The sequence below is a fragment of the Bombyx mandarina genome, chromosome 10 (genome assembly GCF_030267445.1).
Source record: "Bombyx mandarina strain Sakado chromosome 10, ASM3026744v2".
Taxonomy (NCBI): domain Eukaryota; kingdom Metazoa; phylum Arthropoda; class Insecta; order Lepidoptera; family Bombycidae; genus Bombyx; species Bombyx mandarina.
In genome coordinates, this window is record NC_143217.1 from 5288272 (window position 1) to 5406904 (window position 118633).

The 118633-nt window shown below is 39.4% G+C and overlaps 1 protein-coding gene and 1 pseudogene across 1 annotated transcript; both read right to left on the reverse strand.

The window, feature by feature from the left end:
- Positions 1-22227: 22227 nt before the first annotated feature.
- LOC114247945 (U6 spliceosomal RNA) lies at positions 22228-22316 on the reverse strand (annotated as a pseudogene).
- Positions 22317-38162: 15846 nt separating this feature from the next.
- Positions 38163-87399, reverse strand: LOC114247923 (ras-related protein Rap-2b). Its single transcript, XM_028181012.2, is given in 4 exon segments — positions 38163-39923; positions 39926-40163; positions 51575-52007; positions 87194-87399. Coding segments are annotated over 4 exon segments (840 nt in total). The 5' UTR covers positions 87283-87399; the 3' UTR covers positions 38163-39843.
- Positions 87400-118633: the final 31234 nt, after the last annotated feature.

The window sequence follows — 118633 nt, forward strand, 5'->3', positions numbered from 1 at the left end:
ACATGAGGAGGCTAATCGGGCGGTAGCTCGTCGGATGATTTTTTGGTTTACCGGGTTTATGTATGCCGATAACGTCCACTTCTTTCCACACCGCGGGAAAGATACAGTTCGCTATAGCGGCATTGAAAATAGATGCCAACATCACGATGAGTTGGACGGGTAGAAGTTTAATAACGCGGTTGGATATACCGTCGGAACCGGGAGCCTTGCGAGGACGTAGGTCTTTGATCAAGTCTTTAACTTCCATCGGGGTGACGGGTGGTAACGCGTCCGAGGGTGGCAAGGAGACTCTGCGTTCTACCTCACTGTCTACAAATTCTACATGAACAGGGTCCACGGATTGAGTGCTGGGCGTGCACTGGGTTTGCAATGTATCGGCCAGCAGCTCTGCTTTTTCATCATCATCGAACGCCGCGAGTCGGCCTGAGGGGCCTACGAGGGGGGGCATAGTTACTACCGTATCCGATTTGAGAGTACGAGCTAAGCGGTAGTAAGACCTTTGAGAGGGCGCGAGTCTTTCTAAGAAATCAGACCATCTGGCATCTCGGACTTCGGCGATGCGAGACTTTACGTCGCGTTGTAGGGCACGCATTCGAATTCGATTTTCCGCGGTAGGATACCTGTCGTAGGCGCGTATCGAGGCCTTCTTAGCTCTAAGGAGTTCCCTAATGTCGTCGGACAATTTGAAGCGGTGAAGGAAGTCCTCCGCTACAACTTGTTTCGATGACCTATCTAATGTCGAGGTGATGTGTGACGTTAAGATGTCTATGGCTTCAGCGGTATCCTGAGGAGACGGGGTAGAGTCCGGGCTAAACGGGAGCGATAGTGGATCAGATTCAGCCAGGCTGATGCCCAGCGTGTGCCAATCCACCACAGTCCTCGTGACGGGAACGGAATCGGGAGCGCGACCGAGCTTCATAACGACGGGACGGTGGTCTGAATCTAACTCTGAAACTACTTCGATCGAGTGTAAGCGCAGAGTTACGTTTTTTAATAACGCTATGTCGAGTATATCCGGGCGATGCGCGATATTTAGCGGGTAGTGAGTCGGGGTTAGCGGAGCGACGATATCGAAGGCGAGATCATCGACTAACGCGTCAAGCCGCCTGCCATTCGGGGTTGTAGTGTGTGAGTTCCACCTGATGTATTTACAATTTAGGTCGCCCGCCAGAATGACGGAGCTCCCCATGCCGAGCAGCGCCTCGATATCACTGCTTAGAACAATCTTATCCGGTGGAAGATAAACGGACGAGATAACGATCGGCGCGTGTCCCGTCAGTGAGATTCGGCACACTGATGCTTCGATATTAGCGAGCGCGGGAGGATCGAGCGGGACGCAATGCAGGGCTCTTCTATAGTAAATGACGGTACCACCACCACGAGCAGAGAGCCTGTCGTTCCTGACCATGTTATAGTTCGCGATTTTAGGGTCACGGCGCGCGGGCTTAAGTAGGGTCTCCTGCACTAAAAAGATATCAATTTGATGGTCACGTAAAAAGTCAGAAACCTGATCACGTTGATTTGCGAGACCGTAAGCGTTAAAAAATCCTATCGTTACGGATAGGGGCTTTATTCTACTTATATACGCCATTGATTACCGGCGGAGTGAGGGGAGGACGTACGTATTTAATGACGCGTATACGTCGGCGTATTCTTGCACAACGGCGATAAAGTGTTGTGCAGTGGAGGCAGCGCGAATGGCGTCGCCCAAAGCGTTAACGCGCTCAAAGTTGATCGACTGAAAGAAGTCGATCGCTAAAGCGAGATTGTCGGACGCGGTCGGAGGGCAAGTCGCGGGAGAGGGACGAGTCGCGGGGGCGGGACGAATCGCGGAGGAGGGAGTTGTAGCCGTGTTCGTGTACGGCAGCGGTTTCGCCCAGGCCGAGACACTGGGCACCGGCGCCGGAACGAACGCTGGCTTAGCCTGCGACACAGAGGGTGCCGAGGCTTTGATGTCTGGGCCGGAAGCTCGGAGGCGGTTTTGGCGGGCGACGCGTCGATTTATTTTAGGGGCTCGGGGGCATCCGCGGTAATTTGCGGGGTGACCCTGTGTTCGACACAGGACGCAGCTAGGCGGTTCCGTCGCGGTTTTTTGATCGCGAGTGCATAGAGCCGTGGCGTGTTCGCCTAAGCACTTGACGCATCGGGGGCGCGCGTGACAGTTACGGGAAGAATGCCCGTATAATTGGCAGTTATGGCACTGGCTAGGTGTGCCTTTCTTGTGTGGGGTTTCGACTGCGATTCCGGAAAGGCTACAGACCGTTCGGATGTTGAATATTTGCTTACCCTCGGGGGTAGGCTGGAGGACGAGAACTATATTATATGGCTCCCTTCCGCGGCCTGTATGCATGCGGTGTACGGAGTTAACCGGTAGGCCTTGTTCGAGAAGGTTGGCCTTAACGAGCTCGGCATCCAACTCTTTAGGGATGACACGTATAATGGCACGGAGTTCGCGCTCCTCCTGGAGCGTATACGTGTGGAAACTTATACGCTCCTTACGGAGGTAAGAAGAGAGGGCCCTATGGTCGTCGGGTGTTCGAACCTTAATTTGAATGCCGTTCGCGAGATTACGGGCATTCGTGAAATTGATATTTTTGGCCTTAAGGGCCAGGGAAACTCGTTCCCAAGCTGCCTTCTCTTGAAGGATTACCGGGGGAGGGGTCTGGGTTTTATTTTGTGCCACCGGACGCGGCGACGGAGTGGCACGGGCTGGAGGCGCAACGGGAGTCTGAGGGCGGGGGCGCGACGCGTTCGCGGCTTTGCTAATTTTAGCGGCCGCGGGAGCTCGAGACTCCGCGGCACGCTTCTTACCCTTTTGCACCAGGGTGAATCCATCCGTCGATGAGGCGGGGGCGAGGTCGACCTCCATCTCCGAGTCAGAGTCGGAGGACGAGGAGGCGGGCGCAGGTGACCTACGAGTAGGTGTTTTGGAGGGCGCGACGGAGGCCGCGGATGATCGCGCTGCTGGAACGGTGACCACGGCGGACGACGCAGCAGTTTTACTCGCCAGTATAGGCGACGCGGGAACGGCAGGCACGACGGAGACTGCGGTGCTCGATGCAGAAGCTTTGCACGCAGGTACAGGCGACGCAGGAGCAGCGAGCTCGGCGGAGTCCACGAGAGGGCTCGCGGTGTGATCGGCCTTGAAGGCCTGAAACTCGGAAGTGAGCTTTGGGTAGCGAAGCCGGAGAAATTCCGCAAATACAGCGTCCATGATGGCTACGTGCCCAGGTGGGGCTACCCTGGGTCTTAGAAAACAACAGAGGCCCCAACTTCTCGGACCTGAGCGGTTCTATTGAACACAGGTGGCGATGCGGCACGATTACTACAGGACAAAGAAAAACACAACAAAACGGAAATAACAAAAAGAAACAAAACAATTAAACACTTCCAGGAAGACAGTTTGTCGGCAGATGTACCACGAACACAGAAATAACAAAAGGAAACAAAACAAATAAAAACTTCCAGGAAAAACACTTGGTCGGCAGATGTACCACGAACACAGGCCGCGCGAACAATGGCCGGGCTAACAAAAGCCGGGCGAACAAAGGCCGGGCAATCGAGTGGTCGATGAGCACGTCCGCACGTGACGGGTGCCTCTATCGGAATGCGTCTTTAATTGTACAGCTACAGCACTACTATTGTTTTAGCTATGCTGACTAGTAAGTAGCGCCGCTTCAGCTTGATTTCGACCAAAATTAACTTCGTCAGTATTTTTGTATTAGAATGTCAGTTTCGCTTGACACTGATAACACAAGAGAAAATTCCTACATACTATGAGAAATATTACTATATACTATATGAGAAATATTCATTTATTAATTCATATCGGAAACATTTGCTTTTTTTTCCTACCTTAGCTGATAGCCTTGAGAGAAACATTTGCAAGTGTGCCTGTTAAATGTCAAAAATTTTTTTTAAAACAAATTCTATTTTCTGTAGTCGTATCGATTTAAAAACGTTTTTAGGTCAAGCAAAAATACGAATTGACGAGCAATTATTTTAATGATGCAGCAAAATAATATAGCGAGCGACAACGAAACGAAATAGGAATAGGACACAATAGGAAACGATGAATACCGAGTAACTGTCAAATGCGTAATCGTCGAGGCGCGAACCGTAAACCGTGTTCGCTCCAGTTTCAACTAGACATTCCAATAAAGTGCAGAACAGTAAGACGACTTTATATTGGCATCAAAAAAGCTATAGTTTAACGTTTGCTGGAATAATTCTAGTTCATCACGAATGTCGCTGCCGCTCTTAAGACATGAGGTCGAATTATGAGTTGTATTTCGGTCTATTGACAAACTCGAGAATTCATTCGCCGGTACTAAGCAGTAGTGTTATGCTGGTACTAGTAACGCCGGGTGGGCATATCAAAATAACTAGCATCATCGGGAACGTTCGAGAAGTGTAGCACCATCTATTGTCAAATAGCGAGAACGGATATCGAAACGCCTAGTACTATCTGAAACGTTCTTGAAATTGTGAACAAGTGTCGACTATAATATGACAGAGATAATATGAATTCGATTGCATAATAATATATATAAATACTGTCGATAAGAAAAAACACAAGCCTGTTTATTTCTGAGAATGGCGGCGTTCGCTTTATATATCGTTCGGCATATTATTTAACAATCGCTCTGTATGAATGCCAAATTAGAATTTGTGCACTGCTTTCTACTATCTGCGGTGTCTGGCGATGCTAGAACTCGGTTGTTAGCAAGCATTGTATGAGCGCATTGTAAAACTATATTATTATTTATTCTAACATTCATTAATTTAGATCCGTATGTTTCTCGGTGTGTATTGGCTGTATTAATGTCAGCTAAAAGAAGCCATTTTCATTTCTCTCTTTTATTTTTGTTTTTAGTACCTATATACACTAAGTCTTTGTGCCCGAAATTTTTAGGACAGTATCGATATTTCCATTTGGCAACCTTATACCGTACCGATTTTTATTTTGCATGTGCTCGTCTTGGGAAATACTAAGAAGACCGAACAGACAGGGTTAGTGATGCATGCGTATTAGATATAAATGTGGTGTCAAATAATGTACAAAAGTTGCATTATGGAAACGAATACGTAACATACCTAATAGAGATAAGTTATGTATTCTTACAAATTTAATACACTTCAACACGGCCAAAGGGTTACACTAAATGAGAGAACACGAAAAACGGATACATATGCCGCCATGATAAATGAATAACCCAAAACTTGTGCCATACTTGTAATAAATGAAAAAAGGTACCTACCTACCTACCTATTGCAGAATGAAAAATGATTTATGAACACAAAAAGTAAAAGGACGGCTCTTAATAAAATTTATTGGGGTGCGTAACTATTATGAGAAATTGTTGGTTCGTAAATAATAAAGCATGTTGCGGAAAAAAAGACTTGGGTCGGCAGATTATGAAGAAAAGAGAAAAAACAAAGCGATTTAAATTTTATTTTGCGTCATTTGAACTCGCGGACGAAATGGTCTCACTTTGAGACATGAGGTTAAAGAGTCAAGCTGTTCCACCCTTCAAACCGAACAGCATAAATGGTTCGCGGTAAAAACATGCGCTACCGTGAAAACGCAAATTTCATAGTTAATGTTCATTTTGTTTGTGACACCTCTGACACATCTGACATCTCACACAACCTATGACAACGACTAATTATATTTACAAAATCTTTTGAATGCATACCCTAATCATCATCATCATCATCATCATCATCATCATCATCATCATCATCATCTTTATCTGCCCACTGCTGGACATAGGCCTTCCCCAATGCTTTCCACATAATGCGGTCCTCCGCCTTCCGCATCCAACGACTTCCCGCCGTGCGCACTAGGTCGTCAGTCCACCTGGTTGGAGGACGCCCCACGCTCCTTGTACCCATCCGTGGCCTCCATTCGAGGACTTTCCTCCCCCACCTGGCGTCGCTGGCTCGACAGATGTGACCGGCCCATTGCCACTTCAGCCTGCTAGCTTACCCTAATCGAATCCACAATAACCACATTCATTTTAGTTAATGAATTAAGCAGATAATAAAATAAAATTGGTAGCCTAATATTGTGGTAAGAAATAATAAGTTTAAAAAAGTTATGAATAGCAATGCGCAACACTTTGAATGATTCATTTGTCAGAATTTTTTCACAATAAATTTGCATTTCATTTATTTTTTTAAATACATTGAGGAAAAGTGCCTCCTTATATACAATCTAAAAGCTTTTGTAATTTAATTCTTTGTTCACTTATTTACAAAATATTTTCGAGAGCAACCGATGAAAGTTAAAAAAATTTTTTTTTTTTTTATTGCTTTTGCAGGTAGACTAACATACGGCCCGCTTAATGGTAAGCGGTTACTGTCTCTAATGGATGTCAGAAATGTCACTGGGTAGAGCCAAGTCACTGCCTATCAAAATTGGTACCTGCCTGCGGGATTCGAACATCGAAACAGTCGCATCGCTCAATGAGAATGCACCGGGCGTCTTATCCTTTGGGTTACGACGACTTCGTGTTTTATGTTTCATTTACTTAGTTTATCGGTTGACTAGCGACCAGCCCTCGCTTCGCTTCGGAAACATTAAAACACACATGAAACAAAACAAAAAAAAAGTAGCCTATGTTCATCAGGGACAATGTCGGCTTCTAATGGAAAATGAATTTTTCAAATCGGTCCAGTAGTTTCGGAGCCTATTCGAAACAAACAAACAAACAAATCTTTCCTCTTTATAATATTAGTATAGATAAAACCTTCAACGATTTCGTACCGGCTTGCCTTAATTCTTTGCCTCTGGAAACGGTCTTATTGTAAACACCATATATGTTATAGTAATTCCCTTTTTTGTAAAGGTAGGAATGTTGGGAAAACTCACGCCACGAAGCAGTCCGATCGGTAGTGGACGGGAGGGGATAAAAACAGTACACCCTATGTTCAAAGAAACGTCACTTGTATATTGAATTCCAAGTTCTTAATAGTATTTGCCTGCATGAATAATCAATCTAACCCACGTCCCTGGGAGCCTCCATCAGGGATCTGGGCGAAAAGCTTAATGAACCGTAAACGACTGTATGACGCCGATAGTGAGTGCTCCCACTAATAATATTAAACGTATTACTTCTGTTATTTATGTTCAATTTTCGTTATTTACTAGCGAACAAACAGGGAATGATGATTTTTTTTTGTATTTGCCGTAAGTAAGTGTATGAGTATATGTACTTTTAAATTTTCTTCAATAGTTAAAACAGTTTTTAACGTTCAATTTCGGGTTTCTTATTTTTAAGTTATATTGTAGTATTTACAGTTTTCCCGGTCACGGTTGTCGTCCATCATAAACACGACATTAAATCGTAAAAGTAGTTTTAATTAAATTCTCTTGTTCGTTCGTAAAGACATCGTGGGGAAGTTAATACAGAATTCAACTTTGAAAATATATTCAAAATGTTATTGAATTTACTACAATCATCTAGGCAAATAAAGGAGATAGAAAGACAGAATTTTAAGTTGAAAAAAAAAGAAATAAATATGGTGAGTTCGTAATACGATATTAATAAAATCAGAGGTAAATCATCACTGGTGGTAGGACCTCTTGTGAGTCTGCACGGGTAGGTACCAGCGCCCTGCATATTTCTGCCGTGAAGCAGTAATCCGTTTCGGTTTGAAGGGCGGGGCAGCCGTTGTAACTATACTGAGACCTTAGAACTTATATCTCAAGTTGGGTGGCGCATTTTCGTTGTAGATGTCTATGGGCTCCAGTTACAACATAACAACAGGTGGGCTGTGAGCTCGTCCACTCATGTAAGCAATAAAATATATAAATATATGTATAAACAAACTACATATTAGCTTTTTATCTTTTTTTTTTTTTTTCCACAGGAGAAAATCGCCGGATCCCCACCCGCGCGGCAAGTGGGGTATGTGGGAGTTGAACCTCACTAAAAACTCCTGCCGCTCACAACCGGCGCCCTACCTCGGACCGGGCCGGAGCCCAGTCGAGGCTATTGAAACGGCGGGACAGGGTTGCTTTGATGGCGCCGCGTTACACCTTCCCCCAGAGCGGTCGGGGGAACGCGGTCTACCATCACCCGGCTTCCTACTGCGGGTGAGCGTGCAAAGCACGCCACCCCACGTCTGGGTCTCTCCCCGCACAAAACGGGTGGGACCCCTAGCTCTTAGGGGGCCAGGTCACGGATACGACCCTGGTCCCGATCCCCTGCTCGGCGGCGGCGGGTTTCTGCGTAGTGAGGAGAGCTTTGCCTCACTCGCCCCGCCGCCTCCTTCTGCGAGATGGTGCACTCGCAGAAGTCGAGCATAGCCTTCCATGACTCATCGCCGCCAAGCATCGACGCCACGACGCCAGGCAGCGACAAGTCAGGTCCTATCTTTGCGGCCAGGATACGGCGCTGCACCTCCCAAGCGGGGCAGACAGCGAGCGTATGCTCCGCCGTGTCCAGGTCGTGTCCACAATGGTGACACCTCGTCGTCGGCTCAGCCCCTATCCGGCGCAGGTACTTCCCGAAGCATCCGTGCCTGGTCAGCACCTGCACTAGACGAAAGGTGAGACGTCCTTCGCCACGATTCACCCAGTCATCAAAGACTGGGTAAACCGCCTCGACGGTCCGTAGCCCCCACGTGGGGTTGGCCAATCGCCTCGACCACGACTCGAGCACGGACCGCCGAGAATGGGCCTTCCGCGCCCGCAGCTCACTTTCGGGGAGACGCGCCACGCCCCGAGCACGAAGCTCGCTGCGCCACCGATAGTCGGCAGCGAGCGACTCCGCCTCCAGCTCCCATGGCGGCGTCCCCGCCAACACACACGCCGCCTCGAAGGAGACATCCGCGGATGACCCTAATGGCAACGGTGCGCTGCGGCCGGCGCAGGAACCGAGCCATAGTGGCCCGGTTGCGCGGCTCAGCCCACACAGGTGCACCGTACAGGGCCATCGATCGCACCACCCCCGCGTAGAGGTGGCGCACAACCTGATCCGGTCCCCCAATATTCGGGAGCAGCCGGCTCAAAGAACCGGCCGTCCTCATCAATCGGGGGACCAGCTGAGCAAAGTGAGCACGAAAAGCCCACCGGCTGTCCAACACTAGCTTTTTATCTAGAACTTGTTTGAAGACGTCGCGGCCTAAAGGTTATGATACTATATTTATGACTTCGTAGCAATCAACGCGATTATGCTTAAAATGAATCTATGGTATTCAAATAGCGCAGCAGGTGCCAATTGTTGTAATATTAATGAGCTCCGGTAACTAATACTTAACAACAGATGCTTCGTGATCTATATTTCGTTCGCCCGTTAAATACTAGGAATACAAGGTGGTACGATGATTTGTGAAAGGTGGTTGGTAAGAAATGGATGAGGAGAGCCGGAACTCGAGCTCAGTGGTATAAATTCGGAGAGGCCTATGTCCAGCATTGGACGACTGTAGGCTGAAGCGATAATGATCATTATTAGTGTATTTTTGTTTATTGTATGTATATATTTTCTATAATAATGTATTATCTATATTACACCGGAACATACCTGCTATATTTTTATATTTTCTAGAATTTCTGTAAATTAAACGGTTGTCTGGAAGAGATCACTTTTAGCGATAAGACCGCCTATTGTACAAATGAATCTGCTTTTTCTGATTGTTTTTTTTAATGTAAATTGTGTTTTGGTGTGCAATAAAGTGTATTCTCTCTCTCTCTCTCTCCGTCTTTCTCTATTTTGTTTTGCTAATTCTCCTATTTCCATTAATTTATTTACCCAAATAAAAACAAAATCTTACGAACCACAAATCCACAGAGGGATACCAATTCAGCAATACCATAAATTGAAGTTAATTCTCTTAGTCAACCGTCGTTATCGGCATGGCATTTATGGATCCAGCCTACGCTACCAAAACTTACCAGCAACAATAATCTGGCGTTAAACTAACTATCGTTTCGACAAAGCGGGGTTGGGAGCTTAAACTGTTGTTTTGAAATTTATTAGTACCGAAGTGTAGGTGACAGTGGAGTGGTTGAATGTTGGCGTACAGAGCTGATGTGTGTTTGTGCGTATACTCGTACATAAGCAATATTGGGAGCTCGATTAATATAAAAACTGTGGTAAGGACCCGTTAAATTATTGTGTTTTTTAAATATCATATAAAATAATTAGGTATTGATTTCGCCTTTGTCAGTAAATCGATTTTGTTTTGTTTAGTAGTCATGATGAGCTTTAGTGTTCTCAATTTTAAAAAAATTGGAAATGTGATTTTTTCCCGATTTCAATAAGAATTAATAAAGAAATTTAGTACATTATTTGAACAGATTTAGAATGTAGCTAGGATTCAAATGTAAATAGCATCAGCATTCATAGTATTTATAATGTTATTAGAACAAACAATGAACGGAAATATTATTATGTCTTGAACCAGTTAATTGGTTCGGGATGAATTGCGATTTGTAGAGGGATCGATGGGTATCGAACTAAGAAGTCTCGACGTTCAGAATTTTTGAATTTCCAATCAAAGCTTCACGTAAGCATGTCTGGACACTCAAGTTTACGCAATTATCGGTAGCCTAAATACGTTTTTAGGAGTACAAAGCCTTCAATCAGAACGTCTCCCTTATTTTCCCCTTCCAGACCCCTTTAACGGTAAACAGGGTCATTGCCCTAGTTTCTAGCCGTAAAAATTCGGCAACAAAAACAAACGTATACAATTGCAAACGGCTGGAACTAATGTTTGTTGTACATAAATTTCAACAAAGTAATACAATTTTCATTTATGTATTAAGAATGATAATATTAAACAATAACACGCAAAACCGACTTGTATGAGAGTCGTGTACAATGAAAATAACAATCATGGCCGTCGGCAACAGACTAATTATTTAAGGTACATCTTCAATAAATCAAAAATAAATAAACTTTTATACTTTCAAATAGATATCTACTTTAAAATGAAAATAGCGATTTCTTTGTTTTCTCTATTATTACTTGATAATTACTTTATTATTACTTGATACTTGCTCGGTTTTTTTTTTGATAACGTCATCTTGTTGCGTCTTTAAAGCGGTTAGTTGCCCTCAATGAAGAAAAATAGTATTATTATTCGCTAATAGATGTCGGGAAGAGTTGATTATTGAAAACACGAATAAAACAACATTTTCTGAAAATAAATCGTAGCTAGATCGATTTATCGCCCCCGAAATCCCCTGTATATTAAGTTTTATGAAAATCGTTGTAGCCGTTTCCCAGATTCAGATATATACTTGCTCGACTTGCTCGTTTAAAGGCATAAGATATTCATTTAAAAAAATACTAAAGATACTATTAGAATAGCTAAGTGATCGTATTTCTCCGGTATGATACTAATGCAGTGATTATCAAACTTATTTCTTTTACCGCCCCCTTTGAAAATCAATTATTTTTCAGCGCCCCCCATTTTTTAGGGGTCTAAAACTTTAAAACCACAATTTCATTAATTTAATTAATAAATGTTGTATTAATTTTAGTAAATGTAGTACCACGTAGTACATATTTATTTGTAGATGCTATTATTGTTTCTTCATACTATTATATGTCCGTACATTGCTACAGAGCGTGTATTTACAAATTTGCAAAGTAAAAATGAATTCTTCTCATCAATATGTTTGTTTAAATTCAGAATCACCAAAATAAATGACTAGTTCACTGTACTATTACTATGCTAATTTATTAGAACGAAACTATTTTTGTTGAATATCTTTCTCATTAATATAAGATTCTCATCATAAGATAATTAAAAAATTATATTTCGACTAGTAAATAATACTACTAACAATAATAACTTATTAAACTACGAATAAGCTAAACTTGGAAATCGTAGAGGATTTCATTTATCTGGGCTCCGTCATAGCTAGTAATGGATCCTCCGAAAAGGACCTCAGAAGGCGAATCAGTATGGCGAAGAGAGCTATGTCCCAAATGGACCGTGTTTGGGCGGACAGAAACATCTCAGGAATACCAAAAAGCAGCTCGTCACCTCCCTCGTCTTTTCCATTTTTCTCTACGGCGCAGATACTTGGACCCTCAAGAAAGCCGATCGCCAACGCATCGACGCGTTTGAGATGTGGTGCTGGAGGAAAATGCTCGAGATTCGTTGGACAGAACACAGAACGAACGAATCCATTCTTACCGAGCTCAAGATTCCAATGCACCTCAGCACTACATGCGCGCGGAGAAGTTTCGAGATCTTTGGACATATCGCCAGAAAGAGAGGTGACAATCTGGAAAAGCTGCTGGTAACAGGCAAGGTATGCGGGAGAAGGCACAGAGGCAGAAATCCAATGCGCTGGTCGGACCAAATACGCTCCACTCTCAATATCTCAGTCCACGTTGCTATCCACACAGCCGAGGACAGGCAGGAATGGCGCAAGATGATGCAGGAGAAAGTTATTAGAGGAGGCCACGACCCTCAGCACTGAGGATTATCGACGCAAGAAGGAAGGAAACTACGAAAAATAAATTAATATCATTTCGTATTATAGATAAATATGGGTAATTTTTCATAGAATTTTAGTTTAAAATTTAGAACTGGTTCAAATAAAAACCGCCGCCTAAGTGAGCGTTTTTATTATTTGTAATAATTAATAGCTATACTATTCTATACTAATATTATAAAGAGGAAAGATTTGTTTGTTTGTTTGTATTCAATAGGCTCCGAAACTACTAAACCGATTTGAAAAATTCTTTCACTGTTTGGCTATAATCTTTTTTGAAAAAAATTTGGTATCCTTACTAAAACTCCAATAATTGAACCCAAGGTGTAAAAAAAATTTCCTAAAATATTCTTTACGTCGCGTACCTACGAAAACTATTGATGATAGAATAAAATAATGTACTACGACTTTGTAGAAAACATTATTATTTACAAAAAGTGTCGCGACAGCTTATGTCTAACTATTATAGTTATGCCGCAATAAGGGTTCTTTTATTTTAAAAAATGCCCCTGGTAAGACAAGGAGTGCCCCCTACCTTCGCTGGCTGGTGGCTCCCTACTTGGAGGACAGATCGGTCACGTGTACTGGACACGGTGGGATCGTGCACAGGCTCCTGGTCGTGCGCGATGTTCCACAGGGGTCGGTGCTCGGCCCCCTTTTGTGGAATATCGGGTATGACTGGTTACTGAGAGGTGCCCTCCTCCCGGGCCTAAGCGTAATCTGTTACGCAGACGACACGCTGGTCGTGTCCCGGGGGGGTTTTTGCTGAGTTTGCTCGTCTTGCCACCGTTGGGGTGGCGCATGTCGTCGGCAAAATCAGGAGATTGGGCCTCGACGTGACACTCAGTAAATCTGAGGCCATGTAGTTCCACAGGCCCCGGAGAGTGCCGCCTGTCGATGACCAAATCGTGGTTGGAGGCGTCCGTATCGGGTCGGAGTGCAGTTGAAGTACCTCGGCCTCATTCTGGACAGTCGTTGGACCTTCCGTGTTCACTTTCAGAACCTGGTCCCTCGTTTGTTGGGGGTGGCCGGCGCGTTAAGCCGGCTTCTTCCCAACATCGGGGGGCCTGACCAGGTGACGCGCCGTCTCTATACGGGGATGGTGCGGTCAATGGCCTTATACGAGGCGCCCGCGTGGGGCCAGTCACTGGCCGTGGGGGTAGCGAAGTTGCTGCAACGGCCGCAACGCACCATTACCGTCAGGATCATCCGTGTTTATCGCACCAACTCTTTCGAGGCGGCGTGTGTACTAGCTGGGACGCCACCTTGGGTCCTGGAGGCTGAGGCGCTCGCCGCTGACTATCAGTGGCGGGCTAACCTTCGTGCCCGGGGCGTGGCGCGTCCCAGCCCCAGTGTGGTCAGAGGGCGGAGGGCCCAATCTCGGCGGTCCGTGCTGGAGTCATGGTCCAGGCGGCTGGCCGATCCTTCAGCTGGTCGTAGGACCGTCGAGGCGATTCGCCCGGTTCTTGTGAATTGGGTGAATCGTGACAGAGGACGCCTCACTTTCCGGCTCACGCAGGTACTCACTGGGCATGGTTGCTTCGGTGAGTTCCTACACCGGATCGGAGCCGAGCCGACGGCAGAGTGCCACCATTGTGGTTGCGACTTGGACACGGCAAAGCATACGCTCGTCGCCTGCCCCGCATGGGAGGGGTGGCGGCGTGTCCTCGTCGCAAAAATAGGAAACGACTTGTCGTTGCCGAGTGTTCTGGCATCGATGCTCGGTGACGACGAGTCGTGGAAGGCGATGCTCGACTTCTGCGAGTGCACCATCTCGCAAAAGGAGGCGGCGGGGCGCGTGAGAGATGCACAGGCCCGCCCCCGTCGAGCGGGGTCCAGGGAGGCGGATCTCGCCCAAGCCCTGGCCCTCTTAAGTGTTTCGGGTCTCCCTCACATGTCGGCCTGGGGACCGGCGAAGGGGGCCTAAGAAGACGACGTGCAAGCTGCTCTGCATACGTTTTACGTATGAGCATCCGGGTGATGGAAGGCCGGGTATCCCCAACCCACCCTGGTTCTGACCCAGCGGGGTATTCCGTAGGATAGACCATTCTAACCGGCGCCATCTAGGCGGGCTTCGGATAGCCTGCCGACCGAGAGGGCTGGTGGTCGTGGCGCCGACGACCGCCAGTCCGGCATCCCGAGGGGGAGGGTGATGGGAGAGATGTGCTCCGCACTAAGCACTTCACTTTCCCCCTTTGCCTTTTCATGAGCTCTGTCTCATACGACGTTTGGATGCTGGTTGTTGAGCGACAGGAGGTTTTAGTCGGTTCCGACATGCCCCGCCTTCCATCCCCAGTGAAGGGCGGAAGTCCGGCGATTTCCACCTGACAAAAAAAAAAAACGTGTGGCACTCGGGAACTGCGGCGGTAAAGCTATTGCATAGCATTTTGTATCAACTTATGACATTATAATTAGACAATGATAATTTAATATTAAAACAATAATAAAACAAGACCACGCTATATTAAACCTTAATAAAGGCAAAACCTCCACACTCATAAGCTAAACCGCGCGAGAGAGAGATGGGCAGAATTTTCATTATTCGCATGCAGTGTGACATCACGCCACGCGCTTATTCACTAACACTACACAAGCGCAACGTGTGAATGTGTTGAACGCGAGCTACATGGTAGGCGGAGTGAGGGGTGTTAGGTTTTTTTCGTTACGGAATTTCATGATTCGGTCGCCGCGCTCAAGGCCCGCGATAAAAGCTATGCAATAGCTTAAAAATGTATGAACTTGTAATAAAATCTCTTTGGCTATACTATTTGTATCTGGCTGGTTTTGGTATCATTAAAAGTTTAAATTCGAAAGAAGATAATTCCAAATTAAAATTAGGAAGATGTGTGATTTTTATTTATTTTAAGAAGATATTCGATACATTTTAAAATTTTACTACAAAAAAGGTAAAAAAGCAACGCAAGCCGTGAAAAAAATTTGCGTTTTGCAAATTTGGTTAAAGCGTTTTCAATTCGGAAATTTTGATGTCAAAAACGCACGTCGCTCTGGTCGCCTTATTACGGATAAAATCGATGCCATTTTTGAAAAAGTGGGGCAAGATCGGCATATCAGTAGTTACAACGTAACTGAAGAACTGGGAATTGATCACAAAATAGTAATGGCGCATTTGAAAAAAACTGGGTACACAAAAAAGCTCACTGAAAGAAACCTAATGAACCGTGTACTCATTTGTGATTCTTTATTACGACGTAATGAAACCGAACCATTTTTGAAGAAGCTGATAACTGGTGATGAAAAGTGGATCATGTACGACAAGAACGTACGAGAAAGGTTGTGGTCAAAGGCCGGTCAGGCTTCACAGACTCTGGCGAAGCCCGGGTTAACTCGCAACAAGGTGATGCTGTGTGTGTGGTGGGATTGGAAGGGCATTATACATTATGAGCTGTTACCACCAGGTAGAACCATCGATTCTGAACTCTACTGGGAACAACTGATGAGATTAAAGCAAGAAGCTGAGAGAAAGCGGCCGGAATTAATCAACAGAAGGGGTGTGCTTTTTCATCACGATAACGCTAGACCTCACACATCTTTAGCCACTCAGCAAAAATTAAGAGAGCTTGACTGGGAGGTGTTAATGCATCCGCCGTATAGTTCTGACCTTGCACCTTCAGATTTATACCTGTTTCGGTCTCTTCAGAATTCTTTAGGCAGTGTCAGGTTGACATCACGAGAGGACTGCCAAAACCAATTGTCGCGGTATTTTGATCAGAAGCCCCAAAATTTCTATAGCAATGGGATCACCTACAAGATGGCAAAAAGTTATCGAACAAAATGGTACCGACATACTTTAGTTAAATGTGAATAAACTATATTAAAAAATGTTGTGAATTTTCTTAAAAAATGCGAAGAAACTTTTTCCCCAACCTATTATTATATGGAAATAAAATAGTAAACAATGTTTACAATAAGTGAGCTGTTTAGGCTTACTATACTATTATACTATTTGACATTGGACGGTAATGGGTAAATTGTAAAAAATAATAATCTAAGACAAGTTTTTGAACAATAATTATATACGCATTTCCATTTTATATAAAAATTATGATTCTTACATCAGTAATTTCTTATAAAATGCTTTAAAATGCTCTTATGTTAAAAACAAGAAAGAAAGTAAAGAAAACCTCAATTTGTGTTAGTTTACGTATGTGTAATATTTTAAAACTCTGCATGGTAGTTTTTTTTCTAATGTTTAAAATATTTTCTGGTGCAATGTAATTAAAGTAAAATTGCTCTAATTTTTTAACTATCATCGATCATGTTCCGCAGAAACTTGTTACAACTTGATTGCGTACGGTGTGTGGGCTATCCTACGAAATCTATGTTAATTATTTTAAGTTTTTATAACATCATACCTACAGGGTAGAAATATAAACTAATTATTCGTTATAGTGTAGTAGGTGAGTTTTAATTTTAGTAAAATTTAAAATAGTATAAAGTAAATGAAATTACAAATTTTACAGCGCCCCCCTAACCCACATCAACGCCCCCCATTTTTTCCTGGGCCCCTTAACGCCCCCCTCTAGGTTTCAAACGCCCCCCAGGGGGCGTTATCGCCCTACTTTGAGAAAGACTGTACTAATGGTATTTAATATGATATTTTAAGAATAATACATCCGTAAATTTTCATTTATTAATTTATATATTTGGTTATACGGATGGATGTTATAGGGATGGTTAATTTAAAAGCATTCAAAGGTAAAAAAATGATGCTTAGGTTAAATTCAACTATGTTATCAGATTAATCATCTCTATTCTCTAATATCGTCCGCTAAATCCGGTTTTCGATTTTTTACTATAACCATAAAATATCATACTATTTAGCATATAAAATTTGAATAGAAAATAGACAAATTCGACTGACAATTTTTTTTTTAAACATTTATAATGTTACGCCGGTAAGAGTAACGCCATCTATCGCCGAATAGTCGAGCGAATATCGAAGGACCTAGTAGCACCTAGACCGCTCGAGAAGTACACCGCCATATATTGTCAGATAGCGGAAGCTACTATTAGAGACGCGTGGAGATATTTTCGATAATTCTAGGGATGGGGTATCGGCTATAAAAGGGTTGTAGAGATGGCACGCAGTCAGTCAGTAATTAGAACCACTCGCAGCGAAACATCAAACGGATCACCTGAAGCGAAGCGGAAGAAGCGAATTGAGAATTTTAAAGTGTTTGTGAAGTGTTTAAGTGTTGGATATAGTTTTTTTAGTTGTAATTCGGTAGAATTTTATCTATCCCGAACCCCAGCGCGTAACAGTAATATATAAAATTACGAAAATCATGAAACCCTAGTATACTTAGTATTCACAGCGACAAATAATAACAGCGTTTCGTCAAAAACTTTCAATTTGTAAAAGTTACTCTGGACGCGAGCTCCTGTAAAAACAATTGGTTTAATCGACATAAATCGAAGACATTATTCACATTTAATGAAAGTCAGATTTTTATACTATACTGAGACCTTAGAACTTATATCTCAAGGTGGGTGGCGCATTTACGTCGTAGATGTCTATGAGCTCCAGTAACCACTTAACACCAGGTGGGCTGTGAGCTCGTCCACTCATCTAAGCAATAAAAAAAAAAAAAAAAAACGTTACTAGCCGTACTCGCCCGCTTCGCTGGGCATTTAAAATTAACATTATTACTTCTCACCCCCACAAAGATTCTCATCATTAACGCCCCCGCAACTGGTGTAGGGAGTCCAACACTCATATAAATATTAGCCTATTGATTAAGTACATGTATTTTCTACATGGATACCAAGTTTCAAGTCAATCGGGTGCATGGTTCAGTAGTTATAACGGAACATCCGTAAAAACCACTGTAGATTTATAATATATATTTATAATATATTATTATAGAATCAAACGAGAGTATCATTTGGGTTTTTTTTAGATGAATGGTCCCATAAATCGTCGGTGGGCCGCACAGTAGGTTGGCTGACACACATTGACAGGAGCTTAACAGAGGCCCTAATCCAAGGGACACTGATATATTTTAGCGATCTGAATTTGCACAAAAGACGCAATGTCATAGCTGAAAATTTGTCTCATAAATAAAGATGTTATAGGAAACTTTTTTTTTTATTGCTTAGATGGGTGGACTAGCTCATAGCCCAATAAACAAATGCGCCAACCCACGTTGAGATATAAGTTCTAAGGTCTCAAGTATAGTTACAACGGCTGCCCCACCCTTCAAACCGAAACGCATTACTGCTTCACGGTAAAAATAGGCGGGGTGGAGTTACCTACCCGTGTGGACTCACATGAGGTCCTACCACTAGTAAACTAAGTAATTAAGAAGCTTATCTTTCAAAACTTATAGCCACTTCACAACAAAGATCAGCCGACTCCATTCCGCGCTGGCAGCTTCTTATTTGGTTAATGACATTACTGAAAAAAATTTAGAATTTATAAAAAGGTAAAATATCACAATTTGAACTAAATGCTGAAACAAATTCGTAATGCTTAAATCTACCCTTGTTGTGTCTTTAAACAAATAAAGTCATTAAGCTACGTCAGTCAGGAGTCAGGGCCCTTAGGAGATTTGAAATACTTTATACGCCGGAAGCTTTTTAAAAATATGTATGTTCCAAACAAAAATAATAATAAATGTGAAATATTTAGTAGGCCGTTATGATAAATCGACTTTTTGAAAAACATTATTTTAAGTGAGTATTTATGTTTCTGAAGTTTTTCATTATAGGTAAATTTGCAAATGAATTAGCGATGAGGGATGATTTAAGTAAATACCTTTTTAAACAGACGTGTTAACATGGTATGACATGATTTAGCGGGTAAGAGACGGTGTTTTTAATTTCTATGTGTTTTCTGAGATAAGTTTCAAGATTTAAGACAAATTCGCTTACCCTCGAAATTGTATCTCATTATACAGTCTCTTCATGTTGTCGCCGCTGTGGATTCTTGTTATTAGAAGTTACAGTGGTAGGAGTGGGTGGAGAATAAACAGCCGATAGTGTGTTAGGGTTAGATGAAATATACCACACGTAGGGTATTAAGACATCACTCTATTACACTGTGGTAGCCTAGATGATAGTATGTAGATGGAACCTCACTCGCAATAGGTCATAAAAACTCGGAACGTCTCATAGCAAAGTGTACCCATCTATTGGTTCTCTTACTAATTTATAATTTTGGCGGGTTTTATTCTTATTACACAACTATCTGGCATTCGCGAAATCGCGTTGGCCGTGATCCGTATTTAAGAAGTGGTAAGAAAGGTAGCGTATTTCATTTTCCAGGGTTCATCACACAACGTTTGCCCGATGTGGGAATAGAATAGTGCGCAACAGTCAGTTAGTAAATGTTTGATTAAAAACAGTTCTAAGAAAAAATGTGTAGGTAGGGATCTTTGGGCGTGTGAGTTCGTAGTTTTAACTACTCACTAACACAGTGATTCTCAACCTTTTTTTGTTGCGACACATATTTAACGATTTCAAAATTTGGCGGCACACAAAAAAAAAGATAAAAATTATTTACTTACTACAACACACTGCATAAATAGTTTATAAAAAAAATATATATATAATATACGAAATAAACTAAAATATACTATTTTTTTTTTATGTGGATTTAAATATATATTCATGTTTAAAATATTTTTCTTTTAAAATGTTATAATTTAATAATATTAACATTATTATATATTCCCAAAATTTGGCGGCACACTTTTGAAATTTGGCGGCACACAAAAGTGCCGCGGAACAGTGGTTGAGAATCACTGCACTTAACACATCGAGGACAACCGCATCAAATACCGGTTCGAATATCGACGACGACCGCAATAACGTTCTGTCAAGCAAAACGTATCGATTGTATTGATTCATACTCCACGAAATTGATACCAAGATTTCCTCGAGAGAATTTTCGCGAGTCGAACTAAAACTAGTGTTAAGGTTTAATTTCGCGGTTTTTTTGTTGTCATTACATTATTTCCGTTGATTCGAATACTTTGAAGTTTTCGTGATTATGATTTCGTAAAAGTAGTTCTTATTAAGGTATCAAGATCACTTGACTTTTGATTGATGAGTTTAAGGACATTTTATACAGATACTTGTGATTTGTATTGAACTAGCGGACATGGGCAAACTATTATAGCTTCTGCGAGTTGATATTACAGAGTGACGTCCGCAAATCTTCGAGAATCGTTTGCATTCGATTCCTTCAAAGAAGCTTATAGCCACTTCATAACAAAGATACGTTAAAGACCTACCGATCCATGCTGACTCAAAATATATCATAACAACATTTAAGATCTGAAGAAATCTTCCAAATATCATTTTTTATTATTTCATTTTTTGCATTAAGAATGGCTCCTAATTCTATTTGCTCTTATAAATTAACGTTGTCTAATTTTGTTAGTCGTTTAATTTAAGTTTTTCTTCTTTAAATAGTCAGTTTTTAGGCCCGATAGAAAGACACAAAATAGGTTAAAATTACGTAGAGATTTATTTAAAACTATTATTACGTTTAATTGCGGTCTTAGTATTTTAAGTGTATTATTTAATTTTAATTTAATTGTACGACTCGTAAAATTGGTATAGGTACTCCATTTGTTATTTATTCTTAATAAAAGAAAGTTTAATGAACTAGAAGGAATTTGAAAAGAAACGTAAAGTAAAACTTACGGATTTAAATTAAATTACGATCTAACAAAAGGCTCGCAGCCTCTCGAGGTCTTAATAAACACCTTCGACTGCTCGATTTAGAGAGTAGGCTTCACAGAATTAACTGGGAAATATTAAGTGCTCTTCCTAACGAACGCGTGATAATGTAATATGTTAAATATGCTTAATTTGTTTGTTGGATGTGTTATTATTATAATCGTTATTATAATTATAATCGTTTTGTGATAGATTTAGAATTTCTTAGGACGTTTTCTTGCTTAAAATTGTGTTCACCAGTGCGAGCTCACAGCACTATGTATTCTTTTCATTCAAGCGTAGTTAGGTACAATTATCTTGCTTTTCATATGTTCTTGAGAGATGGGATTGTTAAGAAACTGAGACCACAGCGACCTCCTTTAGGATATGATGTCTGTGGGCTGCTGTAAAACCGACCAGATCTAATGAAACTTTTCGTCATATGTATTTTTATTGATCACTAGCGACCCGCCCTCGCTTCGCTTCGGAAATATTAAAACACACATGAAACCAAAAAAATAATAATAAAATAATAAAAAAAAGTAGCCTATGTTCATCAGAAACAATGTCGGCTTCTAATGGAAAAAGAATTTTTCAAATCGGTCCAGTAGTTTCGGAGCCTATTCGAAACAAACAAACAAACAAATCTTTCCTCTTTATAATATTAGTATAGATTTCAGTCTGATCCTGCATCCTTACAGGACCACGTGACAGGCGCTCGATCGAACGCCTCTGTCCTGCATAAACTCCCGACGCAATATGGTAGGGGTCATGAGTTGCTTATGTGCTGTCTATTGATCCTTTTTTTTATTGCTTAGATGGGTGAACGAGCTCATAGCCCACCTGGTGTTAAGTGGTTACTGGAGCCCATAGGCATCTATAACGTAAATGCGCCACCCACCTCGAGATATAGTTCTAAGGTCTCAGTATAGTTACAACGGCTGCCTCGCCCTTCAAACCGAAACGCATTACTGCTTCATGGCAGAAATAGGCAGGGTGGTGGTACCTACCCGTGTGGACTCACAAGGTCCTACCACTAGTAAAAAATACTGGAATGAAATTATACATGAATGACGAAAAATGTGGAACGCTTCTCTATTTTGCGTTCATCTTTGCTAACCTTCTCTGTATCGTACCAATTTTAGTACAGGTAACCCTCCTATACACGGTATAACACGGTATTTTATAACACGGTTTCACTCTAACCCGAAAAGAAAAAAATCCCAAAACACTTTTATAACACGGTACTTCTACAACACGCTAACGAGATTTTTGTTTAAAACTGCTTAGAAAATTACATTGCACTATAAACACACAATATATAGAAATAACCGAAATTTTACTGCTTATTTTTTATGTATAATAAGTAAAAATGTCTCAAACCTCTCAAATGCCTGTATGTATAGGCATAGTTGAAATGTTTCGTTCCGAAATATTACTATCCTTTTTGTACTGGCTTCTAGCCTTATGACGGTTTCGCACACACGTGATATCGTAGGAATGCATCTATCGTGCTATAGGGGGTATACCTGTATACTCGTATATCCTTCAATCAGCGAAGTGTCAAAATGACATTTGACGAAGCCAGTACCTGTCATTTCAGTGAAGAAGCTCTTGCATATAATATCGCGGACATTTATTGAAAGCTTCAAATTATGTAATGCAATGCTGAAATTAATACAGTTAACAAGTAGATTGCTTTAATAAATTATTTAATTTCACACAAATTGTGTGTAATTTGCAGTGATGCTGTTTATTATGAGGGTGCAACCGAATCCCGGTGACCTCATTCCGACGGCGCTTAGTAATGGCGCGGCAGACGTGACTATCCACCGGCTAGTTGACAGAGGGAGCCCTAACGACTTCGGCTTTCCAATTTGCCACGCCCGATTAAATTTCATAACAATGATAATTCAAAACTGGAACGACTTTATATTTGATATTTAAACGGAAAATGAATATAATAGTTGAATTGTTTGAGTTTCTTTGACTGGATCGCGTTTGATATTTCAAAGAATTGCTTTGAAGTCATCGTGAATGCCCCCTTGATACAATAGGTTTGTTGGCTATAGAAATAGATGAGACGGTAGGGCCAATTTGTTTCAATATAAAACGCCTCCACATTGTACTCAAGATACAAATTGGGAAGATTTTGAAATTTAAAAGTTACGTACTGTAAATATTTACGGATATTAATATTAAGCAGGAGAAATTTCTCAAATGTTTTTCTCCCTTCTCTCTTTTGAAATAAAATTGGTATTTTCTTCAGCATTAAGCAGCAGCTTGGAGGTGACTCTGGAGTTTCTGATGTCCTCGAACAAATTCACCATCAGGCATGCTCATACCTCAGATTCATACTTGGTCTGAGTTTTAATGTGTGATATTCTCGGGTCACTGTTTTATAGCGTTTTACGGTTGGAGGGATTGCGTGGGGGGAAATTAACAATTGCTGAATGCTATCTGATTTGTAATACTAGTTACTACAGCTAGATCTGCGGTAGGCAGCAGCTTGGCTCTGCCCCTGGCATTGCTGAAGTCCATGGGCGACGGCAACCACTCACCATCAGGTGGGCCGTATGATCGTCTGCCTACAAGGACAATAAAAAAAAAATCTGAAGTGGGACTTGCTATGTCAGTATCACGACGAACTAGCTAATACCAGTTGAATATCACAGAGAGTGGATGGTTGGTTGCTGCATACGACCTATCGACAGTATTGTTCGCGGAGGCCACGGTAAGGAAATCACTTTTAGGCTCTTCAAGCACCTGCCATTGTTAAAAGTTCGACGAGTGAACCAAGCCATAGACACAAACCACTGAATCTCACGCCGGATCTTCTCAGTGTGTTGTGATTCCGATCTGGGGGTATATTCTTGTAAGCATTACTCTCGCTAAGGCTAGCAAATTCTCTCGGGTTAAGCCAGTGAGCTCACCCACCGATCTGTGACAAGCTGGAATAGCCCCTTAGGCTACTAGCGAATAGGCTGGGAAAAAAAAGGAAATTAATTGTGTCGCTTTACTTTCGTAATTTAGCATTTTGACGATGTCTATACTTTCGACACTCTAAATGTTTTTAATAACACGACTTGCCTCACTTATTTCCCCCATAAAATTTAGTTTATTTGGTTATAAACAAGCGCTAAAATAAAGCGGTGCGTAAAGTTTCGTCGCAGCCAGTTGGTTTCAAATTAAAACCTGAGCCGGTAACAAATGGCTTGGTTACATAATGCCGGCCGTGGTTTAGTAACTGGTGGCGGTTGAGCTCAGCTACCTAAAGAAGTATGCACCGAATTCTGGTAGAAGTCTGTTGCTGTGAATGTTTCCTGACATTGTTTTTCAAGCTCACACACGGCTAGTGCGCGGAAATTCGAAGCAAGGGTACGGTTTAAACGAGTATGTTAATTCAGCTAATGAAGGGAGCGGGTAAAACTGCTCTTGTCCGGCTGAACGATGTCCAACTTTATAACGAAGCCGAACTTTTAAATTAATTATAATTTACCGAATTTGTCGCTTTGTTGCAAAACTAAGGATTTGTGATTATATAGATTTAAATTGATTAAATAAGGTAATTGAATAAATTTCCATTAAGCTTTAGGCTGAAGTGTGTGAAGTGAAATTTAATTTCTTTACTAATCTATTATTAATGATTAGATGAAAAAGGCATTATTTCAAAATTAAAATTTTCATCAAACATTCCAATATGAATCTCTATGCTTCGTCAATAAGCTAGGTAAATGAAAAAAGGTAAATATTTTTAAAAGTACCTTTATACAAAACCGAATGTAATCAAAAATATAAGTGTAAAGAGTGAACAGTGGTGAGTGATCTTTTGCGAACGTAAAATCGTGACTGAAAAACCTAGTGAATGAAAGCGAAAATATGTTTAGCTTTTTACGAATATTCATTCGTCTGAAAGCGAAATAAAAACAACAGCTACTCATTGCTTGTGGTCCAGTAGAGAAAGAGACAAGGCTATCATCTTTCCTCTTCTCAACAGAAATGATGAACTCTTTGCTCATGACATTCTGATGTCATCGTTCTCAAAAAGTGTTAAATTTTTTAACACAATATGATGAAACTCAAATAACAGTGCCGAAATGGATTATAACTTTAATGTAGGAGGAGTGAGGCGATATTATAAAGTCACACAAGTGGCTGTTATTCCGATGAAACATGTGAGTGGCTCCATTCACAGTAGTGTCTGTGGGATCGGTGGCGATCGGTGAACTTGATCAAATGTATTTGTAGAATAATTCTACACATTAAATGAGATCAATAATTTATTTTCTACTGTTATTTAAATAGCTTACGAATTAAAAAAGAAAATCATTTTCGCTTAGACGGGCGAACTCGTATTACGTGATTGCCGGAGTCCATAGACATCAATAACGTAAATGCTGCCACCCATCATGAGACATACCATTACTGGTGGTAGGACCTCTTGTGAGTCCACACGGGTAGGTACCACCACCTATTTCTGCCGTGAAGCAGTAATGCGTTTCGGTTTGAAGGGTGGGGCAGCCGTTGTAACTATATTTGAGATCTTAGAAGTTATATCTCAAGGTGGGTGGCGCATTTACGTTGTGGATGTCTATGGGCTCTAGTAACCACTTAACACCAGGTGGGCTGTGAGCTCGTCCACTCATAAAAGCAATAAAAAAAAAAACATGAGTGGTATGTTCTAATACATCGGCTGCCTCAAAAGATACCCTACCAGTATTTCGGCTTGCTGAAGTTTGTTTCAAAATTAATGTAATTTCCAAAACATAGTTTGACTACGACGAAGTTTGTCTGATACACTGACTCGATATTGGAAATAGTAGCCGGGAAACTACGGGTATTAAAAAAATAGTAAACATATTTCAGGTAGAATCAAAGATCAAAAGTTCACGAATGCCTTCCACGGTGAACAGTGTGCAATAAAAACCAAGTCCGCAAAAAAATATAATTTGCGTAATTACTAGTGGTAGAGTCTCTTGTAAGCCCGCAAGGGTGGGTACCAACACCCTGCCTATTTTTGCTGTGAAGCAGTAATGCGTTTCGGCTTAAAGGGTGGGACAGCCGCTGTACTGTAAAAAGCTGAGACTTAAAACTCATGTTTCATGGTGTCATTTAGTGATTGACGTCTATAGGATTCGGTAACCACTTAACATCAGGCAGGCCGTGGGCTCGTCCACCCATCTTAGCAATAAAAAAGTAGTTCAAGTATTTAATGCAGATGCATAGGAAATGTTTTAATGCCTGTTCCTTGGCGTCTTCACTACCCAACACTGGAGTTTTACTGAGCCAAAGGCAAAGAAAAGAAAAAAAAAAGCATTAAAACACAAGCTTTTTCGCAATGTTTAAGTTCCTTTTCGCAATGTTAAAGTTTCTTTAATATGAATTGTTTTGAAACAAAGGCAGTAGATAACTCAAAACGTTGGCTTAAAGATCTCATTATCATGCCAAAAAATAAGAATAAATGTCATTATTATCCATCTTATGGTATAATTGTAATTAATAAGTATACTACTAATATATAAATAAGTATAATAATAAGTACTCAAATAACACTTGTATGTATTGTCCAGAATGTAATATTTGAAGCACATATAATGTTTTTAATATGTTCTTTTAGTTATATATGTTCATTTTTCACATATGCACGGAAAAATAAAATTACGAAACGTGACCTAAGGAAGGCATGGCTTGCTATAAAAAAAAATGTATTGACAATGTTATTGGTTCGGATAAACGAGTGGAGTAGAGAGTTTTATGTAGCATATGTTGTTTAGTGTTCTTAGACGAAAATATCCCAACCCGGTGTTATGTATAGGTTCACTAAAGTAATAATTGTTAGTCTCGTTTTATTGAATCTAGAACTTCATTACTATTAGATAACCATATTGTAGCCACGTGGCGTCTTAAAAATTTTGGCGTCGTTCCATATCGATTCGAAAAATTCATAGATAACAAAACATTTTTTTAGCTAGTTTTTGGCGGGAAAAAGTTGAATATTTTTATAATTTTTTAAAAATGTTTTTTGCTTAGATGGGTGGATGAGCTCACAGCCCACCTGGTGTTAAGTGGTTACTGGAGCCCATAGACATCTACAACGTAAATGCACCACCCACCTTGAGATATAGGTTGTAAGGTCTCAAGTATAGTTACAACGGCTGCCCCACCCTTCAAATCGAAACGCATTACTGCTTCACGGCAGAAATAGGCAGGGTCGTGGTACCTATCCATGCGAACTCACAAGAGGTCCTACCACCAGTAATTACGCAAATTATAATTTTGCGGGTTTGATTTTTATTACACGATGTTACTCCTACACTGTGGAAGTCAATCGTGAAATTTGTTGAGTACGTATTTCATTAGAAAAATTGGTACCTGCCTGGGATTCGAACACCGGTGCATCGCTTCAACACGAATGCACCACACGTCTTATATTTTAGGCCACGACGACTTCAATAATTGAATGTGTATTGCCTTTCATCATTGTGAAGTATCTTAGACGCAACTCTGAGTGCAGCATCCGTGTCATAGTAAAACTTAAGTCCGACTTTCATAAATGCGTAAATGAGATTTCGTATCTTTGCCGATCCGTTAAGAGCTCTTTTCTCTGGAGCTCATCCCGAATGTCATTCAATTCAGGTCATGCTTACAATAAAGTGCATTGCCATCGAAACTGAAGCAATGTTCTAAAGTAAAGATTCAACTCCGTAGGAAAAGAGGTAGAGGTATTCGCAATTTAGCTTTGCGAGACTTGACCTAACCCGACATACGAATATTGCAAGTTAAACAAAAACTTGTAGAAACATTCCTTAAATTACGGACCCATGAAAAATTTAAAACCCGTAGCTACATTTAGAAAAAAAACATACAATAATTCGTATCGTAATGTAGATTATGATTCGTGCTGATTTTATCTTACAATAAATACTGGGGCGTGCAAATTTGAACCCCAAATAAATCGAATTACGACTTTGAATCCTCCAAAGGAACGGATTAGGAAAGGTTTTTACCGGCGGTCCGTTATTTGAGGACCTCGAATCGCTTTGAGCACCGCAATTATTTTACATTTTAAATCTATTCATTTTAACGTGCGCCGAAACGATACTTATTCGTCTTCTCAAACGTTTCATAATTATTTTCTCTTTTAAGAACTAAGAAGGAAAAGTAATAAGGTAAATCACTTTGATATTCAAATATATACGAGTATATATTTCTGTGTGCGTTTTCATTATCTATTCGCTGTCGCTATGAGAGGTTTTGGAATTAATTTGCTTTAAAATGTGGAAAGCTATTTAGACTAGATATGGGTTTCTGATGTCGGCATTATGCAGCCGCTCTTTATACAACTTCCCGTTATCATAATATAGTAATTATCCTCCTTAATTTCTATCTCAAATGCAAGTGATATGTAGTGATTCAGCGCGAACTTGTGCATTTAAATCTTTTCGTTAAAATTGGTATTCTTCTTCTCTCAATTGTGTCATCTTGATAGAGTGGTCGTGATCGTCATGTTGGAGGGAGTAGACTTGACGCGTCTCACGATGTCCCGCCATCTCTCCCTGCCCGAGTCAATTCTACTGCACTCATTATGGGAACCTCCTATTAGTATTAATTTGGCCGGTCCACCGCATTGTCGACTTTCCGCGCGGTCTTTTACCGTCCACCCTTCCCTATACGACTAGGCGTTTCATAGACCGGTCATTTTGTCGTAAAACGTGTCCAAAAATCCACCATCTGACATTGTACTTGATGGCGAGTTCTCGAAGTATCAATGTGCGTATGAAACTCGGTCCACGAAATTCCTAGCATTCTTCTACAGCACCACATCTCCAGAGCATCTATTTGCTTCCTTTTCACTGCTCGCACAGTTTCAGCAGCGTATAAAAATATAGAGAGTATCTTAGTTCTAACGAGCCTGATCTTTGTGGTCTAAGTTATATTTCTATTCCATCTATGACTTTGATCTCATCTGCTCATCGAATACAATAAAAAAAGAATTTTAAACAAAACAAGGAAATGGCACTCATTTTTTATTCTGGTGGTAGGACCTCTTGTGAGTCCGCGCGGGTAGGTACCACCACCCCGCCTATTTCTGCCGTGAAGCAGTAATGCGTTTCGGTTTGAAGGGCTGGGCAGCCGTTGTAACTATACTGAAATTTTAGAACTTATATCTTAAGGTGGGTGGCGCATTTACGTTGTAGATGTCTATGGGCACCAGTAACCACTTAACACCAGGTGGGCTGTGAGCTCGTCCACCCATCTAAGCAATAAAAAAAAAAATCTTTAGGAAAGATTGTGAACTGTCAATTCAATGACAGATTTTGTTAACGTTAAAATCCGGGTGACTAAAATGGCCTCTTTTAAACTAGTACGTTTTTGTTCACAAATTTAATTCAACGGTTTCCTTTGTCGGGACCGTTTGAATAAAACGAAAAACGCTTTTCATCTTACGACGCAAATGTCAACAAAATTTAAATGGGCAAACCTCTTAGAATCGCTTTCAGAAATAATGTTTCCTAAAAGAGTAAAATTGTAGGAATATAAGCTAAACTTCGAATATACATTTTTTTTATAGGAGCTCCCTAGTAGATAGATATTTATGGCTGGTATTATGTAATTGAAATGTACTCTAGGAAAAGAAAAGATATTTTCATAAAACAAGACCCAAGAATCAATAAATATCTAATTTAAATTACATTTACGGTTTAATTAATTACATTTTCAATAAATGCGAGATTATTTCAGGTTGTAACCAGTTCTAATTATGCTTACGACTCAAAAAAACCCGAAAAAATACAGTCTATAGATATAGATACCTTTTTTATGACGATACACAAATACGATGATTTAGAAATTCGTCGGCTTGAGCGATGTAAAATCACTACCGCGAACACGGATTGTATTATGACCAAAGTCAGATAACAATCCATTTTATTCTCTTTCTTAATTGGTATTTTACTAGTAAAGGTTTGTTTTAATATAAGCTTAAGAAATAATGTCTGTTTCTGCCAGGAAACGCTTATTTGTACCGTAGAAACAGGCATTGTACTGGTAACTATTTAACTTCAGGTAGGTTGCGTGTTCGCTTACTAAAGTATGTAAAAAAAAAATTTCAAGTCGGAATAAAACGAAATCAGAATAAATACTCTTGATCTTATTGTTCAAATTAATTTTAAATGATTTCAACAAATACTTAAATTCGACGGATGAAGTTACTCTTATGAAAAATATTTCTCGCTTAGGGCGATTTCTTGGAAATTGTAAATTATGTGGCTTAAGCGCTGAACGCTCTACGTTACTGAAATTTAAGCAATTTCTTTGAAAAGCAGGCGACTGTCTCGTGATGATTTTTTATATATATATAATAACAACGTATGCAAGGCAAATCTAAAAATGGAATTTAATTTTACTCCGTGCGATTGCATTGGTTCTTATCTGATTGTAACCGTTTTGCATAAAGGCACGCACATGCCTTTACCATTTTAGAAAAAATCAGTGTTCGTTGATCAAAATTATCACTTAGTTTTATTATTTCAAAATTATGATAAACTAAGAATATAAAGATATACACGAAACATCTTTAAAAACAAAGATTCACTTATGAACGTACTTTGAGCACCGTCTGTTTAGAGTGCATAACCAACAAAAGCCTTTCATTGTACCTATGAACTTTTTCAATTAAATTCCTATAGAATAATCAAACATAATGTCTCTCTATGTTTTCAACTTATTTATTTTATTGTATTCGATATCTGTATTTCAATATTTAAAATTGAATGACGACATATCATCACAACGAATTTTAATTTTCGGTTTGGTAATTTTTAATTTATTAATAATATATTTAATTTTATGGTTCACGGCGCTTCGAATATTTAATAGTTTACGTGATCACGGACAAAAACCGATTGTAATAGATTTTTTTTATTGCCCTTGTAGGCAGACGAGCATATGGCCCACCTGATGGTGAGTGGCAGAGCCAAGCCGCTGCCTACCGCTTAATACTCTCCACAAGCCTCGTTTGAAGAAGTACATGTCATAGCGCTCGGGAAACACTGTAGAGAGGAAGTAGTAGTTTTTATTATGTCTTCGTCCTGCGAAAACCAAACTTACTGTGCATCTGCACTCGTAGGACTCGCCATTTTACTCGTACTAATTTTTGTAGCGAAACAGTCATGTTTTCCGGTTTGAACTGGTTATTGGTAGGTACCTTTGATCTGTTAGGTCTTCGGAGGCATTCGGGCAGTTATTAGGGCTGGACCCTTACCCACGCCTTCCGGTTAAACTAAAAAGTTTCCGGGTAAATAGATGGATAAATTAATTCACGATCATAAAAATAAGAGTCACGATCAAACACATAATCCTTTTTACGTAACAGATAATAATAATATACATAAATTGTACTTTGACAAGAACATCTAGCTCTACCTGTCTGCTTCGCTGGGTATATAAAATGAACACTAGTATTTCTCACCCCCACAAAGATTCTCATCATTAACGCCCCCGCAACTGGTGTAGGGAGTCCAACACACATATAAATATTAGCCTATCCATTAAGCACATGTATTTTCTACATGGATACCAAGTTTTAAGTCAATCGGATGCATGGTTCAGTAGTTATAATAGAACATCCGTAAAAACCACTGTAGATTTATATATTAGTATAGATAGGTCTGCTTATGTTTTCATAATACTTATAAATTTCAAAGTATTTTACTGAGATTCTGTACAAAATTTATTCGTTCAACTTCGTCCAGCCGTTTTTGCATAGCACTCAAGAAAATTGTATGTTTTGTCCATAACTCAAAGACGTATTAACAAACGATCAGAATTGTAGAACAGCTTTTGTACTTGTTTTTTATTCGTCTCAAAACACTTTACACGTAATCATAATTGCAGATTTGTTACTGCTCTTCCTTAAAGAATTCATAATAAATGCTATTTAAATTTCTCAATTAGTGTACAATGCTATCAAGAGTCCAATGCTAAACTTGACGTCTATTTAATCCATATATATGGTCACTATGTCAAAGCTACGCCTTTTTTTTTTTTTAAAAGAAAGGAATAGTTTAAATCATTTTAATCAACTTTTTTTTATTGCTTATATGGGTGGACGAGCTCACAGTCCACCTGGTGTTAAGTGGTTACTGGAGCCCTAAGACATATACAACGTAAATGCACCACCCACCTTGAGATATAAGTTCTAAGGTCTCAGACAGTCTCAGTATAGTTACAACGGCTCCCCACCCTTCAAACCGAAACGCATTACTGCTTCACGGCAGAAATAGGCAGGGCGGTGGTACCCACCCGCGCGGACTAACAAGAGGTCCTACCACCAGTTAATGAAAGCGCTTCATATTAGACGTATCATTTTAAGATACATACGTATGCAGAAATTTATAATCTGTAACGAGGTGTCCACAAAATGTTAAATCGCGAGGGTTGATTCGAAAAAAAGAAAAACAATTCTTAAAACTTTATAAGTAAAGTATATAAGAATAAGAAAAACTAGTACATTTTCCTCACTGCATTAAAGGAGCTCTGGAAGTTCTCTTTAAATACGCAACAAATTTTATGCATCTGCTAACTCAAGACTACAAAGTTGAATCCAGTTGAGGTTTTATTTATTTTTATTCAGATAACAGAAGTAAACTTATTTTCAATTATGCAGGCAAAGAGAATGTTTCACAAATACAATGAGCAACTTATTTTTTAGAGAGGCTTGGTAATGATACTCATATTACAGACCAATAGGTACGCTAGGTTGATTCTCGTAAGGCCCTTCTCCAATCCACACATCATTAAGGCTCCACACTGTAATTGGAATAGAAGAAAATAAAGGGTGTGATCGGCCTTCTCAATGAAAAATAGTTAAGACCACACAGATAGTAACAACTGCGGTATCTATAGATCAGGTCACTGTGTCCTATTACCTACCTCATTCATATGTCATGACCTTACTGTAGTTTGGAAATGTTTTGCTATTTTCCTGAATAACGAAACAAAGAAATAGTTCCAAATACTCATTTCATGTGAGAAAACATCATTCCAATATGATATTCATCAGCACTATTCACTAATAAAATAATTAGTAAACTATCATTGGCCTACGAGGAATATCGAATGTGATCTGTACTCTATTTGTTTTGGCTGTATTTTTTCTTTGAACGTTAACTAATGTCGATACGAATAATTAATTACCCGTATCTATTTCTTTGATATCCAAGATGTTATTATTCGGTATCGGTTTGTTTTGATTGAATCAATTTACCTCAGTACAACGATCTTTTGTTTTGAGGATCGACGCCTACGATTTGTCGACAATCAGATCGGCTTCTTTTTGAAGCCAACGATTGTACAATATTTGATTGTACTTTTACGGCATTACTATTAATCTTTGTAGGTTTAAACTAATTCAATTTGGAATTATTTTAATTTTGCGCAGCCACTTGCATAGTGTATGTAACTACTATTTAACCGATTCTTTTCACGATTTTTACACGTGTTAATTTAAATTCTTTAAGGAAACCGCCATTAGGTACGAGATTACGTAGCTTATAAGTTTTTCATTAAACGAAATCATAGTAATTGTAATATATACCAGTTCATTAGTAAAAAGGATTTGCGGAATACTCGCAGCTTACATTGAACTCAAATAACAAAAACAATTTATGTTCACTGTACTAAAGGTAGGTAATTTAGTGAGGGTAGCGTAATTTTCGATATGTATGCAGTATTATCATCTTCGTCGAAATAATTTCATTGTTCACTATGATGGCGGATGTCTTGTAAACTTGATAGAGAAAAATAAAAAAAAAACTTTAATACCATTACCAAATACCATTGCATAGAATAAAGAATAGCTAATTCCATGTTGATTATTTATAGAAGAAACAATGTAATCACAAAAATCGTTTTAACAAAAGCAAACACTAAAATACAGCGTTCAAAGATATTCAGAATTGTGATCCTTTTAAAGTATTAAATAAATGTATCTGATTAATTAGATGGAGTCCGGTTCATTACTTAAAGCTAATTTGTTTTTTTATTGTCGTGCATCTTAATACCACGGATTCTGATAGTCTATAAACGAGAAATTTATAATAATAAGTTCAAGTGAAATAAAACGATTATTCGAATATTGCCGGAGATTGGAAAGATTTTCCTTTGAATTCATAAATATTTATGATGTTGTGAAGATTAGTTTCTGTTCAATAGGAAGTGTTGGTGAGCATGCTATTGGCTCAAGTTGCTTTAAATTTATAATTCATTGTCAGGTTAGACATTTTAAGTTAAATTTAAGTTTTAAGCTCAAGAAACTTAAACCCTGAATTTATTACAGCAATCACTTTAAGTTGCTCTTACTTATTTAAACTTTTAATTATGCTTCAAATGGCACGAAATCAACCAAATAGCCCGCGCCGATCGCGTCTTCCTACACAAGCGATTCGCATTATCTCAGCCCGATTCCGAGACTGTCAAATTTCAATTCTACCAGATCGTTCTTAAGTAGAGTATTCGGAGAAATCTCGGCGAAGTTACTGCCCGTGTCTTGGTCGTGGGGTGCCGCCGTGAGGGAGGCTATCGATCGGGCTGGCTGCGCAACAAGTGAGGCCCGGTACAGCTGCGTGGACACACTACCGCCCGGCGCACACACCTGCACTTAATTCGCCCATCGATCTACACATACTTGTGGATTCGCATCGGTTAATTGCAGCAGTTCAACTCCAATTGTCTGAGCGTGGTTTAGTAGATCGCAGATGTAATCTTTTAACTGAAATCTGGAGGAGGCAAGTAAAAATATATTTATCGAGCGAGTTATCCGGTTACCGGCAAATTTATTTCGCAGGCTGTGTAGTTTTTGGTACAAAACTCTTCGTGAATATGATTTTATATCAGTAGTTTAGTAGATCGCAGATGTAATCTTTCTAACTGAAATCTGGAGGAGGCAAGTAAAAAATATATTTGTCGAGCGAATTATCCGATTATCGGCAAATTTATTTCGCAGGCTGTATAGTTTTTGGTACAAAACGCTCTTTGTGAATACGATTTTATATCAACCTCAATTCAGTTTGTTTAATAGGATTCTGTATATATAAACAGGGGGAAGTTTTCGAGACATGTGTGTTCGAAGTACCTACGTCGAAATTTACGATGCTCTATTATGATATTTATCGTAAAATGAAAATAAAAACAATGGCTTTATTTGTAAGAAGTCGGTTGTTTTTATTGAGAGTCATAAATCTACTGTATTTCATACTTATCTTTTCCATACCAATATGGTTTTTTTTTATTCAAGCTGAGTTGGACAAATACGGAGAGCTATAAGGACATTATTCTTTTTTTAAGAAGAAAATTAAGGTTGTCTGGGTTATTTCATACAGAACGTCTAAGCTAAATCGTAATGCTTTTTAAATAATACATTTGATTCCTGATTTCTTCTTTACCAAAGGATCTACAAATTGACGTGTAGTTTATGAAGCAACGCCTGACAAGCATATACTACGGGAAATGTAACGTGTTTGATTTGTTCTGAATTATAAAGTTAACGCGAATGAAATTGCAAGGCACGTCTAGTCCATATAAAAAATGTTTCTTTTTTTCTATATCGTTGGAGGAGGTGAACGGGCTCTCGGCTTCTTGATATGAAATAGAAAGCATTACATCGTAAATGTCGTCATCAACCTTGAGAAACCAAATCGAGGTTTCCATTTTGTATTGTAAATAGGTCCCCCTTCTAAATCGCAATGGATGACTGCTTCACGGCACAGATGGGCAGGACGCTGTTACTGAGGACTTCTGGACTCCTGTTTTGTCTGCAAGCGATGAATCCGGTCGTACAAATCCGACTTACAGAGTATCAGCGACGCATACCACCATTTAACATTTAAATTTCTTCTCTTAAATTCAACATTTAATTTATTGTGAAATAAACTTAGATCCACTACGTAATTTTAGATAGAGAACATGATTTTTTTTCTTCGGAGTTAGTAGAAAGATTAGGACTATGCCAGTGGCTCATAATCGATTGATTGACACACAAGTGGACAACACGTCCTTACGGCTAATAACTCTTGCATTAGACGCCTTCAGCTCTAACACTAGGAGCAGACTTAGGGATCCCGGTAATCGTACTCGTCGAACTCGGCAAAAAGTTCGACCTGGAAAGTAACCCATACATCAACCCGCTGAGTTTTTCGCCGGGTCTTCTCAGCGAGTTGCGATTCCGATCCGGTAGTGGATTCATTCGTGAAGCAGTTGCTCTTGAGTTGTTAGATCTTATTCGGAGGCACTCGGGCAGCGCTTAGCAAATCCCGCCCCTCCTGGTTGAGCCTTTGCTCGCCCACCTGGTGAAATTGGAAAGGCCTCCGGGCCACCAGTAGTCCTTCAATCATAAAAAAAACAAGTGGACAATTTCATGAAAATAATATGGTCCTGTAAACATTACAGTTGCACACCCTCTAGTTAACAATTAAATAAACATCCAATGATTTCGCTTACAAATAATCGCTTTTTTTACATTACAAAATGAAGCCTCTTTTTTTTTCCACAGGAGAAAATCGTCGGTTTCTCACCCGCACGGCAGTTGGGGTATGTGGGAGTCGAACCTCACAAAAATTAGTAAAAGAATAGTCTCTAATAATTCCAATGCCTAAGAATTTCTTGCCTATTTCGATTTTGTGAATTTTATACAGCGCTGTATTGAATTACAGGTTCACGGTCCACCTGTTATTAATTGGTTACGAAACTCAAAGACTTTGCGACATGAATATCTTTTTTTTGTTTTTTTTTTATTGCTTAGATGGGTGGACGAGCGCACAGCCCACCTAGTGTTAAGTGGGTACTGGAGCCCATATACATCTACAACGTAAATGCGCCACCCACCTTGAGATATAAGGTCTCAGTATAGTTACAACGGCTGCCCCACCCCTCACACCGAAACGCATTACTGCTTCAGGGTAGAAATAGGCAGGGTGGTGGTACCTACCCGCGCGGACTCGCAAGAAGTCCTACCAGCAGTAATTACGCAAATTATAATTTTACGGGTTTGATTTTTATTACACGATGTTATTTTCCTTCACCGTGGAAGTCAATAGTGAACATTTGTTGAGTACGTATTTCATTAGAAAAATTGGTACCCGCCTGAGATTCGAACACCGGTGCATCGCTCAACAAGAATGCCAGACTTCGGACGTCTTATCCTTTAGGCCACGACGACTATCGCCACAAAGGTAAAATATAATGTGAAATTTCTAATTGTATTCTACAATGATTATTACACCCATCAAACTCATGATTGTTTTATGAAAACACGCCGAATGGTGGTACATGCATACTTGTGTAGGCTATAATACGCAGTAGCAAGGGTTAAATAAGCTACGAATTTGCGTAACATACTTGATGTTATATCCTTTAAATGCAAGACAAATGCAAAGCTACAATCTTCCTAAAATTTCTGTACGTCAACAAAAAACTATGCATTTCGCATGTACATGAGAAAGCATTTGAAATATTGAATTTCGTTTTCTTAAATCTTTGTTTATTATCCGAATCAAATTTAGACTGACATTTCTTTTTCATCGAGCATCAATCATATCGCAACGGTATAATGAAGTTTTCACGGAAATGTAAACTATTTAACCATAGCACTGTCAACAACAAAAGCTACCGTTAACCTTTTTGTCTACGAAGGCATGCATAAGGTTCATTTAATCGTCAGTCATGCTGCTCCTGGCGTCGTATTCCTCAATGCTGAGGGTCGTGATCACCCTTCTGTATCACTCTCTCTCGTACGATTTTTCTCCATCTCTTTCTGTCTCTGGCTGTGTGGAGGGCGTTGTGAAATATGGAATCAAGAGCGGTGCTATACATCTTATATGTTTATGAGTGACTATAGCTCTTATATATATTAGGATGTGCGTAGTTTTAAGCAACACGCTGTTACTCGTGACGTGAAACGCCTAGTCGTACAGGGAAAGGTAGTCGGTAAAAACCGCTCGATAAAAAACGTAGCGTTGGTAAACAATTTAATTATTTCTTCAGAAAAAGTCTTACATGTTTTTTACATCGGAAAATAGTTTTCATTTTTATTAGTGCGACACGATTTAATTTTCTATTATCATCGAAAATACAGGATGGTATTAAAGTTGTTGCAGGACAAGAATAAATTCAGGTAATTAAGTCAGAAGAAGTAATTAATAAACTTGTGAATGCGGACGTATAACTGTGAAAACATATAGAAAACATTATATGTTTATAAAATGTAATGTAACAGGTATGCATATATAATTGTTATATAATTATTATTTTGCATATACAATATGTAGGTACACATAAGTTACATCCAAACATAAATTAATTACATACAGTATTTTACATATGTATTTTTCGATAAATTTTATGAATAATACGAAGATGTTTAATTCTTTTAAAATGTCATTACATTGATTATTATTTACAGAATTGAATACATAATTATACTTCTATTTAATAAATAAATCATTTAAGAACGAATACCATATTAAAAAAATATTTACATTCCCCTGAATCTGTAATTGAATAGAACGCTGAATCAAAATGCCTTTACCAAATCAAATGTGCGCGATAAATTCTAACTAATTCAATGAAAAACTAATGTTTCATTTTATAAAAATTATTTAATTTGGCTACACAAAATTCACTTAACGTACTCTAGGAGTCAGTGATTAAGTAATTAACTTCTCAAGAATTCTAAATTACCTACATTTTGATTGGTGTTAAATATTGACGTAATACAATTACATATAATTAGTTGGAGAGGCGTTTGAGGTTGAATATTCAATCGACAATGCGTTCAAAGCTTGAAAACTGTTATGTTGTAATAATAACTTTATTATTTATAGTCAATAAAATCTAATATATGTGTTCCAATTTTATTGTATTATGAATAAATTCACTAATTATATTGCCACGAGACACCAGTAAAACTTCAATTAGTTCATAACATATTACATACATTTTATATTTAATTGAATCTATAAAAGATTAGATTACCGTAATAGAACTACCTTACAACAATCCAGTCACTGTTTCCATTCTAGATTATCACTTTCTTCTAATTCATCACTCGTTTACTAACACTTAAAAGATTAAACATTGGCGTTAATACTCCATCTACTCTATATGACACATATATTAAAATGTAGCTACGTTTAGGAATGTGTAATTCATAGTTAAACTTAGGTATATCACATAAGAAACGTTTTAATACTAGACATCAACTCGAATTAGAGGAACGATGATATGAGGCGGCTGTAAACTGAGAATAGTATCACGTATCCATTAAGATTATAGGATCACGAGTGTATTTGTATTACGAGAGCTTAATAATTAAATTTGACAGTATTTAGATGAAAATTTAGAAGATAGTGACAACATACACGTAAATCGAATATAAAAGTCTTATAAAAACGTTATACATAGATTAATGCGTACGTTCGGCTGATTCTGCGCGGTGTTCTGCATCAGGAAAAATGTAATCTACTAGAAGATATGCACAGAGAACACTGACGTCTAATCTTATAGTTGCCGACACCGCACTTTTCTGAACGACGCTCGATGTTAAAATAACTTAGCAGATTTAGGTCGAGCGTACTGATACAGTGAAGGAATTCGCGTACTGCCTCTTGTCCTAAATCTGCACGATATAAAAGAATTTAAGATATAATGCACGAATTGCGTTTGCTGTGTCGCTCTCGTATCTGTTGGAGGTGCGCGAGCTGAGCCGCGGAGGGACGTGGGGCTGATGGCTCGGCGTCGATGGGGTCGGGCTGGAACCCGGCGCGCCCTGTGGTCCCGTCGGCAGCGACTGTCGCCGGCGTCGCCTCAAGGCGGGCGACAAATTGTACTTAACCTTCGCCTGTACCAATAGCTCCTTGAAGATCTGCGATACGTTAATATTGTCTTTGGCGGACGCTTCCACGAAACCGTTTTCCCAATCGACTGTGACTACTGATTCTGTTGTGTGGAACTCCACCTGTGGACAGGGTGAGAATTTCAAATTGAATGCGCATATTACGAGCTCATCTCAAAATTCAATATGTAGAAGGGAATACCAATTCACTGTCCACCAAGTATTTCTTTATTTTTATTGCTTAGATGGGTGGATGAGCTCACAGCCCACCTGGTGTTAAGTGCCGGACAGGAGCCCATCGACATCTACAACGTAAATGCGCCACCCATCTTGAGATATAAGTTCTAAGGTCTCAGTATAGTTACAACGGCTGCCCCATCCTTCAAACCGAAACGCATTACTGCTTCACGACAGAAATAGGCGGGGTGGTGGTACCTACCCGTGCGGACTCACAAGAGGTCCTACCACCAGTAATTACGCAAATTATAATTTTTCGGGTTTCATTTTTATTACACGATGTTATTCCTTCACCGTGGAAGTCAATGTTGTTTATTTTTTAATAATAAAAATAATTATATTTTTGTTGTTTAATAATAATCATATAATAATATGTAATAAAACGGGTATTATTATTTAAACATTACGTTCGCTGCCAATTTAGTCATGTAAGCAAGCGTCCGTTACTTTATAAGACCAAGACTTTTAAAATATAGCACATTATCTTAAAGCCAGCCATTACTCAGTCAAGCTCCATTATCGAGGCCAAGAATCCTGGTCATTTATCTTCAGTCTGTCCGTAACCGAAAAACGCAACAGCTTACACAGCTTTACGGGTGGCATACGTAATGAATTTTCAGTAAATCCAAAGTTTTTTATTTATCTTTTGTTGCTAAGATGGGTCGACGAGCTCACGGCTCACCTGGTGTTAAGTGGTCACCGAAACCACGTCAATACGGTCGCCCATCTTTAGCTATGAGTGCTAAGTCGTCGTTTTTACTGTACAACGGCTGCCCCACCCTTCAAACCGACACGCAATGCTGCTTCGCGGCAAAAATAGGCAATGTGGGGGTACCTACCCGGGCAGGCTCACACGACGCACTACCACCAGTAAGTTACGCGTGTATTGAAACCTCTGAAATTATGGTAGGTGCTGAAGCTGCTAATCCCTGATACGATACCGAATACACACATATTATCGTAAGATATATTATATGCCTATATTTAACCAGTGGTTTTAATGTGGTACGCAATGGAATTCGATAATAATAGCACGCTGGAAATTCGCCTAGAATCCTCCTGCTACTCTAACGGTCCACATTAATGACATGTGAAGTCGTCGTGGCCTAAAGGATAAGACGTCCGGTGCATTCGTATCTAGCGATGCAACGGTGTTCGAATGCCGCAGGCGGATACCAATTTTTCTAATTAAATACGTACTTAACAAATGTTCACGATCGACTTCCACAGTGAAGGAATAACATCGTGTAATAAAAATGAAACCCGCAAAATTATAATTTGCGAAAATAATGGTGGTTGGACTCTTGTGCAATAAAAAAAAAATAAAAAAATATGAACCTTCTAAGTAGACATGTCATTATGTATTTGTTTAGCTTAGTAAGTTATTATTATTTATAGTGTTGTGGTATTTAGTACGAGGGCACTGAAAATTTCGGGAATTAACGAAGTGACACAACATTACTATTTAAAAATGTATTTATTGCTTTTCGAAGTATTCTCCGCGAAATTTGACACATTTTTCCATACGATGGAACCAATTATTGAAGCAACCATTCCATTCGGAAGTTGGGGTCTCCAAAATGGCCGTTTTGTAGGCGTCCACAGCTTCTTCAGATGATGAAAATCTCTGTCTACGCAATTTATTCTTTATTTTAGGGAAAGTATAGAAATCATTACGGCTTAGGTCGGGGCTGTACGGCGGATGGTCTAATAATTCTATGTTTTCTTGCTCTAAAAACTCTTTTGTTGTGGGCGCGGTGTGAGAACTCGCATTGTCGTGATGGAGGATGATGCGGCGGTTGCAGTTCTCTTTACGGAGTTCACAAACGACTTGTGGCAAACAAATGCTAGCATACCATTCTGCATTAACCGTTCTTTGTCCCTCAAGAGGAATAGTCGTAACATGGGCGGTTTTGGAGACAAACGTGGCCACCATTTTTTTTGCAACACTCCGTGAACGAACAATTTTTGTTGGCTTTAACTCATTTTCGAACACCCAAACTCGTGACTGGTTTTTTGTTTCGGGTTCGTACGCGTATATCCAGGATTCGTCACCTGATACAATGTTGTATACATCATTTGAGGATCCTGCGTGGAATCTTTCGAGAGTTCTGACGCACCAAGTAACGCGAGCCGCTTTTTGCTCTTCACAGAGCGAATGCGGTATCCATCGGGAAAACAAATTATTTACACCTAATTGTTCATGCAAGATTATCTGTATTTGACTCATGCCAATGTCTAAAGTTTCCTGAATTTCGCGGTATGTCACATGTCGATCTTCCTCAATCAGCTTACGCACAGCATCAACGTTTTCTTGGGTGACTGCAGTTTTTGGACGACCTTGACGGGGATCATCACTGGGCTTGACACGTCCACGTTGAAACTCAGCAAATCAGCGATAAATTGTGGTTTTGGATGGGGCTTCATCACCAATGGCAGAAATCATCCGGTCAACACACTGTTTTTGTGTTAAACCACTTCGAAAGTCATAATAAATCATCGCTCTTGAATTTTCTCGAGTCAATTCTATTTTCTCAACGACTAAACAAGTTTGACAAAACCTCGTGACAAGACCGAGAATCTTTTTTTAAATAAATAAATGGTATTCGATTTTTAAAACCCAGGAGTTTTCAATTAAAAAGATTTTAATATGACAGGAACAGTGGAAATATACCATTCCCGATACTTTTAGTGCAGCCTAGTATTTAGTATTAGTTTCTAAAGCATTTTCCTTCTACCTTTACAAAAATAATGGATTTTGCGTTCGGCAGACTATCAAGCTGTTCACAATGGGTTACATGGGTATATGGTCAGATAAGCACAAAAAAATCTTATTTTCCAATTATGGAGGGTAGAGGTAAGGAGAACCGTCTCTATGTGTGAGGACTTTTTGGTGGGAACGCGAGGAGTGAAGTTGTGTGATTTGTTTTATTTTGTCTATTTAGTGTTTCTTCAGGTTTAAATGTGTAATAACGGTGGTTTATTAATTGTTTAATATCTGTGAAAGTGCACAAATGCGGGAAAATGAAACAAAGCCGCTGGACGCAACTTCTCGGAATCCTCCAAAAATTCCACTGAAAAAATCTTAGTAAACGACCACCATTTTACTAAGATTATATTTCATTCCATATCATCTCATTTCATTTCATTTCATTTCATCCCAGTTGATTAACGTCTCAAATGAATCATTTTCATTTCATTTCACTCCATATTATCATTTTTCATAAAAATAAGAATATAAATTAAAATAAGACATGACTTAAAGGTCTTAGTTACCAGGTCATAAAATCACTTAAAAAAAAATCTATGTGTGAAAAAGTGTCCGTTCAAATCTGCTAAATAAGGGTGGCGCTACAGTATTAACCGGGTAAATTAAAAAAAAGACGCTGAAAGTTATTAGAATAAGATAGAGAAATAAAAAAGGACGAAAGAACTGTAAGCACTACAAAATCACAAAAAGTAGATTATTTAAAGCTGATAAGAAAATGCAATCGATGTCTCCACGTTTTACCACAGCAATAATTTTAGGTTATATTGACGAAATTAGTTTGGACTACGTAAACATGCGAGGTCTTGTATATTACACTGTCACTAACTACTCTAGTAATTAAATATATTAAATTTCCTAACTCAACATACTTCAATCAGTTAACAGCTGCTCAATTCATATCATACCCTGTGCCTATGCTAGCGCCATTCTGGAGGATTATTGAACTGTTATTTAGTGTTGAAAGTGGGACACTTTTTCAAGCTTCTCCCACATGAGACGGTTCTCCTTACTCTATCCTCCATATCTCCAATGTAGATTGATTTTTTTTAAAATGCTGTTGTGGGTAGCCATCATACTAGGCAATATATTTTACAGACGCCTGATCTCGCTTACGAAATTTTCTAACAAACGTGTAGAGTGGGGAATATTCAACATGTTGTACTTTTGAAATTAGATCAAGCAATTTGTCAGAGTAATGCCAAAACCATAAACGACAATCTTGTCGTGCTAGCTAAAACTAAAGTAAATTTCGGGCAACCGCGCGTGAACTCAATAAAGAAGTACAGACACATACATTAAAATTATCTCGTACGTAAGCAATTAGCCAACCCGAATATGCCAATGCGTGTGGCAGTTTAACGAGCTTTCATAAGATTTATTACCTGAACTCGTTTTATGAGTTAATGCTTGGCATTTATTTATTTAACAGACTAGCGAATTTATAATAATAGGGGTTAGGGTATGAAATTGCCGTTCTATTGTTATATATAGTTACTTCGAATTGACATAGAAGCTTCACGGTTTGAGATTTTTGTGGATTTTCGAAATTTTGATTTCAAGAAAGAACCCTATAGAAGACCGCCCACACAACTGAATAACAATGATTTGAAAGAGATAGTGGAAGCCGATCCGAGCCAAACTACCCAGAAATTAGTGACATGGCTTTACGTTACCTTACTAACAATACTGACCCATTTGCGCCAAATCCATAAAAAAAAAATGAAAAATGGGTGCCTCATGATTTGACTGAACTGCAGAAAGAAATGCTTGTTGAAACTTGTGTTGCCTTGTTGAATTGATACAGAAATGGAGGAATATTGGATCGAATTGTGACATGTGATTAAAAGTGGATTCTTTACGATAACCGTAAGTGAAAAATGCAATGGCTGACCCCAGGTCAAACACCGCAACAGTATCTTAAAGCAAATCTTATCAATAAAAAGGAAATGGTAACTGTTTAGTGGTCTCAGCATGGTGTTATTCACTATAGCTTTTTCAGATCTTGTCAAGCATTAACCGCAGATGTCTACTGTGCTGAACTCTGAACAATGATAGCAAAACTTACTGTGAAACAGACCCGAGTCATGAATCGATCTTCACTATTATTGCTCCATGATAACGCGAGACCTCATACAACACGTGACACCGTTTTAACTCTACAGGAACTGTTATTAGAAACCATTCGTCACCCTCCGTATTCGCCAGACCTTGCTCCAATGGTCTACCATTTTTTTCATGATTTTGACAATTTTCTACGTGATAAAAAGTTTACTTCCCAGGAGGCAGTACAGAATGTTTTCAAATAGTTTTTACGGATCTAGATCACCAGAGTTCGATCACAAATTCATAAATGACCTTCCTATTAGATAGCAGCAATGTATAGATAATAATCGTAGCTATTTTGATTAAATAAATATGTTAAATAATAAAAAAAAACATTTTTCAGTACAAATCGGCAATTTTATACTTTAACCCTTAATATTATCAAAGGGATTGTAAGCCTACATTAATTAAATTCGTTTGTCCAGAGACTGAAGCTTGTTTTGTAGCGGTCAAGTTAATTGATGAAATATTCTGCTAATCCGAGGAATTGTGGTGAGATATTGGAAAGCAAAACAGTGTCTTGATTTATGCAGTAATTCGATATTTTATATATCATGACTTTGTGTGTAACAAAATCATATCGTAATTAGTAGGGTATTGTGATTAAGACGTGTAGCTATGAGATATCTTAGTATGTGTCAAAAAGGGCCTTCGTAGCGAAACATTCCAATAAATATGAGACGATAAAAACTTGTGTCTGAAGTGGAGAATTCTCTGGAGTGAATCTCCGAGTGGAGTGAATTGAACTTAGTTCAGTTCAAACCGTTGAAGACACAAGTTTGCGCGTTCACTGCGAAGAAGGACTCATTTGTCATGTTGCTGCAATTCCAAGGAAGCAACCTTCCAAGAGTATTGGGATATTTGGGGTCGATATTTCGAGCGATGTCCAATTTCGGAGTCATTTGGAGGGCAAAGCCAAGTTGGCGTCAAAAATGCTGGGAGTTCTCAATAGAGCGAAGTGATACTTCACGCCTGGATAAAGACTTTTGCTCTATAAAGCACAGCCCTATAAAGCACAGGCAATAAAAAAATGTGTGTGTGTGCAAGTCACATACGGTAGAAGTGAAACTTATAAAATTTAAAAATAACCGTAAGGGTCAACCACTCCGCACTGCATAAGTGCAATGGAGCAGCCGCACCCCGGGGGAACCAACTGCATGGTCACAGTACCCCTACATCAGGTAAGTATGATTTAGCAAGAGAAATATGAGAACGTCTATCAACTGTGTAACATCTCGTCATGGCGATTCAGGAATTGTTGAATTTACGTGCAGGGACATCTGTTAATAACAAACTAAATAGAAATAAAATAAACGTGGCGCGTAATGGAAGAAATTAAGATGGCGCGTAACCGAAAAACGTTACATACGTTTTTTTCTCCCTACGTCGATAAAGAACTTTCACTTCAAAAATATAAAAAAAATATAACAATGGAATGGAAGAAAAGTAGCTTGTTTCGTTTTCCTGCTATTAAAAAAAGAAAGAAAGAGGGTGTGAAACTGGAGCTATTTAAAACAAACATAATTGTTTTTCTTCTCAGTGAAAGTTGGATTTTTTCAAGCTTGTTTACGGGCAGCGGTGCAGAAGGTGCACTGAGGCGGATATTGGAAAGTCAGCGGAGACTCCCGGCTATTATGCGCTGGGTTCCGGCGCGGCCTATCGTTCGGAAAACTCAAGCAATGTTAGCTACAGTTCCATAAATAGCGCCTCATTTAGAACCTGCTGTTTATTCGATGTTTATTGTTTTTTTACCGTTTTTTTTGTCGTTAGTTAGCTTAATCACGAAGGGTAAGTTATTTTAAAATTCAAGAAACCATCTATTCTATACTAATATTATAAAGAGGAAAGATTTGTTTGTTTGTTTGTTTCGAATAGGCTCCAAAACTACTGGACCGATTTGAAAAATTATTTTTCTATTAGAAGCCGACATTGTCCCTGATGAACATAGGCTACTTTTTTTTATTTATTTTTTATTTTTTGGTTTCATGTGTGTTTTAATGTTTCCGAAGCGAAGCGAGGGCGGGTCGCTAGTCTTACATAAAGATAGTGCGTTTTTATCAGGAAATCCGGTAAAGCGATTGTGGCTACCTTGAGCCAATATTATTCCAAAAGAGAGTTAAAGCCATATTCATAATGAGTTAAAAGGTTGTAAATACCAGGTCATAAAATCGCAAAAAAAAACATAATGAGCTATCACAACCTTTTTTATTATTGCCCTTGTAGGGAAACGAGCATACGGCCCACCTGATGGTGAGTGGTTACCGTCGCCCACGGACTTCAGCAATGCCAGGGGCAGAGCCAAGCTGCTGCCTACCTTATAATATAGCTCTATAAATAGGACCGTTTGGAGCCTCTGGGTCTGCGGAGGGACTTCAGTTCCCTCTGTATTTTGTACCGTATGTTCCATGGGGAGTGCTCTGAGGAATTGTTCGAGATGATACCGACATCTCGTTTTTACTATCGCACCGCCCGCCACCGAAGTAGGGCTCATCCATACTACCTGGAGCCACTGCGGTCATCCACAGTGCGTTTCCAGAGATCTTTTTTGCCACGTACCATCCGGCTATGGAATGAGCTCCCCTCCACGGTGTTTCCCGAGCGCTATGACATGTCCTTCTTCAAACGAGGCTTGTGGAGAGTATTAAGCGGTAGGCAGCGGCTTGGCTCTGCCCCTGGCATTGCTGAAGTCCATGGGCGACGGTAACCATTCACCATCAGGTGGGCCGTATGCTCGTCTGCCTACAAGGGCAATTAAAAAAAAAACTCTCATAAAAGGCTATCAAAAAGTCTTATTCGCTTAATCTTCATTTTTATTTTGCGTTAAATTTGTTTCAGCCTTCTTACAAAGCACTCGGTTAATGTTTCCCAAACGCATGTAATTTACCATTTAGGTCACTAAAGTACGAGCTAACTACGTTGATTTTGTAAGACGAAAATTCAATTTGACGAAATTTCCAAGAAAGTTTCAAATTGAACGCGAAAAAATAAAGTTCACTTGGTTTTTTCTTCCTGTAAAGCAAAATTTTTCGTTGCTAAGTCTCTCATGGGCTTTAAGCTGTAGACTGGGCTGTGGATAATAAATTATCGTGGATTAACTCAAGGCTTATAACTAGAAGGTTTACTTTTCTTTGCTTTCTTGTGGTTTACGGTTTTCATAATTTATTATTTCAATTTTGACAATATTATTTGAAATTTTAAAAGCCGTATTCTTATATTATATATTACATTATATCTTTATTTTTTTTCCTACCTATGCTGATGGTCTAGTGAGACCATATCAGCGTCGCCGGGTTAGTGGGTGAGCTCACGGAGCTCAAACCTGACGATGTTGCTAGCACGAACCCTAAGGTAGCAAGAGCCGTGCTTCGCAGAATCTACCACCGGATCGGAAACGCGACTCCCTGAGAAGAAAAATTATAATTTGCGTAATCACTGGTGGTAGGACCTCTTGGGAGTCCGCACGGGTAGGTACCACCACCTCGCCTATTTCCGCTGTGAAGCAGTAATGCGTTTCGGTTCGAAGGGAGGGGTAGCCGTTGTAACTATACTGAGACCTTAGAACTTATATCTCGAGGTGGGTGGCGCATTTACGTTGTAGATGTCCATGGGTTCCAGTAATAACTTAACACCAGGTGGGCTGTGAGCTCGTCCATCCACCTAAGCAATAAATAAAAAAAAACTGACGAAAAACTCAGTGGGCTGTGTCTGTGGGTTAATTTACTCGCCGAGCCCTTCGTCGCAAGCGGCGGGTTCGAGGAGAACGATGACCGGTGGTTGGGGTACATTATATCATTTCATTTCGTTACTATCAGGTTGTTGTTCTTATAATTCTATCAGGCACCGACCCTGAGGCTCTTGAACTATTATTACAACTTCTTAATCGTTTATAACTAGGATTATATTTGTTTGCAAGGTAAAAACAAGAGAAAATTGGATACTTATATACCATAAAGTAAAATGGATAATGTTGGTAAAACACGCTGAGGATCTGGTTGTGAGAATGGCAGATGTTCCATCGAGGATCACCGGTTTATAGTTATAGCTTCCATCGAGCGTCTATCTCGGTAGGTCAACATTCCAAATAGCCTACCTTTCTTGTATGCAAGTCTATGTTGGAATTGTTGCTAGCGTCATTTACGCTTTGACGGATCTCTTTTGTTACATAATAGCTACTGCTACAGTTATTTTACAGATTCAACTATTATTAAAAATAATTATTTCGTAACAATAGTTTAACATAAAATAACAACGCATGTTTGAAGACGGGTACAAGGTGGCGTAGAAAGCACGACTTGCTGTCTCTTTCTCACGCCTGCACTTTAACGACAATGATATTACGTAGGTACTGGATTTTGACTTTAATGATAATGAAATCACGTAGGTACTGACTGGATTTTGATTACGGTTTTTTTTATTGTTTATTTACTTTCGGTTTTGAGTACCAGAATATTGTGGTTCAATTAAGATACAAAAACGTGTCGACATCCTGTTATTGCTTTGTTTACTTTCTAAACTTTCACATCACCATCAAATCCTGAGCTGTTTGTTTACCTTAGGCTTTTATCGTTGGTATCTACGATGATATCGTGTATGTCTGACACAATATAAAAATCTCTGACACAATATAAAAATGTTACTAAAGACATATTTTATTACGTAGTGTCTTGAGAAAAATATACGTTGAAATGAAATGTTCTAGAAACTTCTACGTATATCTACTATCGTGCTATATTTTCTTGTTACTGTTATACTGACAGTTCGGAAATTCGATTTCGCTCACACTTCAGCTTCAGCATTCAATTGAAAATGAGATGCATTCTATCAAAAATAAATATATTTTACGTTTGTAACATTATCGTATTACTTTAGATATATTGGTTAAACGAACATTTCGATGCACATATAAAATGTGTAAAAATTGTTTAGGTCCGTGTAAAAAAGCATATAAAAATCTATAAGCTACTTATATGTAGTGGTTCTTTTGAAATTGACACTTCAATATCCAACGAATGTTGCGTTAATGTGTTGTCACTAGTCACTGGCGGTAGGACTTCTTGTGAGTCCGCACGGGTAGGTACCACCACCCCACCTATTTCTGCAGTGAAGCAGTAATGCATTTCGGTTTGAAGGGTGGGGCAGCCGTCGTAACTATACTGAGACCTTAGAACTTATATCTTAAGGTGGGTGGTGCATTTACGTTGTAGATGTCTATGCGCTCCAGTAGCCACTTAACACCAGGTGGGCTGTGAGCTCGTCTACCCATCTAAGCAATAAAAATAAAAAGTACATCTAGTTTTTCTAGTTCTTGAATGTTTGTAAATGAGATACCATTATCGCCTTACCTAATATGCCTATTAAGCTATCGTTCAAAGTAAATTTTCGATAGTCGCAAATGTTTGAATAACAAACTGTATCATAATCCTAAAGTTTTTTCAAAGTAAACAAAATAAGAGTATTTGGGACATCACTAATTCTACGTGTTTAGTGAGCCGTGACTTGTGTGTGATTATTTAGTAATCCGTCGTTAGTTGGTATTCGCAGCTGTGAAGTCGCCCCCGGGAGTATGTCTTGTGATGCGTGACACTCGCTCAACTCCCGCCTCAGTCACCGCTTTGTTGTTCCACCTAACTATGTAATGTGTACACGTCCTGTGCGCGTTCGATCGTGAGAAGAAACCAATAACGAGTCTTACGACTTTGATCTGGAGCACTTAAGCGATTGACGCTCTGAAGTTTGCTTATTTTTTTTAATACGCTTTTATTAGCTTCAGACGTATGTATGTATGTTTGTAACGGAATCTTTGAACATGATTTTGACCCCCTTCAAAACGTCAGATTAACTCGAAATTTCGTATACTTATTAAGGACCGATGAGAATTCAATATAAAAACATTGACAAAAGTGAAATTCAACTAAAAAATAGAAAATAAATTTTAATAAAATTAAATTAAAAATAGTGTAAGAAAAAATGATTTTATTGTAAAAAAGCGTGGGGTGCTTTTCAGGATATTATCAAAATAACCCTTCTATTCACATCTATCTGTTCATAACATATTTATAACTACTTATACCATGCAAAATTTATTTTCTGTTTTTTATATTTTATATTTATATTACTGGTGGTATGACCTCTTGTGATTCCGCGCGGGTAGGTACCACCGCCCTGCCTATTTCTGCCGTGAAGCAGTAATTAGTTTCGGTTTGAAGGGCGAGGCAGCCGTCGTAGCTATACTTGAGACCTTAGAACTTATATTTCAAGGTGGGTGGCGCATTTACGCTGTAGATGTCTATGGGCTCCAGTAACCACTTCAAACCAGGTGGGCTGTGAGCTCGTCCACACATCTAAGCAATAAAAAAAAAGGATTTTCTATAAAAGCGTATTTTGTTAGCTTTTTTAAACTCTTATTTATTTTTATTTCGCTCACCTGACGCGCGCCCGTCTCTGCCAGATCGACCTTGTTTCCGACGACGACGATAGGAACGGCCGTGCTCTGTTTAGTTTCGTGTATCTGATCTCTGAGAGCTCGGACTTCGGAGAAGCTGTTCGCATCCGTGATATCGTAAACCAATATGAATGCGTCGGCCGATTGCATCGACAGGGTACGCATTGCCGGGAATTCATACGATCCGGACGTGTCCAAAATGTCGAGAGTCAACCTCACACCGGATACATTGAAGTCTCCGTGATGCATTTCTTCGATGGTTCGCTTGTATTTCGTCGAGAAAGCGCCGTATAGGAATTGTGTGATTAGTGAAGATTTGCCGACTTTAGCCGCACCTAGTACCACGATTTTGTGCCTCACTGCGTTATTAGTGAGATTGGTGCTATTCGGTACTGTATCTTCTGTTCTTTCGGCCCTGTTAACAAGAAAAATTATATTATTTTTACGTTTAAAAAATACTTTTTTTAATGCTTTTTCTTTAATCATTCGTTTCGATTTGAAAGTTGGAATAGACGTTATATAATGCCATTGAAATTTCGACCGTACAACTTAAAGTGGAGGGTGGCATTCACGTTGTGAAGTCTTATAGGCTTCGTTAGCTAATTAACGTTCGTTGGACAGTCGGCTCGCATACTCTTACTGACTTATATTGTTTGTTTTCCAACCACCAACTCTTTAGTTGCCTACAAGTTTCACTCCTAATTGAAAAGCGTAGTAGACCTAAAGTTAATCATTTATTGTAAACAGAAAGTTGTAATGCGAACTGTATAAGATTCTGTATTTTTTTTGGTAATTTCTTTGGTTTGAAATTCATGAGTCATAGACGAACAAGGTCAGTGTACCTTATGAAAGAAACATGGGTGCAGGCCGTCTTCCTAATTGATAAACACTTTTAGCCAAATGATACTTAAAATACACAGTAATAACATCAGATAAATAAGTAAAAGTTATCACTTTTACTTAATACGGTTTTTATATTATTTTATAGGTATTCTATATCTTATATCTCAAGGTGGGTGGCGCATTTACGTTGTAGATATCTATGGGCTCCAGTAATTACTCAACACCAGGTGGGCTGAGAGCTCGTCTACCCATCTAAGCAACAAAAAAAGATATTTTTTTTTTAGCATATTTAGCAATTACAAAAGACTTATTATTGAATGGAAATGGTTAACACTTTTAATTACACAACGGTGGGAAGCGACTTGGTTGTGCCCCGGGCATAACCGACTGACTTCCTTGAGTGAGGGTAGCCAAATTTAAATTACTTTTGAGAGATAAAAAAAATACATGAAAATACAAATACCGGAAAACTTCGTAGTGCCTCAATCGATAAATAAAAGACCTAAACTTTTGTATAAAATAAACTTAAAACAAATAAAAGGAATCCGTTCGACAGGAGACACGTCAAAAACAACATTGTTATTTTTATTTAAGTTTGAGCATTTTCACCTTTTAATCCTTCTCTGGACTTCAACAAATAATTCACGACCAAAATTAGCCAAATCGGTCCAGCCGTTCTCGAGTTTTAGCGAGACTAACGAACAGCAATTCATTTATTTATATATAGATATATTACAGTTTGTAAAAGGTCATTTTGGTGTCAGTACGATCATTGCTTATCGCTTTTTGCGCCTGTCACGATGCTTATCATACAACAAATAATATCGTATCGATCAATACCGCTCCGGATTCATCGCGCCGTGTGGCATTTTTACCAGCTAATGCCGGTCTGCTGCGTAAAAACGTTTTTAACTACACAGCGTAAATTATTGTGTATAATAGCGTTTCCTAATTTACTACTACTAACATACTATGTAAGTAAGTAGCGTTTATCGTTGTGTATTTCTAAGTAACACGTCCAACAAAGTCGTGCCCGGTATTGCGAATTCGCACGGGTAGGTGCCATTTCAGAATTTGGGAGATTTAAATTTATTTCTAAATGTTATCATTGTGATGTGTATGGGCACTAAAAACTAAATACCATCCGATGGACTCTGAGCTTATATTTTCATTTATGCAATAAAAAGAATCTGGAAGGCCAACACAGATAATGCTTTAACAAATCTCTAGCAATTCGATCCACGTGTCTATTAATTGATGAAAACCATAATATAATTAATAGGGCTTAACCACTTTTTTTAAATGACTTTCCTTTATCTCTTTGCTGTATCTTTTACAGAGTTTCTATAAATGAAACGGTAACATTGACTGTTTTTGAATATTAATAGTGTCTTGATGTACGGTAAAGTTAACATTCTGTCTCTCTCTCTCTCTCTATCTCTCTTTCTCTTTCTCTCTAAATATCTGTGATTAATTTAAATAAAAAAACCGTTAGGAACCCGCTAAATAATATTGTGAATAATGTACATAGATGACAGCGAAAATTGAAAAGAATTCGTTAATAAAACCAGTTCATTTTGACTTTGCAACGTAAATAGATATATACTCCCCTGGGCTCCGCATAGTACAATGTTATTAACGACTGAATTGTTTCCATTGACACTGATTGCGCTTTTGTTCTAAGTCTGGTTACTACGACAGCTTTAGACGAGATGTCTGCAACCTTAACCTTACTTTATGAGCTTATTTGTAATATGCAATAATATAGGTAGTACGAGTATTAAATGTAATGTGTAATAATGTAATATATTTTTTATAGAACAAAAAGGTGAACCGTTTCTTTAACAACTCCATGAAGTTTGTAGCTGTAATCACAGGTACGAAATGTTAAGACAATTGTCTTGTTGTAGTGTTAGTATACTCTATAGATAAAATAAACTATGATAGAGCGCCTTATTAATATTTGCCGTCGGTTCAGTGTATTTAATGGTGGTGGTATGGCGTATTGGAAGCGCGCACATGTAGGTAACACAACCTTTCCTTTCTGTCGTGAAGCAAGTATTCGTTGTGATGTTTATAAACTCAAAATAATACTTCATATTATAGCCCACAAGGACGCTGTACCAATGTGCTATAATTGTTTAACATTGAAACCCTATAAAATTTACTAAGGCTGTATTTACAAACAATTTTACTACTCATATTTTCGTTTCCAATGAAGTGCAGATTGCGCCTCGCAATGTTTTCCGCTTGGATAAGCGCTGCTCATGCCATTATTATATAACTTTGAAACAAGCACACAACGAGCTCTCGTTTCGAGGACGCTCACAACGAATATATTTTAGAATGATCTTTTTGAGTTTTAGAATTTTCAAGAACATTGTTTATTTGTTGTTGTTCGATTCTAGCATTTGCTTTTCTTTCTATAATTCATTTAGGGCTTGATTTACAAAAATATGTTTTTTGAAGAAGAAAAAAAGCAATAAAATGTTTGGTTTATTGATAACTTTATTCTCGATAATAAAGAAATATACTTATGTGTAATAAAGTAAAATTGTCAGCAAAAGTAATCAAAAGCTAAAATAAAGACGAATTGTGAATGGGAATTGAGGAATGTCTTGAGATGAGTACTCTTCCAGCTAAGATATTTTTTGCCTCGTACCATTTAAGTTTTGAATGAACTCCACAATGGTTCCTGAGCGCGTATGTCTTCCGTGTAACCTCCGATCATCATTTTTTTTACCTACCTAAGCTGATAGCCTTGAGAGGCTATTTCAGCGGAACCTTAACTAGTAGGTGAGCTCACGGAGCTCAAGCCTGACGACGTTGCTAACACGAACCCTAGCAAGAGCCGTGCTTCGCAGAATCTACCACCGGATTGGAAACGCGACCCCCTGAGAAGATCCGGCGAGAAACTCAGTGGGCTGTGTCTGAGGGTTAATTTACTCGTCGAGCCCTTCGTCGCAAGCGACGGGTTCGACGAGACCGGTGACTGGTGCTTGAGGTACCTAAAAGCACCGTTAGTGGATCGAGAGGATCCGAAATGACGTGTTTGGGGCGACGTCGACTGCTTTCCATTATTTCCGCAGGATTGGGAATGTAGTTACCGGCGGCCACGATGAGAGGGTTCTCGTGTCGCCCGATCACCAGCAGCTGGTCACCGGTATCGGAATCGGATTAGAATATTTTATCATCGTCACATTCTTTAAATGGTTAGTCTGTAGTTGGTTGTAATCTAAAGTTACACATAAGGGACATCACATATTATGGAGCTCGCACGTTTTCTGTTAATATTGTACGGTAAATAAATAAATAAATGGACTGACCTGTTTCATATCATTAACATTTAAGAACTTGCTGGTATTAGGGCAGAGTAATTAGAAGCTCGTAGTGCAAAGTTCGACTGAATGACTCAGCATCAAATATCGACTGATTACCCAACTAAATGATCGTTTCCTTAAACGTTACAGCAACATCTCAAGGCAACACAGCGACTCTTTTGGGCGCCTTGTCATCCTAAGCAGAGTGGAAGGAGTCTGATGAGATGAACTAATGCGGTGGCCCAACCTAGTCAAGTCAGCTCGAGCTTGATCCTTACACTATGCATCCGATTGACCTTGATGACATACGTCGATAATAACGCTTTCATGCGCCTGACAGCATCAGCGGTGGCTCACTCCACAAGCTCAACGACTGAGAAAAAGAAGCAGTCAAAGTTCCATCTTATTCTGTACTTCTGCTTCAAGCATTTGTCCAGTTTGGAGCAGCTGTCATACAAAATAATTAAGACTTCGAGATCAAGTATCGGGCAGCAAGAGCTTGACGTTATTAACGTTGTAACCCGAAATAATAAAAACAAAACTATTATTGTAATGCCAAGTTAGAGCGCTTGTAGAGGAGGTCGGTAGCCATTTTGATATTCGATTACGAACTTTTCCGATTCGGATGACAAAATAAAATTATAACAATGGTCGGCTTTCTAAATCCTTTTAATTTCTCATGCAATATCCCTCATAAACTCGGTGATCATAATTGTAAGTTTACTGTCACAAAATATTCGAATAATAATGTGAAATGAAATAATGACGAAGGTGATTTATGGATTGTATTTATTAGTCGAGCCAAATCTTATGAGTTCGGGTTCGATAAAACCAGATCAGACCAACTTGAGGGGATCAAAGGATCAAATTAAAATATTTACATCCTGATTAAATTTGATCCATAAAGTGTCAAATTGACGAAGCAATTAACAAAAATAAAACTTTGGGCAACAGCTCTGAAGTAGCTATGACAAATATTAAAATAAAATTCTGAAACAAATTTCATTTCTGTCCTCCTTTAGGAGAAAGGAATTCTATGAAATTCTTATTATGCTCCTAATGAAATGTGTAAATGTAGTTACGTAGTAAATAATAAATTTGCTGTTTATTAGGCATCTTGACTATTTTTTTTTCTTTTTCTTAAATGGATGGACAAGCTCACACCCCACCTGATATTAATTGGGTACTGGAGCCCATAGACATCTACAACGTAAATACGCCACCCCGCCACCCACCTCGAGATATAAGTTCTAAGGTCTCAGTATAGTTACAATGGCTACCCCACCCTTCGAACCAGGAACCACCCAGGAAGATTGTTTGAAGATCGATTTTTTTGGGTTGATTCAAAATCAATTGGCGCTATCGGAAGTAGTGCCTTCTAGATTGCTAAGACTACAGCATACTTTAGGCGTCTGAATGCAAGGTTAAAACAGTGAGACGTGGATACTTTCACAATATAAATATCTCTCTAACGATGAAAATATTAATTAAAATTTCACAATTAGAGTTATAAAACACAAAACCATTTTGTATATCAATCAATCTTGTTGATTAAAATTTAATATTGCTTTGGTAAAATTATCTTTCATAAAAATCTCATAATTTATAGCTAAAAATACGGCCCAATTGGAAATAATGTTTACGTTATTGCCAACATTAATTTTGTTGCTTAATTTTTTATGACAACACCATGTTTATTATAGATTTAGGTACATAATCATTTGCTTTATGAAACATAATTTACTAAATGGAGAGTTTAACCTATTATGTGTGTTAGAAATTGTGATTATTGGAATACTATTGAGGCTTTGATCTCACGTCTCAAGGGCACCATTGCCATTTATGGTGTATCCATGGAATACAGCATACGAAGTCACTCTTGTCTACCTTTAAAGATAGTTAAATATTATACATTCACTATTGTGTTTACTTTGCTCATTATCAAATATCAGTCATTAGAGATTCTTTGGAATAAGGAAGAGTAAGTATGAATTTAACAAATTGTTGTATTTGTTAACAGAAATAACTAATAGTATCTATCTGGAATAATACTGTGCTTACGTAATTGTTTACAAGAAGAAAGTCATAGCTTAGAACAGCGTAATCAGAATTAATCGTAAATAAGAAAGTGATTACCATCAAAATATTGCGTTATCCTTGGTGTTTGGACAAAATCAGTTAAACCTAACATTCGCTCTCCTAACGTAGAATTTTTTGCAGAAAAAAAAACCCCGCATTCAAAATCTTCTATCTACTTCATTGCTCATATTGATTGTACTATTGTATTCACCAAATTGATCCGTTTAGCCAACTTCCGTCCATGTTGCGTACAAGAACTTCAACTGCGAAAAGCCATCGTCTGTCTTATCTTGAGTTCGTAATCACAGTTTTCTCTAATACCGCCTATCCCGGAAAAGGGAATGCATAATAAATTGCTTCACGGTAGAAATACGTAGGTACGACGATGGTGCTTGGGGGCTTACAACAACCCCAAAGTTTGAACGAAAACCGTTGGTCTAACGCGTAAGATGACCGATGTACTACAAGCCATGTGATGTATATAAAATAAATAAGATAAAATATAAGATAAATACATTCATTTCGTTGAATCTCAAATATCATATTATTGTCGTTACAGAAATATTCTGGGTGAATCCAAGGATTTAATGAAATATTACATATTCTGTAATATGATTTAAAATAGTATTCCATTCAGTTCAATTCGAAGAAATGCTGTATTTAATGTTTTTCGTAAACCCAAACTCAATCCGAGAACTGAACGAGTCTCTCATATCATAACACGTGAATAAATATTTGTGGGCGCTCAAATAAAAACGGAGAGTGTGAAGGCAATAACAATTTGCTTTATTAGATGAACGAGAAAATATTGAAATGGAATGATCATTGGATAATAACGCTAGTGCTTAAGATAATACTGATAAAAGTACCGTGACGTCAATGAAGTTTAATGAAAACGTTGATTTGTCGATTGTGTGGTTGGCTTGTTAGAATTAATTTCAGTATCTAACGAATTTGGAGAGCCAATTGCAATCGTGTGTGATACATTGTAATACATTGTAAATTTACTCTGAATCTCAATGTTGTGAGTTCATTTTACGTTCCATAGTCTGTATCCACACCCCAGTCTATGAATTTCAATATCATTTATGTAAAAACTAAAAACAAATCAACTATGTATTATGTGACTAGCTATTTAATGTTATCAGTGAAAAATTAAGATTTTTAAGATAATTTTTTTACGACTTTTACTTGAAAAAGTGTCAGTAATGAAAAACATATATGTAGTATCTTCTATTTCTCCAACTTATCCCACTAGGTGGGGTCGGCATAGCTAATTTTTCTCTTCCATTCTCTGTTATTAGTCGTCATCTCAACGCTCACTCCTCTCTCTCTCATATCGTCATTCACACTCTCCATCCATGTCTCCTTGGGTCGACAAATATATGTAATATGTATAATGTATTAAATTGATTAAAATTTTGAGAAGCCGTGGATTATAGTAGAACTTAGAGGACTGAGTGAACACATAATTAATTTGCCGATACAATTATCATGACACAAATAATTTTAGGCTAGAGATGAGTAAATGTATGTATTTTGTTGAGTACATGTTATATCACGGTTAGCGTGGTATGGACATGTGATGCGTAGAGAGAAGATGCATGTGACTAGGAGATGTATGGAAATGGTAGTGCAAGGTAGAGGGGGAAGAGGTCGACCGAAGAAGACATGGATGGAGTGTGTGAATAACGATATGAGAGAGAGAGGAGTGAGTGTTGAGATGAGGGCTGATAGAAGAGAATGGAAGAGAAAAATTAGCTGTGCCGACCCCACCTAGTGGGATAAGGTGGAGAAAAAGAAGAAGACATGTTATATCACGAAGTGTGAAAGGAAGGATTCATGCTCGTTTAACCTGCCACATTATCTACAGAGACCGTTATTGATAGTTAACGACCTTTCGTTTTATTTACCAGCACGCGGCGCCATATTAACTTTATTGCTCCATCGTAATTACTGCTACAGTCGAAATGTCACGGACAAAATCTTTTGTAGATATTATACTACATTAATTTATAAAAACGACAAACATTGCTTTTGTTTGCGGAAATAAAATAATATTCGAAAACTTTCGCATTCTCCTCCATTGTAACTGTAGTCGTATTTTTTCATTAGAAGCCTTTGTTGGCGTTCCATTCTTAAGAAATTTATATTATAAATGTTTACATATGGCGTGTTGAAATCTACTAAACCTTTCTGAATGTAATGGAAACCGATGTTGCGAATGTTTTTACCAGTGAAAACTTATGCTCAAGATAAGTGGAGCACAACTAAAATATCTACATTCTTTTTTCCGAGTTTTCTCGTTACATCCCTGGAGACATGTCAGTGGCCGCAATCCACCTGCCTTTTATCCTTACAAAAACTACGTAAAATATACAGGTGGCTTAGCGATAAAGTCTCGCTATTTCTCAAGTTTTTTTTTTTTTTTTTTTTTTTTTTTTTTTTTTTCCTACCTATGCTGATAGCCTTGAGAGGCTATTTCAGCTTCACCCTAACGTTAGTAGGTGAGCTCGCGGGGCTCAACCGGAGAGTTGCTAACACTGGCCCTAGCAAGAGCAGTGCTTCGCAGAATCTACCACCGGATCGGAAACGCGACCCACTGAGAAGATCCGGCGAGAAACTCAGTGGGCTGTGTCTATGGGTTAGTTCGCTCGTCGAGCCCTTCGTCGCAAGCGACGGGTTCGACGAGGACGGTGACCGGTGCTTGTGGTGCCTAAAAGCACCGTTAATGGATCAGGAGGATCCGTAATGACGTGCTTTGGGCGGCGTCGACGGTTTACCATTCGGTCTACTGGGTCGGGTATGTAATTTCCAGCGGCTACGATGAGAGGGTTCTCATGTCGTGCCGCCTTCTCAAAATGGCGCAGCGATGCCGACTGTAGATACTTACTAAAAGAGTCGAGCTCCAGGTCGTCGTGGAGATCCACATTCCTAAGGAACCAAGGCGCTCCGACGGCTATCCTGCAGAATCGTGATTGAATAACCTGGAGGGATTTCAAGTTGGTGCGGGCTGCGTGAGCGAACACTACGCTTGCATACGTCATGACGGGGCGTATACAAGTTTTGTAGAGAGTTACCTTATTGCGGAGGGACAGTTTGCTTCGACTACAAAGCATTGGATAGAGTCGTCCTAGAATAAACGCGGCGCGGTCGCGTACCGTTTTTATATGGGGACGGAAAGTCATCCCTCTGTCGAGGGTGACGCCTAGATATTTGACCTTCGAGACCCACGGAATGGGCTGGCCAAAGAGAGTGATGGGACTAACGGCGGAGGTGTTTGCGCGCCTACTACGGAGTGGGATGCTCGAAGTGATGTTCGGAGGGCGACCCCTTTTGAAGAGCACCGCTGCGCTTTTCGTGGGGTTGATGTCTATTCGCCACTTCCGGAACCACTGTCCCATGGTGGCTACTGCGATCTGGAGTCGCCGATGAAGCAGCGACATCTTCCTACACGAGTAGTAGATAGCCGTGTCATCGGCGAAGAGCGCTAGATGGGTCTCCGGAGACCGGGGTATATCACGGGATATACAAACTAAATAATAACGGGGAGAGCGCGGAGCCTTGCGGGACTCCGGCGGTCAGTTGACGGGGACGAGAACGAGTTCCCTCTACTCGATATCGAAACGAACGGTTCGACAAGAAGTCTCGTATGATGAGCACGAGTCTGTCTGGCACTCCCATGTTGTACAGTTTATAAATTAAACCGTTGTGCCAGACTTTGTCGAACGCCTTCGCGATGTCGAAGAAGAGGGCGCCGGTCGGGATTTGTTTACGCCTATTTAGTCCTATCAGAATGTGCTCCGTGAGGCGGTGCACTTGTTGTACGCACGAGTGTTTAGAGCGGAATCCGAACTGTTCGTCAATGAGAATTTTGTTCGCGGTAACAAAATCCCAGAGACGTTTCCTAAGGAGCCGTTCGTAAATTTTTCCTATCGTCGAGAGGAGACTAATCGGACGGTAACTAGAAGTTTCGTTTGTCGGTTTGCCCGGCTTATGTATACCGATAACGTCCGCTTCTTTCCACACCGCGGGAAAGATGCAGTGCGTCATAGCGGCATTTAAAATTGTAGCCAACATTGCTATCAGTTGGACTGGCAAAAATTTTAGCGCGCGGTTGTGGATGCCGTCGGAGCCGGGTGCCTTCCTAGGTTGGAGGTTGTGGATCGCGTCTCTAACTTCGTCAGTGGTAATGGGGGGTAACGCGTCCGAGGGCGGCAGGGAAGCTCTGCGCTCGACCTCCCTGTCGACTAACTCGGTGTGTTCGGGGTCCGCGTGTTGAGTGCTGGTGGTGCACTGCTCTTGCAGTGCATCGGCCAGCAGCTCAGCCTTTTCATCGTCATCGAATGCCGGTGGTTGGCCTGAAGGGCGTATGAGGGGAGGCATAGTAGCGGTAGTTTCGGATTTGAGAGTCCTAGCTAGTCGCCAGTATGCTTGGTGGGAGGGCGCGAGTTGTTCTAGATAACTATGCCAATTATCGTTACGCGCGTCGCTTAAGCGGGAGTGGACTTCGCGTTGTAGACGACGCATCCGAATCCGGTTTGAATGCGTGGGAAGACGATCGTAGGCCCGGATTGCCGCGTTCCTAACTCTTAAGAGATTCCTAAGATCGGGGGACAGTCTGATGCGGTGGAAGCTGTCCTCCACATCGACTTCTTTTGAAGATCTAATGATCGCGGAAGAGATGTGATCGGTAATGATGTTTATGGATTCGACGGTGTCCTCGGGGGATGGATTCGAATCCGGGCCGCAAGGGAGGATTGGCGGAGCGGCGTCGGCTAGGCACGTGCCCAGCTTATTCCAATCCACCATGGTCCTCGTAACAGTGACTGGGTTGTGAGGACGACCGAGCTGCATAACGACAGGTCGGTGGTCTGAGTCGAGCTCTGACATTGCTTCGATGGAACGTAAGCGCAGAGTTACGTTCCTAAGCAATGCCAGGTCTATAGTGCTCGGACGGAGCGCGATGTTATACGGATAACATGTTGGAGTTGGGGGACCGACTATTTCAAAGGTGAGGTCGTCTATAAACGCGTCGAGACGCCTACCGTTGACGTTTGTACGATGGCAGTTCCACCTAGTGTGGTGGCAATTTAGATCGCCTGCCAGGATGACAGAGTCTCCCATGCCGAACAGTGACTCGATGTCACTGCTCAGAAGGGGCTTGTCCGGGGGGAGATAAACGGATGCGATGACGATCGGCTGGTGTCCCGTCAGCGAGATACGGCACACTGACGCCTCGATATGTAAGAGCGAGGGAGTATCGAGAGGGACAACGTGCAGGGCCCGTCTATAGTAAATGGCAGTCTCGCCTTTGGAGGCGGTGAGTCTGTCATTCCTAACCATGACGTAGTTCGCGACTTTCGGGTCGCGACGCGAGGGCTTCAGACAGGTTTCCTGCACTAATAGAATATCTACAAGATTATCGCGGAGGAATTCAAAAATTTGATCGCGTTGCCGCGCGAGTCCGTTAGCATTATAGAATGCTAACGTAAGGGAATACGGTTTTTCTCTACCTTTTTGCGCCATTGATTATCGGTAAAGATTTTATAACGTACGCGACACGGACTCGTAGACGTCCATGTGATCGAAAGCGGCCGCGAGCCGCTGTTCGGGGGTTACCGACCTACGTATCGCGTCTGCGAACGATCGCAGACGGTCGAAGTTGACTGCGGTGACGAAGTCACGCACGAGCGCGAAGTCGTTGACGGCAGAGGGTTGCGGGGGACGGAACGCGGGCGCGGGGCGAGGTGCGAGCAGGGGCTGGGGCGCGGGGCGTGTCACGAGCGGGGGCGGGGGTGCGGTTTCCGTTCCCGCCTTCGTATACGGCAGCGGTTTTTTCCACGCCGACACCGTGGGAACCGCAGCCGGCACGAAGGCGGGTTTCGGCACTGAAGGCGCCGAAGTCTTTGGGCCGACGGTTCGGGGGGCTGGGTGGGTCGGACGTTTTCGCGGAGCCCTAGGACATCCACGGTAGTTCGCGGGGTGCCCTTGCTTAAGGCATAGGACACAGCTTGGAGGTTCGGTCGCGGTTTCCCTAACACGCGAGCAATCTAGTGTGGCGTGGTCGCCGAGGCACTTTACGCAGCGGGGGCGCGCGTGGCAATTACGAGCCGAGTGGCCGTAAAGCTGGCATCTGTAGCACTGCCCGGGAGTGCCACGTCTATGGGGGGCTTCAATTGAGATCCCGGATAGGCCGCAAATTGTCGTGAGACTTGCGATCTTCTTTTTGGCCTCCGGGGTGGGTTCTAGCGCTACTAGAATCATGTTGTAGGGCTGTTTGCCCCGCCCACTGTGCATCCGGTGCACACTAACTAGCGGGAGGGACTGAGCGGTCAGATCCTCCTTAATGTACTCGATATCTAGCTCTTTTGGGACTCCGCGTATTACTACGCGGAGCTCGCGGTCCTCCTGAAGAGCATAGGTGTGAAAACCTATGTTCTCCTTTCGGAGGTATGAAGAGAGGGCCCTATGGTCGCCCGGCGTTGCGACCTTTATCTGAATCCCATGCGCGACGTTACGCGCATGGGTATAATTAATTTTATTTGCCTGAAGGGCCTGGGAAACGCGGTTCCACGCAGTTTTTTCCTGGAGAATCAGCGGGGGCGGGGCAGCTACTTTAGGAGCGGGCGCGGGTTTGGGACGCGGCGGTGGGGTTACACGGCGAGCGGAGTCCGACTCCGGTGTCACGACTACCTGCGGGCGGGAGGCGGTCGCGGATTTAGTCTGCTTCGTCGTGGAGCTCCGGGACTCCACGGCGCGAGTACGCTTTTTACCGCGCGTTACGGTTTGGAACCCATCCGAAGTTCCAGGCTGAGGGCTTGACGCGGATTCGAAATCCATCTCCGATTCGGTATCGGAGCCTGAACTCGAAACGATCGAGGTCGCGACGGACGAAACGCGCGATGACGTAGTCGACGCGGGCGCGGGGGTGGGGGTAGCGTTAGGCGCTTCGTGAGTCGCTACGTCGGAACGTGCGCTCGAATTTGACGCGGCGGCGGGGGGCGCGCGGCGTGCCTCCGAGGCACGTTTGAAGTACGCGGCGACGGACGCGGGGGGGGAGGGATTGCCACGGGCGGCCCTAAACTCTAGGTACTCGGCCCTAATTGACGGGTACCTATCCCGGAGGAACCCGACAATATCACTAGCACAATCTTCTTCCATTTTTCGGTCTTCTTGCCCGGGGGGGGGCGGCCCCGGGACTTTTGTTGAACTCGCCGAAAGGCGAGGCCCCGGATAGGATTTGTAACCCCCCTGTGCTGCAGGACAGCAAGGAGCAGGGGGGGGGGAATGCCTATGCCGTGAAAACGGCAATCGGCGGGGAAAAGGAAAGGGACCCGCTCGGGCTGTATAGTGCTACAGCAGGCAGAATCGCGAGCGGGGGTCTAGTCTTGAAAAAGACTGTTGTTTTGGGAAGGGTTAGGAAATCGCTAGCCTGTGAGTGCCACAGGAAGCCTGAACGTAGCGATTGGTTTTGCCTTGAAAAAGGCAGTTGGTAAAGGGTGGGTTCGCGGTTACAAAACTTTAGCGCACAAAAATGGACTCCGAGACGCAAATCGCAAGCAACCAACGGATCGGAACGTCCGCACTACCGAATTGTAAGCACGATGTATTCACGGTCACTACACTGTCGAGCACAACTGTGAGTTCAGAGACGCAGCTCGCAAGCGGGCCACGGATCGGAAAGCACGTCCGCGCACGACCGAGTCGTGAGCGAGAATGATTTCTCAAGAGGCAATTTTTCAATTAATATCTCCAGTACACAGTGACTACATTTATTTTTGAATGAACTGCGCACAATAAACCCTTTTTTCAGTTTTTATTCATTCGTGGAAATGTTTCGAACTAATTTATTTTGAGTTTAGTTGTCAAAGCAGCTGTACTGTGATTTTTGTATATTTTCTTTTATATTTATCGATCAATAAATATTGTAATGTAATACATAAGCAGCAGGCTCCCAGGCTAGGTCGGAAATAGATGCCTTAACCTCTACGTACCAGGTTCAAGATCCCGCGGCAGACCCAAGAAACGCTGGTTGGATGTGGCAAAGGCGGATATAAAGGAGAATAGCCTGGCAAAGTAGAGGACTTTAAAGTGGATCCTGGCACTAGACCGGGTAAACGCTTAGAAAAAGCAGAAGAATAGAATACCAAAGCTTTACAATAAATGTGATATAGTAGTTAAGTTTACAAATCACGAAAACTATCCCAACACAATTATAATGACAATATTCTCTATGAGAGTTAGGGCCTATTTTGTATCCAAAAGGGTTCTACCGGCATGCCTATTTCTACAGCGAAATATTGGTGCGTTCTGGTTTGAAAGGTTGGACAGCCATCACACGTTCCAATACGATTCCTTACTATCATAACTTCAGAAAGATCCGTACTCCCAGAATTCGTTGAGAATAGTTTTTCAACCCCTGGTCGTATTCTGAACATATTTTTAGAGTAAGTGCGCTGTTTAACTCATAAATAATAAAATACCGAAAAGATTTTTCAATCATAAAACATGAAGAGGGATTAACACCAAAATAATACCGTTCATATTTTATGTTCAGCCGCGTTTGGATGTGTGGTAAATCGGTGAAGCAACACACCAATCCGTGTACATTTGCTTTTTGGCAACATTTACTTATTTATGGCTTTACAAAAAGCGCGAATCAGGATTTCTGGATTGAAGCCAAGCTTTAGAATGATGGTATCTTTTATATGTTGCCATACAGTCCAGGACGTTGTGCAAATCGAATTTCAAATTTTATAGCAATAAAAAAATTTATCAAATAAAGAATAGAATAGTTTTATATCAATAACTTTATAGTATTTTTTAGTATAGTATTAGTGCATACATCTAAATATAGTCAAATTTTAATTGGTTAGGATACAAATATTGATATATTTAGAGGGATATAATAATTATTTACCTTGGTCGAACGGTCGGAGTCAAAATAATTAATTACCCCGATAATTTATAGACGACATAATTACAACTTAATCCGATACAAACCCGAAATTCTGATGGGAAACCGCAGCATACGTTTAAATGTATTGGTGAATTGTACGTGGTCTTGTTTGAACTAAAGGGACCAGACATAAAATAATAATAAAAAGATAAGATAGACTTTGGTTATGCCGGTATGTTTTAACGTTTTATTCATAAAAATAATTTGTTTATATATCTATGGAATATCTATGTTGTTATTATCTATGGAAAAAAGAACAACATTCTTAATTTGAGAAGGTTCTTAATTTAATAAATATTTTATTTTGGGTACGAATTGTTATAATGATACAGGAAGGAAACGTGTTTATTCGTGTTTTTTTTGCGACGAAGTGATTGTTGGTAGCGCGAAGTCCTTTCCCAGAGAACTCTTCGACGAATTCGATCAATTTGGTGACCTTTTTTTTTGCTTAGATTGATGGACGAGCTCACAGACCACCTGATGTTAAGTGATTACTGGAGCCCATAGACATCTACAACGTAAATGTGCCACCCATCTTGAGATATAAGTTCTAAGGTCTCAGTATAGTTACAACGGCTACCCCACCCTTCGAACCGAAACGCATTACTGCTTCACGGCGGAAACAGGCGGGGTGGTGATACCTACCCGTGCGGATTCCCAAGAGGTCCTACCACCAGGCCACTTCCTAGACTTGACTAGACTTTAGCTAATGCTAGTCTTAACCTGACATGGGTGCTTCTGAAGGTATCTTCGGCAACTGATCGGAGCAACGTATTGTCGTCGCTGGAGACAAACGTCAAATAACAGGGATCCATAGATATCCTTTTTTAAATGAACACAGTCGTGCCTATCCCAACGTTAGCTTCGAAGAAACATCCCGTTAGTGGCTAGGGGTTTCTGCGAAGTTGAAGTCACAAACAGTACGAGACGATGAATCGTGAGAAGATTTTCGTATTGTCCTGAATGGAATTTAGAATTAAATATTAATTATTCTATTCAGATACATGTTTAACATTATAATGACTAAGATTTGGTACATTTCTGTAAAATATTATGTTTCTCTTTATTTTGTCCTATAAGCGTCCCTAATCAGTCGCCCGTTGCTGATTAGGGGAACCTTGGTACAGCTGTTGCTCTCAGAGTACTATTAGCCTACATGCGATAGCGCCCATATAGTTTTAACATAATTTAATAAAACAACACAAATGAAAATTGGTTTTAGATGCAGAGAAAGCGAAGCAATCCCTAAATAGGCATGTTAAAATAATAAACAAAAATTATACAATTTTAAAATTTAATACCATAAAACTAGATGTTTTCCATAATATGAAACACATCGTTTTGTCCGTTACTTCCGCTTTCGAGAATTTTCCGGCATAAAATATTTTCAAAGGATTTCTTTAGGCAAAATCAAAAACGATACGCGCTAATTGCTTTTGCATGTTACGTTAATACTCGTAGTATTGAAATTAATTTAAATTTGATTCATTAATGTTTCATGAGTATTAGTTAGGTGTTAGCAATATGTTGTTGCCTATTTACACTTAGTCTGGCCATAAATACTGTTACAATTAAAAAAAAACAAAATATTACATTTGAATTTGGAATCTGTCATTTTTATATGATTGCTCATTGAGTTTTCTCATTTTGGCGCCAATACATTGTACAATATTTTGCGATATTAAAATGGATTGGGGTGATAAAGCGAACCGAATCGCTGTGATTGCATTACACAAAGTAGGTATGGAGCCAAATGCAATTTTTAAAACTCTCCATATGCTTGGTATTAGTAAAATGTTTGTGTACCGGGCTATGAATAGGTGCAATGAGACCTCCTCTGTTTGTGACAGAAAAAGATCTGGCCGTCCACGTAGTGTTCGTACGAAAAAGGTGGTCAAAGCAGTAAGGGAAAGAATTCGAAGAAACCCTGTCCGAAAGCAAAATATTTTATCTCGGGAGATGAAGATAGCACCTAGAACGATGTCGCGTATTTTAAAAGATGACTTAGGACTTGCAGCCTATAAGAGACGTACTGGTCATTTCTTAACTGATAGTTTAAAAGAGAATAGGGTGGTAAAATCGAAACAACTACTGAAGCGGTGCGCAAGGGGAGGTCATAGAAAATTTTTGTTTACGGATGAGATTTTTTTTACAATTGAGCAATATTTTAACAAACAAAATGACCCTATTTATGCTCAAAGCTCTAAGAAAGCTTCCCAGTTAGTCGACAGAGTGCAACGTGGGCACTATCCGACTTCACTTCAGTGATGGTTTTGTGGGGTATTAGCTATGAAGGAGTGAGTATGGCTCATACTTTTGTGAAAAAGGTATCAAAACATCGGCACAAGTGTATCAAGATACCATTCTTGAGAAGGTAGTGAAGCTCCTTAACAACACCATGTTCAATAATCAAGAATGGTCCTTCCAGCAAGACTCGGCGCCAGGTCATAAAGCTCGGTCTACGCAGTCTTGGTTGGAAACAAACGTTTCGGACTTCATGAGAGCTGAAGACTGGCCGTCGTCTAGTCCCGATCTTAATCCGCTGGATTATGATTTATGGTCAGTTTTAGAGAGTACAGCTTGTTCTAAGCGCCATGATAATTTGGAGTCCCTAAAACAATCCGTACGATTGGCAGTGAAAAATTTTCCCATGGAAGGAGTGCGTGCTTCTATTGATAACTGGCCTCAACGTTTAAAGGACTGTATTGCAGCCAATGGAGACCACTTCGAATAAGCGTTTTATATTTATGTATTAAACCAACACACTGTAAAAGTAATAAATGTTATTCGCAATAGAATTTTTTTATTTTTTCTTTTAACAGTATTTATAGCCAGACTAAGTAATTACTAAATTTTCTATTATAAAAGTAAAGACACTTCGTTTACATCTTAACTCAGAAGATAAAGTTAAAAATATAAAATACACGGAACTTAATTCGATTCTAAGCCGCTTGACAGAATCGATTTACTTTGTATTATATCTCTCGAATACTTCAATTTTAGGTAAGCGAAATCTACATAATGCATTATGAATTGGATTTTACTATACATTCGGAAAATAACTAGATTAGCTTCTGTTCTAAGCAATCTCATTCTATTTGTTTTAAAGTCATCTTTGAATTGAATTTCTTTTAAACAAAAATCATAGCATATTGATTGGTTATTTATATTTTCTTGGAAAACAAAGGCAAGCTTTGAATACATTACCGCAATACAAGTTTGAAATATTTCGTTTCGTGTAAAATTCAAAGTCGATGGTTTTACGAAATGATGCGTAAGTCTTGGTATCGATATGACTTTTACGATTTGAGAGATTTTGTTGTAAGACTAGTCAAACAGTAGATCTATTATCTTAGTATACATTTGAAAAGTATTTATTATAGTGTGACTGTAGATAGGCCAGATGGCAAAATACGGTAACAAATAAATCGGGAACGATTAAATGGTGGCCACGATACTTAGAGAGAGAGAGAGAGAGGGAGAAGGAGAGAGAAAGAGGGGGGAGAGATAGATAAGGAGAGAGAGAGAGGGGGAGAGAGATTTTTTAAGCGAAAGGAGGGCAGTTGCCGGACGTTACGGCAGAAAGACGCGGTGTAACTCTGAAGACATATTATTATTTTAGTTACATAGATTCAGACGATTAAGACGAAATAAAAAATCAAGTTTGTGTTACTTCATCTTTGTGTTACTTTTTTTTCTACACTAGAAATTCCCTAGAAATCTTATATATGGCAAAACAGCGTTTGCCGGCTCAGCTAGTTTATATATAGTATTGCTTAGATGAAGAACAAAAAAATAATAATATAATAATAATTCTTATCCAGCGCAATTAAAAAGAACTTAGTTCGAAGTTTACAGTCTTAGCTGTGTGCTGCGATGACGCCTGTAAATGACGACATGACGGAAGACGGATGACGGAGATGGAATATAACAAGTGTATAGCAAAGTAAAAAAAAAATGGGCATAGGGTTTTCGTAGCTAAGGTTTGTTACAAAAATTTCAATACGAAAGTGTATTTTAATTTGTTAAATTGACCTTTGTTACATGCAGTAACGGAGCCATAATATGTTTTCATGGTATTCTGCAAAAAGCTTAAACTCTGAATACGTGTTTCAGTTCTTAGAATTTCAAATTCAATGCAGACGGAATCTTCAAAAGGGGGACCCCTTTAGTCTCTTATATTAATATTTTAAGTACATCGCATTGTCACAATTTGTATCATGTACTTACTTACATACACATGTATGTTGCTATGTATGTGATAGACATTTCACCGTTCCAGAATTATCATAAATTTTGTAATAAATTTTTTTTATTGCTTAGATGTGTGGACTAGCTCACAGCCCACCTGGTGTTAAGTGGTTACTGGAGCCCATAGACATCTACAACGTAAATGCGCCACCCACCTTGAGATATAAGTTCTAAGATATCAAGTATAGTTACAACGGCTGCCCCACCCTTCAAACCGAAACGCATTATTGCTTCACGGCAGAAGTAGGCAGGGTGGTGGTACCTACCCGCGCGGACTCACAAGAGGTCTTACCACCAGTAATTATGCAAATTATAATTTTGCGGGTTTTTTTTTTATACACGATGCTATTCCTTCACCGTGGAAGTCAATCGTGAATATTTGTTGAGTACGTATTTCATTAGAAAAATTGGTACCCGCCTGAGATTCGAACACCGCGGTGCATCGCTCAACGCGAATGCACCGGACGTCTTATCCTTTAGGCCACGACGACTAAAATACAATCAATAAGTCATTACTGTTTTTCTATAAATGAAATATCACAAGCTTAGAGTGGAAACAAAAACTGTACGGGGAACATTTCGCACAACATAATTCGATTCCGATCCAGTATTAGATTCGATTGCGAAGTAGCTGCCTCTTGTGTTGTTAGGTCTCCTTCGGAGGCGCTCGGGTAAATGTTAGCAAATCTCACCCCTCCTGGCTGAGCGTTTGCTCGCCCACGTGTCCTGGTGAAACTGTAAAGGCATCAGGGCCAACAGTAATCACTCATTAAAAAAAAAATTACATATCTCTGTCATACCTTGACTATAACAAATAAACTGCTTATACAGCTATTAATTAGTTTACAGAAAGGTCCAAAATGATGTCGATATTCGTTCATATTAGTAGAACAGAGTAATATAGTTTTTGTTATATTTGTAAAAAAGTATTGAATTCAGAAAATTAATTGCGCGTGTACTCATAATAGTTCTTAACCGGAACTTTACTGGTAGGACCTCTTGTGAGTCCGCGCGGGTAGGTACCACCACCCGTTTCCATGCGTTTCGGTTTGAAGGGTGGGGCAGCCGTTGTAACTATACTGAGATCTTAGAACTTATATCTCAAAGTGAGTGGCGTTTTTACGTTGTAGATGTCCATGGGCTCCAGTAACCACTTTACACCAGGTGGGCGGTGAGCTCGTCCACCCATCTAAGAAAAAAAAAAAAAATAGTTTTATATGTAATAACCAATTCGCTTTGTATTATATTTTTATGTTTAAACTTTATATTTACTGTTATTAAACATTGAAAGTTATTATTGAGTATTGCGAGTCCGCATGAATTTGTGTGCCCAGCAAAAACACTAACAAACTCTACAGCAAACTCAATTATTTGAAAGAAAGCAGCACATGTATTTTTAATACAATTCAATGACAACTAACGTTAATGAATAAACTCCAATCGCGTATCCGAGCTGACATACAAATTTTCATTTGTTTAATTTGAATAATGAATTTACTATTAACGTTCTGTTTATATTATCTCTCATTCAGTCTTTATAATAATTATTATGTAAATTGGTAAAATAGATATAGCCTCATTTTGTTGGTTTTTAAAATGATGTGATTAGATAGCGCCCTACCCAAATCGAAACACAACAGTAATTTTAATAGTCCCTACATCATAAAATAAGGACTAGAATAACAAAGGACGTGGAGTACGTGAACCTTGTTGGACTCGTTTGATAAATGTGTTCGTGTCGGATCACGAATCCGGAACGCGAGCACCGAAAGAGCATAAATGCTTCGTATCGTATGATCTAAACGCGGCACGGATAGGCATACCTTTTTTATTTTTTGCCTACCCAGTGCTGGTAACTTCGAAGGGGTATGTTAGCTTCACCGAAAGGGTACGCTCACGGGGTTGTGCCTAGGAGGCTTTGTTAACATCTGCCCTAGCAAGAGCAATGCTTCGCGGAATTTACCACCGAATCGGAATCGCGACCCACTGAAAAGATCCGGCGAGAACGAATCGGGATGATCTGAAATGACGTGGTAGGTAAGCTCTTGCATAGACTTAAAGCCCGGAAAGACTTAAAGCTTCTCAGTGGATCGCGTTTCCGATCCAGTGGTAGACTCTACGAAGCACTGCTCTTGCTGGGGCCACTGTTAGCAAAACTCCGGCTTGAGCCCCGTGAGCTCACCTACATGTGAAGGAGAAGCTAAAATAGCCTCTCAAGGCTATCAGCAATGGTAGGAAAAAAAAAACTTAAATCATATTTACCTCTATAACTTCGTTCTCACGCTCGTGGATGTACTTCACTGAACAATAATGCTTAACTAAAATTGCGCATTAAATACTTAGAGTAACTTGGTCTTATATTAAGTAGTTAGAGTACTTACTTCTTAGAGTAACATACAGGTTGATCACATGTACAATAAGGCTTATACTTAAGGTATTAAATAATTAATGTATCTCTGTTACTTTAAACAGGAAGCTCTCGTATTACTGCTGTATTACTTTGAGAGTGGTTTGTAATCGGACGGGTTTTGTTAAACCTTTTCAACCCGAATCGTGTTATCTGATTGCCCGGATTACTTTCCAAAGTAATATCTTCGTTTCGAATTTGTATATTTGATGGACCCTAACAACAAAGGATAAGACATTAATGTTCGAAAACTCTAATGTTCTTATAACAAAAAATGTCTTATACAAGCTTTTAAACCTGTCTGGATTGTTGTCGTAATCAACTTAGTACTTATCTTAAGATGTGATGTTGGTACTATTCTCAAAATATTTGAGGTAAGTATTTGAAGTTATTAATAATTTGATGTATAATAATATGTATTTTAATTATAATTAATTTATATGTTAATCAATAAATAAATTAAATTATGAATAAACAATAATAGTAACAATAATAGCCGCGAACAAGTCACATACGGTCTAGGGTCTTGTACTATGGGAACCAGAGTTTCATATACATACATATATACGTTTAATTATAGATGTATATATAATACATATGTGTTATGTATATAGATAATACTTAAATAGACATTCAGCTCCCAGCCCAAGAGAAAGCAAATCTGTTCATCACACTAATATTTTCCCGATTTGGGAATCTAACCCACAACCATGGCATGCCATAAATCTTCTCACAAGCACCGTCAACGGTTGTACATAGTACATAAAGGCCCACATAAATTGGTAAAAAAAAATTTGTAGTGTCGTGGGACACCGGATAGTAACGAAGTTCCTTATTATAAAAATATTAATTTTAAGTTCTATTCGAGGTATAAAGAAAATAATTATTCGGGTATACATTTTTATTATGATTTACTTATTGATAAAAAAAAAATTTGTACGTTGTTACAAAGTTAAGTCGTACACTGTGTTCATTACTAATAAAAATCTTACGTTACGGACGTTTTTTCCCGGTTAGGGTACCCCTTACAGGTCGGTCGTGTGCACCGGGCACGGTGGGGCGGTGCTCCGCTTCCCCGTCCAGCGCGGTGTTCCACAGGGGTCGGTCCTTGGCCCTCTCTTGTGGAACATCGGCTACGACTGGGTCCTGCGTAGCGCCCTAAGTGCTCCTCTTCCGGGTCTGAGCGTAGTTTGTTACGCGGACGACACTTTGGTCGTGGCCCGGGGGAGGGACTTGCGAGAGTCTGCCCGTCTTTCCTGCGCGGGGGTGGCCTTCGTCATCGGCAGGATCCGAAGGCTGGGTCTGGAGGTGGCGCTCGATAAATCCCAGGCCCTGTTGTTTCACAGGGCCCGGAGAGCGCCGCCTCAGGGGGCCCACCTCGTGATCGGAGGCGTTCGCGTCGAGATCGAGGCAACCGGGTTGCGGTACCTCGGTCTCGTACTGGACGGTCGTTGGAGCTTCCGCGCTCACTTTGAAAGATTAGGTCCCCGACTGATGGCGGCTGCCGGCTCGCTGAGTCGGCTGTTGCCGAATGTCGGGGGGCCTGACTTGGTGGTGCGCCGCCTCTACACGGGGGTGGTGCGGTCGATGGCACTGTACGGGGCTCCCGTGTGGTGCCACGCCCTGACCCGCGACAACGTTGCGGCGTTGCGACGTCCGCAGCGCGCGATTGCGGTCAGGGCGGTTCGTGGATACCGCACCGTCTCGTTTGAGGCGGCGTGCGTGCTAGCTGGGACGCCTCCCTGGGACCTGGAAGCGGAGGCGCTCGCTGCGGATTACGCGTGGCGATGCGATCTCCGCTCCAGGGGGGAGCCGCGTCCCGGCGCGTCGGAAGTTCGAGCGCGGAAGCTTCAATCTCGGCGTGCCGTGCTCGAGGCGTGGTCTCGCCGCCTGGCGGACCCCGCCTACGGGCGACGGACCGTCGAGGCGATCCGCCCGGTCCTCTCGGAATAGGTGAATCGCGACCGAGGACGTCTCACCTTCCGAGCGACACAGGTGCTCACGGGACACGGCTGTTTCGGTCGCTACCTGCACCTCGTCGCCCGGAGGGAGCCGACGCCGAAGTGCCACCACTGCAGTGGCTGCAACGAGGACACGGTGGAGCACACGCTCGCGTACTGCACCGCTTTCGCGGAGCAGCGCCGCGTCCTCGTTGCAAAAATAGGACCGGACTTGTCGCTTCCGACCGTCGTGGCTACGATGCTCGGCAGCGACGAGTCCTGGCAGGCGATGCTCGACTTCTGCGAGTCCACCATCTCGCAGAAGGAGGCGGCGGAACGGGAGAGGGAGAGCTCTTCTTCCCTCTCGGCGCCGTGCCGCCGCCGTCGAGCCGGGGTTCGGAGGAGGGCGTTTGTCCAGCTCCAGCCCCTATGAGGAGGCAGTCTCCTCCCGGTGATGGTCACGGGGCGACCTAAGGGGGTTGAGGCTGCGCCGCACGCTACCGTCACTCTAGCGCGCTGGCACCAGGAGGACGGGACGGCGCGTCGGCGGCTGCGGACTGCGATGCGGTCCGCATTTTCGTCGTCGCTGTCGTCGCCGAACATACTGTTGAAGAGCAACCCGGTCGGCGGTGTATCGCGTTCCGACCCGGCAGGCTGGTTCTGGCCCAGCGGGGTATCCCGGAACACCAGCGGCACCGCCCGGGCGGCCTGATAGGGGCGCCGTACCGCGGAGACCGACGTCGTTGGTCGTCGACTATCGCCTCGACGACCCGTCGGTCGGGCGTCCTCGGGGTGGCGCCGCGTGTCTGGTTGTAGTGTTGACCGCGGGAACCCCCCTACTCTGAACGGGTTCTGACCCCGGACGGAGATCGGACGTCGGGTGTAAGAGTGCAGGGGAGTCGTTTAGTGGGTGGGCCCTAAAATCCTTGGGCCCGCGATCTGCTCTCAACACCTGCAGATCGTTGAGTCTCACATACCCCGCGCGCCCCCTAGGCGCGGGGACCTCGTAGGAGGTTCGGCCCCCGGCCCGAAAAAAAAAAAAAAAAAAAAAAAAAAAAAAAAAAAAAAAAAAAAAAAAAAAAAAAAAAACCCTCCGCAACGTCCCATAAGGAACTTCGTTCCAAAAATTTCGAACGCATAAAACCCGAAAAAAAATAAACAAACCTATACTACTAGCTATTTGAACGCCTGAAAATATTTGACTAAGACATTGTCCCGTCAGAATAATTTGCATCAAAAGATATAGTTAATATTCCTATTTATATGTTCATCGAGTAACTAAAACAGAACTTGAATTGTCTCAGTCACAGAAGTCATTTTGTGTAATTAAATGCACGACAATGATGACCGTTTAGGTTTTGTGACATGAAAATGGCTTCAATTTAAAACCGCTAGCCCATCGTTAAATGGGTTTTCGTAGAGTTAACTTTCTTTCTAATTACGTATAGTGCAGCAGTTTCGTATTAAGGTGCGCAAGGTAAGGTATTTAATTGGTTACTGGTGGGTAAACAATTAAATAGCTTACCTTATGTTGCTTTTTTTTTCCTACCTAAGCTGATAGCCTTGAGAGGCTATTTCAGCGGAACCTTAACTAGTAGGTGAGCTCACGGGGCTCAAACCTGACGACGTTGCTAACACGAACCCTAGCCAGAGTCGTGCTTCGCAGAATCTACCACCGAATTGGAAATGCGACCCACTGAGAAGATCCGGCGAGAAACTCAGTGGGCTGTGTTTGAGGGTTAATTTACTCGTCGAGCCCGGTGACCGGGCCTTATGTTGCGAGTCGGTTAATAATGTCACCATGACGATTGCTGCCGTCAATGAGCAATGGGGATGTAAGAGTAGGATCCTATATATTATATACAACCGAATCATCGACTTTAGGTCTCGAGGGCATCTGAACATCAGGTGAACTAATTTACCTATGCATTGCAAAGAAAAGTAGGCTAATCATCACTAATAAAAACATTAAAATTCACGATGGCATAATCCAAAGACTTCTTTCGATGGCATTGTACGACGACATTGAAAGATGTGCATGTTTGTAGATATGTAAGATAAAACATAATGGACGTTTGTTTCAAAAAAGCGAGGACTATTATTCCTAACATAATAACATCAGATATTGCGATGTAAAAAGTCCATTATGGAATTTTTTTTAAATTAATATTAGATGTTTTTTGCACACACGTATTGTATAATTAGCTTAATCAACTATTTCGTTCACTAACCAGCCTCGCATTAGATTGCTAAATAAATAATAACCGAAACGACAAGCATTCCTGCTTAATATCACAAAAACACCACAAATGAATTAAGTTTTCGGCTAGTTAAGTTAAAATCGATGCTTTTTCCAGTTTTCGATTTTAGCTTTAAGACTTTATAATTGATTTTGATTATCATGCATATCAATGTTATGCTATTTGTTTATACCGTAATTTCAAGAAGTAATTCTTCATTTTTTTAAGAGTTTTCATTGTGTTTTTGGGGTCGACTTTTCGGTAAATTTGATACATAAAATGTTGGGAGCCTTTGACACAGTGTAACGCTTTGCTTATGGACACAGACTTTTGACTTTAAAAAGCATAAGTATAGCCTCATTTATGCTTCCTGAGCGCAAATATGTCACTCTTCGAACAGAGTTTGAAGAAGATCTGGATCTGGCATTACTGATATCCATGTTCTATCGTGATTATTCAACATCAAGCAAACCCTATGCTCGTTAACTTCAAAAGGAAATAAAAATGGTGACAGACCCTACACTTTTTAAAGATGTTCAATAATCTTGAAATCGTCGTATTCTAAAAGGTAAGTTCGCTCGGTATATTCGTATCGAGCGATGCTATAACTATACTAGTGTTCAAACTCCCCAAGCAGGTACCAATTTTTCTACTAAAACATGAACTTAGCTCATGTTCACGAATGACTTACACGGTGAAAGAGTAATATCGCGTAATGAAAGTCAAACCTCAAAACCATAATTTGAGATATATATCTCTAATCCTACGGTAGGTGGTCACATTAACGTTCATGTTTCTACGGGCTTTGGTAACCACTTAACACTGGACAAAGCCGTCAGTTCGTTCAATCGACTATGCTATAAAAACTAAGAAAATGTATTTAAATAGAACCGTCTTAAAACTCTTAATCTACGTTTCCTACATCAAGATTAGAATGCGTAAATGAGTTTTAGTGTCTTCGTAATAATAAATAATCAGTTTCTCATATATCACACAGCTTTGAAGAACAAAAGTACCGAAGATGTGAATGACGTTGATAACTTCAAAAGTCTCTGGTATAAAAAGTGAAATATTACCGAGTATTACACTCGGTATTACCTCCGGAAAACCGACGCATTACGAGCTCGTGTCAGGTATCGTTTGCGTGGATTTTAATAATGTACTGTCCTTATCTTTGTTACCCCATATTTCAGACAAATTATGGTGATATTAAAGAGAACAGATCAGCTTGTTTACAAAAAAAAAAAAAAACTGTGATACGAACGTATTATGTTCACGCACTATATAATAATATGCATATGTGATGGTTATAATAATAGTATAATAATGTTAGTGTTCTTTCGTGTAAGTGTAAACCTTGAAAAGCATGTGTTTTTTTTCTTGGATTGTTTCGCGAAAATTGCCTTGTAAGATTTTACGGTAGGCAGCGGCTTGGCTTTCCGTGGCATTGCTGAAGTCCAGGGGCGACGGTAACCACTCACCATCAAGTGAGCCGTATGCTCGTCTGCCTGCAAAATCAATAAAAAGTAATATTAAAAGCTATTCCAAAGACACCCAATTCTTCGAAAGAACTATAAAGTGATACGACGTTAAGACACGATGGGTCGACTGTTGAACGCTCAAGGGCGGCGTAATTTCCGCACGAATGGATCGTTATAATCAGTCCTTAAAGGTGACAGGTTAGGGGCGCCATTTTACAAAAGTATCGTCTAGTAGACGGCCATATTTTTTTCTCGCAAAAAAAAGAACTTTTTCGTCGTCGTCTTTAAAAAAATGAGTCATCGAAATTAATTCTCGCAAATTACTGAATTTAGTTAAAATCGGAAACGATGTGAATTTGCCTAAATTAAAATGTACTATAGGTACACTAATTCGATGTTGAACATTAATTTATTAATTATATTATCTAAGATTAAGAAGATATTAAAAAAAAATGTGTCGTTGTCACAATAAAAAAGTTTATTATACAGCAGTAACACATATATGTTTCTGAATATTTTTCGAAGGGCGGTTCTTTCGAAGAAATTGCTATTAATCAGATCACTGATTGGAATAACTCAAGTATAATTATTGGTCCTTGTTCCTTTTTTGTGAAAATATATATTAAAGTTAAATGATATACAATATTCTTAATATGTATGTGACTCGTGTGGGACTGTTTTCAAACGTGATTGATAAATATACATAATTGTGAGTACTCTTGAGGCATCGTGCAACGAAGTTCATTCAAAACCACTATACATTATAGCAGTGATTCAAATCGATTTTTTTTTATTTAATAGCGTTCGACAAACAGTCATTCAATAATCTTATACCTTTAAATGAGCAATTCGTGTATATATATATAATCTGAATCTCGGAAACGGCTCCAACGATTTTCATAAAATTTAGTATACAGGGGATTTCGGAGGCGATAAATCGATCTAGCTACGATTTATTTTCAGAAAATCTTGTTTTCAATAATCAACTTTATGACTCTTCCCGACCTCTATTGGTGAATAATAATACTATTTTTACTGCTTTAAAGACACAACAAGATGGCGTTGTAAAAAAAGCGATCATCATCTAGTAATTAATAAAATTAAAAAACATTTAATTTTTTTCTTTGTAAAATCTTTCAATAGGCGTTATTGACGTAAACGTTTTACAGATATAGGGATTAAAAACGATGATCATGCTGTATTGTGAAGCAAATGGTTTCGAAGTAATCGATAATGAACAAAGCCTTTTGTAGCACCTGACCCGACGATCGCGACAAAGCTTTCGCAACAGGTGACATTTGACAACCGAGAAGCAAGCACTTTGAATTTTTTTTCCAAAATGTGTTTTTCGTTTGTTGATTTTTTTAAGGTTGAGTATTTTCCTTGTGAGCTCGAACAGAAGCGATGAATACAAAAGATTTTTTTTTGTACGTTATAAAAAATATGAAATTTTTTAGAAAATCTAAAGGATAAAGGCTTACTTAATTGCTATTTCTGAAGCATAGACGAACCGATTTTCTACCTACCAACCAATTGGATGCATCGAATTTACAATAAAAAAATTGTACTTAATGCCCTGCCTATTTCTACCGTGAAGCAGTAATGCGTTTCGGCTTGAAGGGTGGGGCAGCCGTTGAAACTATACTTGAGACTTTAGAACTTATATCTCAAGGTGGGTGGCGCATTTACATTGTGGATGTCTATGGGCTCCAAAAACCACTTAAGACCAGGTGGGCTGTGAGCTCGTCCACCCATCTAAGCAATAAAAAAAGCCCGGAAATGCAGAAAAAACAAAATGATGTAGCTGAATAAAATTAAATACATATTTAGAAAAATCAAGTTATTTTTTTCCCGTAGTGAGTTTAAGTGTATAAGCATTTTTAAGTCTGCCCAATGCTCAGAATTTGTACCAGTATGTATTAGCGTTAATCGGAAGGATTGTCAGAAAGCGGATAAAAAATTGTGTGATACATTTTAGCATACCCAAATAAACTTTTTTAGGTTTTATTCATTCTGTTTGTATCACGTGACGTTTATCTACTATAATTCCATATTTTTAAAGCTTCTGTTCGTTTTGGGTATATTTCTGACTTAATAACTTAAACATAAGATATAGAGTGTAAGACAATTTGCAGAAAACTGTGTAAGGGCTTTACTAATCAATCATCGTATGTAGGGGATCTTATTTTATTGTAGTCAGCATGGTTGTTGATGTCCATAGCCGACGGTGCCCACTTATAATCAAATCAGAGCCACACGCTTGCCTGCCTACGAATGTAATGAAAATAAAGCTAAAAATAAAGGAAGGGAAAATCATAAACCTACAGTTTCTGTCAGAAGGAAGGTTATTTTATTTGAACATCTTAAGCTGGTAGTGGCCGTTATTTTACGTTTGTATGAGCTCTGATACCAATTTAAGCAAGTTAAACCAACTTATTGTACCATTTTTCCTAATGGCTCTAGTAGATATATCGAAATCGGTACACGATCCAGATTTGGAGAAAAAATATAATAATAATTTGTTCTGTGAAACCGTCTCACGCATTTCGTCTCTGTACCAAAAATGTCCTAGTAAAAAATATTTTATGTCAATTTCAAAAGATGACTTTTTTATTCTTTTCGATTCTTGAAATTTTAATTGTAAATCATAAAAAACGTTCTTGGTTTTTAAAAAACAAAAGAAAACAAAACAAAAGCGTCATCTTTTGAAATTGACATAAAATATTTTTTTTGTGAACACGTAGGTTCTACAGATAAGATAAAAACAAACAGTTATTAAATTTTATTTCACCGAAATTCAATCAGAAAATTCACAAAGACTAAAAGTTTAATAACGGAACGCAACTTCGGTGAAATATTTACAAGCAAAATAAAACGTTTCCCGAACTCAAGGTATTTTGTACTTACTTTTGTTACAAAAATTAATTATTTGAAAAAAAAAAAAGGAAAACATTCTCACGATCTGAACCGTGAACAGAAAAATTAATTTGAAAAGAAATCCTTGTTTTTACGTAGGTACGTATTATTACGGTATCTATACGAATATTATAAAGAGGAAAGATTCGTTTGTTTGTTTGTATTGAATAGGCTCCGAAACTACTGAACTGATTTGAAAAATTCTTTCACTATTTGGAAGCTACACTATTTCCGAGTGAAGGATATAATCTTTATTGAAAAAAAAAATAGGGATCCTTACTAAAACTCCAATAATGTAACCCAAGGTGTAAAAAAATTTCCTAAAATATTCTTTACATCGCGTGCCCTGCGAAAACGATTGACGATAGAATAAAATAATGTACTACGACTTTGTAGAACACATTATTATTTACAAAAAGTGTCGTGACAGCATATGTTATATTATATTATATAGTTATATTACTATTATAGTTATGCTGCAATAAGTGTTATTTTATTTAAAAAAATAAAACAACGTCAAATATCGCTGAATTTTTTGTTAAAGACCCGAGCGGAGCCGGAGCGGGCTGCTATTTTCTCATAAATTGGTTGTGCTAAAAATTGTGTATCACGTTGAATTCTGAAAGTTTTATGTGTTATATTTAATGTTGCCTACAGACCTATAAAGCTACTAATTCTGCTGAAAAGGCTTCGAATCCAACATCCTATCTTACCTTCAACGGCCGTCTGGTGTAGTGGTAAGTGACATGGTCACTACATAAGGGGGTCGCGGGTTCGAATCCCGCCAAGGGAAGATATTTGTATAATTAATATAAATGTCTTCTCCAGGGTTATGGATGTATATTAAATATATGAATGTGTAGAATAAAAATCTTACATTTATTTCCGTTATCTGGTACCTGTAACACAAGTTCTTTACGAACTTATCACGGGACCAGTTAACGTGGCGTGGTTGTTAGTGAATATTTATTATTATTATTATAATATTATTATTACCGTGATATCTAAATCGATTGTTTATTTTCATTGAAGTAGTGGTCATAATAATATTGCAAGAACTCGGTTGCAGCGACAAAGAATGTTCAATGAAACAAACCAGCCAACCAAAATTATACCACCAAAATTGTGACAAAAATGCACAATTGCGAAAATCCCGTAGCCACACCTAAATACATATAAGTATAGGTACATATGCGTAGGTTGGTTATGCTGGAAATTCTAAACGCGAGGCTCAGAACTACTTAAATGAGATTTATTTTTGTTGTTGTTGTTAATCAAAGCCGCCGTTCATGGAAAAATGAACATCATAGCGATATTCTCACGACATTATATATTTCATAATAATACAATACTTACAGAAGAGCATTGTGACTGACGCTACCAACATTTTTGTGAACATTTTTCAATAGAAATTCACAGGCGCCTGCTTGGAGGAGGATCAATTTTTTTTTATTTTATTAAAATGTAGATTTCGATGGATTCAATAAAAGCCCTCAGAATTAATACAACTTTAGACGCACCATCAAATATTCCAATATTATGTTAAGGTAGGTGCCAAATTCATTTCAATCATTGTTCAATCAATCAACTTTTATATCACAGCTGCGATGATGAGTTTGTTTGTTTGTTATGTTTCAAGTCTTATATACTCGACCGTGAGCATTTGGCATTGGGATGGGCATTGTCAGAAGTACAAAAAAATATAGGGCGCTATCCAGAACAAATGCTGTATGTAAGTGTATATGATGTCTATGACAATGTTTTTTTTGTTAACTAAAACCTAAGTACCCGTTTTCCATATTTATACCGAATACAGTTTTTTTTCGTATGTTATTATATTACTTATACAAAACATACTAACTTTTTTTCTAACATTAGATTTATTACAATTTCTTTTCTAATAATTTTACATTAATCTCTACATATTTTCTCCCATTAAAAGCTCTTTATAGTGAACAGACAATAAGCCGGCAATTCACTCGGCGTTGTAGACAGGATTACGCTTAATATTAAATAAATGTAATAGTTAAATTCAGTGCTTAATATAAGCCTCCCGAAACACAAAACTTGTCAAGTATGTTTCTGTGCTTTCAAAATAAAACGAAGAAATTAAATTATTTTTTACATATTTTATTTTTTTATTGCTTAGATGGGTGGATGAGCTTACAGCCCACCTGGCGTTAAGTGGTTACTGGAGCCCATAGACATCTACGACGTAAATGCACTACCCACCTTGAAATATAAGTTCTAAGGTCTCAAGTATAGTTACAACTATATAGCCCCACCCTTCAAACCGAAACGCATTACTGATTCACGGCAGAAATAGGCGGGGTGGTGGTACCAACCCGTGCGGACTCACAAGAGGTCCTACCATCAGTAAAAATACACATTACATATAGTATTACGTCGGATACTTGCCTACTACGAGTATCATCCGCTGAATGACCACAGTATCTAGTGATCTTACCACAGTCTTACATAATTCTTTATATTGATATAGATGTCAAATTTAATTTCAAAGTATAAAATTACAAGATACTTTTATTAAGATTAAGAGATACAGACCTTAGAAGAAACTGCTACAAAAAAGACAAAAATATAGTAAAAGCTAAATGTAAACTTATTTTGTGCTAGCTATTGATTGTATTTTAATCATAAAACAGATTTAAAAAAGCTTGAGAATTTTGCAACAAGAGCTACATAGAAAACTTCAGAGAAAAAGAGAAGACGTTGAAGTCGTTGTGGCCTAAAGGATAAGACGTCTGGTGCATGCGTCTGGTATGTAGCGATGCACCGATGTTCGAATCCCGCAGGCGGGTACCAATTTTTCTAATGAAATACGTACTCAACAAATGTTCACGATTGACTTCCACGGTGAAGGAATAACATCGTGTAATAAAAATCAAACCCGCAAAATTATAATTTGCGTAATCACTGGTGGTAGGACCTCTTGGGAGTCCGCACGGGTAGGTACCACCACCCCGCCTATTTCCGCCGTGAAGCAGTAATGCGTTTCGGTTCGAAGGGTGGGGTAGCCGTTGTAACTATACTGAGATCTTAGAACTTATATCTCGAGGTGGGTGGCGCATTTACGTTGTAGATGTCTATGGGCTCCAGTAACCACTTAACACCAGGTGGGCTGTGAGCTCGTCCATCCATCTAAGCAATAAAAAAAGATATTTTTTGTAAATTACTATCATTATTGATTCGTATTAGATAGTAATTTTACGATAAATCGCAACTTCACAATAAAAAATATTCTCTTCGGTTTTCGCGAGCTGTAGACACAATTAAAACTTTACGGTTTAATCGACGAATCGGTTTTACAGGTTACGTTACGACGATGGTCGTCCGTGACCACGAAAAGTGTAACGTATTAACAATGTTTGAAGTAATCTATCTATCTATCTTCTATCTATATATATAAAAATGAATTGCTGTTCGTTAGTCTCGCTAAAACTCGAGAACGGCTGGACCGATTTGGCTAATTTTGGTTTTTATTTATTTATTGCTTATATGTGTGGACGAGCTCACAGCCCACCTGGTGTTAAGTGGTTACTGGAGCCCATAGACATCTACAACGTAAATGCGCCACCCACCTTGAGATATAAGTTCTAATGTTTCAAATATAGTTACAGCGGCTGCCCAACCTTCAAACCGAAACGCATTACTGCTTCACGGCAGAAATAGGCAATTGAATTATTTGTGGAAGTCCAGCTTAAAAGGTAGATAAATATGAAAATGCTCGGAATTAAATAAAAATAACAATTTTGTTTTCCCTTTCATGTGTCCCCCGTCGCGTCGGACGGATTCCTTTTGTTTGTTTTATGTTTATTTAGTACAAAAGTTTAGGCCTTTTATTTATTGATTGAGGCACTAAGAAGTCTGCCGGGTCAGCTAGAAATACAATAAAAACGTGATTTCAGCCCGTAAAAATAGTTCCAGTTGCGTTCAGAATGAATGTTCTTGTAAATTTGTTTCATACTGAACTAATGATGCGTAGAGAGAGTTGTATGCTGCGGGGTCCCGCATGCTCGCTCACAATCGATCGACGAAATATTCAAATGAACCGAATCTGTCTACTGGTATACACAGTGACATCGAACTAATAAACCTAAATACACACTGCTAGCTTAGTATGAGTTTGATTTTAAAACTGAAATGTTGAGGCTATCAAAATCATTTTTCAATATTGTTACAAAAATAGAACGTGCATTACGTTACGTATGATTTTTATTGCATTGGATAATCAGTATAATCAATCACCTTCAAATATTAATGCACGCTGGCTTCATGGAAATACAAAAAGATCGAATTACGGTAAGCTGTATTCAAATTAACGTCAAACTAAAATTGTCGTCATTAATCGTCGCTGTTTCAGAAGTGCAGCATCGGTAAAAAAAACGTAAAACACGCTAATAAAATAGACAAAATTGATATTCCCGTAGATATTAATAATTAAATAGATTTGAAATGATTCCTTTTGTAATCGTTGTGTTCTTGTATTCAGAAGAGCCTGAAGAATTTTCATTTTAACAGAATTCTGAAATTCTTCATATGAATTCCCGAAATTTAGAGACCGTAACTAGCTTATCTCGCATCATACATCTGACGGAAGATGAAAAGAGCTAAACGGCAGAAAATTGGAAAAGGACTTTCTTTATATAAAATTCAAAAGAAACTGTTATATATATATTAAGCTTTAATAAGCTTTTTGACGATTTATAACAAAAACGAAATACTTATTTAACTTAGGTTTTGAAAATTAATAAATCAAAATATAAAGTAGGCTTGTTTTTTGAAAATTTAGTCACTGAAGTCTAAGTTACTAGAGTTAATAGAGTCATTATATATATTAAAGTCTAAGTACTACTAAGCTATTAGGCTAATTTTAGATTATTTCGGTTAAGAAAACTCAATATTCGATTTCCTTTCCTTCAAAAATTGAAAACAGCAATCACACATTAAGGAATCTTTATTTTTTACGCAAAGAATAACCATAACTTTTTTACTATAAAACTTCTCCTATCTACGTTTTAAGACGCAACAGCTACGAAACTCTACACCGATCCACACGTCGTAGCCGATTGCTACAATAGATAAATAGCTACGCTTTATAATATTAGCTTTCCGACCGATTTTATCAAATGAAAAACAATCACCTGTGGTGTTTCTTCTCTTCTTCGTGTTCTTCCTTCATGAAGGAAGGCTGCAGACTGAATCTACGGCGAAATTGATGTCTGCCTTTCATATTGAACGTTTTTTTTTATCACTTAACACATAATATGATTAATGTCCCAATATACGAGAGTGTTTTAGAGGCAGCCCCACGTGAGTCAGTAACGTGCGTCGTTCACGGTGGCCGGGAGACGAATGCCGGGCTCCACGCAAAACCAACCAGCCGATACAGACCGCAAGAACGCATCGCAAAAGAGAATTATTAACGATATTAATTATTGAATTTTCACACTTGCGACACTTAAAACCGTCTATTAGAGCGGAACGAAAACAAATCTGTTTAAATGTTGAGGAGATTAGATGAGGTCGGCTATACGTCTAAATAACCAAACTTTCAATGCAGATTATTAATAATAACAATAGAAACTTTTTATTCAAAGTGTAATAAAAAAAAAAGCTCGTAATAAAAAAAAAATCGTATTATTTTTTGTTTTGTTCTAACAACGGAGTGGGTGTCTTCTTTTTGTTTTTAATTTTTAAGCTTAAGTTTAGTTAATAAAACATTTTCAATTGAGCTTTCATGAAATGTGTGATATAAAACGTAATAAACGTTTATATCGATCTAATACAAGAACGAACGGGCCATACCGAAGCACATAAGTGTCGTGCGACTAAAACGATAAAAGTGAAACGATCTCATTTAGAACTTTAGATGTACTGTATGAGATCAATATCGCAATTACGCGCGTCTGACACGTGTTACGTGTGCACATTAAGCGAGTTCCCTATTTTTGGCGTCGCATGTGCTTGGTTTCACAAAAAATGCATGTTTGACACTAGACGGGCACAAAATAATGGTAATTTTCCTGTGTGACATTAACGATGACACGCATTCACTGCTAATGGCTCGCTCGTTAGCCCAATTCGTTTCCTTTTGAACATATTTAAAAAAAAATGTGTTTTTTTGTTGTTGAAATGTTAAATATCTATACTAATATATAAATCTACAGTGGTTTTTACGGATGTTCCGTTATAACTACTGAACCGTGCATCCGATTGACTTGAAACTTGGTATCCATGTAGAAAATACATGTAATTAATGGATAGGCGGATATTCATGTGTGTTCGACTCCTTACACCAGTTGCGGGGGCGTTAATGATGAGAATCTTTGTGGGGGTGAGAAATAATAATGCTAATTTTAAATGCCCAGCGAAGCGGACGGGTACAGCTAGTTACTTATAAAAATGGAACTGCAAGTAAGTCTTTGTGTCCATTATTGTATTGTGTGACATAAAATGGAATGAACAATGAACATGCGGATACTGTGGATCATATACGTTATGAGCGCCATGGACTGACAAGAAAAATAATGGATATCTTAGTCTTGGTCAGAGAATGAGATATCGACGGAGTCCTTTGCCCAACATCGGCGCGAAACTTATACGAGGCGTCTGAGGGTCAAGAGGTGAGGCTATGGCTATGACAACAATAGAACCTTAAGAGTTTATTTGCCCCGCCCCTAAGTTCATTAATATTAAATCTGTATATTATTTTAAATCTTAAAAATAATATTTTTTTTTATTTTCTGTAATTTAAATTCGAAAAGTCCGCCTGCGTGTAATGGCGTTGTGCGTCGAGAATTTGAGAGGCAGTTTCTTCTTTCAATACCCCCATGCGATAATATTGTAATATCAGTTAGGACATGATCCTTTAGGCAAATTAACTAGTCTTACAATATAAGTGGTTAGAAATGATTCGCATCGTGAACGTGTCTTCATTTTGAAGTACCGTAAGCGAGCTCTCAGCAAAGATTACAGACGCGAAAACGCGAATAAGCGTCTTGCTTTAGCGTCGACGGCTATTTCAAATGAAGAAAAATGATTTTAACCGAAACATTTATTACTTTATTCATAGAACGTGTAAAACAGTTTATGCCAGTTTAAATAGGTAAGCATTCCGATTTTAGTAGGAAGATTTTCATCAGGCCGTGTGTGGATGTGTTAGGAAAAATTAATGCTTTATTCTTTTGTGACATTGATCCAATGCGAATGAGTATGTAATGCGCATAACTAACTCACCATTTTGATTAATAAAATCATCTCTAAATCATCCTGATTTGTAGAAAGTTATCCGTGACCACGAAAACTGTACATAATACGAAACGTCGTAAATGACAATGTCAATAAAATTCATTATTGAGTTAATGAAAATAAAAAACGCCGTACTCTACCCTTTTTTAATTTTTTATTATTACTAATTTTTTTTAACGCTAGGACAGGATTCCCCATCGATCTCCACCACTTCGACTCCACGGAACCCACCTGCACAGTGCGCGCCGAAAGTCCGCCAAAAATTTCAATTTTGAAATTAAACACGTTAAGAATTTAATCTTGTTTGAAGTCCCGAAATGCTACAGACAAAACTGGCACCGTATATATATTTTCCTATTGTATTGGCTGTTCTAAGTTCGTGACTTCAAAAATAAAACAATTAAATTAACAGTAATGTATAATACGTCACTACTTACGCAATACCATTGAGACATCGACCTAGTGTCTCAAGGTGGGTGCGCATTCACGTTATCTATGGGGCTCCCTATGGGGAAGGGTGAGCTCTTTCACCAGTTTGTTTAATTTTTTAATAAACAAAAAGTATCGTAGGCACATCCGGCTATGGAATGAGCTCCCCTCCACGGTGTTTCCAGAGCGCTATGATATGTCCTTCTTCAAAAGAGGCTTGTGGAGAGTATTAAGCGGTCGGCAGCGGCTTGGCTCTGTCCTTGGCATTGCTGAAGTCCATGGGCGTCGGTAACCATTCAGCATCAGGTGGGCCGTATGCTCTTCTGCCTACAGGGGCAATAAAAATAAAATTAAAATAAAACTGAGAAAAAAAATAAGACAGACAAGCAGATCTTAACTTGATTCGTTTCGAAGTAATATCTCCGGCGTCCGTTAAAGTGAGATAAAAATGAGCTGAACTAAACTAACACCTGGGATCCTCTTATCGTGAAGACGAAACCTGAAGTAAAAAAATAATAACATTAAAATACGATTAGTTCTTTCTGTGTGAAAGTCAAGAAATAAAGATTTTTTTTATATTACCGTATAGGCAGACGAGCGTACGGCCCACCTGATGGTGAGTCGTTATCCTCGCTCATGGACGTCAGCAATGCCAGGGGCAGAAACAAGCTTCACAGGTACTAAATAGTTATAAACCACCCTTATAACACATTTGAACCTCAGGAAACACTGAATAGACAAAATATAACAAATCACAGAACTTCATTCCTCGGGTTCCCGCCAAAAAGTCCTTTTTTTTGTTGTGCTGTGATATTTGGCATTAACGGCTCTGTTAACTGTCTTCGTTTTCAGAGCTGCTTGAAAACGCTCTGTCAAACTTAGCAATCGGTCAAACGAAAACATATTAAAATTCGTCAGGCGCTACTACGCTTGTGTTTTGCTGTAAACAATAGCCACTGTTTTGCAACGCGCGATTAATATTTCAAAACAACGTAGATGAATAAATCCGAATGCGGCGTGAGAAATATCGAACAATTTTGACTGTCAAACATATCGTAGTCCCCAGATATTTGCAAATTAGCTCTGTGACACGAAGCGGAGTGAGTAGTGTGAAACGAACTACGAAAGGAGGTCAACTTACTGAGCAGCGTAGAGAGCGATGATCAACAAGTGAAAAACCAGAGAGACCTTTTTGATATTATTACCTTTTGAACCACAGTTTTGTTGGTCCAAATATTGAAATGAGAACTCAGATATACGTTTCTACGTAGGTATTTAAGTACGTTTTGAGAAAATAATATCGTGTTTATTTAAAAAAAAAAAAAAAGATTTGTAGTGTCGTGGGACACCGGATAGGGATGAAGTTCCTTATTATAAAAATATTAATTTTAAGTACTATTCGAGGTGTAAAAAAAATAAAACAGGAGATTTCGCAACAACCCACGGTCATTCGGTAACGTGCGAACTTATTGTGGTACACTTCATTCACGGTTGTTTGCATAAGAGTTAGTGTATTGCGCAAACGAACGCTCTGAGATCGTGGTCAATGAATGATAAAAAAGACGTTATTTTTTGTACGTTAATACAAAGTTAAGTCGTACACTGTGTGCATTACTAGTAAAAATCTTACGTTACGGACGTTTTTTCCCGGTTAGGGTACCCCTCCGCATCGTCCTATAAGGAACTTCGTTCCTAAAACGTAAATTTACGCAAAAAGTTACGGAATTGAGAAAATAGTCTGGTGTTCATTTAAAAAAAACATAAATTTACGCAAAAAGTTACGCAATGAGAGGCAGGGTTGTGACACTGCCTATTTTTGTCGAGGCAAAGAAGTTTCGGTTTGAAAGTTAAGCTTTGTCAGCCGTTAAGCTACACAATTGGAACTTGAACCTCATGTCTCAAGGAGGATGACAATATTCGCTTACGCACATTGCCAATAATACACGATTTTCATTGTAATACTTGATAACTTCTAAACTACTCAAGTTTTTTTAGTAGGTATAGCATTTTATTATCAATTTTGTAAACTTAATAGGAAGGGCGTGTTTGAGATTTTTCATGTACGCAAAATAACTAGAGTAAACAGTAAATAAACCTGCCAAGCCATATTGTATTTTCTTAGATTTTTGCGAGTCGTAGACATAATTAGCGGTGTAACTTCACGTTTTTAATGTCATTATATTTATTTATATTTATATTTATATTCCGGATATATATATATATATGGCTAGATGGTGCGATGACCTCCGCACGGTGGCCGGCAAGAAGTGGATGAGGAGAGCCGCAGACCGGGCTCAGTGGTGTGGATTGGGAGAGGCCTATGTCCAGCAGTGGACGACTGTGGACTGTTGATGATGATGATGATGATATTCATATTATTTACGATTTCAAATACTTTACAGTTTTCGTGGTCATGGACAAAACATATTAATTAGTGTGTTACTATTTTTTTTTTCTATTGCCCTTGTAGCCAGACGAGCATACGGCCCACCTGATGGTGAATGGTTACCGTCGCCCATGGACTTCAGCAATGCCAGGGGCAGAGCCAAGCCGCTGCCTACCGCTAAATCGGTGCGTGTCTAAATATTCTAAGTTTTCATGAATTTAAGTAAATTACATGTATGTACTATTATAAAAAAATTTTAGCTATGGGTGTTTTCAAAGTTCATATTTTGGACAGAAATAGACATAGATAACCACTTAATGTCAGGTAGGCCGTGAGTTCGTCCACCTTTGTGAGCAATAAAAAATTACTGCTAGAACTATTGAGTAAAAGCGCATATAAACGTTAATAGCTGTTTGTTAAATGAAGATATCGTATTTTTTTAATATAAATGTCAAATGCCCAAATTATTAATAACCTAACTTTAATATTATAAAATTTATGTTTCAAAAACCTTAAAAAAATATAAAAATCTATCCACATTCTTTTAGATGACCCGTGCACAACATCAGAACTCTATCATTTTATTTAATATAATTTAATAATTCGAAATTAATTAGATATATTATATATTATAAAGATATATTATACAGCTCTACAGCAGAACAACAATTATGAAACAATTTGATACGAAATTCCTTATTGATACTATTATCCTTGATACTAAATTAGCCTTAGACTGAAGTAGCTAGTTGATTGAACTGTTTTCGTAGCTTCGGGCAATGAAGTTAAATTATAATTCCGAGGGAGTTAAGAAGTCGTTTAAACTACGCTTTGAGTCTTTATTCTATGGGTCGAGGCAGTATAACGCAAATTCTTTGAGTTTTAGATATATGAGAACTCCTTAATTATTATCTGATATTTTTGCGCACAGATTTTGAGATGTCAAAGCCTCAATTACATTTTCCTACCCTGATTGAATGAGAAACAGAGTGGGGTGAGACAGAGAGCGTTCTTTTTTCGTACAATACTACATATTTTATTTAAGAAATTAATAACAACGTGCATTATCGCTTGATACAAGCCCTGGGAGCTATCTAAATCTAAGAAAATCTGTGAAATTGAAAATAAATATATTCACTAATACACCGTCAATCTATAATAAAACCTTTACAGTTGCTTCCCAAGCGAGTAATTTATTTTTTTGTTTTTTATTTACATTGCCAGTAGAAGTTATTGATCAGACATCTATACTAAGATTTAAATCTATAGTGGTATTGACGGATGCTCCGTTATAACTACTGAACTATGCATCCGATTGACTTGAAACTTGGTATCCATGTAGAAAATACAAGTACTTAATGGATAGGTTAATATTTATATGAGTGTTGGACTCCCTAATAATAACGACAATGACTCCTCACAGTCCTCGATACTGCACGCATTGTGAGGAGGTTTCTCACTCTGGAGTCCTAACCACTGGTGGCTTGTGTCGTCGACACCGCCATCAGCGGCAATCTATTTTTATACAGTGTTTTTTGAAAGTTGTATTTGTAATATCTTTTAAAAAAATATTATGTAATTAATAAGATTTTAAATAAAGTAGAGGTCCCGCAGTAGTCGAAATTCGACTATAATTAACTGGAATTATAAGTTTGTACACTATTATGATTGTATTTTATACTTCTATAATCACAAATTTCGCCAAGACTACACTATAAAAAATATTAACAAAGACAAACAATATTTAATATATTCTCAATTTGACAACAGACGTCAAGAACAAAAGTTTGACAATAAATAGTATGCATGCGCGTGTGCGTCAAATACATGGTATGTAGTGTGTGTAATGTTTTCTTTATTGATTTAATGTATCTTTTATGCATTATTTTAAATTTTTTTAGCATTGTGCACTTCTTCTCTATATTCTCTATAAGTGTGGAAAATTTCATACTCCTCCGTCCGCGCAATTTTCGTAAAAAGGGATACAAAGTTTTTGCTTCACGTATTAATATGTAGATATAAATAAATGACAATAAATCAATAATGTTAATTTTACGGCTGGTTGTATTATAATTTAATAAAGCCACACGTTTCTTACTCGAAGCTCCGGCGACTCTCGTATTGTAAACGATAAAGCCTAGAAATAATTACGCTGTTTTTAATATTAGCAGCGACAAAGCATATTTCGAAATCGCGACTTAGCACGACGAGGCAGAATGAACGGGCAAAAGCTTACGGGAAAATCTTATCTCGGCCCTGCAAATTCCATAGCATACAAATATTTTCGCTGATCTAACAAAGATAAGAGACATGTAATATATTAAGGAAGTAAAGAAGAAATGAGACGAAGAGTATATATAGGGCGTGTTCAAATGTAATTTATAACGAAATAAATTATGTGGATCGACCAAGCCGAGTTCGCAGTAGGTGAAGCTGCAGTGTAACCCAAAGCCAGATTACAGATACATTGCGCGCTCTGAGATCGAGTGTTTTGGAGGTCGTCTGTCGAGTATTATTGGTAGTTTCGCAAATCATTTTACCGCTTACAATCTGACTTGATTTTAGCTTTACGCACACATGGCGGCGCTATGATCATGCGGCGGTCATGAGGCCAAAAATACCGTGGTTATGGAAGTAGACGTTAATGTGAGGAGTGCGCGTGCTAAATAGATTTGGAGGAGCATTTTGAAAGAAGAGATGCGAGAGGAGAGTTAGAGTGCAGAGATCACGTATGACAAGCCGGAATAGAAAAAGAGGACATGCTGAGTTAGGGGCAAGAAGAAGAATCGATGTTATGTACACATATATACACACACTTACATAAACACTTGAGTGCAAAAATATTTAATAAGTAAAAATTTAAAGAATTTTAAGTAATGTTAGCAAATGTCTTTTTTCGTGGCAGAAGAAATAGTCAAGCAGGTTGGTGGTAAATAGTCATGTGGGCTGTAATACAGATCCACAAAGTAAAATAGTATCAATATTTTATTGTCATTATCATTATTAGTCATCTGTAATCATGAAAGAAAACTGTGAAGTATTCAAACAATATAATGACAATAAAAACACGAGATTACCGCTTAGTTTTAATTATTAGATGGTCTCATTTTTAGTATAGATAAAAATGGACAACGAAGGAAACTTAGTAACTGAATAAATAACTATGTAACAAGTTTCGTTTTTCAAGATTTATCTTGTCATAAATATAAAAGACAGGGCCGGCAGACTTCGAAAAAAATAATGAATTATGAGTTTAATATTGTCCGCGTTGTTTAGAAACTCATTTTGATGTTCATAATTAGGGAAGTTTTAGCGTATCGACCTATGAACTGTTCGGGTACACAATTAATTATGTTCGGAAAACAATGGAGCGCAAAGAAAATGTATTTGAATATTTTTATGAGGCATTAACCGTTCAGTTATTTTAATTCTCTAAAATATTGCCAAAGAGTGCTTTTTACATGTTTTATATTAGCGTGATCTCTATGCGTGTACTAGTAGTAAATAGGTATGCATGAGTGAAATTAAGTGTCCAAGGCGAAATGGTACGTCGGTAGGCGAGTTTTACTAAGCCTAAGTATTGAATGACTCGAATTAACTGGGGTTCAAGGGGGTTCCGATATGTCTAAGCGAAGCAAACAATGATATTGTGAGATGAAACCATAAGCAGTAGGGTTCCCAAATTTATGTAATTATTGTGTCAGAACGCATTATGGGTTCGTCTTACGGAAGATGCCCAGTCAGTCTAAGTTGATTAATTTTATTTGACTGCTACAACAATAACAATAGGAATGTTTAAAATTCGTTTCTTGTTTATATCCAAATTATTTGAAAATTTTCAAAATTGGTCTAACTAGTCAGTTGTACAGACTAGTTAATCAGGTATTAAGACGTTAGTTAACCCGTCCATTTACATAAAGGTTTAAATCTCATTCTCATAGATCATCTCTTGACGTGAGCTTACAACATGTCCTATAACTTGGTAGGCAGTGGCTTGGCTCTGCCCCTGGCATTGCTGAAGTCCATGGGAGACGGTAACCACTCACCATCAGGTGGGCCGTACGCTCGTCTGTCTACAAGGACTTTAAAAAAAACTATACTTGAGACTTTTGAACTTATATCTCAAGGTGTGTGGCGCATTTACGTTGTAGATGTCTATGGGCTCCAGTAACCACTTAACACCAGGTGGACTGTGAGTTCGTCCACACATCTATGCAATTAAAAAAAAAATTACAGTAAATAGATAATTACAATGCAATAGACGATTTTTAAAGCCTATAATTTAAGGATTTTTTTGTATTACCTTCAAAAGGGCTTTTGGTATAAAGAACTACTACTCCCCGTCGGTCACGTTATACGTGAGTAATGCCCGCAACAAAATCAACTCGCTGCTACCAAAATCATGTTTTAATCTTTTGAAACTATTTTATATTCTTAGGCTACTGATTAACAATTGAAGCATAGTCAGGAAACAACCGAAAAAACCTGACAACGAAGGGTACGAAGTGCAAATATAGACTCATCGGTCGTCATTTTTGTAAACGGTCAATTGGGCTTACGTGACAGATATTAGATTTGAAGAAAATTTAATGGATTTTTTTTCAGTAGATTTCAAGAATGTCTCTTAGGATGAATCTCTTATGTAGACTACACGACTTATGCTTGATTTATTCGTAATAAATAGTGTATCCTGGCTAATGGCAACGGTGGGGGTGCACAATAAGTACATTTGAGTCGACTATTATCAAAGCCGGCAATGTGACTTTTGGACAATTATTGGTAAATCAGAAAAACGAATTATTGACTTTGTATTCCATTGGCAGTCACAAAACTCTCCTGAACGACATCTTAGATAAATAACAGGTTAAGTATTAACCTTTATTTAATGCAGCTTTTGAACCGTATTCTTTGAAGGAGACGATTATATTCAAATCAATCTGTATTGACATATCAATAACATTTTTTTGTCCAAATGCACAGATTGCCACCTTTGATAATAGACGACTCATTTTACGTCATAGAATTTAAATTTAAACGACAATGCTCAAAGATATGTATGTAGATAGTCCTATGTAAGTTTTTGTTATGAATTTTGGGAAATAATGCTCTATTTTCATTTGATACAAATGTAATTGGGGTTTCTAATTGTTTCGTTTTTGTAGTCACACTCTAATCTTGTTAGTTTATATGTAAACCGTAAAAATATGACGAATTATGTCTTTGATTAGCGAATTCTATTGAAACAAGTTTATTTTTTTACTAAAAATACTAGTTCCAGATTTCCTTCTGCGATCAGCTTTAATTAACTGGGCGGTTTTTGCATATGGCAGTATGTGTTTGTATACACTCTGCGATGTGTCAACTCATCTATATATGAATACGTGAAGCAAAAACTTTGTAACCCTTTTTACGAAAATTGCGCGGACGGAGGAGTATGAAATTTTCCACACTTATAGAGAATATAGAGAAGTGCACAATGCTAATATTTTTTTAAAATAATGCATAAAAGATGCAATCAATCAATAAAGAAAACATTACACACACTACCATGTATTTGTCACACACACACATGCATACTATTTATTTATTGTCAAACTTGTGTTCTTGACGTCTGTGGTCAAATTGAGAATAGATTAAATATTGTTTGTCTTTATTAATATTTTTCTATAGTGTAGTCTTGGCGTTGAAAATACAATCATAATAGTGTACAAACTTACAATTCCAATTAATTATAGTCGAATTTCGACTACTGCGGGACCTCTAGTATACATAATAATTAGTTATGATTAATAAATAATAATTAAAATTACACTTGAAATTAATATAATATAAATTTATAATGGTAATTTCAAAACTCTTTATCCAATTATTTTATACTCAAAAGAATACACAGTAAGTTGATTTTTGTTCTATTGTAGTTACTATTTTTGTATGCTGTACAACAGTTTTTAATTTCTTCCTCAAACCACCAGCCCAGCGTCTTTAAAAATTTGGAATAGTGATTAGCTGATTTCCAGGGCTCTGTAGTATATCCAGAAGGGCTTTATTAATGCATTTGTAAATAAAAAGGAGGTTCTCTCAGCTTGAGGATGATTGTTTGCCTCTCAATCTCAATTTTATGGAGGAACTTAGTCCTAATAAAAGTCCGTAAAGGTCACGACCCTCAGCACTGAAGAACACGACGCACGGAGGGAGGAATCTCAATTTTATTCTCTATAAGTCTTTGTGTGGTCATACCAGGTTAGCTTTAAATTCAGATACATAGCCACCATTATACCAATACCAAACCATCACACCACCAGCCTCACTATCGATCAATGTACAGTCACCCGCTCTCAAAGCAAAGGTAATTTGTACAGATTTTGCAGCAGTAATCTTGATTCTCGAGTGTTTAACATTGAGCCAACTAACTATTCCAGTATTTTTTTCTTTTTCTTAGATAGGTGCACGAGCTCACAGCTCACCTGGTGTTAAGTGGTTACTGGAGCTCATAGACATCTACAATGTGAATGCGCCACCCACCTTGAGATTTAAGTTCTAAGATCTCAGTATAGTTACAACGGCTGCACCGCCCTTCAAACCGAAACGCATTACTGCCTTACGGCAGAAATAGGCAGGGCGGTGGTACCTACCCGCGCAGACTCACAAGTGGTCCTACCACCAGTAATTACGCAAATTATAATTTTGCGGGTTTGATTTTTATTACACGATGTTATTCCTTCACCGTGGAAGTCAATCGTGAACAATTGTTGAGTACGTATTTCATTAGAAAAATTGGTACCCGCCTGAGATTCGAACACCGGTGCATCGCTCAACACGAATGCAACGGACGTCTTATCCTTTAGGCCACGACGACGAAAAATAATGTAATTGTTAAATTGGTTGTCACAAAACACAAAATACAATAAACATATTGTTTGCTCTCCATACCACTTAAATTCGTTTGCATTCTGTAACATTTTCATTTTAAACGAAATACAAAACGCATGTCAAAATGTAAAACCATTATTATTTATTACAATTCACCGCACATTTTAGACGAGAACGCCGCGATGAACGATATAGGAGCTTCACATCTTGTTCTGCATAATATATGCAAACGACATAGATGAATGGATCATATAGAATATAGATAGATACATATACGCTAAACAAAATTATGCCTACACCTTCACGAGCTTTTTAGTATTTTTTTCTTCTTTTCTTTTGAAAATGATTTTCTTTGTAGGTAACCTAATAAATGTTGTATTATTTTTATGGTTTCTGAAATACACTTTCAATAGGCATTGTATAGAAAAAATTATACCAAGAACACAAAAATAACACCCTTTGTGTGTATTTTTCTGTTATAGGATAAACGTATCCTATTTATTCTTTTCTATATTAGTTCGCGGAAAATCAATAGGCACAGATTGCGCTTCAGACATATTTAAAATGCTCACAATAATCCCGAGAACAGTTTTCATATTATGAACACATCCGTGTGTGTGAATAAGTGGTTTCACAGCAAACAAGTGTCCGCCCGCTACACGAGCTGCGTTACCCTAACCACACACAACAGATGCTAAATCACGTCCTCCGAAATTCTCTGAAAGATTTATGAGCTTAATGTATCTTATATACATTATGAATTGGTGGTTACGTTCATGAATGGTACGATTCGTAAGTATGCTTTCGAGAAATATGGCGCCTCGTTTCACGCTTCACACTCGATTTCAAATGGTTTTAATATTTATAACAATACCATGGAGCTTAGTTAAATTCGTTAATATTTCAATTGCGTTAAATTTTGTTATTCATAAAGAATAAAAGAGTTTGATTGTTGCCGAATCAGAGTGTTACTTGTTTCGCTCTCTGCTCGATAAATTAGTGTCGCTTTGTAGATCTATATGAAAAGACGAGTGTTTAGTTTAAGAAATATGACTGTATTAATTTTAATTAACGGAGTTATATGCCTACACTAGTTACGTCTCATTAAAGATTCACTGTATTAGTATACCAAGGAACTTCTGTTGTAAATATTTCCAAAGATTTATTACATATTCTTATATTAGGCTATGTAATAGGCTGGGGAAAAAGTCTTTTCACATTATAGTATGTATGAACTTGTAATAAAATCTCTTAGGCTATATACTATTTGTATCTGGCTGATTTTAGTATCATTAAAAGTTTAAATTTTAAAGAAGATAATTCCAAATACAAATTAGGAAATGTCTGATTTTTATTTATTTTTCGTACTGTCAAGATGAGTGAATCTAATGAAGAAATTCGATACATTTTAAAATTTTACTACAAAAAAGGTAAATATGCAACGAAAGCCGCAAAAAAAATATTGCGATGTTTATGAACTTAGTGCAGTGTCTGTGAGAGTAGCACAAATTTGGTTTAAGCGTTTTCAATTCGGAAATTTTGATGTCAAAGATGCACGTCGCTCTGGTCTATTACGGATAAAATGGATGCCATTTTTGAAAAAGTGGAGCAAGATCGGCATATCAGTAGTTACGACGTAGCTGAAGAACTGGGAATTGACCACAAAACAGTTTTGGCGCATTTGAAACTGGGTACACGTAATGAAACCGAACCATTTTTGAAGAAGCTGATAACTGGTGATGAAACGTGGATCACGTACGACAAGAACGTGTGAAAAAGGTCGTGGTCAAAGGCCGGTCAGGCTTCACAGACTGTGGCGAAACCCGGGTTAACTCGCAACAAGGTGATGCTGTGTGTGTGGTGGGATTGGAAGGGCATTATTCATTATGAGCTGTTACCACCAAGCAGGACCATCAATTCTGAACTCTGCTGCGAACAACTGATGAGAATAAAGCAAGAAGTTGAGAGAAAGCGGCCGGAATTAATCAACAGAAGGGGTGTAGTTTTTATCATGATAACGCTAGACCTCATACATCTTTAGCCACTCAGTAAAAATTAAGAGAGCTTGGCTGGGAGGTTTTAATGCATCCGCCGTATAGTCCTGGCCTTGCATCTTCAGATTTCCACCTGTTTCGGTCTCTTCAGAATTCTTTAGGCAGTGTCAGGTTAACATCACGAGAGGACTGCCAAAACCAATTGTCGCAAACATTTCTATAGCAATGGGATCATGTCCCTACCTACAAGATGGAAAAAAATTATTGAACAAAATGGTACCTACATACTTTAGTTAAATGTAAATAGATTATATTAAAAAATGTTGTGAATTTTCTTAAAAAATACGAAGAAACTTTTTCCCCAACTTATTATTTAGTAACTAAAGGTTTCCAGCGGTTCGTAGACACAAATTTGTATCGGCGCTATCGCGTCTACGATTCGAATATCCACTCCTCAGTCAATCGAAAAAAGGAAATCACCTGGCTGTCTGTTTTTTAAGAGGGGAGATCGACAAGTTGCTATTCTCAAATATCCTATTTTAGTACAGATTATAAGTGATCTTCTTATGAATACTAGGGTATTATTACCTTTATTTATTACTAGCTGTACCCATCCGCTTCGCCGGACATTTAAAATTAACATTATTATTTCTCACCCCACAAAGATTCTCATCATGAACGCCCCTGCAACTGGTGTAGGGAGTCCAACATTCTTACCAATATTAGCCTATCCATTAAGTACATGTACTTTCTACATGGATACCAAGTTTCAAGTAAATCAGATGCACGGTTCAGTAGTTATACCGGAACATCCGTAAAAACCACTGTAGATTTTAGTAAAGAAGATATTAGTTTTTTTTTTTTTTTTTTGATTGAAAGTTTACTGGTGGCCCGAAGGCCTTTCCAGTTTCACCAGGACAGGTAGGCGAGCAAAGGCTCAGCCAAGAGGGGTGGGATTTGCTAACAACTGCCCGAGCGCCTCCGAAGGAGACCTAACAACTGTATTAGAGCTGAAGGCATCTAACGCAAAGGTTATTGGATCTGATGGATCCGTAAGGACGTGTCTAGGGCGTCGACGGTGACTGGCTCCTGCATGATCAGGATTCGGGGAGTAGTCAGCGGCGGCAACGATAAGGCGATTATCATGACGCATAGCCTTATCGAAGTATCGTTCCGACGCTGACTTCATGTATTTCCGAATTGATTCGAGGCCCAGGTCGTCGTGTAGGTCAACGTTCCTCACGAACCACGGAGCCCCGACAGCTAACCTGCAAAAGCGGGATTGTAGGGATTGGAGGGTGTCTATGTGTGTGCGGGCCGCGTGAGCGAACACCACACTCGCGTAAGTCATGACGGGCCTTATGCAAGTTTTGTAAAGTGTCACCTTGTTCCGAAGGGACATTTTACTCCGCTTACAGATCATGGGGTAGAGTCTACCGAGAATAAACGCGGCACGGTCACGGACTGATTTTATATGCGGGCGGAATGTCATCGATGCATCCAGGGTAACGCCCAGGTACTTGACCTTCCTGGCCCAGGGTATGGGTTGTCTAAAGAGAGTAATCGGGGGTGTGAGATTCCTCCTCCTAATCCGGGAGGAAATTCGTGTGGAGCTTCCCCTCTGAAATAGCACCGCAGTACTTTTCGCTGGGTTGATGTCTATGCGCCATTTTCGGAACCACTGTCCTAGGGCTAGGGCTGCGCTCTGAAGCTTCTTCGCGATTAGGGACTTATTTCTACTAGAATAGTAAACAGTCGTGTCGTCAGCGAATAAAGCTAAATGGGTCGGCGGCGACCGGGGAATATCGTTGACGAATAAGCTAAATAGGAGGGGTGAGAGGACAGAGCCTTGCGGGACTCCATCTGTGAGAGGTCGTGGGGAGGAGCGGGTTCCCTTGACTCGATATCGAAAAGAGCGGTTCGACAAGAAGTCCCGTATGATGAGCACGAGACTATCCGGCACGCCCATATTGAATAGTTTGAAAATCAAACCATTGTGCCAGACTTTGTCGAACGCTTTTGCGACGTCGAAGAAGAGAGCTCCCGTGTATAACGGTTTTGGTCGATTAAGCCCCACAAGAATGTGCTCCGTGAGGCGGTGCACCTGTTGAACGCATGAGTGATTTGTACGGAATCCGAATTGTTCATCGATGAGAATGCCCTTAGTTGAGACGAAGTCTCTGAGGCGTTTGTAGAGCAGACGCTCATACAGTTTGCCTAGAGACATGAGGAGGCTAATCGGGCGGTAGCTCGTCGGATGATTTTTTGGTTTACCGGGTTTATGTATGCCGATAACGTCCGCTTCTTTCCACACCGCGGGAAAGATACAGTTCGCCATAGCGGCATTGAAAATAGATGCCAACATCACGATGAGTTGGACGGGTAGAAGTTTAATAACGCGGTTAGATATACCGTCGGAACCGGGAGCCTTGCGAGGACGTAGGTCTTTGATCAAGTCTTTAACTTCTATCGGGGTGACGGGTGGTAACGCATCCGATGGTGGCAAGGAGGCTCTGCGTTCTACCTCACTGTCTACTAATTCTACATGAACAGGGTCCACGGATTGAATGCTGGGCGTGCACTGGGTTTGCAATGTATCGGCCAGCAGCTCTGCTTTTTCGTCATCATCGAACGCCGCGAGTCGGCCTGAGGTGCCTACGAGGGGGGGCATAGTTACTACCGTATCCGATTTGAGAGTACGAGCTAAGCGGTAGTAAGACCTTTGGGAGGGCGCGAGTCCTTCCAAAAAATCAGACCATCTGGCATCTCGGACTTCGGCGATGCGAGACTTTACGTCGCGTTGTAGGGCACGCATTCGAATACGATTTTCCGCGGTAGGATACCTGTCGTAGGCGCGTATCGAGGCGTTCTTAGCTCTAAGGAGTTCCCTAATATCGTCGGACAATTTGAAGCGGTGAAGAAAGTCCTCCGCTACAACTTGTTTCGATGACCTATCTAATGTCGAGGTGATGTGTGACGTTAAGATGTCTATGGCTTCAGCGGTATCCTGAGGAGACGGGATAGAGTCCGGGTTAAACGGGAGCGATGGTGGATCAGATTCAGCCAGGCTGATGCCCAGCGTGTGCCAATCCACCACAGTCCTCGTGACGGGAACGGAATCGGGAGCGCGACCGAGCTTCATAACGACGGGACGGTGGTCTGAGTCTAACTCTGAAACTACTTCGATCGAGTGTAAGCGCAGAGTAACGTTTTTTAATAACGCTATGTCGAGTATATCCGGGCGATGCGCGACGTTTAGCGGGTAGTGAGTCGGGGTTAGCGGAGCCACGATATCGAAGGCGAGATCATCGACTAACGCGTCGAGCCGCCTGCCATTCGGGGTTGTGGTGTGTGAGTTCCACCTGATGTGTTTACAATTTAGGTCGCCCGCCAGAATGACAGAGCTCCCCATACCGAGCAGCGCCTCGATATCACTGCTTAGAACGATCTTATCCGGTGGAAGATAAACTGACGCGATAACGATCGGCGCGTGTCCCGTCAGTGAGATTCGGCACACTGATGCTTCGATATTAGCGAGCGCGGGAGGATCGAGCGGGACGCAATGCAGGGCTCTTCTATAGTAAATGACGGTACCACCACCACGGGCAGAGAGCCTGTCGTTCCTGACCATGTTATAGTTCGCGATTTTAGGGTCACGGCGCGCGGGCTTAAGTAGGGTCTCCTGCACTAAAAAGATATCAATTTGATGGTCACGCAAAAAGTCCGAAACCTGATCACGTTGATTTGCGAGACCGTAAGCGTTAAAAAATCCTATCGTTACGGATAGGGGCTTTATTCTACTTATATACGCCATTGATTACCGGCGGAGTGAGGGGAGGACGTACGTATTTAATGACGCGTATACGTCGGCGTATTCCTGCACAACGGCGATAAAGTGTTGTGCAGTGGAGGCAGCGCGAATGGCGTCGCCCAAAGCGTTAACGCGCTCAAAGTTGATCGACTGAAAGAAGTCGATCGCTAAAGCGAGATTTTCGGACGCGGTCGGAGGGCAAGTCGCGGGAGAGGGACGAGTCGCGGGGGCGGGACGAATCGCGGAGGAGGGAGTTGTAGCCGTGTTCGTGTACGGCAGCGGTTTTGCCCAGGCCGAGACACTGGGCACCGCCGCCGGAACGAATGCTGGCTTAGCCTGCGACGCAGAGGGTGCCGAGGCTTTGATGTCTGGGCCGGAAGCTCGGAGGCGGTTTTGGCGGGCGACGCGGCGATTTATTTTAGGGGCTCGGGGGCAACCACGGTAATTCGCGGGGTGACCCTGTGTTCGACACAGGACGCAGCTAGGCGGTTCCGTCGCGGTTTTTTGGTCGCGAGCGCAGAGGGCCGTGGCGTGATCGCCCAAACACTTAACACATCGGGGGCGCGCGTGACAGTTACGGGAAGAGTGCCCGTACAATTGACAGTTATGGCACTGGCTAGGAGTGCCTTTTTTATGGGGGGCTTCGATGGCGATACCGGAGAGCCTACAGACGGTCTGTGTGTTGAAGATTTTCTTACCCTCGGGGGTAGGCTGGAGGGTGACTAGAACCATATTATATGGCTCCCTACCGCGACCGGTGTGCATACGGTGCACAGAATTCACTGGAAAGCCCTGTTCTAACAGATCGGCCTTGACGAGCTCTACATCTAACTCTTTAGGGATTCCGCGTATTACAACGCGGAGTTCGTGCTCCTCCTGGAGCGTATAAGTATGGAAACTTATACGTTCCTTACGGAGGTAAGAAGAGAGGGCCCTATGGTCGTCGGGTGTTTGAACCTTAATTTGAATGCCGTTCGCGAGGTTACGGGCATTCGTGAAATTTATATTTTTGGCCTTAAGGGCCAGGCAAACTCGATCCCAAGCTGCCTTCTCCTGAAGGATAACCGGGGGAGGGGTCTGGGTTTTATTTTGTGCCACTGGACGCGGCAACGGAGTGGCACGGGCTGGAGGCGCAACGGGAGTCTGAGGGCGGGGGCGCGACGCGTTCACGGCTTTGCTAATTTTAGCGGCCGCGGGAGCTCGAGACTCCGCGGCACGCTTCTTACCCTTCTGTACCAGGGTGAATCCATCCGTCGATGAGGCGGGGGCGAGGTCGACCTCCATGTCCGAGTCAGAGTCGGAGCACGAGGAGGCGGGTGCAGGCGACCTACGAGCAAGTGTAGGTGTTTTAGAGGGCGCGACGGAGGCCGCGGATGATCGCTCAGCTGAAACGATGGTCACGGCGGACGACGCAGCAGCTTTTCTCGCCAGTATAGGCGACACGGGAGCGGCAGTCACGACAGAGGCTGCGGTGCTCAATGCAGAAGCTCTGCACGCAGGTACAGGCGACGCAGGAGCAGCGAGCGCGGCGGAGTCCTCGAGAGGGCTCGCAGTGTGATTGGCCTTGAAGGCCAGAAACTCTGAGGCGAGCTGTGGGTGGCGAAGTCGGAGGAATTCCGCGAATACAGCGTCCATGATCGCTGAGTACCCAGGTGGGGCGGCCCCGGGTCTTGAAAACACTCGCCTTGCGGCGAGGCCCCAACTTCTCGGACCTGAGCGGTTCTATTGAACACAGGTGGCAATGCGGCGCGATTACTACAGGACAAAGAAAAAGCACAACAAAACAGAAATTACAAAAAGAAGCAAAACAAATAAATACTTGCAGGAAAACACTTTGTCGGCAAATGTTCCACGAACACAAAAATAACTAAAACAAAACAAATAAAAGCTTCCAGGAAACACACTTGGTCGGCAGATGTATCACTAACACAGGCCGCGCGAACAATGGCCGGGCTAACAAAAGCCGGGCGAACAAAGACTGGGCGATCGAGTGGACGATGAGCACGTCCGCACGTGACGGGTGCCTCTATCGGAGATATTAGTTAGTTAGATATTAGTAAAGAAAATAGCATTGTCATACCTAACATGTCAAATCACGAACCACCGAATTCTCTGGCGTATTGTGATGCAACATCAGAAATACCCGGTGTCATGCTCAAGCTACGACTTGCTCGTGTGTGATAGATGTAATTTGTACAAGTACACCCAAGTTCAAGGTACCAAATACCTTTGAAAATAACCGTTCGGAGTCTATCAGGACCTGGACCAACTAAAAACTATTAATGAGACAATTAAATATTTTTTACAAAAAAGTAGCATCCCATGGTAAAATCTCTTTCATACTAGGTTTCATGGTAGGTGGTAGGATCTCTTGTGAGTCCGCACGGGTGGGTACTGTCACCCTGCCTATTTCTGCCGTGAAGCAGTAATGCATTTCGGTTTGAAGGGTGGGGCAGCCGTTGTAACCATACTGAGACCGTAGAACTTATATCTCAAGGTAGGTGGCGCATTTACGTTGTACATGTCTATGGGCTCCAGCAGTAACCACTTAACACCAGTTGGCCTGTGAACTAGTCCAACCATCTAAGCAATAAAAAAATCTTTGTGTAATTTTAATTATAAATAAAAAAGAATGTAATCGTTTCAACCCTATTCGCTGTTGTATGAATAAGCAATGTTAAAATTACATTTTGAGAGATATCGTTCAACCAGTTCAATAACACTCCCAAATATCAATTTATTAAATACAAATGTATTTTTAGTGTCAGACAATAACGATATAAGATAATGCGATATAAGTCTTTAATGTTTTGTGATATATTCGATTTAAATTTCTAATCTAGCCGTTTTTCTTTTAATAAATATAATAGTTGGAACAGTGCTAGCTGTCATGTGTTGTACTACTAGAAAACTATACGAGTAATAGCTTTCAATAAATTGTACAAAAATGAACAAATAATACCTACCTCTACAGCGTAATATACCTGAATTCTCTCTAGAAACTTCTGTATAGTGTTTTCTAATTATTTCACGAATCGCAGACATGATAACAATTTTACGATTCAATCTCTGAGTTTATTTTATATGTCGCCGAGATGACGCCGGGATGCAGTTAAAATCCTAAGTTTAATTTAAAAGGGCTTAAATAGTTTAAATGATTACTCTTAACGTTTTCTGTAAACGTGAGGTAGTTTTAAAATTTGTTTTTTGGAGACTTAGATTTTACCTCCAATATGGGTACCTACGGCTTAAATAATTAGAGTTTGAGGTGTAGCACCTTCAGGTTTGTGAAAGCAGCTTTGTACCCTGGATTATGTATTGTAATTTAGTTAATTGTTATAAAGTTGTCATTGAGTACACTAATATTTATGTTGGAATAAAGTGGTTGTGTTATAAAAGACTGTTTTTTTCTGATGGTAGCCAGATTCATGTCACCATATTTATTTCTACAGCGGAGCCGTAATGCATTCCAGTTTGACGGGCGAGGCAACTGCTATAAAGTCATGACTTAGAACGTATCTCAATGCTGGTGATGACATTTACGTTGTTGATGTCTATGGGCTCCAGTAACCACGTAACACCAGGTGAACCGCTTGCTTGTTCACTCATACGAGCAATTAAAAAAAAAAATCGACTACAGCAGCTTTTTATTGCATTCGAAGGCCGAGGAGGAATATTGCTTATCTGATGGTAAATGATCACTGGCACCCAAGGACGGCACCAATTACATGGGTCCAATTTAACTGGTGACTGACCCAGAATAGACCTGTATTCGTTTCAAAAATATAAATTATGAGAGCGAAGTAAAAAAAATACCATTTTGAACACAAGCGTTTTCAACGCTCGGTCGTTTTATGAAGAAGAAAAAAATTACGAAATTAAATATTCATTTAACACTAACACAGTAAAACTTTCTTAATTATTTTTTAATACTAATTTAATTAGCATCCGCAATTCGTGTTTACCTCAGAAACAGATATATTGCAATGCATCCAACTCTATGACGTTTGCAATTCTGTTCGTTTTATGAAATATTAAATCGAGAATACCAAATTAGTTTTAATGCTGAAATTATGTTGTTTACCTTTCTAAGTACATACTTTGTTTAAAATTTATGAAAGTACCTATTTACCACTTATTTTTCTGCTTTTTTAAGCATTGTGTTGAAGGTATCGCATTAATATCCTGGTAACGGTACAAATGCTTCTATAACTATGACGTTAGTTCTACGCAAAAACACCGCAGTCTCGTACGAACCTGGTAATTGAGTATCATAACGTAAAAATCATATAACATTTTATGAAAGTCGTTGTGCTCGAAGCCGTTATTGCTTACGTCCAGGGATATTAAAAACTATAAAACATTCTCTATTATAAAATGCCCCGCGTTAATGTAACGCAGATTCCAGATACTTTTTATTATGTTCTTGTGCTATCAATCTTATGCTTGTACCTAAGATTAGTTGTGTTTTTTCACATTCAACAATTTTCATTCAACAATTTTAGTTCAGATTTATAGTACAACTGTCTCACCCTTCAAACTTCAATGTAATAAGTACTATTTCGCGGCAGCAAAAGCCAGGGTTGTGGTACCTATGCTTGTAGCCTTACAAGTTACTCTACTACTAGAGTAAAGTACCAGAATCCTACGTCGCACTTCTTCCTAGTCGTTTGCACTCTTGGAAAAGTGGTCGTGGTCATCAGTTCTGGTGGTGGTGCACAGGGCCCTGAAACTTCAATACTTTAAGACAAATATTTTTTTGTATGGAAACTAGCGACATCTTTTAGAGGATATCCCTAAACTTATAAGCTGTTAAAGTTAAGGCATTAAATTATTCTATAACTAGACACAGAAAATTAAAAAATTAATAAATGATTTAAGTCTTTATTTGTTGTAGAAAATTTACAAAATCCTTCATAAAAAATAAAATATGGGATTGGTGATATGTCACTGTCATCTACAGGAGCAATGAGAAACTAATCGAAGCGAAGCCATCTAGTGGCCGACGCCCGTAAACATTTTTGTTGAATGCTTGAGTTGCTTATCTTTATCTAATTTATGTGTATTATCTATACTGGTGCGCTTCACAAGACGTCCCCATTCGTCATGTACCTACCGCGCCCCATCTTGTGCACTCATCGACGGGACTGTTTAGAGCTGCCTTTATCAGCTGGTCTTGTTAACAACTTTGTTTCCCTATCATAAACACTCGCTTGGCTGTTCAGAACTTGTACGGCTATACATTTGAATAATCACGAGGTTTTTTGAAATTATCTTTAGCACGACTACGGTTTTTGGGAGACAGTTTTATTCATCGATAGTTAGTCGACTTAACTTTAGATATCTTTCGAACTCCACAAAAGAAAATTATAATTCGTATCACAGTTTCGTTTTGCCAAAAGCCTATTAATACATAAATTATTATTTCATAGTCTTAAATGAGTGCGAGGAGGTTGGATTATACGACTTACGCGCGGGAAATTTATGTAGTAACAAAATTATAAACAGTGATCCCTAGACCCCTCGCCTTCGTAGCTTTAACTTGAATAAAACAATTGTGAATAATAGTATATTACCGTGTTAAAGAACCGATAGTTTGGAAACATGACACAATCATGCTACAATCAAAACGGTTTCGAGAAGTAAGACGTTCTTTTAAAGATATTTCAAGATGTATTTCAAGTTGGAAATGTACCAAATGCTTGCGAAGACTCACTGTTGGCATCAATGTCGATTGCGCGTTGTAGTTTAAACCTCCGATAATTTTTTTTTATTGCTTAGATGGGTGGACGAGCTCACAGCCCACCTGATGTTAAGTGGTTACTGGAGCCCATAGACATCCACAGCGTAAATGCGCCACCCACCTTGAGATATAAGTTCTAAGGTCTCAAGTTTAGTTACAACGGCTGCCCCACCCTTCAAACCGAAACACATTACTGCTTCACGGCAGAAATAGGCAGGGTGGTGGTACCCACCCGCGCGGACTCACAAGAGGTCCTACCACCAGTAATTACGCAAATTATAATTTTGCGGGTTTTCATTTTTATTACACGATGTTATTCCTTCACCGTGGAAGTCAATCGTGAACATTAATTTGTTTAGTACGTATTTCATTAGAAAGATTGGTACCAGCCTGACATTCGAACACCGGTGCATCGCGCTCAACACGAATGCACCAGACGTCTTATCCGTTAGGCCACGACGACTTCAAGATGCAATGAAAATAATGGTTATTTGTAACAATTAATTTATTACACGCTGTGTATTGACTCACTTGTCTCTCAGCGACGTCAACATTTGATATTGTTACATAATCGTGTTAATCTATGATCGAACCATCTCGTGACGCACGCGAATAATCCAATATAATGTAACTTTGATAAGACGCTGTCTCAAGAATTTGCCTCATTTTTTTGGGAGTATAAAGTACCTATAATAGACGATGACCGAGCTTTGCTCAGTTTTTTTTTTGATAATCTTCTTGTGTCTTTAAAGCGGTTAGTTGCCCTCAATTAAGAATAACAGTATTATTCGCCAATAGATGTCGGGAAGAGTTGATTATTGAAAATACGAATAAAACAACATTTTCTGAAAATAAATCGTAGCTAGATCGATTTATCGCCCCCGAAATCCCCTGTATACTAAATTTTATGAAAATCCTTGGAGCCGTTTTCGAGATTCAGATTATAATATACATATATATAAATATTAATATACAAGAATTGCTCGTTTAAAGGTATAAGATAGTACTTACGCTTGAAACACTAATAGTGGTTACACACATATTAAACTATTTCCTTTCATTGGATTCTCTGTTACAAGAATCAAAACTAAAACGTCGATGCGAGCGTCGAAAGCCGCGAACATTTCTACAGTTTCAGAGATAAGACGTAGTTACCTAAAGTAACAAGTGGATCTCATTACTCAAGTCACGATTTAAGCCTTCATTAATAAACCTATTAGCCCTGGACGTTTTCATTAAAGAAATTTATTAGTTCGTTCTGTTCCTTGAAGGCGGGGTCAACCCAACCCCACAAGATGATCTATGTTGCGAATCCATTAACAAATGATGTAATGAGTCAGTTAAATGTCTCTTGGATCAACTTGAACTTGAATTTTCATGTAAGGCCTTGCTTATGTTAGTACCTTCGACTTAAACAAAAAAAATAAGAATACCTAAGTATCTTTGAATTTAACTTGTTTTAAGATACTCCTGTAAAAAACTCTCCACGAGACAGGCAGTGCCTAGTGTGGAGGGTTTTTAACAAACTGTTATATATAAATGTTTTCAAGGTTAATAAATAAATTATTATTATTATTATTTTATTACTCTCAATGAGAAAACAAAAAACGCAACCATATAATACTTGTGAAGTTATCACAATAAAATAATTGTAGTAATAAATGGAATAAATGTGAATGATACTTGAGATCGATTTGACAAGACCCAGGAGATTGTAAAAAGGGGAGAAAAAAGTTTTCTATGTAGAGAGTGACTCGTCAATTAATTGTCCAAAAGTTCACGAAGCTAGCTCACTACGTTTCTTGCTTTCTGCGAACTTCGACTTTAACTTGGTCTGACTTGTTTTCCTGGTCTGTAAGTGCTCCGCTTCTTAGATATTCTTTATAAAGAACTTTTGGATAGTAATATATTGTTCAATGCGCATTATTTTACTGGTGGTAGGACCTCTTGAGAGACAGCGCGGGTTGGTACCACCACCCTGCCTATTTCTGCCGTGAAGCAATAATGCATTTCGGTTTGAAGAGTGGGGCAGCCGTTGTAACTATATTTGAGATCTTAGAACTTATACCTCAAGGTGGGTGGAGCATTTACGTTGTAGATGTCAATGGGCTTCAGTAATCACTTAACACCAGGTGGGCTGTGAGCTCGTCCACCCATCTAAGCAATAAAAAAAATCCATTGCGACTTCAATTGGCTTTGTTAATATAGGTTAAAGTATGGTTAAATTCAACTTAAAAAAAAAAGAGTTTACAAATGAAATCATGGCCCTCATGAAAGAGTTTAGCTTGACGATGGAAATGAAATGAGTTGAAACTGATTTATTAATGCAATCCATTTTTCCTAAAAACATATTTAATCAAAGTGAAATATTTTTTTTTTTTGATAACTTTTACAACAGCCTAGGATACACCAACTATTGTTACCCAACATGGGAATTGGCAGCAATAACTTCAGTCACCTTTTTGTTTTTTTTTTAACATCATAGAAACTGATCATTAAAATACGAAGCTTGTGAGTAGGCCAGTATGAAGTCTGTACTTAAAGCTCGTTTTGAACCCATATCAAAGAACCATCTCTGAAAGTTAATAAGGCAAACGGAAAATTTTATTTCATTATATTTTTCCGACTTGTACTTTATCAAGAACGGACGTAACGGGGCTTGCCATCCATCACGGCGGATTAAATGAACGTTGAAGCTAAGACAACTGCTTGCCCATTGTAGAGCTTTTGATAAATCGTTCGAATAACTCATATTTTTGGGATTGCAGACGTTCCAGCTCTTGCTTTATTTGTGCGTTGAAATATGAGTGCGGTCACTTGAGTCTGGTCCGTATATCTTGTTTTAATGATGGATAAAATTAAGCGTAAAAGAACATGAAGATGTAGATACATTGAATATTATTGATGGTCCTGGCTGTTCGCTTTATGTGTTTTTTTGCTTGAATTTTACATATTATAAGGGTTATCGCATTTCAAAAATAATGATCTCCAAAAATCTTATCGTTTGTGTTTTATTTTGTACTAGAGGTCCCGCAGTAGTCGAAATTCGACTATAAATAATTGGAATTGTAAGTTTATACATTATGATGATTGTATTTTATAGTTCTATAATCACAAATTTCGCCAAGACTACACTATAAAAAATATTAACAAAGACACACCATATTCTATTCTCAATTTGACAACAGACGTCAAGAACAAAAGTTTGACAATAAATAGTATGCATGCGTGTTGCGTGAAATACATAGTATGTAGTGTGTGTAATGTTTTCTTTATTGATTTAATGTATATTTTATGCATTATTTAAAAAAAATATTAGCATTGTGCACTTCTTCTCTATATTCTCTATAAGTGTGGAAAATTTCATACTCCTCCGTCCGCGCGATTTTCGTAAAAAGGGATACAAAGTTTTTGCTTCACGTATTAATATATAGATTTGTGTTGTTATAATGTTTATTAGAGATTGATCGTAATTTTTTTTAACTTCAAAACAGTTACACGCTGCGTAGATGTATTCATTCGTACGGCAAATTTTACGTGGCATTTTCGGCAAAACAGCTGTAACACGTTATTTAAATGCTTTTATTTAATACTAGCGATCCGCTCTAGCTTCGCTTTGGAAGCATTAAATTTTATTATTGATAGCTGAGTCCCGCGATGTTACCCGTGATTATTGTCGTACCGTGGGTAACGCCGCGGGGCGAAACTAGTCTAAAAAAAGTAGCTTAAGTTACTCCTTATATCATCTGCTACCTATCAGTGAGTCCTATCAAAATCGGTCTAGCCGTTCCAGAGATTAGCCGGAACAAACAGACAGACAGACAGACAAGAATTTAAAAAAATGTTATTTTGGTGTATGTTCCATATATATATTCATATGCATGTAGTAAAAAGCGGTTATTTCAATATTACAAAACAGACACTCCAATTTTATTTATATTATTATGTATAAATTTCACGTTGTGGTGCGTGTGAAAGCTGAGACCAAAAAATAATATCAAGAACATCATAAAATAAAATGTTTTTGCCTCATTAATTAATATGTTAAGACGATGCATCTAATTTTAATGAAAAAGAACAGAATTCAACAAAATAAATTGAAAATATACTTAATATAGTCGAAGCTTATTAAATGTGCATTATTAACGAAAATTCTGAAACCAATGGTCAGTGTGCTTAGTGCGAGTTTTTTAACGTTCTCGATAGCGTAAAAGTTAACTCACATTGGTATGGAATAGGATCGTTTGTCTACGTTTGCCGTTAGGGGCCCTGTTCCAACTGCATACACAATTGGGTTAGCTTTTACGCTTACATCGGATAGGAGCTGAGCCGACGACGAGGTGCCACCATTGTGGACACGACCTGGACACGGCGGAGCATACGCTCGCTGTCTGCCCCGCTTGGGAGGTGCAGCGTCGTGTCCTGGTCGCAAAATAGGACCGGACTTGTCGCTGCCTGGCATCGTGGCGTCGATGCTTGGCGGTGACGAGTCCTGGAAAGCTATGCTCGACTTCTGCGAGTGCACCATCTCGCAGAAGGAGGCGGCGGGGCGAGTGAGGCAAAGCTCTCCTCACTACGCAGAAACCCGCCGCCGCCGAGCAGGGGATCGGGACCGCGGTCCCGTCCGTAACCCGGCCCCCTAAGAGCTTCGGGCTCCACCCGCTTTGTGTGGGGAGGAACCTGGGCGTGGGTGGCGTGGTAGGTCGCGTTCCCCCGACCGCTCCGGGGGAAGGTGTAGCGCGGCGCTATCAATCGGGCTCTTGGCCCGTCGACCGAGGGAACCGGCGGTCATGTTGCTGGTGGTCGGTTTTTTGGACTCGGTTAAAATATTTCTTTCTATAGCGTTATATTTAAATAATACTTATTATATTCATGACTAGATTACTACTAGATTACTAGATACTACAGTCATTAATTAGATTTACAGTTAGCTTGACAATGTTTGTTTTTATTTTTATTTGAACAACGATCGCTAGATGGAGCATGACAGTTGAATACAATAAACTTTGATGTTTAATTGTTATGTAATAAAGTCTGTTTGAATGGAAAATATAACACTTTTTGTTAATGATCCATTTTACTACCCATTAAATTTTCATACAGCTACCTTTAAATGAAACCGATTCTTATAGAATAAACTCCAATATCAATTAAACCTTTCTCTAATTTTGGAAATATACCCGATGTATTGTGTTTTCACACACATCATACAAGAATAATAATAATAAAAAAAACAAGAGCGGCACTTGGGGACTGCCGCGGTAAAGCATAGCATTTTTTATCAACTTATGCAATTATAATTAAACAATAATAATTTAATAATAAAAAAAATAACAAAAAAAAAAAAAAAGTGTGTGTGTCCGCTCCGACGCACGACTGGAGTTTACTGGATATAAAAAATTAAACGAAACAATACGAGAAATAGTTCTATATTACGACAACACGATACACAACAGATTATTAACAAATTAACGAGACACAAAACAAACGACTAACAAATATATGAAAATACAATAATGAGAGAAACGCGCGATCAGTACGAGGCTTTGTGGCGGACTGCCGGCGCAGCAGCCCGGCGTCACCTGCGATAACGCGGCCGCGCGTTGGCTCCTGATTGGCGCGCGCACGCATCACGCAATCAGGAGCCAATCAGGCGCATAAAGCATTTCGTGTGACATGCTAGGCGCATAACGCATTTCGTGTGACATGCTAGTACGATTTTGGTCCCCATAATTTTCATACCCCGGGCCTATATATGTAAATCGATTCTAAAGGAGTAAACTCCAATAAGACCACGCTATATTAATCATTAATAAAAGCAAAACCTTAACTGTCCCCTTCACAATCATAAGCTAGACCGCGCGAGAGAGAGATGGGCAGACTTTTCATGATACGCATGCAGTGCGACGACACGCCGCGCGCTTATTCACAAACACTACACAAGCGCAACGTGTGAATGTGTTGAACGCGAGCTACATGGTAGGTGGAGTGGGGGGTGTTAGGTTTTATTTTCGTTACGGAATGTCTTGATTCGGTCGCCGCGCTCAAAGCCCGCGATAATAGTTATGCAATAGCTTAAAATCTAATTCAAAGTAATATTCGTCACATTATCTAAAACCGCGTCAAATTTAGATCTTTGTATTTTGTCCTTGTGTGCCAATATATAATCTGCTTTGTATTACTGTATAGAGTACTGTGCAATAACATACTCTGTTGTCGCAGTGACATTAAACTTTGAACAGGCACAGGTGAATAAAGTTTTCCGAATGATTGTAATAAAACGTGTACTTGACTGATACAATGTTACACAAGTATCGTTATACAATGTTACAAATTTATTAACGTATGTAAAACTACACAATCGTATGGGATTTACATAAGTTATGAGCACGTTCGTATGGTTTCCAAAGACAACAAAGACAGAATGAAATAATATTAAAAACTTTTCCTTTGTCTTAAGTTTATATTTCGCGACACTGTGTACAAAAAAGTCGATGTTTTTTATTTTTATTTTTTTATTGCTCAGATGGGTGGACGAGCTCGCAGCCCACCTGGTGTTAAGTGGTTACTGGAGCCCATAGACATTTATAGCGTAAATGTGCCACCCACCTTGAGATATAAGTTCTAAGGTCTCAATTTGGTTACAACGGCGGCCCCACTCTTCAGACCGAAACGCATTACTGCTTCACGGCAGAAGTAGGCAGGGTGGTGATACCTACCCGTGCGGACTCACAACAGGTCCTACCACCAGTAACTATATGTATACTCTATATATTCCGAAACCATCAGAGCGATTTCGGTTTGGTTTTCGAAAAGTCCGCAATCAATAGGAAAAAGCAGTCGACTGTTCCTATTTATATTTTAATACATTCAAGTCACGAAGTAAATAAATATCACCAAATGCTTAAAACGTGTAGCCGAATTGTATTGAATGAGTGTTCGACACTGAATCCCTTATTTGCTGCGCTCAGAAATAGCCAGGTTTTTTTTTTATTTGTAGAAATGAGTGAACGGGCTCACGGGCCACATGGTGTTTAATGGGTAACGGAGTCCATAATTACGTCATCGTTATCGTCATCGTCGTTGACGCCTACCACTTTGATGCTTCAGGTATGTGTATGCATCAATAATACATTAATTAAGCAAAATATAATTTTCATCGCAACAGCTCAAACATGCCGCTTTTGCTGTGAGACAACAGAGAACAAAACGCGATTTTGATTCGAGCGTGGGTCAAAGTAGCTTTTTAATTCTTCAATCTTCAGTACCACGAATTGACATTGTTCAGCCATAAATTTGAAACATTCGAATTATGCTGTGCTCTGTCTCTTTCAAATGCTTATAAAAAAGCGAATGAAAACAAACCCCTTCGAAATTCGATTTTGGAATTTGACCTCAAAAAAAAAACGTTCGGAAACGCGTAATACCCTAAAATTGAAAGATATTTGTAATAAAGAAATTACGTTTTTATTTTAATAGTTATTTCAATTTATTCCTTTTCACTTCTATGTCTATTAAGTAATATGTGTTCTCACTGCTGAGGTGAAAAGTTATGTGTGCTACACGAGAGCAAAGTTTTTTGCATCTCGTGTTGTTGAGTCCCTCACTATACGCTCAGGATTCTAACTTTGAATCACCACTCCCTATGCTCGTAAATCAATCATAGAATCCATCGCTTGCTTGGTACTCAAAATCAGCACTCGAAACAAAAAACCACTTTGCTCTCTTGTTGCACAAATAACTATTTTATGACTTTCATTATTATGCCACGATGTTATTCCTTAAATAATTAGGTGATTCGTGAGTTAAATACGTATTTGAATACTGGCCTAGTCGAAGCATTCGATACGAGCACACTAGGCACTTATCCAGAATAAATATAGGCCTGTTTTTGCACCCATTAAACTGTTTTGAGCAAACACACGTCGTTCCATAGCCAAGACAAAATAAGAGGTAGGTATTTAATCAATAGCAACACACTTCAATATTCGTCTCCTTAAGGAATTTAAAAAAACGAGACTTATCTCAAAGAAGCAGCCCTCTTATCCGATCAGGACAAAATAACAACTCACTTTGAACCTGTTTATTTAAGTGATTTTT